The sequence below is a fragment of the Vitis riparia genome, chromosome 12 (genome assembly GCF_004353265.1).
Source record: "Vitis riparia cultivar Riparia Gloire de Montpellier isolate 1030 chromosome 12, EGFV_Vit.rip_1.0, whole genome shotgun sequence".
Taxonomy (NCBI): Eukaryota; Viridiplantae; Streptophyta; class Magnoliopsida; order Vitales; family Vitaceae; genus Vitis; species Vitis riparia.
Window position 1 is genome coordinate 14406814 of NC_048442.1, and position 144179 is coordinate 14550992.

A 144179-nucleotide genomic window follows, 5' to 3' on the forward strand; every position below is an offset into this window, starting at 1 on the left:
TAAACCCAATGAGTATACTTTTGGCAGCTTAATAACCACAGCCTGCTCTTCTGTTGATTTTGGTTTGTGTGTGCTTGAGCAGATGCTTGCCAGGGTTGAGAAATCAGGATTCTTACAAGATTTGTATGTAGGTAGTGCTTTGGTTAGTGGTTTTGCAAGGTTTGGGTTAACAGACGATGCTAAGAATATTTTTGAGCAGATGGGTGTGAGGAATGTGGTTTCCATGAATGGGCTGATGGTTGGATTGGTAAAGCAGAAACAAGGAGAAGCAGCAGCTAAGGTATTCCATGAGATGAAGGACTTGGTTGGAATAAACTCTGATTCTTATGTGGTCCTTTTAAGTGCTTTTTCCGAATTTTCTGTGTTGGAAGAAGGAAGAAGAAAGGGTAGAGAAGTTCATGCACATGTAATCCGAACTGGATTAAATGACAAGAAGGTTGCAATTGGAAATGGGCTAGTCAATATGTATGCCAAATCTGGAGCCATTGCTGATGCTTGCTCCGTTTTTGAACTCATGGTTGAGAAAGATTCAGTCTCTTGGAACTCCCTAATCTCTGGTCTTGACCAGAATGAATGTTCTGAAGATGCAGCTGAGAGTTTCCTTAGAATGAGGAGAACTGGATCGATGCCTTCAAATTTCACATTGATAAGCACTTTGAGCTCTTGTGCAAGCTTGGGTTGGATCATGTTGGGGGAACAAATACATTGTGATGGGCTTAAATTAGGACTTGATACAGATGTTTCAGTCTCAAATGCCCTTCTTGCATTGTATGCAGAGACTGGATGTTTCACTGAATGCCTAAAAGTGTTTTCCTTGATGCCAGAGTATGATCAAGTTTCATGGAATTCTGTTATTGGGGCATTATCCGATTCAGAGGCATCAGTTTCCCAAGCTATGAAATATTTCTTGGAAATGATGCGAGGCGGATGGGGTCTTAGTAGAGTAACCTTTATAAACATTCTTTCAGCTGTGTCATCTCTTTCACTTCATGAAGTAAGCCATCAGATTCATGCTCTGGTGCTAAAATACTGTCTTTCTGATGACACTGCTATTGGGAACGCCCTTCTCTCTTGCTATGGGAAGTGTGGAGAGATGAATGAGTGTGAGAAAATTTTTGCTAGAATGTCTGAGACAAGGGATGAAGTGAGTTGGAATTCCATGATTTCTGGATACATACATAATGAACTCCTGCACAAGGCAATGGACTTGGTCTGGTTTATGATGCAGAAGGGTCAGAGATTAGATAGCTTCACCTTTGCCACCGTTCTTAGTGCATGTGCCTCAGTTGCAACATTGGAGCGTGGCATGGAAGTTCACGCATGTGGGACTAGAGCTTGTTTGGATTCTGATGTTGTAGTTGGGAGTGCACTTGTAGACATGTACTCCAAATGCGGAAGAATAGACTATGCTTCAAGATTCTTTGAGTTGATGCCCCTGAGGAATGTATATTCATGGAATTCAATGATATCAGGATATGCACGACACGGGCATGGGGAGAAAGCTTTAAAGCTTTTTACACGAATGAAGCTAGATGGTCAACCACCCGATCATGTCACCTTTGTTGGGGTCTTATCAGCTTGTAGCCATGTGGGGTTTGTAGAAGAAGGGTTTGAGCATTTCAAATCTATGAGTGAGGTATACAGGTTGTCTCCTCGGGTGGAGCACTTTTCATGTATGGTGGATCTTCTTGGGCGGGCAGGCAAACTCGATGAGGTAGGGGACTTCATCAATAGCATGCCAATGAAGCCTAATGTTCTCATTTGGAGGACAGTTCTTGGGGCTTGCTGTCGAGCAAATGGTCGCAACACAGAGTTGGGTAGGAGGGCTGCTGAAATGCTTTTGGAGTTAGAACCTCAAAATGCTGTGAACTATGTGCTTCTTGCTAACATGTATGCCTCTGGAGAGAAGTGGGAAGACGTTGCAAAGGCTCGGACGGCAATGAAGGAGGCGGCAGTGAAGAAGGAAGCAGGCTGCAGTTGGGTCACCATGAAGGATGGAGTTCATGTTTTTGTAGCTGGAGACAAATCACACCCTGAAAAAGACTTGATATATGACAAACTCCGGGAACTGAACAGAAAAATGAGGGATGCAGGGTACATTCCGCAGACAAAATATGCACTGTTTGATCTGGAGCTGGAGAACAAGGAAGAACTCCTGAGATACCACAGTGAGAAAATTGCAGTTGCCTTTGTCCTCACTCGCCAGTCAGCATTGCCTATAAGGATAATGAAAAATCTCCGGGTTTGTGGTGACTGTCACTCTGCCTTTGGATACATTTCAAAGATTGTTGGTCGACTAATAGTCCTACGAGATTCAAACAGATTTCATCATTTTGAAGATGGCAAATGTTCATGTGGGGATTACTGGTAATCAACTTCTTGGTGCCATTTTTGTAGACCTAGGTATGTAAAAGCTTAACTCGTCATTTGGGAGACACTGATGGAATATACTCAACATTATTTTATATGGGTTGAAGCAGATTATGAGAGGGGACTAGCCATGATTTTATAATTTTCCTTCTATAGGGGGTAAAGGTGGAGTAATAAAGGAGCTCCTGGAATAGCAAAAGATATCGTAAATGTAATTAGGGTAAATGGAGGTAAAAAAGTAAAATGAAGATGTGCACTTATGAATAAATTAAGATAAAAATGGAAATATGAATTTAAGAATAAATGAATTATTTTTACTTATTACTTAAAATTATTTTTTATTTTAAGTCATATTATTAAATTATTTTATCAAATATACTTAATTGACTTAATGACTTAAATTAAGTTATTAAGTCATTTTAAGTTATTAAGTTGAAAATATTTGGTAAAACCTAATAATTATTATTTAATGATTTAAGTTAATTTTAAATTAAATTATATTTAAGTTGTTAACTTAAAACTTATTACTTAATTTTAATTTAAGTATTGAATTAGTTTGATAAAATTAACTTTAAAATATCAAATTGATATATTCATCCTCATAAATTATAATTAGAATAAAGAAAGTTAAGTAACAATAAACGTCGTGAAGTAGTAAAAGATATTGTAAATGTAATTAAAACAAATGAGGGTTAAAGGGTAAAATAAATGTGAACTTAAAAATAAATTAATTATTTTTACTTATTACTTAGAATTATTTTTTACTTTAATTCATATCATTAGGTTATTTTATCAAATATATTTAATTTATTTTAATGATTTAAATTAAATTATTAAGTTGGTATACCAAACCGTTTACCAACCCACAAAAAAGCATTCAAAAGAGACCATGTCTTTATGCCTCAAACCTATTTAAAATGTTTTAATTACAAATAAATATTCTATAAATATCTTCAACTAGGAAAAGGGCAAAAAAATTCAAAATGCTGTCATCACACTCGTAACATAAGAGGGTTCAATTGAGCCCAGCCCACCTACAGTGGGCCTTTCTACATTAAGCCCACAAGGGCCAAAATCTAAAAACAGCCCACATTGACTTTTCTATACTCCCTATCACAGAATCAATGGAGAACCCAAAGCTCGAAGAACAGAGGATGTGATTAGGGTCTCTTTTTTTTACTGAATTTTTGGCACATTTCTCTTCTTGGTATGTGATTAATCACTATTATCGTTCTTAATACACTCTGTTTTGTCGTTATTCACAATAAAGTTTGCTTCTTTACTTCGAATTCCCCCAAATTATTTCATTTATTGCAATCTGTAATCCCTAACAAACAGGTGGTGTGCATTACCACATTGTCAGATGCAGAACAATCAGAAACGTTTATGGGCTTTATTGCACTGTTCTTGACTGGTACGTGGCTTTTCATCAATTAGTTATGTGCATTTTTTTTTTCTTTTTGGATTTTTTTGGTTTTTAGTATCTCAAGTTGAAGTTAGGGTTTTGTATTGTACGTTTCAATTTCTGTTGTGAATTGGTTGTTTTTTTTGTTTTGTTTAGGTTTTTTTTTTTTTTTTTTTTTCAGTTATTTGTTTGGACCCTTTTGTTGACACGTGGTGGCCAGCTCAGTGAATAAACAATTTACTCTGTGATGCCCAATTCAAGTTCCTTTCAGTTGGGATTCTCAGAAAATCGTGGGGAAGAAAAGAAAAATGAGATTTTGGGACTTGAAGTTTTAGGTTGTTTTTTTTTTTTTTTTTTTTTGGAAGATCAATTTTTTTTTCCAGTCTTTTTCAGTGATCAAGCAGTTGAATTTGAATAATGTGTTATAACAGTTAATGTTTTTCTTTTATCTGGGAATGTAGGGTTTGAATTTCAACTTGGGGTTTCTTAATTCCTAAACTATAATTCAAATGTCGATTTCATAGCCGGTTATGCACCATTTGGTTGATGCTAAAAGGGAGAAAAATAAAAGGATTGTTCTAGTTTCCAAAAATTGAAAATTACTCATCCAATCTTATGTACATTCATTGGAGTGGTTGGTTTGCTTTCTAAGATTCTAACCTTCTATTTTTTTTTCCCTAGGTTTCCTGCCAAAAAACTGAGCATAAGGGTTTGGAAGTTGGGATATTTCTTAGATTTTTTTTTTTTTTTTTCCTGAAAATGGCAATGAAGCCATCAAACAACATCTGGATTCGTCGCCAGCAATGCCCGTGTGGAGATTGGAAATGTTATATCAAATATGAAGGAGATGATCAGACTTCAGCAAACTCTCAATTGGTAAAGAGTGAGACATCATCGTCATCTTTAGCATCAGAAGTCGTCTTCACTCCATATGTGGGTCAGATATTCAAAAGTGATGATGAAGCATTTGAGTACTACAGCAACTTTGCTCGGAAGAATGGGTTTTCAATAAGAAAAGCACGCTCAACTGAAAGCCAAAATTTGGGTATTTACCGAAGAGATTTTGTTTGTTATCGTTCTGGGTTTAATCAACCAAGAAAAAAGGCCAATGTTGAGCACCCCAGGGATCGGAAATCAGTACGATGTGGGTGTGATGCAAAGCTGTACTTGACCAAGGAAATTGTTGATGGCGTTACTCAATGGTATGTTTCACAATTCAGTAATGTTCATAATCATGAATTGCTGGAAGATGACCAAGTGCGTCTGCTTCCTGCATATCGGAAAATACAGGAGGCTGATCAGGAACGCATTCTTTTGCTTTCCAAAGCTGGTTTTCCTGTGAATCGGATAGTGAGGGTGTTGGAAACAGAAAAGGGAGTTCAACCTGGGCAACTTCCCTTTATAGAGAAGGATGTTAGGAATTTTGTTCGCACATGTAAGAAAACTGTTCAAGAAAATGATGCTTTGCTCACTGAGAAAAGAGAAAATGATACATTGGAACTCCTTGAAACTTGCAAGGCTTTGTCAGAGAGGGATCCAGATTTTGTTTATGATTTTACTATGGATCCAAATGATAAGGTTGAGAATATTGCATGGTCATATGGGAACTCTGTTCATGCATATTCAGTATTTGGTGATGTGGTTGCTTTTGACACTACATATCGCTCTATCACCTATGGATTGCTCTTGGGTGTGTGGTTTGGCATAGATAATCATGGCAAGGCAATCTTCTTTGGATGTGTTTTGCTGCAAGACGAAACTTCTCAGTCATTTGCATGGGCTTTACAGGTTTGTAGGTGCATATCATTGTGATGATATTGGGTACGTCTTTTATTTATTTATTTTTCTTATGATTTTCTTCTTCTGGACAGACTTTTGTTCGGTTTATGAGGGGAAGACGTCCACAAACAATTCTAACTGATATAGATTCTGGGCTTAGAGATGCTATAACTAGTGAATTGCCAAATACTAAACATGTAATATGTTTATGGCATATTCTGTCTAAATTATCCAGTTGGTTTTCTTTGCCACTTGGACCACAGTATATGGATTTTAAATCTCAGTTTGATATATTATGTCGTCTGGAGAGCATAGAGGATTTTGAACATCAGTGGCATCACCTTGTTGCTCAGTTTGGACTTGTTTCTGATAAACATATTGGTCTGCTCTTTTCTTATCGAGCATCCTGGCCATTTTCCTGCATTAGAGGTTACTTTCTAGCTCGTATGATGACGTCTGAGTACTCAAAATATTTGGACATGTTCTTCAAAAGAATCTTGAGTGCACAAACATGTTTGCAAGCTTTCTTTGAGCAGGTATGATGGTTCCTTAGATTTTATGTCTCAATTTATTGTATTGATATTATTGTGATGTAAATACAGTTTTGAAACTCTTGTAGGTTGGTGTTGCTGCTAGTTGGGCAAATCAAACCAGAGAAAACATGCAATATATGCATATTAAGACATGCATGCCTATTGAAGAACATGCACAGAGTATTCTTACGCCTTATGCCTTCAATGTGTTACAACACGAAATAGTGCTGTCTATGCAATATGCGACAAGAGAAATGGCTAACGGGTCATATCTTGTGCGTCACTATAAGACAGTGGATGGGGGATGTCTTGTGATTTGGATGCCAGAAGAAGAGCAAATTCACTGTTCCTGTAAGGAATTTGAACATTCAGGGCTATTATGCCGGCATTCTCTCCGACTACTTGTTGTAAAGAACTACTTTCAACTCCCAGATAAATACTTCCCACTTAGATGGCGAAAGGAGAGTTCCTTAATTACTATGGATGATCACAACACTCAAAGCAACAGTGATGAGTGTTCTCAAGCCTTCCATTCTCTTGCTGCAACTCTGCTGACAGAATCATTGGTCTCCAAGGAAAGGTTTAATTATGTTCATAAAGAACTCACAGGGCTTCTTGATCATGTTAGGAATATGCCAGTTGTTGATGAAGTTTCTTTGAATATGGCACCTAACAATGTTGATGAGTCTTAGTTTTTGTCAATATAGCAAATGGCCTCCAAATATACTGTCCTAGTAGTTAAAATGTGGTGTTGACAGCGCCAAAAAGAGAAGTAAAGATTGAATTTTTTATTTTTATTTTTTTTTCTTTTAAGCTAATAGGCACGTAATAGAGGCAGGGGAATATAGATTTAGTTCAATTTCCAACAGCCCGTCCTAGATTCTGGATTGAGTGGCTTTATTTTTCTGTATTTATTTGAATTGTCACTACAGGCTGACAAGAGGTAGGCAGGCACTTTTTATTCTTTATTGTAAAATGTAATACACTTTTATGTGAAAGGCTTTTTTTTTCTCTCTTTTTTATTTTTTATTTTTGAAGAATGAACAGGGTCTGCATCTGAAAATTCCTCTCTTGATGTTAGGATGTTTGGGAACGAGTTCTTTTGCTTCTTTAAGTTTTTATTCTTTGCCCTCGTCAATTTATTAAAATAGCTATTTCCTTGATATTTAGCACACTGAATCGTCCTCTGATGTTCTTGAGCTAAACAACAATTGAGAACATGACTCTGAACTTGTTCTTTCCTGTATCACAAACAGCCATAACCCTGCAACAACATCAAACCTTAACTATCCCTTGTGGATCTTATCCACCATGGCCCCTGCAACCACACGTTTCCCTTTGTGGTGTGACAGGAAGGCCAAAGGGTGTCAGAGAATACCCTTCAATTCTCTGGTTAGAATACCTGTCTTTCTCAGCAGGAATCAAAACAATTTCTACTGTCACAGTCTTGTCTCCACTTTACAGATGTAATGAAATCCTCCCTAAGAGGGATGCTATCTTTTCTCCATATCTGAAGTTCCTTTTTAGGTCTTATCCTCCATTTATTATGCTCATCCACAGCTGTGAATTTTACATTTTCCATTAGTTTGAATCCCACCCCGTGCAAGAACTAAGTCTCCATTGGAGTATCAATGACTACTGTTCAATCCATGGCGTCTCAAAACCTGCCACACTTTCTTTCCTTGGCCAATCAGATTGAAAAGCACATGCTTATTTAAGTTTAATTTGAGCAATCGATTGACCTAATCTTACTGTGGGTGATTATCAATCCATCAATGACTACTGTTCAATGGAGGTCCACATTTGGGGCGTCCATGGCATCTCAAAAATTTCCCACAGCTTCTTTCCTTGGCTAATCAGACTGAAAAGGACATGCTTCTAGTAATTAATTTGAGATTAAGGCGACCAAATGACCAAATCCTATTGTGGGTGATTATCAATGGGAGCAGGGCCAAGTCTGATTGTGATTTTTGTCTCCCACTGTTTCACCATGCCTAGCTGTCTATCCATCCATTTGGGAGTGTTCAAAAGTGAGCAAGTGAAAAGGCATTGTTAGATTTTGGCATTGTTTTGCTGTCCATCAGAGTGGAGATCAGGCTTCTTGTACCTCTTTCGTCCATGATCTAGGGAATGGAAATTGGGCACCTCATTATGTAACCCAAACATACCCTTAAGATTTGAGGAGATCCCCTCTAGTTGGGTCAAGGGTGTCTTCATTTGTCTGGAACAATACTTTTAACAGGATGATTGCATCCGAAGTTGGATTTTGCCCAGATGGATATGGCTGAACATTAAGCCAGTTAGCATCTAATCCCTTCAATGTCTTTTCCCTAATGTGAACGGGAATGAAGCAAAATGGACCCAAGGAACTCTCTTGTCTGCTTCTTCCCCAGAGACTTCCAAGTCAATTAGGTAGTTGCCGGGTCTTCTTCCTAAGAATTTTAAAAATGGGAAAGAAACTAAAAGGTCTCAATCACCAGCAAAAGCAAAAAAAACAAAGACTTTCTAATAGAAAAAAAAAAGAAAAGAAAAGTAAACCATTTCATCAGCCCCAGGAGGGATATATTCTCTTTGATTTCCCTGTCCATAGCCATACCTCAGTAATATCTAAGAAGGGTCTCAGTAATATCACAGAAGGATCTTCTCCACTTGGTCAATTTGGCACCAAACTTTGATAGCCCATTGGAATTGCAGATCCTTTTGGATGTTACAAATAATAGAGAGGAAAAATATTAGAAGCAAAACAATTTCTCTTGTTCAGGTATGATGATCAGCCAAACATCATGCTCAAGGGTTGTGTCAGTTACTTATTTGATAAAGAAAAGAGCCTAAACATGGTTATTATAGGCCTAAGAATTCTCGTCCCAGCACATCTCAGCTAAATTACAACTGGATTTGAAATTAGAAAGGACTGGGGAGGTGATTTTTACACCAAAACCAAAAAAAGAAAAAAAATCTAAAAAAGGCTAGTGACTAGCATGAATACTTCGGTCACAAAGATTAGAACATAACCAGTTGTTGTGCTTCAAATTTGATTCCTTCCCTCATCTTCTTTATGAAATCATCACATTTCTTGTTTAATTCCTCTGCACTCAGCAACCCAGTTTCTTCTTCCTCTTCCTCTTCCTCTTCTTTGATAACTAGAAACCAGTTTTCTTGGCCCATTTGTCTTTCTTCCTCTTCTTCAACTTCCACATCAACTTCTTCCTCTGTGATCACTAGTCCATTTTCTCTCCCTTCCTCTTCCTGAACTTCCATAACAGCTTCCCTTGCGGCCAGTGGTTTTATTTTGTAAAATTCAGGTGCTGGACCTTGACTGTCCCTGTTCTTGATGCCCACATCGTTATGATCCGTCCCCCAAGATGGAGAATTATTGATCAAACCAGAGTTTTTGACAATAAAGACTAGTATACCATTGCAAAGTAGGAATATGTAGTGCCTGTCAATGCCATAGTTATGGAGTTTCATGGAAAAAGTTGAGAAGTAGAAGTTGAAGGAATGGAGGAGGACAAGGACCAAAGAAGAGTAGGAAAGGAGGAAAGAAAAGAAGGATAGTGAAAGTAGGAACTGGATGGCTTTCTTCAGAAAGTGGGATTTGCTGGAAGTTTTGATCCTTTGATGCTTGATATGATCCATATTTTCTTTATGGTATCAGAAAAAGGAACTCTGATAGACAAAAGGGGTGGGAGAGACCTTTGAAAGCATGCCTATAGAAGTGTAGTGGGATGGGGTACTTATAGACAAGTTCAAAACCCTGTAGCTGACGGAAGTTGTGTGTTGATTTACAAAGCTATCCTCTCATCAGAGAGAAGATTTGTACAACTTCTAATATTTTGACCCCAAGTCAGCCAACCACCTTTTTTTAAGCTTTAGGAAAAGTACCCAAGACTTTTTAAATCTAGAAATTGGCTCAACTCTTGTTAATCAGAGAAGGAAGATGTTGGGAACTTTTCTATAGACCCAGTCCAAGGTGATTTACCCACAGAAAAAGAGATCAAAAATGGCACTAGCACTAAGAATTGACATGAATGAATCTGGAATTCAAGGATGAGGGGAGGAAAAAAAAAAGGGGGTTTGTTGAATATTTATGATTTAGTGGAAGGCATATAGCCCTAGATGGAAGGGCACCGCGAAAAATTTAAACAACCAACTATAAACAGTTGAGGGAAATTGAGTTGAGAGCAATGTCTGTCAACTAACTCTTTAGAAACACTTGATGGAGATGGGCAGGTAATGGGAACCTTGTAGCTGTAATTAGGCCTTTAAGGCTGCTAGTATAGGCTTTAATTGGCTCATTTATAGGGTTGTTCATCTTTAAAATGGCTTCATTCCCAGGATGGTTGAGTAGGTGAGTATACTTAAATTTAATTCGTTTTTGTCCATCAAAGATGGGCCTCTAGTTCTCGAGTAACTATCACATTCGTAAACTATTTCCACTCTAAATCAATCTTTGAATCCAAGGTTTAGGACTATGATCAGGGAAAAGGGACAAAGGGGAATGGGGATCACTTTGGAGGGTTACCAATTATGCATCGAGTCAACTTGACTTTTCGGTCGATGTAACAGTACAATTACCATTGAAAATGGGACCAGTTGGGGTACACCAGGATGGGACATGGAAGTTTACATCATATGACCCGGGCTCCACGGCTAAGGCTAATGACACCAGGATTGACTAAGAGCAATGTGAACACAAACATCTTCTTGGAAGGTTGTTGAATGGAAGATGTATTCACATTCCACAGGCTGGACCTGAACTTCAAAAAAAAAACAGGACGATCAATTAGTAGGTCACTTCAAAAGACTACCGAGCCATTTGTCTGAAGTTTGTCCAGTAAAGAGGATTCATGAACTTTCGTAGAATTTCATCTTTGCTATGCTCTTCTTTGGCACTTACCCAAACTTGTAAATAAACATTTGATTTTTCTGTAAAAATTGAACTGTAAAATTAGAGTCATCACCAAGAATGAAGGTTGACATGGATTCCAGAACTTCATACACTACTTCAAATTTTCACTATCATCATCATATTGATTTACAAGTGATGATTATTAAGAGAAAAAAATCAGATTGTGTGTGGTTTTTCAGTTTTTGTGCAAGAAATTCATCCTTAACCCCAGGTTTGGTGCACACATAGTCCACGGGAAAGACTAATTTCAACTCCTATCAGTTTTAACAGACCTAAGGCTGAACTGGGCTGGGCCCAATCCCTCCTTCTGGTACTCGCGTTCTAGCAATGTTTTCCTGGGCTCTTAAACCCTTGTAGGTGTTTCAAACTGGCCCAAGCGAAAGCTTCAGGCTATTCTCAAATTGGACTTAGAAGCCAGACTAACAACCCACTGAAATACCTGAGCTACCACTTTCATGGACTGGCTGTGAGTTCAATTTACTTATTTATTCAGTCCAAAATTACATCATACCGATAATTTGATGGGTCTCATTTAATAATAACTTGAAAGAAAATTTTATCAATGCAGAAGAATCAATTAAATTATCGGTAACTTTCCTTTTTCATTGAATATAACCAACAAAATGAATCCATTAAGTGGTGGTTTCCCAAGTTTGTTTTCCAAAGCCTGCACATAAAGGGCCCAAGGATTAAGAGTTAATTAATTGTTGATTTAGGTATAGAAAAGCCAATCACAGTTCACAATAAGATCTGTATGGATAAGATATTCTTAGCCTCATATGCAAGGTTTCTTTAGCAAAAGATTTGAGAAGTAGTATCATACACTGGCCTTTTCAAGTACTTAGATGGCCACTATTACAGATATAGGTGGTATCTATACTTTAACCCTTCTTCAATCTTCAGCAAATATCTTTATATAGTGGATATGATATCTCAACAATAGATCTCAACTCATTTAAGGTGAAATCCATACTTAGATACCACATTACCCGTAGCCCAATTGCATGGCAACACGTATTAATCCTTGTTCATCCTCTTCATTCAAGCATGATATACACATACCCACAAGAAGGTTCACAATTGCATCATCTAGAACATATCGTACTTCCAAATGGGTCTCTCAGATATCTTCAGGAATCCATTCAAAAAGGCATTTGGAGCTCAAATCCTCAAATGGGTATCCACTAAATGCTGTTCCTTTGCAGGATGGTGAGTTCTTGATTCTTCAAACTGCTATCCCTTTGTCTTCTTTTATGTTTTCCCTTGGTGAAATCGGTTTCTGGTGTTTCTCCAACTTTTGGTTTTCCTTTTTCTGTAATTGATTCTTCTTTTTGTTTGAAAAAATGTGCCCCCACATCACAATGTTCAACCACTATATTTGTTGAATTGGTTTTGAGATTGTGCTTAGTGAGAGTTTGTTGATTGGTATGATGGAACTCTGAATTTGGAAGAAAGGGGAAGAACACCGTCTTCAACCTCAGGATAAGAAAACAGGAACCAAAAGGAAAACTGGAGAATATCTGTAATATTGTTCAGGCTGTCTGGTTGAACAAATTTGGAATTTTTTAGGGATTCTAATTCTTGTGGATTTCAAAATTCTTTCTTTTAACTTGAAATGGTTTGCAAATTTTTGTGGTCTATGGAACTGAAATTCAATTCCAGTTCCGTTGGTATGTAAACCAAGGGACCAGTGTACTGGAATTTGGAATTGGCAACTGCCATTCCAATTCCATGCAGCCGCCTCATACTCAATCTATGCATATTTGCAGAATGATACCTTATTTTTGCCTTACTTGCAATGGGGATCTGCCCAAAATGGTAAAGTTTGCCAAAAAAACTTGTAAAAATTCTAATTTGTCCAAGTTTCTCCAAGGACCTTAAAGCAATTGAATGTAGTAATAAAAAGAATCAGCTCATAAAACCAAAGATAACCGAGGAAAAGCATTTGTGAAGAAAGAATATTTTGCTCATGTACCAGGGTTCATGAGCAATAACTAATTTCTGCCTTCAGAAATTAAGATGCATTTTTGGCTTTTCAATATGCCTTTTTTCATTTTTAATTCTCACACTCGATGTTGTCATTCATAACTTGTTCTACTTCCCTCATTAGTTTCTTTGTTTTCTCTGGTTTGTTTCCAGTTGTCAAAAATTTGATGAGCTTTTGGATCATGTTTATCAGGAAATCCTCTGACCGAAGATCACATTGCACCTCACCTGAAAGAGAGGCCATTTATCTCAGGATCAGAAAGCCCAGAGTCTACTCTCAGCATAACAGTTGTCGGCGCCTCAGGAGACCTTGCAAAGAAGAAAATTTTTCCAGCACTTTTTGCTCTTTTCTATGAAGATTGGCTGCCTGAGGTTGTATACTTCATTGATCAAAGCTTCCGTTTTATAATGATAGAGATAAATTGAGAAACTTCAGAAGAGCAAGATGCATTTTTTCCATTGTGACACATTTAAGTATTTCTGATCAGTTTCTTCTTTCTTTTCATTTACTTGTTTTTATGCAGAATTTTACAGTTTTTGGTTATGCTCGAACTAAAATGACAGATGAGGAGCTAAGGGACATGATTAGCAAAACCTTGACTTGCAGAATTGATAAGAGGTGTTCTATTTTGCTAAACAATCTCTCATATGTCATATTTAATCTAACCATGCTTTTCTTTTCATGTTCATTAATATGTGGAGAAAACTTGCAGTGCAAATTGTGGTGACAAGATGGACCAGTTCTTAAAAAGATGCTTTTACCATTCGGGTCAGTACAGCTCTGAGGAGCATTTTGCAGAATTGGACAAGAAGCTAAAAGAGAAAGAAGTAAGGAGCATTTTGAATTTCTCTCTGGCTGTTTCATATCAACCTGTTGCAGTATGGTTAATTTGTCTTGGTATGAATTTTTTTCAGGCATGTTAAGCTACCAAAAAGCTTAACAATGCATATCAAGTCGACCTGGGCAAAAGTCTTAATACCTTTCTCAGGCACTGCTCTGCTTTCTCTCACTTGCATGTGTTTCAATATTAGGTTCAAATTTATAACCACCCGAACACCTTGGTTTGGTACTAGAAGTGCAGATTTTTTTTTTTTTTTCTGAAGGTCCGTAAAATCACCCGATCTAATGGTTTGACTAGAAAGAAACACAAAACACATCTGCCAAGAAAAATCTGCTGCAAGCAATGGTTCCAAGCCATACCAGACAGCCATCTCTGACATCTGAAAAAGAGAAACAATCCATTCAAGGAAACTCCCTAGAAGAAGCCTAAAATCCAAACTAAGAAGTTTCCCAAAAGAAGCACAAATAAAAGCTCTAAATAACAAAGGGAAAGGGATGAAAGTCAAGTCTCTCCTCATAGTACAAACAGAAGTAATTTAGCTTACTTAGTAAGAGTAAAGGGAAGGGCAAGTCATCCTCTGTTGAAGTCCCATTGTGCTAACAAACTCTAAGCCGTCTCTTGTATTTTTCATGGCATATTTTTTAATAAAGAGGTATATTTAGAGAGTGATCCTTCTCTTCTTGCTCACTGAATTATCTGAACAATGTTAGCATCTTCAGGTACCACATTAAGTTACTAACTTACCCAAAAGTTTAAGCTATTAGGTAATCAGCTAAGAAAGTGTGTCGAGCTGACTTGGGATGAAACACAATCCTGTTCCTTTTGTACCAAAAGCCCATTGGAGATTAATGGAAAGAAGTGAATACCATTTCCAGTTATTGTCACTAGGTTTATAAACTTTGACTAGGAAAAAACTGGCCTTCAAAAGCTTTTGAATTTTTAATTCCATTTAGAACTGCTACTTCAGCCTTGATGCTCAATTGGGGAAAAGGGGAGAAAGCTAAAGAAGATCTTTTTTACTCTGAGAGAAGTACTAGAGAAGTCCAAACCATATGCACTCTAGACTTCAACATCTCCAGAGTTTTCAGATGGTTCTGGCAGCCTTGTCATGCAGTTTTCTTTTTTCAAGTTTTCTCCTTTTATTGCTTGAGTCGTAATCCATGTGTGGCTCCATTTTTGTGTCAATCATATTTAACTCACCATCCTCCAATTAGTACAGTAGTGAAGTTTTCTCCTTTGCACGACCTATCGTGAATAGTTTTTTTCTCATCCAATGAAGGAAACAATGAATTAAATTCAAATATTTGAATGACAACCTGAATTTGATGATCTGTTCATGTAAAATTCAAAATGCCAAACTGGTGTCAACCGAGCACAAGGAGACTTTGCACAAATTAGTTTCTCTATGTTTGCTGTAGGATGTGCCATTTATTTATGACAAAAAAAAAATGATTGGAGATTGTTAGTTTAAACTCTTACTTTGTTCCTATTTAAATACTCTTTCCAGGGTGGAAAACTACCAAATAGGTTATTTTACTTATCAATACCTCCAAACATCTTTGTGGATGTGGTGAGATGTGCTAGTCTCAGAGCTTCTTCGGCAAGTGGATGGACAAGGGTCATTGTTGAAAAGCCTTTTGGCCGTGATTCACAGTCATCTGGAGAGCTCACTAGATCCTTGAAGAAGTACCTCAATGAGGACCAAATATTCAGGTATGTTTTGCTGCCTTGAGTTTTTTCTACATGAATCTAAAGAATTTAGAGAGGGTGCTTTTCAATGGGAATGAATCATAGAGATAAAGACAGATCTTTGACTCTGTTAATACTTATTCAGGATTGACCATTACTTGGGGAAGGAGCTGGTTGAGAATCTGTCAGTACTTCGATTCTCAAATCTTGTTTTTGAGCCTTTATGGTCCAGGAATTACATCCGCAATGTGCAGCTGATATTTTCTGAAGATTTTGGCACAGAGGGACGGGGAGGGTGAGTTCCTTATGCTACTGTCTGATATTATAATTGGATAAACCCATTCCCTAAGAATGAACATAGCCTTAATGTGTTTGTTCTTGCCTTCAGATACTTTGATAACTATGGTATCATCCGAGATATAATGCAAAATCATCTCCTTCAGATACTAGCACTATTCGCAATGGAGACACCTGTCAGCTTAGATGCTGAGGACATTAGAAATGAAAAGGTATTGAGAGTATTTTTCTGACGATATTGGCCATATATTCATTGTTTTCCTTTTTTTCTTTTTCTTTTTTTCATTTTTCTGATTTTCCATTCTTTGTCATGACTGTCCAAAAGAATCCATATTCTAGGTTGGCAAAAAGCTATAAATTAATATCTATCCTTCATCACCTAAAAATAAAGAAAGAAACCTCAGGATGTTATTGGAAAAGGCTAGCATTATTTGAAATTCTATGAGTTTATCATAACATAGCGTCCATGGTTTTGATTCAGGTCAAGGTTTTGAGGTCAATGAGACCACTGCAGCTTGAAGACGTGATTGTGGGCCAATACAAAGGCCATAGCAAGGGTGGCCAATCATATCCTGCTTATACTGATGATCCAACTGTGCCAAAAGGCAGTATCACCCCAACTTTTGCAGCTGCAGCTCTCTTTATTAATAATGCCCGATGGGATGGGGTTCCTTTCTTGATGAAGGCAGGCAAAGCTCTCCATACTAGGCGGTGGGCAAACCATTATCATCATCTTCTTCTTCCTTATACAAATTCATTTTTTTAGTCTCGTCCTTGCATTCTGTGGGAATTTGAACAGTGGAATGACCGAAAATATTTTTGCAATGAAAATTCAGAGCAGAGATCAGAGTGCAGTTCAGACATGTCCCAGGTAACTTGTACAAGCGGAACTTTGGGACTGATTTAGACAAGGCTACAAATGAGCTTGTGCTTCGCGTGCAACCAGATGAAGCAATTTACTTGAAGATTAACAACAAGGTTCCTGGTCTTGGAATGAAACTGGACCGTAGTGATCTTAATCTCCTATACAGAGCGAGGTAAAAGTGACAAAGGCATTTGATTGAATAGATACACAGCTTTTAAGTTATCAGCTTACAAGGCTACAGACATGGGTATAAAGTAAGAAGTTACATTAACCATTGCTGAGCTCTGTTTACTTACGAAATATATTTTCCTTCAAATGTGAATTACTCATGGAAAGGATGGAATTTTATCACATTCTTTCTGTTAACCTAAGATTTATATTCAATCTTGAAGGTATCCAAGAGGAATACCAGATGCTTATGAGAGGCTGCTCTTAGATGCAATAGAAGGAGAACGAAGGTTGTTCATTAGAAGTGATGAGCTTGATGCTGCTTGGGCACTATTCACACCATTGTTGAAGGAATTGGAAGAGAAGAAGATCATTCCAGAGCTCTACCCCTATGGTAGCAGGGGACCAGTTGGAGCACATTATCTTGCTGCAAAGCATAATGTTCGATGGGGAGATCTCAGTGGCGAGGAATTGTAATAGTGAAAAGCTCCACTCTAGGATTTTGCATGATCATGGTGGCTTCCAGTTTCAAAACCTTCACTGGGTAATATTGATTCTTTCCAATCTATGTTGTAATTTAGAGATATTCCCTCAATGGGGATTTTTAGTATTTAATATATATAGCGGTCAAGAAGCATGTTGAGAGCCAGAATGATTCGAATCAGGTTGTAAGTTTGTCTTTGATGATGATTTGAACAAGTGATACGTAATGAGGTGGACCAATTCTGATCAAAGAATAAATGGATGTGGATCTTTTTGAATTTTCTTGAGCAATATATCCTGACATAATGATGAAAATCATACAGCCAATACACTTGGCATCAACTGAACAAAATTTTGCATGGTTGGTTTGTTTATCCACCTCTTAGATTAGCGAATTATTGGCACCTGCAGCAAACAACAAGATCAATTACATTATGGGTTTTATATCTTCACTGAGCTTGACCAAAAACACATTCTGGGTAGAAACATTGTGAGGGCCCTATGATGAAATAACTCACTGTCTTTGGTCTTGCAGGTAACCATCAGTTTATCACTTTCTAGCCAAACTTGTTGGCCAAAACGTCCTAGTAACACAGCTGAAGCAGGAGTACAAAAGGCATATAGCGATGCAAAACTGCCTGATAGTCCAGGGTGGAGAGAGTCTGTAGGAGGCGTATAAGAAGGTTTAAGTGTTTGTGATATGTGTGTAACATGGCATTGTTAAGTAGGTATAGACATATTCATGGTTATGGAGTATGCAGCACTGTAAAATACAATATCCCATTTTTCCGAACTTGTCAATAACAATTCAAAGTTATGAGATTTTGTGTTTGCATTTCTCCCCCAGGACCACCACCATCACTGATGTTAGTAACTGCTCAGATGCAGTACTGAACAGCTAACAGCCTTCTTTATGAAGTGTCTTCTGCCCATCTTTCTATCTTCTTTCTCCATACCTTAAAACTATGACAATCAACATCTTTGCCTTATTGGCAATGAACATGGCTAGGTGCACTTTCGAGAGGAAAGTATTTTTGCCACATGTGCTCTAAGTCACATCTTTGCCATGGATGTTTCGATCTTCTGCAAAAATCAACGACAGTTGAACCACCATGTATTCTGTCCAAACTACATTTGTTTTTGAAGCCTGCATTTCAGAGCCCAGCTGAACACCACCCACCTCTGTCAGCTTATGGTTGGAGCTATAAATATGATTGAGCAGCTATCAAGATAATAGTTTTATCAGATTTTAGCAACTCAAAGCTGATATTCAGATATCTGTGCATTCAATCTTTCTCAGGCCCTTGAATGAGTTGCTACAAGGGTAGGTAGGGGTAAAAGCATGGTTTAAGTGAACATCCAGTTACCTGCATGCACACATTCAACAAAATCCTCACATCATCAACATTATACAACAAAATTAAAGCATTCAATCTGGTTCTATCAGCATACATGAACAGGAAACTCCAGATTTTACTAACCAAGAGACTCAACTTACAATAAGTGAAGAACTGCCAGCTTATCCTATAATGGTAGTAAACATGAACGTACGTAACAGTATTCTGCTAAACCTAATGAGGAACCACATATAACAGGAATGCCATGGTTGCTGGATATGTAGTATCTTCAAAAGGGGTAATCAATAATCATGCATAATAGGCCTGCCAGGCATATAAATACAATATTGCAGTATACAGTATGTGGAGCAGGATGTTTTCTGAAGAGATTGCATCAAGTCTTGGACAGTGATATTAAATGCTGGCTGACCCACCATTGTGCACCCAAACTTTAATTTCTTCACAGATTTCAGAACACAATGGTCCTCGTTGCCTTGATGATTTACAAAATGGGAATTCTATTAATTTGTTCTCCAAAATATTATTTGCATATATAGTTCACTTGATAGAAACATCATTTTCCTTATTAAAATGGCTGTCTGCGGCATATGTAAAGCATTTCCCTGCAGCCCCATCTTGTCTAAATCACAATTGAAATGCATTATAGAGCATTTGTTTTTGTCCTGATTGCAATCTGTCAAAGAATGATACTTTGAGGAGTAGATTGGGAAACAAAAAGATCCTTTTTTTAGATGAAAGCAATACCAACAGATACTTCCATAGACATGCACATAGAATGATTTATAAATGTGCTTAGGGAACTTATTTTATAGGTATATATATATGGCACACTTGGATCAAACTAAGCTAGAATAAGCTCTTGGAAGGTCTTCATGGCAGTAAGGGGCAATCCCAAAAGCAAAGTGGTGCCCTTCTCTTTTCCTTTTGAGAGAAACAAAGCCACTTCTTTCTCAGGCAAGGTCACACAGCCAGATTGTGTAGGATCTCCCCACCCAAAGTTGGTAGTATCAAAAGAGAGTCTAGTCCATGAAGTGATCAAAAGGGTGGCAGTTAACGAAGGCCTTGCTCTAGTTACTTCAAAGTAATCAATGGTTGAACGGATAAAGTCCTCGTTCACCATTTTTATTGCATCTTGTACTAGGCCCACTGCATAAGAAAACGGTTTTTCGATCAATTCTCCTACCTTGCAAAGACAACAAGTTAGGACAATACCATTGCCAAAGTACCCTTTGGGCAAGGGTGGATTGAACTTGGATCTCCCATCAACTGCAAATAGTAGCTTGGTTTCTTGGTGGGATCTCATCTTGAGTGCCTTGCTTCGGGCACGCCACACTAGAGCTGTGAGCACTGTGAAGCTTGTGCAGCTCTTTATCACCTCATCCTCCATTGCTAGTTTCTTTAATCGCCCTAGCTTTTCCTGATCAAAATGGAATGATTTATATACCATTTGCTCTTCTTGATAGAGACGCTCCATGTTTGACTTGTCCTTTATCTCCATGAACTCTTTATGGTCATAATTGATCTTAGGAGGTTGTCTAGATCTCAATATGGATCTGTCCACAAAAGGTGGGACGCTCAGTGATATCCCTCTAGCTGTCTCTGCCCATGAATTTACAAACTCCATTGCAGATATTCCGTCAGTCATGCAGTGATTAATTGTCATGCCAAGAACAAATCCTCCACACTTGAACCTTGTTACCTGTAAATTATTACCAGGAAAGCAAGAAGTGAATATGAAATCTCACAAAGAGCAAACAAGATAAAATGAATGGTGGAAATAACAGGACACCGTCTGGTGTTAAGCCAGGTATGAATCCTACACAGTAGGGGATGTGTGTGAAGTAAGTTGTGCAGTAAACACAAGCCCCATAGAACTGAGTGCTGTCTCCTTTGGTTTTAGCCTTTTACAATAAAAACCATGGGCTGGCTCTACTTCACTTTTGCAATTAACAGAATGATTTCGCCAAAGAGGAAACAACCTGCCCCTTCGCTATCAAATTTACTGTGCCATTATGGGCCCAGAGGGGGCATAATTAGGAAGGACCATGTCATGTGTGGGTCGCCATAAATGGTGAATAGTTTATGACACTGATAAGGGTTATACTGAGTAGGGAGGACTGACTGTAAGCCCCTTAATTTGAGCCAAAGTCTAGTAGCAATCAGGCCTGTTTTATGGTATCACGTACTGAATATAGTCGAGCTCGTGAAATAGACGTTTTCCTGCAATATATAATGTCTCCTCCTAAGTGTCATATCCCACATCTAACGGAATTGCATCAACATAGGGGAGTGATTGCGATGATATTCCACATTGGAGCCAATCCTCGACCCTAGTGGGATGAGTGTGATATCCCAATAAAAGAAAAAAATTATTATAAAAATTAGTTTCAGGACTACATCAGGAACTGCCTTCACTGATTTTTGTGTGTGAATGATGAGTGTGCAGCCACAGAAAATAAAGGTACTCTACTGATCATGAATACAAATGCAACCCAATACCTGTGCAGTCAGAAGAGGCATTTCTAGTATGTTTTTCGCTTCGGGAACAGTATGAACAAGCTCTCCCAACATGGCAGGATCAGGTATAGTACTGATATCACCCAACACATCCATACTACAGTCTGCAACGGCTTCAACAAACGGCACACCGTCGTTCGAGCACTCTACAATAAGCTTTCCATCAGGACTAATTGTTAACTTCCCAGCCAAGGGGTAGAAATGAACTAGAACTTTAGCCAACGCTTGCTTGATCACATTCGCGACGTTTTTACTACTATTCATTCCATCTTGCTTGAAACAGTACACTGTTTGAATGATAACAGCGATGTTCTGATCAAGGTTGGATAAGAAATAGAACTCTTTATCATGAGTTACCCCCTCGGATTGAACTAAAATGGGCTGTGATTTCTTAATAGAAAAAACTTTTCCATTTTTGTATATTCCATCCATTGGAGCTGGCCCTTGATCAGTAGTCTGCACAAATAATTAGCTTACACACAATAAGAACTCCGTGTAAAGGAGTACTCCAAAAATCAAACAACGAAATATTATATATGAACTTAAGAATGAAGCCTACTACCTTTTGAGTCTTTCTGAAGAATGAAACTGGCTTTTCTTCGGTTTCTTGGCAAATTCATGCAAGTCTATGAACTTATATACACTGAAGAGTTGGTTGGCAGTTATTTTCTCTATTGAAGGCTGCCTGGATAAGATAATCAATAGGTGATGTAATTGCATGACAGCAAGTCATATACCGAAAGACTATTTTGAATCAGTCCATGTCATCCCTCTGATTGGATTTGAATGGTGGATTTAAGACTGCAGAGCTATGTTCAGTTCAATTACTTGATATCAGCTGATGAAGAATGGTCGGAACATGTGGTCACAAACAAATGGCTCCAGAATAGGGTTTTTTTTTTTTTTTTTTGGTGAATACAGAACTTTCTATGCTGCCAAACACACAAGAAGCAAACAGGAGGAGACTTTCTTGGTGGGCTAGAAAATATGTAGCTCAAATGGTCTTCATCTTGGCATGGTTTTCCTCTGAGGTACAGAAAAAAGGCCATTTGATTGAATATTTTTCATGACAAAAACTTGAATTTGACTGCTTAAATGTCTCAAAGTGCAAAAATTTATGTGCGTGCACATCCCTTTTGCTTGCAAGTAAAAGATTGAAGACAACTTGAATATGAAATGATGTTGATGGAATTAACAATCCCTCTCCTAAAATGAAACTCCCATCGATTATACCCATGTGCAATCTTCAAAGTCATAATATTTCCTCCAAATTACAACTTGAACCATGAATATTTCTCAAAGCCGTGATATTTCATTTAAGATGGGGCTTGTTTGAAGTATTTTCATTTTTCGGTCTCGCCCACTAAGCTTACAAGCAGCAATGTTACATTATAACAACCCAAAATTAAATTTGTTGTAGGAGTTATCACATGGGTAGCCAAAACCTACCATCTAAAACCGGCTATGTTTTAAGAGTTGTCATACGAGCGATTCATCGTTCATATTTAAGAATGATATTATTATATCTTAACAATCCCTCTTCCAACATAACACATGTGTAACTCTAGCACGTCATCTTACCAATTGTTAAATGAATCATCTCATTTAAAAATCTTTCAATGATTTAGATTAAACATTTTATAGTATTCGACATTAACCCAACGAGCATCTTCTAAAAATTATCATTTGAATAATCTAATACTTTTAGGCTTAAAAGTAGCATTCAAATGGTTTCTACATTCATAGTCTTGTCTCCTCTCTTTTATTAAGTTAGTAGATTACATGAAAGTGTGGTAGTTGACTCACAATCAGCCGATAACGATGAGAATAAATGCATAACATGCATATTGCCGAATGATAAACATCATACATGAATTATTGGAAGAACGTTAGGTGATCTTTCCTTGTAGAAACCCTTTATTATTTAGTGGACTGTTGAATGTTCTTTTCTCAGAGAATGACAGATTATGATACAAAAAGCTTGATGCTTATTCAGCCACGTTTGGACGATGAACCAAATATCTAAGTTTTTTGTATGTGTGGGCATCAACAAGCCATGATTTCTTACAAAGTCTAGCTAGCATGCCTATGCATAAAAGGGCGGTGCCTATGCTTGTTGTGGCAACTTCTTATGTGTCTATCAATGCCATAATTCCGACGCTAGAAAGCTCATTGTGACAATGATGATACGTTGCTCTCTTTGGCTATGCTTTGGAAAAAGCTCAAGCTATTTTCAAGTTGGTACTACTTTTCAGGTGGGAGTCTGGGATTTTAAGCCTTTTGGAGCTCCTGAGGTGGAACCCCATGTCTCAATTTTCACACCCTCGTTCACTGAGATGTCCCTGTAAAAGAAAGTGACCCACTTTAATTTTGCTGTTGCTTTATGGAAGTGTCGTTTTCCCCGGACACGTTACGCAACACTGGTCCAAACGGTGGAAAAACTGGAGTTGATGCATGCCATTTTACTGCGCCGTGGTCTGATGTCGTTTCATCAAACGGAGAATTATTGTGGAAACGACGTCGTTTGGAACGAGAAAACAAAACGACGCCGTTAGACTCCGAGAAAGGACAAAGACAGCGTGTTTTGCAAAACGATGCGTTTTGATCTGTCTTCTCTGCCTCTTGAGTTACGGACCTACAGTCAGTCTCGGAAGCAAAACCCTAGATTCTCTCTCTCTTCTCGATCAAAGAACTGCACAAAGAAGAAGAATATATAGGTAAAAATATTCTTCCTTTTTTCATTTCTATAATTTTGAAAAAAATTAAAAAAAAAAACATTTTTTTACTAAAATTTTCCTTCTTTTTGTTCTAATTGATTTTATTTTTTATTTTTATAAATATATTGAAATGTGTTTTCTTTCCACACCAATTCCCACCTCCCCTCTTTTCTTTGTATAAGGTGTTTGTTCGAATCGCCGGAATCGAAATTTGAAAATCTTGCGTAATTGGATACTGATAGTCTCAGTGTTGGATGATACAATTTTTCTAGGGTTTCTGTTTTTGGGGAGTTTCGATGGGTCGTTCTCGCGCAGTTCTGCATTCTACTGACGATGATCAAGGTTCACACAGGTTCGTAAAATCCAATATTCTTTAACCATACTGCTTATTTCAGCTTTATTTTAGATTTTTTTTTTTTTTCAATTAAGCGTTGTTGATTTTCTAGAAAAATTAAAAAAATTTCAGTACTATGTGTTTAGGATTGCTTTAGAAGAGCTCCTCTTTTGTACATTTCCGTGTTTTACATATAGCAGATTTCTAATGATTTTTTGCTATGTCTCAATTAACAGTTTCGATTCTCCTTTATTTGAATTCAAATGCATTTCTCCTTGCGGTTTCTATTTCGAAGTTTACATTTTCAAGTGTTGCTTTTGAGTGTCTGCTATGCTTTCAGCTTGATTCATTTTCTTCAAGTACATTTTTGGTGGGGGCAGGTTTGGTCCGATTTCTTATTTGGAGGTGAAATGCATAGAAAAAAAGATAGAAATGAAAATGGTGGTCAGGAACGTTGTAGTAGCAAAAGCCATTGGCCTGATGTTTTGATTAAGAAATGGTGTCAATGCTAGAGTTAACCTTGTACCCATTTCTATTTATTTCCCTTTACTATACGAACTGAACTAATGTATTTGAACTTTACTTTTCCTCTCTTGTAGATCCAAGAGAAGAAAGACTGCTTCAACAGCAGACAATTTAGAGGGTGCAACTGCAGGTATGTTGTTATTTCTTGCCTAATAATATGCACTATGCAGAGTGTAAATGATTAATCTACTTTGCTTTTGTGCTACTGGTTGCTTAATATTTCTAGAACAGTAAATCATTTTAGGAATCTTCTTTGTTTTTCCTTTTTTTTCTGTGTTGGTGTTGTTGCTGCTCATGAATTATATTGCTTCATGCTTTGGTGCGTTTTCTCTTTTCATCTTTGAGTTATTATTACTTTTAGTTGTATGCATTGAGAAACTATTTGTTTCAATCTATTTTTCTTGTGTTATAACTCCATTTCTCACATTGTGGTAGGCCAAGGAATGAGTGAGGGGAAGAGAGCTTCATACCACTGTAATTATTGCAGCAAAGATATCTCTGGAAAGATCCGTACCAAATGTGTAGTTTGTCCCGATTTTGACCTTTGCATTGAATGCTTTTCCATTGGAGCTGAGGTTACACCTCACGTATGCTTTCATCCATATCGGGTCATGGTATGTAACCTTATTTATGGTTTGATTTTTTCCGTCATTTCCGTCTTCCTTTTGTGTTATGCTTTGTCTTGGATGGTTAATTAATTACTACTTATTATGGCATTCAGTATGGCGTTTTCCATTTTTAACCTATTTCTTTTGTTCTTATTCATGTCTAGATTTATTGTCTTTATGCAGTTAGCCTATGATCTAAGTGATACAGGATGCCTGAAGTAAGGAAACTTATTGGGTGTGTTTATCATGGTTCTCTTAATAGGAGCTCAGATATCGTCATCCATGATTTAAGATTTCTTATAAGTTGCATTTGTCATGGTTCTTTATCATTTTTTTAGCGATATCCTTCCAGCTGCATTTTACTTTGGCTTGCTGAAATGAGGATGTCGAAAAGCTCAAATGACAATATAAGAGAGAGTATTATTACTTAATTAGAATAAATGCATCTAGGAGAAGTTAGAGATAGCGCAAAATTGATGAAAATATGAGAGAGTGTTGATTGTAATGGTTTGGTTGCAGTAGACATAGATGATGTAAAAATGACTAATGAGGAGTGATGTGGGCTTTGTTTATCAAAGAAAAAAGAAAGTGGATCACGATTGTTAAATAAAACATGGTAGCCTCCTTGTGTTAATAAATTCCGTGTTTACTTATCAAAAATAAAAAAAATAAAACATGGTAGCCTATGAGTTATTAGTAAATATTGCCCCAGCTAGTGTTTAATCATGAGAATTGTTATTAGCTGACCTCAATAGTTTAAGTCAACATTTTGAAGGAATATGTTGCCATTCATGTCAAAAAAATTTATTTATAATTTTTACACTATTTCTCCATTTGCATTCTTGTTATTGATAATATATTTTTCTGAGCCAGAACAAAATGAAATTGGAAATAGTATGATATGCCTGAGGATAGTTCCTTGGTTTTGGATATTTTCTTGGTTTTTTTATATCGATTCTCACAATTTTCATTTGTACAGGACAATTTATCGTTCCCACTCATTTGTCCTGATTGGAATGCAGATGAAGAGATGTTACTTCTGGAGGTATTCCTATATTTTTTTATCTGAATTTTTTATATTTCTGTAAATTTACATTTTAATTCGACCCTGATAAGTTTCTCCTGGCCTTATTAGTCACATATTGTTGCATTTGATGTTTGGAGGATTAATGCGTCTTCTTTGTAGGGAATTGAAATGTACGGACTGGGGAACTGGAGTGAAGTTTCAGAACATGTTGGAACCAAAAGAAAATCAGAATGTATCGATCACTATGTTGCTACATACATGAATTCCCCATGCTTTCCTCTTCCTGTAAGACAACTGTTTTAACCTTTATTAGAGGTTTCAAGCTGAAGTCGATTACAGTGATGATATTCCTCACAATTTGTTTTCATAGGACATGTCCCATGTTCTTGGAAAGACTAGAGCTGAGCTCCTTGCCATGGCCAGGGGAGAAGATGAAGTCAAGAAAGGTTAGTTTAACAATGATTCCATTACTGTTGCAGCTCTAATTTAGAGTTTACACCATCACAAGATTTGACTTGATCGAACATGGTTACTAAAATTCTCACATGAAACATGGTTACTAGTTTTCACAATGTTTTTATTGACTCAGGATCTCCTACACATGGGGAGTTAACTCTGAAAGTGGAATCTCCCTTATCTGCAAGAGTCAAGTACGGTTATCTTCACCATTACGTGTCCATTTTCAGCTTAAGTCTCTGATCCCTTTTGCTAAATTTTCTGTTGTGCTATATCAGGGTTGAAGAATCAAGAAAAGAAGGTCCAGTAGTTTTGTCATCATCTAGATTAGCTGCAGTTACAGCAGTCACTAATGTGGAGACATTTTTCTGTTTATTTACTCAGTCTTTGTACACTATTGTGGCTTTATGGATATAACAGGCAAATGCATGCTAAAATGTGTTTCTCTCATCTGTCAGAGATCCAATCCGACATGGTTTCTAGCAGCACTAAAACATCTGCAGGTGCAGTTAAGAGGGCATCTAACATGGCCCAGGTTAAGGATGGTCGTGATAACATTAAAGTGGAAGGTAGGATTTCTGCATTCTATTGTTAACTTCCAGACTGGTTTATGTTTGCATATCCAATGTGGGCAATTGTCATGAAACTGATTTCACTTATCAAAAAGAAAAATTGTCATGAAACTGATTTCATTGGGTGTCGTTGATTTTGTGTGGTACTCATTTAGATGTCATGTGACCACTTTTGGTTCTCAAGCAGCTACCCAAAAGTAGGTCTATGTTGGCTTTACTCCATTTGGCCAGTATTGTGGTTTCCATCCCCATACCTCCCTACTTATTGATTAAAATTCTATCTTGTTTTTCCAATGTCAAATGTGTATAATTCTATTTGGCAGCATGAATGAAAACAATCAAGATGTTAAAAAAAACTTTGTTTTTAGATCTTTTAGTTGTTAAAGCCCCACAATTGTTGAAGCTACAAAAGAAACATTTATGCTTTTTCTAAAAATTGTACATCCTCAGGAATAGTTTTTCAAAAACAGGTCTCAAAAGTGCCATAGAGACCATATTTATGTCATTTTTGTTTTTTCCTTTCCCAGAAACAGAAATGGTTTTGCAATCCCTTTATGACACATTTCCATTTGTGTTGCTACTTATATGCATTGAGAATCCATATATTTTCCATTTCACACGATAAGTGCTTGACTGATGTTTTGGTAATGCATATTTGGCAGAAACTCAAACAGACAGAAGTGTTGGAGAGAAAAAGCCTAGGACCTCAGGGGATGAGGGGCCTTCTGTGACAGAGCTGAGTGGATACAATTTCAAGAGGCAAGAGTTTGATGTTGAGTATGATAATGATGCTGAGCAGTTACTGGCTGATATGGAATTCAAGGATACTGACACTGATGCTGAGCATGAACTGAAACTGCAAGTTCTGCATATTTATTCCAAAAGGTACTCACCGGTCACTTTTGTTTTTCATACCTACCTTTGTAATTCCAGAATATTTGCATATTTTGTACAATAAATCATGACATATCCTATGCTGAATGTGTGAGCATTTTGATTTTGTGGTTCAAGTTCTCTCACTCATTCAAATGTCCTGAGGACTTCTTGGCAGGCTTGATGAGAGGAAACGCAGGAAGGATTTCATATTGGAAAGAAATCTACTTTACCCTGACCCTTTTGAGAAGAACCTCTCACCCGAAGAGAGGGACGTAAATCAGCGCTTCAAGGTCTTTATGCGGTTCCACTCAAAAGAAGAACATGAGGAACTGCTTAGGGTTGTGCTCGAGGAACATTGGATTCAGAAAAGAATACAAGATCTTCAGGTGTGCTTTGTACTTGACACTTTACCTCCATATGCTTTATTTCCCTTATCAGCTATGAAGTAATTTCCAATTGCTATATTTTTTTAAGACTTAAAAGTTATCATAAATTACTTATGTGGTTAACATTATATTTCTGGTATACCATTAACATGTAACTGTCTACCACTTTGGATACCCAAAGCTTAGTGAAACTAACCAGCTAATACTTAATTCAACTCAGAAAAGCCTAAGCCCTAACTACTTAATTTTAAGTGGATGAATCCTTATCCGATATTCATATTTATCAAGGACAATATACCCCAATCAATTATGAGTCAACAACGTCTTTGATCCATTCTCCCTTTCACTGCTCAGGTATCTGGCATGGTCACCGCACATAGATTTGTGCTAGGGATCATGTGTAGTTATTACTTAACTGCTTGATATTAGTTAAGAGTAGCTGGCATGATCACTACATATAGATTTGTGCTAGGGATCACGGGTTCTTGTTACTTATCTGCTTGATATTACTTCAGAGTATGGTCTTTGTTTGACTGCTATTTTATACAATTAGGATCATTGATCGATTAGATGACTATCTGCTTACATCAAGAAGTTCGGTCTGCCAGATGTTCATCTAGTGCATTACCACTTGCTAGTTTATGTCGCAGTATTTGTCCAGTACAAAAGGAAAACAGGAGAAGAAAAATTTTGAAAAAGGAAAAAAGTCTGGATATTGACATGGGTGGCTTTGCATTCGACATGCCTTCGTGTTGGAAAATAGAATTGTCCTTATAACAGAGGTTTCAGAAGCCTTTTTCCGTAGCCTTCCTAACTTGGGTGTGCAGAAATCATTTCATCAAGTGGAATGACCACAGTTGATCCTGTTTGGCTGAAAGAATTGTTTGGATCACTATCATGGTTCATTTTTTTAATCTCTTCAATAAGCTTATTAATGTGCATAATAATGGATCTTAAATCTATTTTGTATGTGCAAAGATTTAACTTCCCTTGATTTCAAATAAAAATTAAAATGCAGGAGGCCCGAGCTGCTGGCTGCCGTACATCTGTTGAGGCAGAGAGATATCTTGAAGAGAAAGGGAAGAAAGAAGCTGAAGAAAGTGCCCAACGAGCAAAGGAAAGTGCTGAGGCTGGTCCTAGTGGGGGCAAAGTCTTACAGAGGGTGAACACTGCCAAAGGAGAATCTGATGGCAGTCCTCGGGGAGGTGGAAGAGATTCTGCAGGTCTAGAGCCTGGAATCAAGGACTCTTCTTCAACAACTGCAGGACATGCTATCTTAAGATCCCTAGATGTTTGGGATATCACTGGATTTCCGGGGGAAGATTTACTCTCAGAAACTGTAAGAATTCTACTCCTAATTTATGTCTGCATTAATTGGAAAGGTGGCTTCATGTGTGTGCATGGTTTTCAAACTCTCTAAATCCAATTTACACCCTCATGGATACCTAACCAAATCTTTGGATTCAAAACAGAATTGCATCCATACACCTTTCTTTTCTCAGCCGAACTTGTGATGTTTTCGTGCAGGAGAAACAGCTTTGCAGTGAGATCAGAATCCTCCCTTCACATTATCTCAACATGCTGCACACCATGTTGACAGAGACGTTAAATGGAAACATCACCAGGAAATCAGATGCCCATGGCCTGTTCAAGGTTGAACCAAGCAAAGTAGACAAAGTGTACGATATGTTTGTGAAGAAGGGAATTGTTAAGTCATAGTTACATTATCCATCCTCAGTTCTTCAACCCATTGAAAGGAGATGGGGTGAGATATTACCTCATGCAAGGAACATTCAAAGAGGGATGTCATAGTTTTTAGAATTATTTAAGGGTGAAACAGAATGAATGTAGAGCAAAGAATGACAATGTAATACTGCTTGTTTATTTTTGAGAAAGGGTAATAATTGTCCGTATAATTCACGCAGCTCAATAATTCTGATGGAAGCACTTGGCCCCTAACAGAGGGGCTAGGATTTGTCGTTCAAAGTGTAGTCTCATCGTTGTAGGACCATGGGCATGGTGTAATAGTGTAAAAGAATGTTGTGGGTCTTCAATGGGTTTTTTTTAGCCAAAGCACCTAATGGCCAAGGACCCAAATATGTGAAGTTGCGGTACAAGACTACAAGTTTGGAGATTGTATTATAAGGTTACAAGATTGGAGTGGCATGATTTGGTAGGTTGAGTGAAACCATTTGTATACACGATTTCTCATTCTAAGATTTGTTTGGATTAGCTTCTAAGAAGTCAAAAACTCTTTCCTAAGCTTTATACGAGCTTATTTGCTTATTTGAGTAATCTTATTAAAGGAGTTTATAATTTAAAAGAAAAAAGAAATTGATATGGAAGTCAAGAAAATGATTCTCAAGTCAAAACCTTATTTTATTGTGATCATCAAAATTCCAATCCCAATGATCAAATGTTTCATCTAAAAGAAAATTTAATATCACAATAACATATGAATATAAGAAATATTTTATCCGATATTGGTTATGAATGTTTAGATAAAACTTTAAACCATAAATATTTTAAATTATGAAAGGAAAATGTTATAAGATGGAGATGAGCATATGAAGACTTATGTGACAGGTACAAATTCACGGAAAATTTTAAATATTCACTAATGGAGTGAGGGCTTATAGTTAGTCAAATTATATTAAAACCTTATATACCTTTGTACCTAAGTTGTCTTATTTATGTGTTCTTGTACTAACATGTTGAAGCTTAGGTGGAGCAAGGACATTGAAGTTTTTGTTAGTAAAACAAGCAATATTAGAGGCCTTGGTTAAGATTTTTGGAATAATTAATATATATATATATATATATATGCTAAACATAGAAGATTATTACAAAAGCAATTATGGTTGAGGATGAAGTCAATTATTCGCTTATTGTAATGAGATACAAAAAACATATGTCATATAGCAATAAATATTCTATATCATAAAAGAAAAAGGTTATAAGATAAAGATGAACTTATAGAGACTATATATAATAAATAAAGATGTGAGGAAGAATAAAAGATATATGATGGAGTAAAAACTCGTAATTTAAAGTGTAGATATAAAGAATAAGAAAACATGAAATGTTTCAAGACCCAATAACAATATCTATTTTTTCATCCTCTATAGTATTCTCTATATTATAGTGGAATTATCACATTAAAAACTTATGTATTTTCATGTATGATTATTTTTATGTTTATGTTTACCTTGTATACTTTTATGTGTGATTAATTTAATCTTTATATTTTTACATTAATATGTTTGCATTGAAGGTTGGCACAACATTCTCTACAAATATCACCAATTGCAAGAATAAAAGTGAAGTTTAACTAAAGCCTAACATGTATACATTGTTTCTGCCTCTGCACACCATTGACCCATAAACATGCTTCTCAAACAAGAACAATGGCTTTAAAATAATTAGATTGAACCCACCACCATCCATGGGTTGACATACTTATACCAAGTGTCATAACCTAACTAAGCTAAATTATGTGCTCCAATGACACATATATGAAGTGAATTATGCATTATAAAAGGTTTAACTCCCACAACTTAACTTGAACTACTGCTAGAACCCTAGTTATGGATTTAACATATATAATGAATTAAATATCAAGTTTGAAGAATGAAAAGGATGCAAGTTGCAAAGACATTTTCGATCATGACAATGAGTCAAGTATGCTCAAAGAGAAAAGTCAAGACTTGAGAAACATGATCAAAGCCAAGCAAAGCTACAAAAGTCAAATCATGAGCATGAGATGTGAGTAATTAAGCCTATAAAAGTGTTTGGAAACATGAAATTGCATTCAATCGAGTCTAAATGGAATTCGAGAAAAGTTGCATGATATTTGAAGATTGAATAAAGTCAACTCTAACTCTAAATTAAATTTTTAAATGCTTTTCAAGATTATTTTGGAGCAAGCCACATTAATTTGAAGCCTAAAAAGTCAAGAATCTAACGCTTCAAATGGTATGCAAATCGAAATTGAAACAAAAAAGTTATAGTGAATGAGACCAAGTTGAGAAATGTGTTTGACTTCATGTAAAAATCATCGACCAAGCAAATTCGACAATTATTTTGGTTGAAATTATTTGAACTTGACATATTATTAACGAAACTTGTAACTTTCCATGTCAAAAGATTTTGACTAAGGCTTCATCCAATTCAACATCTACTACAATTCCCTAAGAGTTGAGAAGTTTTGCACTTCTCTTGCCCAACGTATTAGATAAAACTAGTATTTAATGAAATCCAATGCTTACTTCAAACTATTATTTATATCCTAATTTGATAAGTTAAGCCTTAACAAAGGGAAAGGCATCAGTGGGGGGAGAAATGCAAAGAGCGACAGTAGATCATCCAAGGGCAATGCCCATCCATTCACTTACTACAAACAACCAAGTACATACCCAAGAATAATAAATAGCCCACCATCTTGAGCCCAACAAAGCTACAAGTCAGTCAAAGAGAGAGCTGTACAGCATCAACAAAGCCCTTCTCTCTCTCTCTAGAATAGAAAAATCAAGACTAGTCTCCTAGGGTGAGGTCAACAAAAAAGCCAAGTCCCCAAAACGGCGTAGCCCACGCCCATCCCACATCGTCAAGGTAAATCCAACTAAGTCAGTTAGGTTCGGAGCCCAACCCACCCCTACATGGGCCTAAGGCCCAATCCCGTCCCTCTTATTGGGCCCCAAAGTCCCACAAGTGAATCGTGGTGTCACTGTTGCATGCTGCCACGTATCTATCATCTGCCACCATGGCAACCAGATCCCCCAACGTTCTTTCCCTGAAGTTGTACAGATACACCCCACGTTCCACCTCCCACGCTCTTATCACACTCCCGATGCACATGAGGGCGTACCCCCCGTTCATGCACCCCAAAACTCGCCTCTGCGAGGTACCTCCCACTACAAACCTGCACACCTCTTCTAGATTCTCCGCCCTGCGTACGCTAGCCACGCCCCTCCCGTCCACGATAACGTACGCCTCATTGTTGGCGTCCAGGCTGCCCACGATAAACCCTGGCGCGAACTCTTGTTCCCCGTGTACATTGCCTCCGTTTCTAAGGTTGAAGACGATGACTCGGCGACTCGTGCATGCCACGGCCGATTCCTGGCTCGTGACTCGCACTCGGCCAACGAAATCGGTTAACTCTGTGAACATGTGCCAGCCCATGACGGCTTCTGGGTCGGTGAGGGACCCACCGACGAAGACGGGCTCTTCGGTTTCGCCATCCCAGATGCGGAAGGCTTGGCCAGGGACGCCGGCGTAGAGGCCGACCCACCAGCGGCTGCAGCCGGCGAAGTCGACTAGGGCTCCGTCGTTGACGACCTGTCCCAAATGGACGTGGCGAGTGGGGATAACGGGATCGAGAGGGGCAACGATGTCGAGAGCCGCGACGTTGACGTCGCCGTAGAGGGAAGCGAAGACGAGGCGGGCGCGAGAGAGGATGATGCCAGAGACGGCGCGGGAGAAGGAACCCAGAAGACCATTGTGATGAGGGAGGCAGGTGCTGACGTGGAGGCGGGTGGCGAGGTCAAAGAGGCGAACGGTGCCGTCCTCGAAACCCACGGCGAGGTGGAAGTCGGAGAGGGCCAGGCAGCGGCAGGAGAGAGCTGTGGCCGTGCCGGAGCTGACGTAAGCTGGGTCAAAATCCAGTGTCGTATAGTTATACCGGCGGTTCCGAAAGTTCATGGCGGTGCGGTGGCGGTAGATAAACTCTTCCCGCCATGTGTCATGAAGCCGCCGTGCCCGGCCCCAGATACGGCGGCAGAGGTTGCGCCATAGAAGGTCCGATCGAGACACTGCCCGCCATGTTGAGCACACCTGCAACCATTAACAGCCACCCCGGCCACCTTCAAAACATGTATTCTAAAAAAATACTTTCCAAAAACATGTAACACAGCCCTTTCATCTAAATATATACAAAGAGCGAGGCTTGTCAGAATCCTAAGCTTAAAAGACAGTGAGAATAAGAAGCATCTCCAAGGACATTTTTTCATTCGGCTAATTCATAATTCTTCCCTTTTTAAGTTCTTGAGAAATGTGAATCTTTAGAAATGGCATGATAATTAAAAACTTTCTAATCTTCCTGCAAAGCTTTCTGCAATGGCATGGAATAGAACAATTAAAACATCGAAGCTAACAAGGCAAGGCAAGGCTGCGTTTACCATTTTAGGGTGCCAACCTAAGAAAAAGATGGTCCTTGACTAAGAAAGGATGAAAAACCCTAAAAGCTTCCTCCATTACCAACCTCTGTAAGTTCATCACAATAAATGGGTCATTTTCAGGTATTGAAAGACTTTGAAGATGGGTTCCCATTAAAAGCCCTGAGCCCTGATGAGGACGGATCTCAAACAGAGATTGGTGACTAGAAGATGAGGACACACAGAAACAGGCCTTTTCAGAGATGGGCCCAAAACCCCACAAAACAGTGGCAAATGTAGCCTTTATTATGGGATATGGGACTTGAGACTGAGGGCATGGCAGGAAGGGAAGCAAGCAAGCAGGCAGACGAGAGACTAGGGACTAGAGGGTGGGGGGGGGAGGGGTCAGAGAGGGAGAGGTCAGTACAGTACCCCACAGTCAGAACTCTAAATAAAGAAGGGGAAGAAAGGAGGCAATAGTTTCTGAATCAAATCGGCTTGTCTTATAGTATAGACTTGCAGTAGTACAAAACCTCATCATACATCCTACTATTAGGGAGACCTGACGACAACCCACTTTATTATTTAATCCAGGTTGCAACATGAGGTACGGTCAGTACAGCCCCTGCCCCAGCCCCAAAAATAAAAATAAAAAATAACTACATCTTTTTCTCTTTTTCTGGCTTAGTAAAGGCTCTTTTTGCAGATGAAAATGGTGGGTTTGGGCTTTTGAAGGGCCTGAACAAAGGGGAAATATGGCACACTTAGGACTAGCAGTAGTTGGAGATGGGGGGGAGACAGATGAAGAAGATTAGTGTGAGGCATCAGAGCAAAAGACAAAGGACCACAAACACAATATTGAGGCTCTTTCAGCTGTGGTCCATACCCCTCACACAGCAATATCTCATCAAAAAGCTTTCACATGAACATGGGATTACAACTTACAAGCGTGCTTCCCCACATCTCTCTTTCATTTCCAAGAAAAGGGTTCTCGTTAAAAGCAGCGAATCTTCATATGCCCCCCCTTCTTCATCACCCACCCCATCTCTACACCGGACTGCCTTTTTAACCTGATTCTTCCACTCTCTCTCACTCTGTATGCTACTCTCCTCAGACCTTTGTTCATAGTATTATTATTACACCCAACTCCTTTTTCCCTTTTTTTCCCACTTTTTTCACTTTGGGTTGTTAGGATTTTAGCTTCTGATCCTCCGTAAGATTCTGTGACATCAACACTAACAAAGGAACTCTTTTTCCCCCCCTTTTTTCCTTTCAGTTGTTGGGTTTCTGGGTTTTGATCATTTCTCTCAAGATTATGTGACTTTTCTTTTTTCTGTTTCTTTTCTTCTTTGGATTGTTGGTTGTCATCATTTATTAAGATTTCTTGACATCTACACTTACAAAAGGAGGAGAATGCATGCTTCAAAAGGTGGATGATATTAAATAAAACTGCACTTTCTTCCATTGAATACATGCTTTTGCTTTCAAGGTTGGACAAATGAAAATATATATATATAAATGAGAAAAAGATGAAGAAAAGGGCTAGGGGGTGGCAATGGGAAGAACCTTATCTCTAAGGTGACAAGAAGACATGGGAAGTTGAATAAACCAGCACTGGATTCCATGTGCTTTTTGGAGCTGCACATGCTGGTTTATGACAAAGCTTTATGGTGCTGCCATTTCAATCATCAATTTGCCTTGCCAGGGAAGGTTCAATACAATGTACAGCAAAGAGAAAAGAAAGAAAGAAAGAAACTAGAACAATGTGAGTTTTTTTTGTTTTTTTTTAGGCCATATAAATCTTTAACGAGCTAGATTTCCAGGAGTTTTAGGGGGCATATGGTTAGTGACATCCACCCATGCTGCATAAAATTATATTTATGGAACTGTCTTTCTCATGCGATATACGCCTGAGTGGACAGTCAAATAATCAATCTCTTTTCAACAACTCATTCATTTTTGGGCCACATGGTTGAACTGTTCAACCCAAGTACATATCTGCATCTTTAATGGTTCTGGGCTAAGAAAACATTTGTTTATACAAACCCCATTATTGGTTACTGGTTCTATAGTTAGTTCAACCTCAGCCTGAAACACATCTAAATAATGGTACTTTTGAACAAATCTTCTCACCAAAAGACCACCATAGTATAAAACTGCAATGATTATATTCTAATATGACGACACATGCCATGATTATATACTAGAAAAGAGAAAAAACAAATCAGAGAAAAAGAAATGAGAAATCATTATGGGACAAGAAGCAAGAAGCAAATGTACTTCGAGAGTACCCTTCTATATTATCAAATATAACACAAGTAAAAGGTGAAATTTTGTCCATGTAATAATATTCACTAAAAATAGGATGTGGGGAGTTATCGGAACATGGCAAGAGACAAACACCAGAAGCCACTTCCCATCAATTAAGGGTATTTCTTCCCTAACTAAAAGTAGATTTCAAAGGGTCTCCATCTCTACATTTTAGTGTTAGAAAGGTATCCCAATGGAGAGAAAGCTAAGAAAGTTGAGTCAAAAGGTGGGGGATTGATTTTTGTAGAGCTTAAAAAAGGATCATGCTAAAAAAGGGAAAACAATTTAAAACCAAAAGAACCCTTTTTTATTATTCCTTATGATAAAAATGGATCGTTACAGAAATAGGCCTTTCTAAAGGGGGGAAAAAAAAGAAGAAGCTGATATGGCCAAGGAGCAGCAACACCACCTTATATAAAAAGAGACACAAATTTCTTTTCTCTCTTTGAAAATGACTCGTCCAATACAAGTCCCTTTCAAAGGCGGTTTATCCTTGGATGCTTAAATACATCCTAGGCATTGCACAAGTGATAGAGAAGGAAATTTTGAAAGCCAAGAATTCATAATCAAAAACCCAAAAAGATGTATATATATAAATATATCTGAATTGTGACATGGGTGACAGTAGGGTGCAAAACCCATTAGAAATAACAGGAAATTTTCAAAAAGGAAAAGGAAAATAAAAAAAGTTAACAAATTCATTCAATTCCACCATTGGAAGGAGATGAAGAAGACCCACCTGGAAGACATTGGCGAGGGCAGGAGCAGCGGCCAGACGACCAATGCTCCGAGAAGCATCAATGGCCACTTGGGAAGCCAGAGCCTCCACAAAAGGCTCCGGCCAAACCCCATTTCCGGAACGTCGCCGAGAAGAGGAAGGACCCTCGAAATCACCACCCCCACCACCTCCACCACCAACCTCGCCATCTTGTGAAGAAGTAGAAGAAGACGAAGAGGAAGAAGAAGAAGACGACGACATCAGTAGAAGAATAGAAGAAAAAAAGAAAAGAAGATGGTCTAAAGAAACAAAGACAATGCAGATAAAAGACACAAAAGAGAGGGCCCCAAGGGAGTGTTGTTGGGTGAATCTCAGATTCTCAGATATAGAGATACATGTTGCGCATTTAATATTTATATATATATATATATATATATATATTTCTTTTTCGTGGATTATTTAGTATTATTATTTTTTTGGGTAGGGTTTTGGGAGGGTTTTTGGGGTTTTCCCGCCCTGCAACGACGGCGGCAGGTGGTGGGTTAACGAAAGACTGGTGGTTTTTGCAATTTGCCACGGTGTTTTCGGGTGCTTTTTCCAATTTCTACACGTCTCTCCCTCTGTCTCATTTCTGTCCCCCTCCCCCTCTAGGGCCTACCCTACCTCTATCTCTCCATTTTTAGCTTCATTTCAATATCTTTCCCCCTTTTTTCATTTTTTCTTTTTTTTATTTTTAAGGGCACATTGGTGTTTGGTACTTCTACTTTGAGGGTCCCTTTCTCATGGGTCCAGTGCCCTAAAACCATCCTCCACCTCTTGCCACCTCACTTTGGGGCCCTCCTCCTCTTCCTCCTTGTGGGGTTTTGTCTTAGGGCTGCAAGTCCTGTCCATTGCAATGGATTTATTGTCACCTTCATAGAGGCAGTAGTAATAATATTTAGGGTTAGGGTTGTGTTTGAATTGTTAGGGTTTTAGAAAGGCAAGCAGTTTCAAAAATTTTGTCATTTTGATTGTGGAAATGTAACATAAAATATACGTGACAAAGTTTACGACATATGATAACATCATATAGAAGAAGAAAGAAATAAAAAATATATATAATAATTAAAAAAGAAAAAGAAAAGAAAAATTGATATAGAAAAAAGGGAAAGAAAGAAAGAAAATGAAAGTAGATGTCCATTGGTTTGAGGGAAAGCTGATAGGGTTTGAGATGATTAAATATGGTCAACCTGCAGAGACGTACTAGGGCTTCACCTCCATTAAAAAAAGGTCTCAACTAAATCTTAAGTATCAAACAGAAAAGGAACAAAAGAAACAACTTTATTCAACAACTGTTTTTATGATTGAGTCAGACCAATGTTTGCTGAATCAATGAGCCACAGCCACTCCCCCACTCCCACATTTGCGTTTGCGAGCATAAAGCAATTGCAACACAATCTCAAGAAGAAAAAGGGGTGCCGAAAGGCAGCAGTCGGATCTCAAAGACAACAAAATTACAACACTTTTATGAAATGTTTTTTAAAAGTGTGACGATTCAAAAACATTTCCAAACATACTACTTTGAAATGAATGGATAACGTCGAATTTGTCTTTTTTTAAAACATGCTTTAAAAAAGTTTCAGAATATTAAAACGCTCTAAAATGTATTTGCTGGCATATGAGATTATTTGAACATTTAAGTAAGAGTCCGATTTTGATTAAATAGTATTTTTGTTAGTAATATTTTTATTAATAAAATTTGTTGAATATTTGGATATAATGAAAAGGATCATTCTTTTAATATTTTTGAAAATATAATTTTTTTTTTAATAATCATCTATCACATTTTCCTAAATATTTCCACAAAATTTGTGTTTCAGAGTTACCAAATGATGTAGTAAAAATTTCAACAATTTGTTGTAATCCCTGTCATGGGATAAACTGATTGTTTAATATTATCATGATAGTGGTCTTAACTCATCCATGTGATATTTAGAGTACGATTTACAGTATTTTTATTAGTGATGTTTTCAGTGGAAGTGTTTTCCTAAAATGTTTTAAGGTAATCAAATATTCGAAGTATCTTTATCAAGTGAAACGATCATTCTAAGTCCATTTGATAATAATTTTAAGAAATAAAAAAATATTCATAAATACACTTGTTTAACAATGATTATAAAAAGCATTTTCATAAAATTATTATGGAACACTTTCTTAATTTCTATTTGGTTTGAAATAAGTAGCAAAATCCAAGTAATTCATATTTTCTATAATAAAATTCTAAATTTTTAAATAAAAATAATTATAAGTACATTATTATTTTATTTTATTTTATATTTTTATGAATTTTAATAAATTTCATTTCCATCACTATTTTTACCCAAATTTCCATATGATATTATTTGTAAAATCCAAGTCCCCATAATTTCTGACATTTTGGTCCTTGGATTGCATGTTAGATATGATACTACATAGCAACATATCATTTTTGCCCTTACCCAAATTTGCTCAAGTTTTACACCTTGTAACAATATATGCCTTTATTAAATTTAAAAATAATTATTACAAAATTTAAATTTAATATATTTAATTCAAAATAATTAGTATAAAGTTGGATATTATAGGTCACTTTTTACCTAAAATTTGAAATTTTAAAAATAAAAATAAAGAGAGAAAAGCCATACAAAAAGGAGAAATAATCCAAAAAAAAAAAAAAGCTAAAGGGGGATGGGGTGTGGAGATATGAAGAAAGAAGAGAGAGAGGAGTGGGGCCAGAAGGCAATAAACAGAGCAGTCCTTTTTGACTGGATAGAGCCACATTGGAGTGGGGCATGCTTATGTCTTTTCACTGATTCTTGATGGAATATACCCAACGTTTTTCCAAGTACAACTTTCTCTTACACCCATTCCATTACTATTATTTTTTTTCCAAAGTATGTCTCCCTTCCTATCAGCCTGCCACCCTCCTATTACCACTCCTCCATCTCCTTTTTCTCACTTTATAGGCCTCCTTTAATGCACCAATACCCCTATTATACTACCAATCACATGATACATTGTTTTGTACTCACTCCCACCTCATGTATCATATTTTTATTTTTTTTTTTTTTTTTTTCGTAAAATCAATTTGTTTTTATTATTTTTAAAAATAGAGTTATATTTTGGACTTCAATTTTGAAGAAATAAAGTTTAATTTTACGTACAATATATCATTCTTAATCTATTTTCCTTGTTTTTAATTATTTATTAAAATATTCAAAAAATAATTAAAATTTATTATAACGATTTTCATTGTTTTAAAACGTGTTTATAATATATATTTATATAAGGTTAGAAGCTTTTTCTCCGATCACAAATATATCAAACAACCACATCAGGGTCGGGGATAGAGGATTAACTCTGATATCAGCTCGACTCTTATACCAATTATAATAACTCATTTCTAACAATGAAAATAGTCTTGATAGCTTTCTCTCAAATTTGGGATATCACAATTATGCTTTAAAATTTTATTATTTTCGTAATAAAGCCTTGAAAATAAGTTATTTTTAAAATTTAAAAATAGTATTTATTAAAAAAAAAAAAAAAACGTTACGAAGCGTGTCGTGTGAATGAAGGGGACTGATGGTAAAGTGAAACGGTGTCGTACTGGGAAGCAAGGGGAGAGAGAGAGAGAGAGTGAAAGTTTGGAGCATGGGGGAGAGATGGAAGTTGCTGACGTGGATAGCGTCATGTTTGGCAGCCTTCACATCTGCCTATACATCCACCACCTCCACCTCCTCTCTCATTCTCCGTTTTGTCACCATTATTCTTTCCTCTCTCTCCCCCGCCACCTTCCATTCTTCGTTCTCTTTTTCTTTTCTTTTTTTCATTTTATATTCAATGTTTTCCTAACAAATGCGTTTTGTTTGCAAAGTTTTGGAAAAAAGTTTTTATTTTAGTAAATTTTAGAAAATAAAAAATTCAAATATAAAAGATAATTTTCTTAATTTATTAAGAGGAAGTTACTAAATAATTATAAAAATTTGCAAACTTCTTACATATTTCTAATTAATATTTAAAATATTTTATAAAAATTAATTGAAAACATTTAATTTTTTAAATTAGTATTTTTCATAATAAAGTCTTATATTATATTTGCTAATAATTTTGAAAAACAATTTTTAAAAACTATTATCTTATGTATCATAGAACAAATATATGTTTGTAAATCATTTTTTAATCATTTTAAATAGATTTTTGAAATAACTTTTATATTTAATGTTTTATTTTTAATTATTTTATATTTATATAATTATTATTTTTAAATAATTATAAAAAAAATAAAAATAACAAAAACCAATTTAAAGATATTAAAAGGTTATATTTTTTATTTTCTGCTTATCAAACATAGTTTTTTTTTTAAATACATTTAAAAGATATATTTGACAAAATTTGGATAAAAATAACTTATTTAAAAATTATAAAAAAAAAACAAGTGATTTTTTATTGTCTTTGACAATAGTAAGTGATAATTGAAAAATTAGAATTATACTTAAATCTACAATAAATTTATGAAGAATAACATAAAAAATTGTTTTTTTTATGTTTGAATTTCTAAACAAAATTTTATTTCTTAAAATAATTAAAAACTTTTTTAAAAAACTATTTTTATGGGTTTTTTACTCTTAAATTTTGAACTAAAAATTATATAATTTAATAATTCATAACTTACTTTGCCACACTCTATTTTCCACTTCCAAATTATTCATGAAAATTTACAAAATATACTTAAAAAAATCTCAAACTTATTGTGAGGACTCAACATGTTTTTAAAAATCTATTTTCAATCTGTAATTTATCTAACATTTTTTTTAGCTGAAAAACCATTTTTCACAATTTCAAAAGAAAAACTAATTTTAAGGGGAACTTCCAAATAAACCCTAGAATCTCAGTTCTTTAACAAAATACATGATAAAGAAAGCTAAATATTTTAAAATCTTTTTGATAATGTTTGTAAAAATAATTATAAAAAATAAAATCTATTTACAAAATTAAATATAAAAAGCAAAAAAGGTAAATACAAAAAACAATTTTCTGACTTATTATCCATAATGGTATTGGATACTTAAGTATTGTGTAAAAATCCTTAAAATATTTTTCATACTTACTCCGTTAAAAACAACAAAAACAAACACCTCCAATGTTCTTAAAACAATCTATTTTTAAAATTCAAACCATTTTCTGTTTTTCATTTTATATTACAAGCGTTTTTCAAAAATACTACCAAATCAATTATATTTATTCCAAACTTTAAAAATATGTTTGATAGTGATTTTAAAAAATGTTTATATATTTTTTAATACTTTAAAATTTTTATTTTTCAAATACGAAAAGACTAAAAACATTTCTTAAAATCATTGTCACACACAATTTAAGACATTTGGGAATGTTTCTACTCTAAGTGTTTTTAATAAAAGTGTTTTTTCATAAAATATATATTTTTTTAAAATCTTCTATAAAATTTCTTCAAAAAAACAGTATAAATGGCTTTTCAAAATTTTAAAAGTGTTTATTAAATTTTAACAAACACCAAATATTTTTTCAAAAACACTTTTTAGATTAAGAGTACCTTTGGTAATGATTATAGGAAGTGTTTATATCATTTTTAATACTTAATTTTTTATTTTATTTTCAAGTATTAGAAATATTAGAAACACTTCCTAAAATTACTATCAAACGCACTCAAAACCGTTTTTTAAAATCACAGTTAAACAAACTTGTAATAATATTACAATTTCAGCAGGGATAACAAGGAGCACAAAAAGTACTGTTTATCTCTGCATTATTACTGTAAATTAAATCTAATCACAATTTGTTGAGCAGGAAAAGAAGAGACTAGGCTTCATGTCAACGCCACAAGGAAGAAGACGATGATGAAATACAAAAGAGAACCCAGCAAGATTACAACTCAAAGGTTAATATCCAATTTATGACTCATGAGGAACCAGACCAACCCAGAAACCTGGCGAAGGTCACTCTGGAACCCACTCAAAAACCAGCTTTGGGGATGAAGCTGTAACTGTAAAATGGATTAAGTGTTTGTTGCTCTATAATCTCAAATAGAATTAACTTACAATGGCAAAAGGCTGTAGTACTTTGTGAAGCATAATGAATTAGTTTCCATTTCTCTGAACATTTAGGTAAGTTCTTTGTTCTCTTCTTGTTGCTCCAGCTTCATCGCTGCCAGAATCGGCCATGCTGCCTTTGTTCTAGCATCCGCCTGCATCACCGATTTGGAATGTTACAAAATCCGTTACACAAATAGACAACCCTTGTCTGCTATTGATTGATAAATGAGAGAAATATCTATCATTATTATATTATCATCATCATCACAGTCATTATTGTTCTAAGATCTTATAGATAGCCAAGAAAAGTCTGATACTGCATGAAATATGCCACTAACTTGTTTTAACTGCATTAGGACAATACTACTTTTCTGTATTCAGCTGGGCTCATCCAGGAGATGGGCCACACCTGATTAGGTACATTACAGTCACAAGGGCAAGGATCAACAGGATCTGCCACTCCAGCAATCAGGCAATCATATCGAAGAATCAGCAGTCATTCGCGACAAGTTCCTCACTTGTCATTTCTACTGAAAAGTGAAAACTACAAATGAAGGCAACTCATTCACATGCAAGGTAGAGACATAAGATTCTTCATCATTGTTGTTCGAGTTGACATACTAAATTCACATTCATGTCTTCAACTGATTGTTAACACTCCATTTGCACATATTCTCAGTCAGAAGTAAAAAGACAAATGAAGCAGCAAGATGACTAGTGTCAGCCTCTGTAACTGTTTGTTCAAGGCAAACACACTTGAGTTAAGAAGATGATTTACCTCTGATGGTCTTTAGAACGAGCAATGAATTCGGTTGCTATATCACGTCCTTGATAAGAGGCCAGTACTGGTCTTATATCAGCTGGTCTATGACGAGCAACATCTGCAATAAACCAGGCAAATTCATGAATCTTTGCATTCAAAAGATACACAATTAAAACAGAGCATCTTGGCCGAGATAAGTTTTAGATGTATGAAAATGCTTACATTCAAGAAATGGGATAAGGTCCAAAAGTACTGTATCATCTGCTTCAACCTTCCAGGGCTTAATTGGGACACAATTCTCAGGCTGAAGACAGCTTTCTATTGCATGTCCACTCACATAGAGGATCTTTGAAGGATCTCGGTTAAGCTTTGAGAGATCCTGCCAGCACAATCACATTTTATGGAACTAAACTTCTGAATTTAATGCCAATGTTTTTGCATGGTATGGAAATAAAGTGACTAAATGAGAATGTTTCCAATTATTGATTACATAGAAATGAGACTAGAAAGATGCAACATTATCCTTAGAAACTTCCTAGTGTTAGCATTTTCGTATTTTCCTTGTAGTCTGAACTTATGATTCCCATTTTTCAGAACTGAAGCATCACTGTGGCTGGTCATACATACAGAGGTAACAGAAATCCTACACTTTTTCAGACCAAAAAACAACAGTATTCATGGCAACATTTATAATCTATATGTACACATCTCAAATGCTTCCATAGCCGAACCTAGTTATAATAAATCAGGGAAGTAAAGGAAATTTATGAAACAAGTCATTCACCTCTTACTTACCCTATAATGTTTTCCATCTTGATATCTAGTTGCAGTTCTTGATAATCTATATCGTATACATCCTTTCTGATCAAGCCTTTCAAGAACAGGATCAACATACTACACAAAATAAGAAGTTCGTACCAATTAAAAAAAAGAATGGCTTAAATATTTACAGAAGGTATTGACAGATATTCCACAAAAAGAAAAATGACAATAAACATTACCATACTCTGCTGGTCAGAGTACACAACGATCTCATAAAACTGGGCTAGGTGTTCCAAGAAAGCATCCACTCCAGGTCTTTTGAACGTTCGCCAACCTCTTTCACGCTATGCAGCACAAAAAGACCCAATTATTCAGTAGAAGCGACTTCAACAATAGGTCATCCATTCAAAATGCAAAGTTTTATTCACCACGAGTGAGCAATGGGAAACCCTTTTTAAGACAGGAGAAGATATATAATGTACTCCATCAGCTACTCAAATATCGAAAAGTGTGATAGATGTGAGGCATTGCAGAACACGAGAATAAATAATGAACTCTATTTAAATAAGAGAAAATGTACCTTCCAATCAGAGTATAGTAAAGTCTCATTCAGATCCAAAACAAGAGTGAATATATGTTGCTCCAGGGGATGCAAATCTGGGAGAAGCTTCTCTGAGGAAGGTTCAGCAAACCCCTACAACCAAGCCAAAGGAAAGAAAGAAGAGAGAGGATATAAAAAGGTTGAATAGAGTAGCATAAAACAAAGACAGCTTGGACTTTGGAATATAATGCAAACCCGAATTTGTTCTTCAATTGGCCTCCTGAGATCCAAGTATAGCTCAATAGCTTTAGCAGGAACTGAAATACAAAATAGAAAAACATTGACAACAATGAAAAAATAACTTAAAAGAAGTGTATCAAAGCAAAATAATTCTTCTAAATAATGATGACAATGTATTCTTCAAGAAAGAAGATAAAGAATATTTTGGAAAGGGATAAAAATTGTGGAGTAGTGCAAGCTCTGGATGAAAGAGCTCATATGATGGTTTTGGTGATCAAATAGGCAGAGAAACTGCCTTGCAAAAGTGAATTGATAAATGAAACTATAACCACCAATAATTTTTCATACAGAAAATGAAAGAGAAGATGGGTCAGATGACTGGGAAAATAGATTCAGAGGCTTACCTGTCATAGCAGCAGAATAAAGCAAAGCTTGAAATTTCTGTGCAAGAGATGAAAATAATGTCAGAAGTGAAACTTAAAGCTGTAAGAAAACACTGATATTCATGACATAATGGACTATGGCAACAAGAAGGAACCCTTATATTTGTAAAGCAGGCTTCCATGTATAATCATGTAAAATTTCCAAGACCTTTGCCACCTAAGAGATTTCAGAAACCATACAAATTGTTTTTAAAGAGATGAATACTGCGTTAAGCTAGCACGTAAAAAATTAGAGCTAAATCCACACTTCTCCATTTTTTTGGCTTTGGATTTTTTGATAAGTACACAGTACATATATAAGAATGAAAATATATAGAAAGAGCTACAAAGGAGGTGCACCAAAATACACAGGGAGTATGCAAAGGGCTAAACAAAAAGAATAAAACAACATAACTCTATTTCTAATCAATCCCAAGCCCAACCAATCAACAAAATCCACCATAGACATAAGTGCCTCCTCTATACAATGCCTTACGCAATCCAAAAAATTGCACATAAACAATGAGTTGAGTACTTGCTCCAAATGTTTCACATCATCAAAAGCCTTTAATTTTGCTCTCTAGAATGTCCAAAATAATCATGAAGGGGCAATTTCCCATGCTTTCCTCAATCTCTTCCCAGCATAGAACCCCTTCTACCTAAGCAAGATCAGTCTTGTTGAAGGTGATCTCACCCAAGCTATCCCAAACATGGAAAAGACCAATTGTCACAACATGCTTGTTGAGACACAATGTTGAAGAGTAGGGTCAACACATTCTTCTTCCAGTTTACACATGTAACATTTGTTTGCTACAGACTCATCTTCTTTGTCAACTGATACAATCCTTCCCTATGATGCTTCCCATACAAAAAACCCCACTCTCAACAACATCCATAGGTTCCAAACTTCCAAATAATACTAGCTGGAAAAGGCCTTGATTGAGAGCATACCGTGTTTAGACTCCAACCAAGTCATCCTATCCTTCGTACCCATCTCACTTATCACTATATATTTTTGAAGACTCCTCAAAAAAGTCTCGACCATCTCTAATTCTCAATCATGGAATTGCCTCAAAAAGCCAACGCTCCAAAGACCCCTCTCCTTGACCTGCTTCCATGCATCTGCTACCCATAAGCCTTTTGAACTAGCAATGACATATAAGGCGGGGAAGGAGTCCCTCAAAGGGGAATCACCACACCACCTATTTGAACAAAACCTTACCCTCCTTCTGTCCCCTCCAATAAAGTGAACCCCACTTTGAAAAACTTCACATTTGTTCCTAATTGCCTTCCATAATCCTTCACCAAAACCTTCCTATGGCACACTGATGCACCAACCTCTCCCTTCTTCCCTCAACTTACTAATGATAACCCACTGCCATAAAGGTTTGCTTTCGAAGGCAAATCCTGAACCCCACCTACCCAAAAGAGCAGAGTTTAAAATAGATAGATTTTTAATGTCAAGGCCCCTTTTTCTTGGGTTTGTAAACTATAGACCACTTGACAAGATGAGGCTATTTTTTTTTCAAGAGCTCCACTCCCACAGTAGAAGCCTCTTTGGATTTCTCAAGTCATAACATCACCTTTCTTGGAATCACTAGTAAGGACATGTAGATTTGTATGCTAGATAGAGTGCTCTTGATCAATGTGAGTTTGCCCCCTTTCAATAGATACTACTCTTCCACAACAACAACTTTTTTTGAAATCTCTACTCCGGCACATCCCACACTGTAGTTGACTTGAAAGGCGTGCTCAAAGGAAGTCCCAAATACATGAATGAAGCTCCCCCATCCTACATCCCAACCCTTAAGGCCAACACTTCCACATTATCTACCTCCCAACTAGGATAAGCTCACTCTTCCTCATGTTCATCGTTATCCCAAAAATTGCCTCAAGCCACATGAGAGTCCAATTCAGAAGACTAGATACTCTTGGCTAGCCTCATAGAAAATAATAGCATTGTCAGCATAAAGCAGGTAAGCCACCTCAACACTCTCACGATCCCTCCCTCCTACCTTGAAACTAGAAATGAAGTCTCCTTCCCTAGCCTTTATTAATAAATGACTAAGAGCCTCCATGACCAAAATGAATAAATAAGGGGAGAGAGGATCGCTTGCCTTAAGACACCATCTTTCATATCCACAAGCATTCCATATTTGTCATTCTCCTGCTGACCCAAGCTGAAGCAACAACCGCTAATAAATATATGGAATGCTACAGACCCAACAAATTCTTACACAGAGAGAATGATTTTTTCTACACACAAATTCGACATCAGAACTACAAGCTTGATGTTGAATCTACTGCTATTATACAAAAATGTATACGACCAAAATGAAACATCCCCAAGATTCCAATCAAGAATTCATAAAAATATCAAAAAATTTGGATTGTTTACATTTTAGACCAATATATTGATGCATAAAATGAGAATTTTGACATGTGGATCTCCTATACCATGCCAATCCTACTTATTATACTGCAATAAGCAGATTCAAGCAAATATATATATATATATATATATATATATATATATATATATATAACATTTTCATGGGTTTACAAAATATGGCATTTCCTCTTGATTTGAAAAAATTGCCTAAAAATACAAATAAAATAACCGCAGTAACAATTTAGCAACATGAATTTTATGACAAAAATTACTTATCCCATACTTACATCAAGAGAAGATGCATTATCTCCTACGGTGTACTTTGCTGAGGTCCGAAAAGCCTTTGTCTTCTCATCCACTTCGTCTAAGGTATATGCTGCAAATGCAAGAAAAAACATTAAATTCAAAATGCTATATCAATTTTCCATTTACCAACACTACATGCCTTGTGGTTGTTCAGAATTTGATTCCATTACAGATTCCTATTCTAAGAAACACAAAATCCTTGCTTTCACCATAGAATTATTATTATTAAATTTTTTGTTCCGTCTGGGGTCTAAGAATTTAAGTCAATTCCAAAATATGAAGCAAACCAAACAGTCAAACTCAAATCAGAGGCCTCCAAATCCATTTCCATCTCCACGATCCATGCAACCAAACACACCCACAAAATTTCCAGCTGGGTGCTTTCAATTCCACCAAATCACGAAGCAACCCAGTGTCGTGATTACTCTAACAATGACACAAAAAATGAACAAAATAAAAAACAGTCCAAAAACGAACCGTAGCTCGCGTAACCGGCGGCGGCGGTAGCTCCAGCCAGAGTGCCGAAAATGGCGAACTTGAGAAAGGCTGATGATGATTTCTTGGCCGCTGGCTCGGGGGGTGGAGCAGAGGGAGCTTGATCATTGATAAGAGATTCAGAAGAAGAAGAAGAAGATGAAGAAGAAGAGATGATGGCTTCTTTGGGAGGGTTTGCGGAGATGTTTGAAGAAAATGGTCGACCGTAGAAACTGAAGGAGTTCGTAAGAGGACGCGATCGCAAGATTCGAAGCATTTTCAGAGGGGTTGTTTAGTAGGGTTTTGCAGGGGTTTTAGGTTCAGCGCCTGGTGGGGAGAGAAGGGTTTCTGTCAAAGGACTCGGTTTCTCTCTGGTAAAGAGTTCTATAGTGTTTGTCACCAGACCAACTAGGGCTTGCCACGTCATCTTTAGTAAATGATTTTTAATTGTTTAAATAATATTATAAAAGCTATTTATTTATTTATTTTGATAAAATTAAGGCTAAGATGCTCTATCTTTAATATTTTGATTCTTACATCAATCAATATATGAATGATAATAATAATAATTGGCTACATAGATGTATGATAATAATAATAATTGGCTACATAGATATAATTTGGTTTGAAAAAGCACCAAATAGAGAAAAAAAATAGTTAAATAAAATAAAAATATAAAATATAGATTATATTATATAAAAATTCAAAAAATATATAAAAATAATCTATTAAATTTAAATATTTTTTCTTAAATTTGTTCTCTAACATTTTCCTTCAATATTTTAAAAACCAATATATTAAAAAATAAAATCAAAACTTTGATATTATATCAAATTATCAATTTATCATAAAAATTGCCAAGAATAACAAATAATAATAAAAGGAAAAATTAAAAAATAAATTTAATTTTAATAATTTATTTTTTATTTTTAAAATTTATTTAACTTATTTTATCTTGCATATAAAAATTTTTATTATTATTTTTGGTATAATAGACCAATATGAGATTTTTTTTTTTTTGGTTAGGCATTCCCACGCCTAGGTTTGTGTTTAACAAAGAAAGAGCCTCTTTTTTTTTTTTTTTGTGCAATTGTTTTCACAATTGAAAAGGAAATTGCAAGAAATTTGTTGAATCTAACCCGAGGATCAATTGAAAATGACAAAGTAATCTAAAAGAATTTGAGTCAAATATTTTTTTATCTTGCAAAGCATTTTTAAAAAATGGAAAAAAAAAGAGTACTTCAAAATTTTTAAAAAATACATGATAAAGAATTCTCTCAAAAGTACTTTTAGAAAAATTAGATTATATTTGGTAATTTTATTTTTTAAATAGGTTTTTGTTTTTTATAGAAAAATATATAAAATTACGTTTGGTAACAAGAAAATTATTTTTTATTTTTTATTTTAAAAATATAAAATATGATGGTTTCAAAGAATGTATTATAATAGTTTTTCATTTATTTTTTTAAAATTATTTAAAAAAATAATTATATAAATATAAAAAAGACTAAAAATAAAATATTAAATATAAAATTTATTTTAAAAATATTAAAAACAAGTTTTTGTCTCTTAAGAAATTTTTGTTCCCTATAACATCATAAAATAATTTTTAAAAATTACTTTGGAAAAGTGTTTCATAAATCAGGGCCTAGAATCACTGAAAACACTTTTATTAGAAAACACTGCAAATGTAATCTTAAATGCAATCTTAATCTAAAAACTTTCAAACAACTTGAAACAATTCATTTGGAATGTCCAAACTCGAAAGGACACCCAAGTGTGATCCAGGTGGTTCATACCCCACAAACAACAAAGCAAGAAGCACAAACCCTCAACAAAATTCTCAAGCTGACCACACCCTGTTTCTGCCCCCAAAAACAATGCCTCCAAATCTTTGTCTGATCCTGCTCCTCTGCATATCCTCCTCCACCACTAGGGCTAATGCCATTGGCCTCAACTGGGGCACCGCCGCTTCCCACCCTCTCCCACCGCCCAGGGTGGTGGAGCTATTGAAGAACAACAACATCGCCAGAGTGAAGCTTTTTGACGCTGACCCACTTGTTCTTCAAGCTCTTTCTGGTTCTAAAATTGCTGTCACTGTTGGGATTCCCAATTCCATGCTCAGGAGCTTGAACTCTTCCAAGAAAGCTGCGGAGAGCTGGGTCCATGATAATGTCACCCGATACGTCTCCAGTAGTGGCAGAGGCAGTGGAGTTCGAATCGAGTATAGTTTCTGTTTTTCTCTTGTGGGTTTGTGTTTTTTCATTTCTGGTTTGATTGTATCGGGGTCTCGGTTTCTGAGTATTGTTTGGTGTGTTTTTCCTCTTCGTTTGGTTGCTGAGAAAAAAGTAGGAAAATGAAGGAAACTGAAGGAAATGGGGAGTTTGGGTTCTGTGGTTATTGTTGTTTTGATTTCTAGAAAGATTAAAGAAAACAACTTAGGCCACAGAGTTGTGTTTGAGCTCTGTTGAAGGGGTTTTTTTGGTTAATTGGGTTTCAAATGAGGAAGATGTAAAACATCAAAACTTCAAATTCATTTCTGTTTCCTACATTTTCTTGGCAACCAAACAGAGTTGTTCTTTATGGAAACAAGAAGATGTTGCTGGTTACGGGATTCTTGTACTCGAGGTTTTGTTTACATGATTTGGGCTTTGGAATGTAGATAACTACTTGGTTATTTTGGTTGGCTAGAATGTTAGTTCAGTTTCACTCCTATTGCTTTTGAAGATTATGCTTTCTTATGCACTTTGAGGAGTAGGATTTGGAACGAGGCCTTATAAAAGGTTTTTGGTTTGTAGTTTGGTTGCAGCTTCTTTAATCTGAGTTCTATTTGGCAATTTATTTGGTAGTCCCCTTTTATAGTAGAGAGATTTTGTGACATTGTGCTTCTATGTAAGCGACAACTTTAGAAACAATTCAGTAAGTTAATGAATAGAAACAATATGTGGATTTTCCCACCCATCAATGATGAGATTATGTTTTACTTTGGTTGCTGCTATGGCACCATTAATTCTAAGCCGAGATGCCTACTTCTCAAAAAAAAAAAAAATTCTAAGCCAAGATGCCCATTACCCCTATTTTTTTCCAAGCACCCTACTGTTTAAATTAAACTCTAAATCTGTTCTTACCGGCTACCTGAACACTAAAATTCTGAGATTCCATTGCCATCTAGAAATTTCAGCAAGATTTTCCTTTCATTTCAAGCCCTACCTTAAACCATGGCAAATTTAACCCCTGTTCCATGCCTAAACCTACTTCTATATTATCCTCTAGAAACCCTAAGTTCAAAGTCCTAGTCCACTTGATGAATGCAGCTACTTTTAAGGGTTTTCTTGCAGCATATCCCTTTTAAATCTGTAAATGACTTGCTTATTTTCAAGAAATGGGCTTGATACCAGTTTATGGGTGTCATCATATTGCTGTTTCACTCAAATGCCGAGTAATCTGGTGCATGCTTAGGTGATAGTTGAGGAGGATTGAGTGGTTAACCCAATCAGAAGGGAATGAACTACCTCTATGTATGTAGATGAATTGTGAAGGTAATAAGCCACTCACAATTTGTTCTTGTTTTGTTTCATAAGAATAGTAGCATAAAAATCAATTTTGAGAGGATGGGTGTGCCTGTTGCTGCAGATATTGAGCAAAATGCCTGTAATTCTCTTATTCCTTTTCTACTGTGCCACACTTATAAAGCCATTACATGCAGATATCCACTGATTGTAGGCATTCTGGGATCCAAGATTCTTCTTTTCTTGGATTTTTTTGCATCAAGAACTCCTTTCTCAAACATTGCTCATGTGCTCCATGCTGTTAATGAAAAATGATATATTATTTATTCATTTATTCATTTATTTTTTGGGATAGGCAATGAAAACGATCATCATGCATCCTAACCGGCAGCATTTTTGAATGGGTTTATGGTGAGCATGAAGGATAGTGTATTTGTGCAAGTGGGTTTATTCTTTATAAAAAGGTTTTACTGATCTATTCAGGCTTAGCAAAGGTCTTAAAATTCTTTAATGGCTGGGATATAGTAGTTGACATTTTTAGGGATGTTTACTTCTTGAAAGGATGCCTGGTTTGGAAGCTATGAATGGAACTGCTGATGTATGAGACATATCAAACTGTTTGTTTAATAAGTTATTGGGGGCATTTATGCATATTTATTTGGTCAGGTTTATCTGGGCTTCAGTTTAGCATTATGTTAGCCCTGGAGCTGCACTCTGGCAATATCAGTGATGTAGACTTGTTTGCCACTGTGACAAATGAATCTAATCCTGTGAGTCATAGTGAAGTGTCTTTTGATGACTTCTTTTTTACAGTATGTAGGTTTGGTTAACCCACTCAAAATCCCCACCAAACTCACCCTCTCCATGGCAAGAGAAAGGAAAAACCATTTATTGATAGGCTTTTCATTTCATAGGAGTGCAGTTTCTTTGGGGTTGGAATCTTATAATTGAGCTCCTGTGTCTCCTCTTTTATAGTCATTTCCCTGGACAGTGAGTTTATTCTGTTATTGATTTGTAAGATAAATCTAATATAACATTGAGCTTCTGGCAGACTCTATTTGTCGAAGATTAGCCTATACTTGATATTAGCTCCAAGCATAGGCACAAGTAGTTTGGGACGCTGTTTGGGCATTTCCTTTAAAATATACTCTTTGTTTTACCTATCAAAAAAAAAAAAAAAATCTAGTAAGAGCAGTTGTTTATGAGAGTAGCACTGAACTCAAAGCTGAAGGAAATAATCCTTCTCTTCGTACGTTAAGTTATATCTCTGTGAGTTATATCAAACCAATAAATGAATCCTTTTGGGAGTTTCATAGGCTATAAGCATAACAACCATCCATTCTTTATTTGTTTTTTATTGTTTTGATAACTTGATTGATTTGGTTTGGGTATCTCCTTTTCATTCACCCTGTACCAACTAAGTGAACTGTTTACAGGTATGTTGCCGTCGGAGATGAGCCATTCCTGCAAAGTTATGGTGACCAGTTTCATCCATTTGTAATTGGAGCAGCAACAAACATCCAGACAGCCTTGATCAGGGCAAACTTGGCAAGCGAGGTGAAGGTCGTGGTTCCTTTCAGTTCTGATACCATCCAGTCAGAATCCAACCTGCCCTCAAAAGGGCATTTCAGGTCTGATCTCAACAAAACCATGAGCCACCTCCTCACATTTCTCAACAAGCATCACTCGCCTTTCTTTGTGAACATCTCACCTTTCCTGAGTCTCCACCAGAACAAGAACATATCCCTCGACTTCTCCATCTTCAAAGAAACCGCACATCCTCACAGTGACAGCCACAGAACCTACAAAAATAGCTTTGACTTGATCTATGATACTGTGGTTACTGCATTATCAACAGTTGGATATCCGGAAATGGATATTGTTGTTGGGCAGATTGGTTGGCCTACTGATGGAGCAGCCAATGCTACCTCATCCGTAGCAGAGACCTTCATGAAAGGCCTCATAAGGCACCTCCAGAGCAAATCAGGAACCCCACTGAGGCCTCGAGTTCCACCAACTGAAACATACATCTTTTCCCTCTTAGATGAGGATCAAAGAAGCATAGCCGCAGGAAATTTTGAAAGGCATTGGGGTCTGTTCACCTTTGATGGCCAAGCTAAGTACCATGTAGACCTAGGCCAGGGATCAAGAAACCTAGTAAATGCACAGAACGTCAACTACCTTCCTTCCAGATGGTGTGTTGTGAACAACAACCGAGACTTGTCCAATGCAACTGCTAGTGCATCAGAGGCATGCTCAGTTGCAGACTGCACTGCTCTATCTCCTGGCAGCTCCTGTTTCAACATCAGTTGGCCCGCAAGCATATCTTATTCATTCAACAGCTACTACCAGCAACATAATCAACAAGCAGCTAGCTGTGACTTTGGCGGGTTGGGTTTGATCACTACTGTCGACCCATCAATGGAGAAATGCAGATTTTCTATTCAGCTCCACACTTCTCATTCATCCTCGCTTCATCCGCTTCATCTTCTCCACCAAATGCTCTTGGCAGCAGCAACCATTTTGGTATGTTTTTCCCGGTTCTAACATCATACAACAATTCCAGTAAGAGTTCTTTCAGTCATATTCATCAAAAAGCCTCCTGTTGTGGATGTCTTCTGGGGTTGTGCAAGGTTCAACTGTTCAAGTTTTGTTTGCTCTATTTTTAGATGGAAAAGAGAGGGGGGGAATGGAATGACTTTGAGGTTCCACCCCTTGTTCACTTCAAAGCTCTGTGATTGTTCCCATTTGTAATGGGATTTAGCTGTTCACTGAAAATTTCCAGAGTAGAAAGTACCATCTCAATCTATTAGCATCCTGTGAAGCCATCCTCTTTTTTTTTTTTTTTTTTTCTAATTTCTGTATTATTTTTCATAAAACATCCATAAAAGTATAAAAAATATTGTGGGTGTTTTAATCCTTGGATGGGAAAACCCTCTCCCTTTCTTGAGCACACTTGTTTACCTATATTTGATTTAATTCTTAATTATTTAGATAATTTCAAATTCAAATTCAAAATCTTTAGAATCTCTCACTTAGAATGGGGTTTTTGCAGGGAAACACTAGTACTGGTTCATGATTCTTTCAAAAGACTTTTTAATTTATTATGAAAATAAAAAATGTTATAAATTTATACATTCTTGATTTTTATTTCTTACTCTAGAAAAGAAAATAAGAGAAATAAAATTTTAAATAATTTATCACATTTAAATTTACCTTTTATTTACTTAAACTTCTCATATCATAGAATGAAATAAAAAAGGAATAATCTTAAATTATAAATCTCTTTTTAAAAGCTCTCTCTAAATAATTTTACTAATTTTTTAATAATAATTAAATTAAATACTTAAAACATAAAAATTTTAAATAAAAAAGAAATATGAGTTGGGAATTACTTTCATTGCATAATTCATTAATTTCATAATTTCTTTTTTTTTTTTTAAATAAAAATTTGTTACATATGAGCAACGCTGTACCGAGACACAGTGGATAATTACCCAAAATTTTCATATTAGGGAACTGTTTGGCTGGAAAAGTTGAAAACAAAGGGAAGTCTGGGCTGGCGGAGGCCTTTATAAGTCAAACCCTAGGTCCTTTCTCTCTCTATTTCTCTCTAGAAAAACAAGCCCTAAGGAAAACCCTAGAGAACATGTCTGGTGTGTACGGTCACGACGGCGACGAATCGGGTCAGCCTCCCTCCTCCGGAGGCTACGGCGGTGGCGGTGGATACGGAGGAGGAGGATATGGTGGCGGAGGCGGTGGGGGAGGTTATGGGGGTAATAGTGGTGGCGGAGGTGGTGGACGGGGTGGAGGGTACGGTGGCGGTGGGGGCAGAGGAGGTGGTGGAGGAGGATATGGGGGTAATTCACAGAATCGAGGTACTTCAATCTTTTTTGTTCTCCCTAGTCATCCAATTTTTTTTATTGTTTCTTTATTTAAGAGACGGGAAAATAATAACGTGCTTATCTTAGTTTAGTACAACAATTCGGCTTAGTTGATTTGGTTTTTTTTTTTTTATTGTCGGAGTACCGCTCAGTTTTCTAATTCTTTTCTGTTCTTTCCTCAGTATAACTAGGGTCATTCACTTTCGTTTTTCCTTCCAAAATTTCGTCTTTGCTTTTCAGGAGGTGGAGGTGGCGGAGGATACCAAGGAGGGGATCGTGGCGGCCGAGGTGGTGGCGGCGGTGGAAGGGGAGGTGGCCGGGGAGGAAGCGGCAGAGATGGGGATTGGCTTTGCCCCAATCCAAGGTAAATTTTTTCCCTTTAAGATCTGTTTCATGTTGAATTTCTTTTTCCTATTCTCATATGGTGTATCACATAGTATCAAGGGCTTTCCTTTTGATTTCACTTTTTGATGGAGTTGTTACTGAAATTGGGCATTTGGGTGTAGCTGCGGGAATCTGAACTTTGCAAGAAGAGTTGAGTGTAACAAATGCGGTGCACCCTCTCCTGCTGGTGCAGGCAGCGATCGTGGTGGTGGCGGCGGCTATAACAGAGGAGGAAGTGGTGGGGGATTTGGTGGTAATCGAGGGGGAAGAGGTGGTAATTATGAGGGTGGCAGTGGAGGCAATAGAGGTGGTAATTATGAGGGTGGTAGTAGAGGGGGTTCTTATGGTGGTAATCAGGCAAGAGGTGGGGGTGGAGATGGTGGTTTTGGACAAGTTCCTCCAGCTGCACCCCAATCTTATGGTGGTGGGTCTGCTGGATATTATCCTCCTCCAAATTCTTTTGGTGGAAACACTAATTATGGTGGAGAGGCTGTTCCTCCTCCAACAAGCTACACTGGTGGGCCTACATCGTATCCCCCATCATATGGCGGCCCTGCGAGTGGTTATGATGGTCTAGGTGATACAAGAGGTGGTGGTCGGGCTGGTCCACCTGCTGGTGGATATGATGGTGGATTTGGTGGTCCCAGACAACAGGGAGGTGGTTATGCTGGGGGTGGAGGTGGAGGCAGTACTACTGAGGCCCCTGTTAAGGTGAAGCAATGCGATGAAAATTGTGGGGATTCTTGTGATAATTCAAGAATTTACATATCAAATTTGCCACCGGATGTGACTGTTGATGAATTGAGAGAGCTTTTTGGTGGCATTGGACAAGTTGGAAAATTTATTTTCTTTCTTTTCTAATTAAATGCACATAGATTACAATGCAATTTTAAAGTTGATAGCACTTGCACCTATTTGCTCTTTCTTATGCATATTCCAGTGGTGCTTGAGTTTCCTATAGTTCATCTGTGTAAGATTATATTCTTTAATTTTTCCTACTGGGAAGAGGCATGCTACTGTTATTTGGGAGGGTGCTAGTAAATAGGTTTCCATGTATTATTTAATTTATGCAACTAAATACCATTAGGATTGGACTTTATGTATTACAATGCTTAGGCTATATATTACATTTCTTCTTTGGTCAGCTATGATACGTTTTTGTGGTAAAGGAAATTTTAATAACTAGTGCATACCTTTTGCATTTTCTATTTAGTGGTAGTTTGTTAATTTGTATATGCTACTGTCATCATTCAGGTTGGAAGAATTAAGCAGAAGCGAGGTTATAAGGATCAATGGCCATGGAATATAAAAATATACACTGATGAAGGTGGAAACAACAAAGGCGATGCATGTTTGTCTTATGAGGATCCTTCTGCTGCGCATTCTGCTGGTGGTTTTTATAACAGTATGTTTCAATCAACTTTTCTCTTATTTAGTTTGTCATACTTTCTTTGTATGCTTATTCTGTCTTGTCCATCAGATTATGAAATGAGGGGCTATAAAATCAATGTTGCAATGGCTGAGAAGTCTGCACCAAGGGCTCCACCTGCTTTTGGCCATGGGTATCTCCCCCATCCTTGTGCTCTCTCTTTGAGTTACCTTGTTCTCTCTTGTTTAAGTTGCAAATTTGATTTGAGTTGTGCTAAATGAATATTGGATTGTTTCTTTCTATCCCAAATATTTAGTGACTTCTAGAACCAGTCAAGATGTTTAGATCACATCCCACTATCTAATGAGCAACTTTCAGATGCTATTTTGTTGATAAGGGTTTAGCAATTGTGGTTATCATACCCGCTAGTGATGCTAATATGCATGAATGTAAAGTCTGTTCTTACTGTTCTGCAATGGCTGTTTTCTCCTCTTGTAGTTCTACTGCCTTCTATGTGCTAATTTCCTTTGTTGAGTGCTTTCTATATCTAACTGTTACTAGCATATTTATGGGGACAGCACCTTGTGATAGAGAATGCATATTCCCTTTTCTATTTGTAATATTTGAAACATATTATTGTTGAATGTATGGTCATAGACTGTGTCCTCTATTGTGGCATAGGCTGGATCTTTTTGGAGAATCGTTAGCTTTGTTTATTGATTAGTTTCTCCTTTGATAGGGGAAGGGAGCTCAACCTATAGACATTGGTTGGACTTTCTAGAGAGATTTGTGCTAATTACTAGCATATTTATGGGGACAACATCTTTTCCCTTTTCTATTTGTAATATTTGAAGCATATTATTGTTGAATGTATGGTCATAGACTGTGTCCTCTATTTTTTTGTAAGCTAGATCTTTTTGGAGAATTGTGAGATTTGTTTATTGAATAGTTTCTCCTTTGATAGGGGAAGGGAGCCCAACCTATAGACATTGGTTGGACTTTCCAGAGAAATTGTTCGCCTTTACTTCACCTCCTTTATTTTTTTTTTTACTTCCGTAGTGTGTTTCTGCAAGGTTGAATGGCATGAATAGTTATAATTAGTAAAGAAACACAAGGAAATTGTGAATGCTTGATTGGAGCCCCACTTCAAGTTAATATCCTCTAGATTGGATAACCTGTCGAGTGTTGAGGAGATGAAACAAAGTAGTACTCACCCAAATAGGACGAGCCAAAACCAGATGGTTCTAGCTCAGTTTTTGTAGAATTTTTTGGAAATCAACTATCCTTAGATGGTTTTGCCTTTTGGGGATATTTTTTTGGGAAACCTTCTATTCATAGGTGGTTCTACCCTTTCAGCTGTTGGGAATTTTTGAGAAACTTGATATCCATAGTTGACCAGCTGTTAAGGAATCCTCCCACCTTGAGATAAGCCCATTGGTGCACCACAGGTTGACTTTCCCCTAGAATTCATCAACACGAGAACCTTGAATGATTGGTTTTTGCCAATTCGTATTGAAGCCATTTCCAAAGATTTAGAGAATTGTTTATTGGAGCATTTCATTGTCTCATAATTAGTTTCTCCATAATTAAGTGGTTTATATCCATAATTAGTTTCTCCATTTTGGTTAATGGAACCTCCTTAGGTTTTTTCCAATCTCTTGGGGTCTAAGGTAGAGAGATCCTCTCTTGCCCTATTTATTTGTGATTGCAATGGAGGCACTTGGTTCCCTCCTAAGGAGAAAAGTGAATGAGGGTTTTTTGTTGACTTGCAGGTGAGAGGTAGAGGTGGTGAAGGGATTTAGGTTTCCCACTTATTGTTCACAAATGATATACTTGTATTTTGTGAGATTTCTTAGGATCAAATGATGTATTTATGCTGGTTACTTATGAGGTTTGAGGCCATTTCGGACTTGAGAATTAATTTGGATAAAAGTGAGTTAATTCCAATGGGATCTATGGATAATGTGGAGGACTTGGTTGCAGAGCTTGGTTGTAAGGTTGGAAGCCTCCCTTCCTCTTACTTGGGGTTGTCGTTGGGTGCTTCTTTTAAATCTGTGGCAACTTTGAATGGAGTGGGGGAGAGGTTTTGGAAAAGGTTGGTTATGTGGAAGAGATAATACATTTCTAAGGGAGGGGAGGATCACCTTGATACGAAGCACTCTGGCTAGCTTTTCTATTTATTTCACATTTGCTTTCCATACCCAGGATGGTCAGGTTGAGGCTACAATAGATTAAGAGGGATTTTTTGTGAGGAGGTGGGGCTATTGAGCGGAAACCTCATCTTGTAAGGAGGGCAACCATTTGCTTAAATAAAAGAAAATGGGGATCGGGGGTTAAGTGCCTTTCTACTCTCAACAAGGCTCTTCTTTGTAAATGGAGTTGATGGTTTGCGAATGAGAGAGGGACCTTTTGGAACCAAGTGATTAGGGGGAAGTATGGGGAGGAATGAGGGGATGGTGTTCTCGGGAAGTAAGGGACGTGTATGGTGTAGGGTTGTGGAAAACAATTAAGAAGGATTGACACCTTGTTAGCAGTAGACTTTCCTTTGTGTGGGTGACGGGTGGAGGGTGAAATTTTGGAAGGATAAGTGATGCAAGCCATACCTTTGTGTGATTCCTTTCCCACTTTATATGCTTTAGCGGTTTCCAAGGACACTTAGGTAAAAGATGTTTGGAGTTTATTTCATGGAGGGGGGAGTTGGAGCCCTCTCTTCTCTAAACCCTTAAATGATTAGGAGGTGGATGAAGTGGAGAGGTTCTTGTTGTGTCTGAATGGGAAGAGAGTGCAGAGGGATGGGGATGATAGGGTGCTTTGGAATGGGAGAAAGAGTGGCAAGTTCTCCGTTAGGTCTCTCTATAAATTCTTAAGAGTCGAGTTCTCTAGTATCTTTCCTAATGAAAATCATTTGGAAGCTTGGGGTGCAGCCCAAGGTGAGCTTCTTTGCTATGTAAGCAACATGGGGAAAATCTCTAACCTTGAACCAAATTCAGAAAAGAGGATGGTCCATAGCGAATAGATGTTATCCATGCCAAATGCATGAAGAATCTATAGATGACATCCTTCTCCATTGTGTTAAAACAAGGGCTTGATGGGAGGAGTTCTTTACTATTTTTGGGGTCTCTTGTGTGCTTCCTTCTTCGGTTAGGTTAACACTTTTGGGTTGGGATGGGTCCTTTGTGGACAAAAAGAGAAAGGAAGGTTGGAGAGTAGGCCCTTTATGCATCTTTTGGATGGTTTGGAAGGCAAGAAATAGAATTGCTTTCTACGATGACGTGCTTTCCATCCAAAGACTAAAGTGTTCTTTTGTTTGTTTTTTTGGTTGGAAACTAAGTTGTTTGTAAAGGACGATCCTTCAAAACTAAGTTGTTTATAAATGATGATCCTTCGATGCTAATTGGTTTCATTGATTGGTTGGGCTCTCGATAAGGGTGAGGATGCTTTTGTACCTCCATTTTGGCAAGTTTTTTTTTTTTTTAATTTTTTTTTTAATTTCAGTTGTGTGGGGGTGGTTGTATTTATCTTGTATACTTTGGGTTGCTATTTTGATGCCTCTTTTTTATATATATACTACTCTATACTTGTAAGAAAAAAAATAAAAACAAGAAACAAAATAGATTAGATCCTTGTGGTCAATGATGTTTTTAACAATTTTAAGCCTTTTGTGTATAGGATACCGATAATGGATTTGGTCCCTTGCGGTTAATGATGTTTCAATAGTTAAGAACTCATATCAAGCTTGCGTGGCTTATTTGTGGTAGTTGGATTGGAGGGTACTCATTATTTATTTATTTTTTTATAAGTAAAAGAGAAGAAACCGTATTGAAAAGAGACACTAAAATAACGGTTCAAAAGATATAGAAGAGATGCACCCCTCCCCAACTGGGACGAAAAACAGCCTTCAAAAGTGGAGGAGTAAAAAAAACCATCTTTTATGAACAATTTTGTCCCTGACTAAAGAAAATAAACAAAAGAACTCTTTTAAGTCTTTGAATGGACAACACATCAATTTTAAACGCAATTTTGTTTCTTGCCTTCCAAACCGTCCAAAAAATACATAAAGGGCATGCTCTCTAAACTTCTCTTCTCTTTTTTCCCACAAAGGACCCGTTCTAACCCAAGAGCGTCGTCTTAATAGAGGCTGACAGCACCCATTGCACCCCAAAGAGAGTGAAAGTCAACGCCCAAAGAGTCCTTGTCTTGGCACAGTGGAGGAGGATATGATCTATCGATTCCTCATGCATTTGGCAAAGGTAGCATCTATTTGCTAAAGGCTGTCATCTTTTTAGAAGTTGGTCCAATGTAAGAGCCTTTCCCTAAGTGGCTTCCCACTCAAAAAACTCATTTTGGGCTGCATACATGATTTCCAAATGACATTCGATGGGAAAGAGATTGAAGGGCCTGATTCAAATCCCACTAAACACTCTTTCCATTAAGGCCTAATAAAAATCTATGCACCTCCTCCATCTCCCAATCATTGAAGGGTCTAGAAAAATGCGGGCTCCAACTCCCCCCTCCCTCAGTGAAACTCCACACATTTTTTAGCTAGGCGTCCTTGGAAGCAACTAGAACAAATAAAGTAGGAAAAACAACACACAAAGGTGAATCTCCACATCATCTATCCTTCTAAAATTTCACCCTCTGACCATTGCTCACCACAAAGGAGAGTTTACTGCTTACAACATGCCACTCCCTCCTAGTTGCTTTCCACAGCCCCACACCATATCCATCCCTCAATTCCTTGGAACACCAACCCCCTTGCTCCTCCCCACATTTTCCCCTAATCACTTGATTCCAAAAGACCCCCTCTCTCATTTTCAAACCCCTAACTCTATTTGCATAAAAACGCCTTATTAAGAGAAGAAAGACACTTCATCCCAAACCCCCTTTTCTTTTGTCTAAGCAAACAAGTGCCTATCTTACAAGATGAGGTTTCCACTCAAGAGCCCCACCTCCTCACAAAAAATCCCTTTGAATTTGCTCTAACCTCAATCTGACCATCCTAGGTAAAGTAAGCACATACATGAAATAAATGGGCAAGCTAGCCAAAGTACTCTGAATCAAAGTGAGCCTCCCTCCTTTGGAGATGTATTGTCTTTTCCACATTGCCAATGTCTTTCGAAACCTCTCCTTCACTCTATCCCAGATTGCCACAGACTTAAAAGGAGCTCCCAAAGGTAATCCCAAATAAGAGGAGGGGAGACTCCCAACCCTACAACCAAGTTTTGCAGCCTAAGCCTCCACGTTTTCCACACATCCCACTGAGATTAACTCACTTTTATCCAAATTAATTCTCAACCCCAAAATGATTTTAAACCACATTAGAGTCCAACTTAAATACATCATCTGATCTTGAGAAGCCCCACAGAAAACCAAAGTGTCATCGACGAACAATAAATGGGACACGTGAGCCCCTTCGCCACCTCTACCCCTCACCTTACAAGCTGACAAAAATTTGGGATTTATAGCTCTCCTTAGAAGGCAGCTAAGTGATAGCAATCACAAATAAGTACAGTGAGAGTGGGCCCCCTTTTCTTAAACCCCTAGAACTTTGGAAGAAGCCTAAGGAAGTCCCGTTAATCAAAACAGAAAAACTAGCTATAGAGATGCACCATTGCATCCATCAGAGTCATTTCTCCCCAAAACCCATCACACCCATAACTAAAAGAAAGGACCAGTCCATATGATCATACGCCTTCTCTATATCAAGCTTGCACAACACCGCCCCCTCATTGCTCTTCAAAATCGAATTTATGACTTCATTAGCAACAAGGGTGACATCTACGATTTGTCTACCCTCAAAGGCATTTTGGGCCTTGGAAACCACCTTACCCACTATCAGCTTTAACTAATTGACTAGCACTTTAGCTAACCACTTGTATAATCCTCCCACCAACCTAATTGGCCTGAAATCCCTTAAATATTCCGCACCCCCTTTTTTTAGGATCATAGGTAGGAAAGTTGCATTCAAACTTGTGACAAAACAGTTTTGGTCATGAAACTCCCTAAAAAACGCCATGACCTCCTCCTTCACAAACCCCCATGAGGATTGCCAGAAAGCCATAGAAAAACCATTAGGCCCTGGCGCTTTGTCTCCATTAAAGTCCTTAAGAGCCTCGAAAACCTCTAGCTCAGAAAAAGGCTCCTCCAGCCTAGCTCTTTCAACAGCCTCCAACCTTGCAAAAGACAGACCACTAATACTGGACCTCCACCCTCCTGCAGTAGACAACAGAAACTTAAACTCATTCACCATTCCTTCTTTGATCTAATTATCCTCTATCAACCAAGTACCATTGATTTTAACCGGAGCCATCAAACTCCTCCTGTGCGCATTAGCCATCTTGTGGAAAAATCTAGTGTTTCTATCCCTCTCTTTTAGTCACAATTCCCTTGATTTTTGCCTCTTAAGAAATTTCTTCTAGGAGAACCCACTTTTTAAAATCCTCCTTTGCACCTCTCGTAGCTTCCAACTCATGAACAGCAAGTGGCTGAGCTGCCTCTACTTTGCTTCAAAAGTCCACCTGATTCAAAGCCAAAGCCTTGTTAACTTCAACTTTACCAAAGACATTCCTGTTCTAGTCTCTCAGTAAAGGCTTTCAGCTTAACAGCCATAACAAAACTAGCAGACCCACTGAAATTGAGACTCTCCCACTAAGCCTACAACTTATCCTTGAAGCCCTCCTTCAACCACATCATTTAATATACCTTCTCTTTGTTAATTAGCGTGGGCCTTCCAAGGACTGGTTTGGGGTCTTTTAGGGCCATTTGTAATAAGCATACTGTTTTCTCCTTTTGCTTCTTGTATGCTTTAGCAGATGCATTTATAGAGTTGAATGTTTCCATTTGTCTATGGGTGTGTTGCTACCTAATAATAGATTGAAGCTTTACCACCTAGAATGTGGATACCACATGTCTTCCCTATTGCTTGAGATCGAAAACCTTTTAAGTTCCTTTATATTTATGAACTCTCAATTCTTAAGTAGTTCCATTTGGGCTGTGATTAGTTTGGAGGTCGAATGGTCAGGCTTTAGTGGTTATTCTTGATTAGTTTTGCATACTACCAGTTGCTGGCCTCTCAAGTTTCATGGCTTACATCTTCAATGTGATTTTGGAGCCCAATATTCTTTGGGATCATGGAATACAAAGGATTAGAGATCATTTAGTGACTTGACAGAGGTTATCTCAATATGAGGGAAAACTAATTTCATCCGATCCACCCGATAAAATATTGTTGCTTATTTTGTTTGATTATTTAAATTGGAAGATTATCAGGATTCAATGACTTTTGTCAGGTTAGGGATTGCGAGAAAGACGGTTAATTCAGTAGTTGAAATAATCTTTTTCTTTGATCTCGAAAACCTATTCATTTTATAGAATAATATAGAAACCATGAATATAGCAATATGAAAAGGATGGATACGACAACCAAACTGTGCTCAAATTATCTTGGAAGTTCTGTGCTGACTTGGGTTTGGAAATTAGTTACAAATATCAATATGTATCTGTGAATAATTTTGCATATTTCTTTATGAACCACATATAAACTCACACCTACCATGAATTGATTGGGCTAGAGCCAAATAGGTAGTTTTCTGGTTAGGGTTGGCTACATGCTGTCTTGACTAGATGAGCACTCCTGAGCTATCAAGCAGGCAGCAATTTCGACCTTATCTTCTAAAGTCCCCAAACTGGATTTCAAACTCAGTGTCTTCACACCATATTCCCTTCCCATGTGATGTATATCCTATCTAAGGAGTTATGGGCCTCTAAAGAGTAGTAGTAGTACTTACCTCTTTTGCTTGAGTGGCAGCTCTAAAGATCAACACTTCTTGCCTTTATTTATCGGCACATAAGAACTATATTAAAACAATGCCCAACAATATGAGACTATTCCCCCAAATATCTATTTCATGTGTTTGTTTGGTGCCTGATGAACAAATAACCATCTTAGGTTCTCTTGCATTCTTGGTGTGATCCCTGCTCCTTTGTGAGGACTTAATTTGATCTTTATATGTGATTTTTGATGTTCTTGGACATAAATTTCCAAGATTTGATGAGTCAAGATGGAAAATTTTGGGATTGAGCTTGAGCAGTTACAATGTTGATTTGGGTAGGGAATAAAAGTTTTTTTGAAAATGAAAATGCATGGGACCTCTGGCCTCTCCTGTTCTGAATGGAAGCAGCATTCTTAGTGTGGGTTGTCCATTGCATTCAGCTGTTTCCATCTTTAACTATTTTGCCTATTTGAACTGGTTGGATGGTGCCTGCCCATCAGTGCATGTTTGTTTAGTGAGGTTAATTAGCCATTGGTTTGATGTGCACATATCTGACTGCATTCTTTGTCATCTTCAAAGTGAGGCTAAGACTTTTCTTCCTATATTAAACTTTTGGCCTGGTTTGGTTTCTTAGCGAGGGCCAAATTGAATTGCCCCCTTCAGCATTTTTATTGCAGGACACTCTTCTACTATCCCAATGAATAGTTGTGCTATTTCTTTACTGTTGTTTGTCTTCGAGGTCATGTGTCAAGGTCAAGTATATATTTGTCAGTATGTTTTTACTTGAAAATCCAAAACATTGGGATCTGTGTTTTTTGATGGTATAGATCTGGACCATTGCTTTCATCTCTGAGTTTAAGGTTCATCTTCTGAAGTCTTGACTTTTCTTTTCTTTATTGATTTGCATATACTTTAGATAATTGATAGTCTTTTGTTCTCTGCTAGAAGTGTCCATATAGTAAAAAATGGGGGAACACGCTTTCTTGTTTTTTATACTGCTTGATGGTTTCCTGAGAAATTGTCCAATGATTTTTAGATGCTGTATGAATGGTTAATCTTTGTGCTACAGGGGTGGTGGTAGAGGTGGCTATGGTGGTGGGGACCGGCGCAGAGACAATTACAGGGACAATGCAGGTTCTGGTCCAGATAGACATCATCATGGTGGAAATCGTTCGCGTCCATACTGAGATAACTTCAGCACTGAGCATTTAATGTACCTTAAATTATGGTCTGAGGGGTTTTATTATATTCCATTCACCCGGATTGTTCTTTAACTGGAGACTTAAGAGGTAGGTTGTTCACTTCTCTGAGCAAGACCCCTTTTTCTCCTTTATCTACTTCTGCTACATGGAGGGGTTTTTATTCTTAAGCTTGGGATTGATTTAAATTGTGTGAATGTTTTTCTAGAGGCAAGTGGATAATCTCCAAATTGCTGCTATAAGGTAGGTTGATATTTTCAGGTGAGTGCTGCTCAATTGAATTCTATCCCTTCTTTCAGAAATTGACCCAAGAGTGGTGAAATATGTGGAGTTAGCTTGCAATGTAGCCTTATGCTTGCATTTTCAGGTGGCACTAATAGAGTACTTTAATTGCATGGATGTGTAGGACATTGTTTCTGAAATTCTAATTTGCTATAGAATTCCTCTAGCCTGTCCTTTCTAAACTTCTAATTTACTGGAGAATTTATAGTTGAATTGAGCATTTTGCTTTGGAACTCAACCGCCATGCCTTGGGTTGGACCATTTCATTTATGAGAGTAAATACCAAACCAACGCTTTTCAAACACAAACCTTATGACCTAGTTGAAGTGTGGAAACTTGTATACAGGGCAAATTCATTTTAATGTGAACTAGTCGCAGATAAGTTTAGCAAGACTTATCTATTTATGTCTGGGAAACAATTTTATCATATGATCACCTTCACTGCCTTTGTTGGCTATAGATGCGGGGTTCAATGAAGAACCTTCAAAATATTGAATATGAGGTTGTTAGTTCTGTTTAAATTTATATCTCTCTAATGGTTCAAAACTGTTGAACGAACATGGAATGAGCTCTGTAATGAAGGTCCTCGTAATGGATAGGACCATTGAGAACAACCAACTTGGTAGGGAAGAAGATTAACAATAACTGAAAAGATCATCCATTGGATGCTGCTGCCCCCAGCCACTGCTATTTAATGCCCACCCTTTGAGGAGTAGCTCTTCTTTTGCCAACCACAGACAACCTTCTCCTGGAACTCAGTTTTGCACGGCTGGCTTATATCAGTTGCTGCCAACCTACCTGATTCTCAGCGAGTCATCTCTGCTGCTACACCTTCGCGTCCCTCCAACTTGCAGCCTTAATCTTATGCTACTGCAGCTGCTGCAAATTGAGTTTTTGTTGCCCATTTGGGTTCATTTTTTAGCTTTACTAAATGTCGGTTATGGATTGTAGGCGGTTTAGCTTAGCTCTGGTAACCAGCCCTTCCCCTGCGTCAAATTGGTCCTGTGCCTATCCTGGAATTTGACGTTTAGTTGCTATGAAGCCAGTAGGTCTTGTATTTGGTTTTGGTGGATTTTTTTTTTTTAATTTGTCTTGTCCTTTTATTTATGTAAAAACTGGAATTATAATTAATTGTATGGGTGTATGGCCTTCAATACTGAAATTAAAGGGTGTTTTTCCCGGGGATTTGGCAGCTGATTCTGAGATTTTGGGCACCATTAAGCCTGGATGATGGCTGAGATTTTATTAAGGAAGCCAAAGGGGTGATGAAGTTCGTTTAGAGAAATGGAGAATGGAGTTCTATTCTCGTGTTTTCTCATGCATGGCTGGGGAAAAGCCCTTGTGATAATGCGCAGAAAAGGGTTTACATATGCATGGTTATAAACAGAAAAGTTAAAAACTTGTTTGTAGATGTTTTTGAAAACAATTTTTTTTTAGAAGTTATTTATTAAATACTCAATTGTTTTGAGGAAAAGGTTTTCGAAAGTATTTTGTATGTTTTCATTTGTTTTCTATAACATATCTTCAAAGTTTTATTTCAATGACAATTTTTTAACATCAAATTTTAAATAGATGTTAAAATAAAGCAAAACCATTTTAGAATAAGGATGAAACCTTGAAAATAAGGATTCTATTAAAGAAAAACTTGGGGGTGGAGGTGGGTAAAAAATTCTTTAAGTTAGCATCATTTTTGTTTATAAAATAAGAAAATAAAAACTGCATCCAAACTTGATTGATTGCAAGCAATTTTTAAAGAGAGAAAAAAAAGAAAGGGGATGTTGACTGTAAAAAGTAAAAGGATTTTCATTTCGATTTTATATTAATGTTAAATTACTATTTAAATTTTGTGGAAAATTAACAAAACAATTTAATAAATAATATTTAGTAAAATATGAATGGTATTTTTTGTATTAAGAAATAATGATAAAATATGGATATTAATATTTCAATAATGTAAAAATTATTTTATCGAAAAAGAACTTGGTTAAAGTATTTTATTTAAAATGACATAAAAAATAAGGGCGATTCACTCTTTTTAACATATGTAAATAAACTATTTTTATTTTTATTTTATTTTATGTACACAATTACTATCTTAAATGTTAGTACATATTCTTTGTCTAAAAATTTAATTGTATTTTGCCCCGAACTTTACATGACCCAAATAAAGTATAAACTCTAAACATCAACCACACTCGTTATGATGTTTCATATTGCTTTAGAAAGAATTTGTGTTTAGTTCAATTAAGTTTTACTCTTCAATGGAGTTTATGCTACATATTATATTACATGTGGGTATAGGTTAAAAAGGTATTTCAAAGTGTTGATGATACTTTCTTATTAAAACTATTGTTTGGTTTCCGGAAACTACAAAAAAATGAAAAAAAATGTTAATGAAAACAATTTTTTGTATATTTGATTTTACAATAAAAATATAAAAGAAAAGAAAATATAATTAAAATTAATTAGAAATCTATATATTTTTAAATTATTTAATCTTTATACATATATAAAAAAAAGTGATTTACTTATTTTCCATTGTTTTCTAATTGTTATGTTAAAAAATAATTATATAAATGTAGAGAATAATTAAAAATAAAAAATTATAAATAAAAGTTGTTTTTTTATAATATATTTAAAAATATAAAAAATATATTACGAATATTTTTTCAAGTCCTAGACATACTTTTGTTTTAGAGAACAATAATTTTCATAAACTGTTCTATAAAATTGTTTCTAGAAACACTTTTCATACGAAAACCTCACTTGAAGAATTATAAAATTGTTATCATTCTCCATATCAATCTCATAATTTTAATTTACATCGATATCTCATCATGTTAATTTTATCTTCTAACTTTTTATTTCTTTAATAATCTAGTTACTATTCTTGATTCATTGTGAAATGATCTATTTATGTGGTTGCCCATCAATTTTAGGAAAAAGAGATGAAATTAGTAAGAAAAATCCTATGAAAAGTATTGATTTGATTTGCTTTGAAGTGTTGCTTGAAGCTCCTCAGCTTACGGAGACTTGGACGTGGTAGTGGGATTTTTTGTGGTAACCAAGACTTGGCAAGGGGCTTATTCTAGATAGTTATCAGTATCACTGCACCTTGTGGGTGTCCTTTCACTCTTCCGAATAAACTTTACCCGGTCTCATCACTAATGGAAATTTGGCTTCGCCAGAGCTTCTATCAAGTCACCAATTAAATAGAGAGGCGGTTCATTAGCTAAAGTAAATGCAGGTCATTTAATAAACAGAGATTTTGCTTAATACCACCCCTAAGCCTACGGAGACGACTTGACTTGTGAGCGAGATTTTTAATATTAGTAATAGAGATTCATGGAGGGGCAAATTCTGAAATAGTTTAAAATTTATGGGCAGACTGGCCTACTGGGTTGCTGTCAATGCACATTACTCATTACTATATAAGACATATCACTTTATATTTGTATACTTATTTTTTTAAAATAGTGTTAAAAAGCAATTGAAAATAACTAAAAGTAGTTTTTCAAAAATAAATTACTTTTTGTTTTTAAGATTATAAATCTGTTTTTTATTTTTTGATTCTAAAACATGTTTTCCCTCTTTTTTTTGTTTTGTTTTAAAGAATAAAAAATGTCTTAAAAATCAAACATGCTTTAAATCATCTGACCATGGTTTTCTTGAGAGATTTAAATCCATATCTATTTCTTGTACAACCCTATTTCTTTTTTCATTTTTCATTTTTCATTTTTTTTTTATTTTGCTGCTGTTTGACTTTTCTCTCTTTTTCTTCTTGAAACTTGTTGTATTGTTGAGTAATGAGATGGTACTAACAATGCAAGTGACATGTAGTCTGTAGTAAACTGCAACACTTGTCTAGTGGGGTGCAACAACCAGAAATCTAGAAAACTTATATACTAGAAGTAATGTGACACCTTATATATATTATATTGTTCCATTTATTTTCTTGCAAAGAGGTGAAAATGGACACTGCCCTGGCTTAGAGTTAGGATATTTTATACGTAGCTACTAACAGTATAATGAGCAACTTGGAATGTAAAAGTGCTTGGGTGGTTTATATTTGTGCAACACTATTAATGCAAATTGTAATCAACCACGAACTGTAGATCTTAATTATTTGGCTATTCTACAAGGGTCTTTTGCCTGTCTTAACGTTTGGCACTTGAAACTTAACAATGGAACTTATCCCCTTGACTGTAGAGTACTAACTAAAATAAACAATATTCTTTTCTATCCAAAAGGCTTCTAATTATTTGTCGTTGTTGAAAAGGTGAGAGGGAGATATATCAACACTCACCTTATGTTTGTTTTATCATTGAAAAGACTAAGAATAATAAAATATAAACAAAATTAGTTAGCAATTTATATATTTTTAAATTATTTAATGGTTTAATAGAAGAGCAAAAATAAATGAAATAAGTTTGAAGAAGTATATAAATATGATTTATTAATTTTAAATTTATTTTTTCTTTTTTTCTTATTTTCTTTCTTTTGCATTTTTCCTCAATTTTTTCAAAAACCAAACATAGCCTAAATTTCTAAAATAGTGGAAGCCTAGAAAATTTACCTCCAACCATAATAATGAGATTTTGTGTTATCCAAATATCATAATTCTTTGTGAGTGTATACAATAACCTTATCCCATAGAGGGATGAAAACCATAAATTTATAAAAGACTTAAAACTTTTTTACCTTATATATTTTCTATGAATAACATGTATATTTCTACAAGGGAATTGGTTAATAGACAAGTCTATCTTTTAGTCACTAAGAGAGAGATAAAACTAGCCAAGTATAAGTTGTATCTAATAATTAATAGGCCACTTAAGTCGATTATCATGTGCAAATTTATTTCAAAATTACAAAATAATGAAATGAAGTGCTTAAAAATAAGAATTAGGTCCATATGTTAGGGATGTACTTGTCTTAGACCTTGTTTAGCCGTTGTTATTGAAACAATTTTATGTTCTTCTTAACATGTAGTTAAAGAAAAATGGAAAACATGTTTGACAACAAAAAAATAGAAAACTTGGTATTTTTAAAGAGTATCTTTTAATTGTTTTCTCATGGTTATTTAAAAAAATAATTATACAAATATAAAATAAATAAAAATAAAGCATTATAAGTAAAAGTTATTTAAAAACATAGAAAACAAAATAAAAATATTTCTTCAAATTTCTAAACAGACTTCTGTTTGACAAAACATTAGTTTTCAAATGTTATTCTTCAAAAATGTTTTTGAAAACACTTCCCACACAAAGCTTAACTCGAAGAATTTTAAAATATTATAATTTTCTATCTCCATATCTCGTAACTTTTATTTTATCTTATAATCTTTTATTTCTTTAACAATCCTATTAGTATTCTTGATTTAGAGATGGAATCGTTAAGATTATGTTTAGTTCTCAAAAAATATGAGGAAAAGAAAATAAAGAGGAAAAATGGAAGAAAAGAAAATGTAGAGAAAAATAAAAAATAAATTCAAAGTCAATAAATTATTTTTATATATATTTTTAAATTCATTTAACTCATTTTCCTTCTTTATATAAAGATTAAATAATTTTAAAATATATAAAATTCTAAATAATTTTAATTGTATTTCATTTCTTTCATATTTTCAATAATGAAACCAAAAATAAGAAAACTATTTTCTTCAACATTTTTTTCTTTTTGCTTAGTATTTTTTGAAACCAAATATAGCATAAGAGAACTCGTATGAAAAGTAGAGGGTTGCCTTGCTTTCAATACTAGAATAGACCAGAAACTCCAAACTGTTATATCTCCATTTCTGCATTAAAATTCCGATGCTATGTGTAGGCATTAGATTGGCCTTTTGTATGGGTCTTGAACTTTATTACATTCCCGATTAAAGACACAAAGAGAGACTACTTCAGTCAAACCAAAACGGAATAAAAATACCCTTACCCACAAGCTTTTTGGATATGAAGTAAATGGGAATTTTTATTTGAGTTCAGCATAATGATTTTATTTATTTATTTGTTTTTTATTTTTAGAGAATGCTGAAGTCCATTTGCTGAAGCCTTGTGTCGTTCTCTTCACGTCATCATGAATTTTGGCCACCAATTCAGCAACTCCAAAGAGGTCAAGGACGACCACCATTTTTGTGGTTAACTAGCTTTCTGCTGTCTCATCGCTTGTGGAAGAGAGAGGCGGTTCATCAGCTTAAGCCAATGCGGGTCATATAATAAATAGAGATTTTTATTAGTAACAAGGAGTCATGGAGGGGTATATTCTGAAACAGTTTAAACAGTTCCATTTTATATAGAAGTTAGTATCGGTTATTTATTTATTTATTTTTAAATAGAAAATAAAAAGTTCAAACAGTATCTTGATTGCAAACAATTTTGAAAGACAAAAAATAAAAAAAAAAGTATGTCCTTTATAAAAATAGTTTCTTTTATTTTGTAAAAAGATTTGTAATTTCAATTTTATATTAATATTGAATTAAATTCCATTTAAATTTTGTGAGAAATTAAGAAAACAATTTTATAAATGATATTTAGTAAAATATGAATGGTATTTTTTGTGTTAAGAAATAATGATAAAATATGGATATTAATATTTTAATAAGGTATAAATTATATTTTTATCCAAAAAAACCCTTGGTTAAGATATTTTATTTAAAATAAACTAAAAGAATAAGGACAATTCACTCTTTTTAACATATGTAAAGGTAAATAAACTAAATTGTTTACTTTATGTACACAATTACTCTTTTAATCCTTCCTACATATTATTTTTTTTCTACTTTACTTCGTTATTTTTTTTTTCATTTTTTCTTCATTTTTTCGGAGAACCAACATAACCTAAATTTTTCTAAAAAAGTGGAAGCCTAAAAAATTTACCTCTTATCCAAGTATTACAATTCTTTGTAAGTATATATAAAAACCTTACCCCGATGAAGCATGCAAATTTAAATTATTAGATTAAAGACCCTATTTTCTTTTATTATTATTATTATTATTATTACCTTAGAGCTTTCCTATGAATAAAAATGTATATTTCTAAAAAAGAGTTGGTTGATGGACAATTCTATTTTCCCATCACTGATAGAGAGATAAAATTGACATAGTGAGAGTTATTTCTATAATTAATAGCTCACTGAACTCACCTAACATAATTAAATTTATTTTGAAATTACAAAATTTTGAAAACAAGGATTGGGTGCATGTGCTAGAGACATGTCTTAGACTTATTTACTAATTGTTTTTAAAAACAATTTATTGTTCTCTACAGGAAAAATATAAAAAAAGTAAATAGTTTTCTATTCTTAAAACAGAAACAAAATATTTAAAAAAAATATATTTTACTTATTTTCCATTGTATTATGATGGTTATGTTAAAAAATAATTATACAAGTATAGAAAATAATTTAAAATAAAAAATTATAAATAAAATTTATTTTATAATATATTTAAAAAATATAAAAAATATATTATGAATATTTTTTCAAGTCCTAGACATACTTTTGTTCTAGAGAACAACAATTTTCACAAACTGTTTTTTAAAATTGTTTTCAAAAATACTTTTCACACGAGCCTAACTTGAAGAATTATAGAATTGTTATCATTCTCTATCTCTATATCTCATAACTTTAATTTGTATCTATATTTCATAATGTTAATTTTATCTTAATATATTATGAATATTTTTTCAAGTCCTAGACATACTTTTGTTCTAGAGAACAATAATTTTCACAAACTGTTTTTTAAAATTATTTTCAAAAACACTTTTCACATGAGCCTAACTTGAAGAATTATAGAATTGTTATCATTCTCTATCTCTATATCTCATAACTTTAATTTGTATCTATATTTCATAATGTTAATTTTATCTTATAACTTTTTATTTCTTTAATAATTTCTTGATTCATCGTAAAATGATCTATGCGGTTGACTATCAATCTCTACAAATTGTCCTAAATATAATAGGAAAAAGAGATGAAATTGCCAAGAAAAATCCTATGAAAAGTATAGAGTTGTTTTGCTTTCTATTATAGAATAGACTATATATACACCATGGATCAGGACATCGAACCGGAGACTCCAAATAGGTGTACCTCCATTTCTGTGCTAGAATTCCAAAGGGATGTGAGGCCATTAGATTGGCCTTTTGCATGTGTCTTGACCTTTGGCCCTCCCTTAGAGCTTGACAATGACATGGTGTGGAAAAATGAATACATTATTACATCCCTCATTAAAGACACAAATTAAGAGAGACAACTTCACTCAAAAAGAAAAAAAAGAAAAAGTATAAGCATACCCATGAAATATCATGGATTAACAGTTGGATCAAGTACTCCAAACAGAATTATCTCTTTGCCCCTTAGACCTTCAAACATGGTGCTTCGATCCATTTTTTGCAGTCTTCTACCGTTCTCTTCACATTTTCTTCTTGAGCTTGGAAAATGAGTGAGCATGACTCTAAATGAAGACAAGTTCGTTTGTTTGGACCCAAAATTCTAAAATGATTTTCTTTCTATTTTTAAATTCTTCTAATTAGTTGTAATTTCCTATTTTTGTGTTTTGGGCTAATTCTAGGATTGTTTCTTATTTTTGTGTTTTGGATAGATTGTTTCCTATTTTTCTATTTTAGGTTTGTGTATATATATTCATTCTTAATCAATGAAAAAGTCAAGCTATTGTTTCTCAATAATCCTCTCTCTACTTCAACATGGTATTATAACCTAATTTTCTTGGGTGTATTTTTTTTTTTCCCTGAAAAATCAAAAGAACTCTACAACCACTCTCCTCAATGGCTTCACTCTCAAGATCCTCACCATTCCCTCATAATATCACCAAATTGTCATTCACCAATTATCTCACATGGAGCCTTCAAATCCAATCTCTTCTTGAAGGTTATGATCTTCATTACTTCATTGATGACACTCATACTCCACCACCACCCACCGTTAACATCATTAGTGTTGCATCCCCAAATCTGACATACACAACCTAGAAGCGTCAGGATTGTCTCATCTTTAGCGCTCTCCTTGGTGCTATCTCCGTTTCACTACAACCGCTTATTGCCCACACAACCGCTTATTGCCCGCACCACCACTTCCCTTGATGCATGGCAAACCTTAGCCAATACCTATGCCAAACCATCTCGTGGTCATATTAAACAATTGAAGGAACAATTACAGTGGTGTACCAAAGGCTCTCTAACTTGTTGGACTTACGCCTTTGCTACTACTGTATATCTCATCAACCGTATGCCCACACCCACACTACATCTCTCATCTTTCTTTTGACAAACTCTTTGAGTCTCCACCTAACTACACTAAACTTCGGGTGTTTGATTGCTTATGTTATCCGTGGTTTCGTCTTTATTCTCAACATAAACTTGACTCTTGTTCCACTCCTTGTGTTTTTCTTGGTTACTCTTCAACACAAAGTGTCTATATTTTCTATCTTGGTTGTCATCCAATTTCCTCAGTAGATCAACTTGTCGACGCTCTTACTAAACCGTTTCCACGAAGCTACTTCCAAGAATTACAGGTCAAGATTGGCGTCTCCTCCGGAGCTCCATCTTGAGGGGGCATATTAGAGAATTCATTACAATAGATTTTCTTTCTATTTTTAAATTCTTCTAATTAGTTGTAATTTCCTATTTTTGTGTTTTGGGCTAATTCTAAGATTGTTTTCCTATTTTTTGTGTTTTGAGTAGATTGTTTCCTATTTTTGTGTTTTAGGTTTGTGTATATATATTCATTCTTAATCAATGAAAAAGTCAAGCCATTGTTTCTCAATAATCCTCTCTCTATTTCAATAGTGTGAAGTGTTGCTTGAAGTTCTTCCTCAGCTTACGGAGACTACTTGGACATGTTAGTGGGATTTTTTGTGGCGACCAAGACTTGGCAAGGGGCTTTGTCTGGATAGCTATCAGTATCACTGAAGCTTGTGGGTGCCTTTTCACTCTTCCGAATAAACTTTTCCCGGTCTCATCACTAGTGGAAATTTAGCCTCCACTAGAGCTTCTATCAAGTCACCATTTGAAGATTGAGGCAGTTCATCTGCTTAAGTCAATGCAGGTGATTTAATAAATAGAGATTTTGCTTAATGCCACCCCTAAGCCTACGGAGACGACTTGACTTGTGAGTGAGATTTTCAATATTAGTAACATGGACTCATAGAGAGGCAAATTCTGAAACAATTTAAAATTTATGGGCAGACTAGCCTACTGGGTTGCTGTCAATGCACATTACTCGTTACTATATAAGACTATGGATCACTTTATATTTGTATACTTATTTTTTAAAATAGTATTAAAACGCAATTGAAAATAACTAAAAGTAGTTTTTCAAAAATAAATTACTTTTTTTTTAAGATTATAAATCAATTTTTTATTTTTTGATTGTAAAACATGTTTTCCCTTTTCTTTTCTTTTTTCTAAAGAATAAAAAATGTCTCAGAAAAATAATTATCAAACATGCTCTAAATCATCTAACCACAGTTTTCTTGATAGATTTAAATCCATATCTATTTTTTACACAACTCTATTTCTTTTTCCATTTTTTTTCTTTTTTTTTCTGCTGTTTGGTTTTTCTCTCTTTTTCTTCTTGAAACTTCCTGTTTTGTTGAGTAATGAGATGGTACTAACAATGCAAGTGGCATGTAGTCAGTAGTAAACTGTAATACTTGTCTAGTGGGGTGCAACAACTAGAAGTCTGGAAATTTTATATACTAGAAGTAATGTGACACCTTGTGTAAATTATATTGTTCCATTTATTTTCTTGCAAAGAAGTGAAAATGAACACTGCCCCAACTTAGAGTTAGGATCTTTTATATGTAGCTACTAACAGTATAATGAGCAACTTGGGATGTAAAAGTGCTTGGTTGGTTTATATTTATGTAGCACCATTAATGCAAATTGTAATAAACCACGAACTGTAAATCTTAGTTATTTGGCTCTTCTGCAAGGGTCTTTTGCCCGTCTTAACGTTTGGCACTTAAAACTTAACAATGGAACTTATCCCCTTGACTACAGAGTACTAACTAAAATAAACAATATTCTTTTCTATAAAAAAGGCTTCTTGGGTGTGAAGATTTATCTAATTATTTGTCCTTGTTGAAAAGGTGAGAGAGAGAGATATCAACACTTGTCTTATGTTTGTTTTACCATTGAAAAGACTAAGAACAATAAAATATAGATAAAATTGTATATTTTTAAATTATTTAATGGTTGGATAGAAGAGAAAAAAATAAATGAAATGAGTTTGAAGAAGTATATAAATATGATTTATTAATTAAATTTTTTATTTTATTTTTATACTTTTCCTCCTTATTTTCTTTCTTTTGCATTTTCCCTCATTTTTTTCAAAAACCAAATATAACCTAAATTTCTAAAATAGTGGAAGCCTAGAAAATTTACCTCCAACCATAATAATGAGATTTTGTGTTGTCAAAATATCATAATTCTTTGTGAGTGTATACAATAACCTTATCCCATAGAGTGATGAAAACCATAAATTTATAAAAGACCTAAAACTTTTTTACCTTATATATTTTTCATGAATAGCATGTATATTTCTACAAGGGAATTGGTTGACAGACAATTCTATCTTTTAGTCACTAAGAGAGATAAAACTGGCAACATATGAGTTGTATCTAATAATTAATAGGTCACTTAAATCGCCTATCATGTGTAAATTTATTTCAAAATTACAAAATTATGAAATGAAGTGCTTAAAAATAAGAATTATGTCCATATATTAGGGATGTACTTATCTTAGACCTTGTTTAGCAGTTGTTATTCAAAACAATTTTATGTTCTTAACTTGTAACTAAAGAAAAAAGGAAAACATGTTTGACAACAAAAAAATAGAAAACTTGGTATTTTTAGAGACTATCTTTTAATTGTTTTCTCATGCTTATTTTAAAAAATAATTATAAAAATATGAAAAAATAAAAACAAAGTATTATAAATGAAAGTTATATTTAAAACATATTTAAAAACATATAGTACAAAATAAAAATATTTTTTTCAAGTTTTTAAATAGACTTTTGTTCAACAAAACAATAGTTTTTAAATGTTGTTTTTCAAAAATGTTTTTGAAAACACTTCCCACATAGAGCTTAACTCAAATTTTTTTAAAATTGTTATCATTCTCTATCTCCATATCTCGTAATTTTAATTTTATATTATAACCTTTTATATATTTAATAATCTAACTACTCTTTTTGATTCTGAGATGAAATTATTAAGAGAACTCCTTTGAAAAGTACAGGGCTGCCTTGCTTTCTATACTAGAATAGACCATATATACATGGACTAGAACGTAGAACCAAAAACTCCAAACAAGTATACCTCCATTTCTGCATTAGAATTCCGATCATATGTGTAGCCATTAGATTGGCCTTTTGCATGGGTCATCTTTATTAGAGAAGACAACTTCACTCTGAAAAAAAATAAAAATAAATAAATAAATAAAATAAAATAAAAAATAAAAAACTTAAAGTGAAAATACCCTTACCTCATCATTTTATAAATCCTCTTTCCAAAAATATTAGAATAAGGATATAACATATCCAAATTTTTTGGATATGAAGTAAATGAGAACTTTTATTTGAGTTCAAGATATTTCTTTTATCAACCAGATGGTTATAATAAAAAGAAAAAGGAAAAAAAGGAAGAGAGATTTTATATGTTTCTATTTTTAAGAATAGAAAACCATTTACTATTTTTTTTTTGTTACCACATATGTTTGTTATTCATGGGAAAGATATAAGGTTAAAAAAAAATAAAAAAATTAGGGTTTTTGGTCTAATTATATAAATTTGTGTGCTTCATCACTTTACGAGTTAAGGTTATTTTATAGACTCACAAAGAATTGTGATTCTTGGATAAAAGGTAAATTTTCTAGGCTTCCACTTTTTTTTAGAAAAATTTAGGTTATGTTCGATTCTCTGAAAAAATTGAGGGAAAATACGAAGAAAAAAAAATAAATAAAGAAAAGTGGAAGGAAAGAAAAAATGAAAATATAAAAATAAAAAAGTAAATTTAAAATCAATAAATTATTTTATATACTTATTTTATTTATTTTTCTATTTTTATATAACGATTAAAATTTTTTAAAATGTTTAAATTTCTATCTAATTTTAATTATATTTTATTTTCTTTCATATTTTCAATGAAAAAAATCAAACATAAAAAATCATTTTCATTAATATTTTTTTTCTTTTCTTAATAATTTCTAGGAAAGCAATATGGTTTTAATAAAAATAATCAACACTTTGAAATATCCATTTAATCAATACCCACATGTAATATAAACTCCATTGAAGAGTAAAACTTAATTGAAATGAATATAGATTTTTCATAAAGCAATGTTAAACATCAACACGAGTTTGGAAGATGCTTAGAGTTTATACTTTATTTGGGTTATGTAGAGTTTGAAGGAAAATACAATTAAATTTTTGGAGAAAGAATATGTACCAATGATTAAGAGAGTAATTATGTACATAAAGTAAAAAATTTAGTTTATTTACATATGTTAAAAAGAGTGGCTTGTCCTTATTTTTTTAGTTTATTTTAAACAAAATATCTTAACCAAGTTCTTTTTGGATAAAAATATAATTTATACCTTATTAAAATATTAATATCCATATTTTATCATTATTTCTTAACACAAAAAATATTATTCATATTTTACTAAATTTTTCACAAAATTTAAATGGAGTTTAATTTAATATCAATATAAAATTGAAATTACAAATCTTTTTACACAATGAAAAAAATTATTTTTACAAATGACATACTTTTTTGACTTTTTCTTTTTTAAAAAATTGTTTGAATCAAGATACTGTTTTGGACTTTTTATTTTTTATTTTTAAAATAGAAATGATACTAACTCCTCTATAAAATAGACCAATTCTTTGAGGCTTAAAGAGAAAATGGCTTTTAAAATTTAAGATAATAAAAACAACTTTATTACATCAAATTTTAAAAATTTGCCCCTCCATGACTCCTTGTTACTACTAAAAATCTCCATTTATTAAATGACATGCATTGGCTTAAGCTGATGAACAACCTCTGACTTGACAGAAGCTCTGGTGGAGCCCAAATTCCACAAGTGATGAGACCGCAGGAAGCTAGTTAACCACAAAAATAGTGGTCGCCCTAGACTTCTTTGGAGTTGCTGAATTAATGGCCAAAATTCTTTTAAGAATGTTGGGCCTTCTATGAAAAACTACAAATGAAGCTGTCTCCATTTGGAGTCACGATGACGTGAAGAGAACCACAAAAGACTTCAGAATTCTCTAAGGCTTGTTTGGTAATTATTTTTTAAAATAGTTCTGAAAAAATAGTTTTTAAGAATAGTTTTTAAAAATTATTCTATAATAATTGTAAGTAAAAGTTTGTTTGAGAATCTAGAATAGTTTTTAACATGTTTTTAATATTTTGAAATATGTTTTAAAAATAATTTTTATGTCCATAGCATTATTTTTAATTATTATATATGTTTGTATAATTGTTCTTTAAAACAGCTCTAAAAAAACGACTAAAAACAATTAAAAGTTATCAGAAAACACTATATTTTCTGTTTTTTGATAATAGAAAATAGAAAACAACTTATAATTGCCAAACATGTTTTTCAATTTTTTTTTATTCTAAATAATAGAAAAATGTTCTTGAAAATAGTTATGAAAAAATAGTTTTTAAGAAAAATTTTTGAAAACTGTTTTGTGATGTTTTGTAGAACAAAAGTCTGTTTAGGAACATAAAATTGTTTTTAACATGTTTTTAATATTTTGAAATATGTTTTAAAAATAATTTTTATGTCTATAGCTTTAATTTTAATCATTATATATGTTTGTATAATTATTCTTTAAAACAGCTCTAAAAAAACAGCTGAAAACAACTAAAAAAAGTTATCTGAAAACACCATATTTTCCTGAGAATAGAAAAAAAAAACATAAAACAGTTTTTGATTGTCAAAGTATTTTTCAGTTTTTTTGTTCTAAAAAACAGAAATTTGTTCTTGAAAACAGTTGCCAAATAGGGCCATAGTATTTTTAGAAAACATATTTTACTTACTTTCCGTTGTTTTAAAAAATAATTATAAAAAAATAAAAAAATTATGAATAAAATTTATTTTTACAATATATTTAAAAATATAAAAAAATATTAAGAACATTTTTTTCAAGTCCTAGACATACTTTTGTTCTAGAGAACAACAATTTTCATTAACCGTTTTTAAAAATTGTTTTCAGAAACACCTTTCACACGAAGACTAACTTGAATTATAGAATTGTTATCATTCTCTATCTCTATATCTCATAACTTTAATTTACTATTTCTCATAATGTTAATTTTATCTTGTAACTTTTTATTTTTTTAATAATCTAGTTACTATTCTTGATTCATTGTGAAATGATATGCTCTATGTGGTTGCCTATCAATTTCTTCGAATTGTCCTAAATATAATAGGAAAAAGAGATGAAATTGCTAAGAAAAATCCTATGAAACGTATAGAGTTGCTTTGCTTTCTATAGTAGAATAGACTAGATATACACCATGGACCAGGACATCGAACCAGAAATTCCAAACAGGTATTACCTTCATTTCAATGTTAGAATTCTAGAGGGATGTGTGACCATTAGATTGGTCTTTTGCATGTGTCTTGACCTTTGGTCCTCCCTCAGAGCTTGACAATGGCATGGTGTGGAAAAATGGATACATCATTACACCCCTCATTAAACACACAAAGAGAGACAACTTCAATCAACAGAAAAAAATAAAAAGGTATGAGCATACACATGAAACATCATGGATTAACAGTTGGATCAATTATGAGCATAAATGTCTTGACCTCCAAACACGGTGCTTTGATCCATTTGTTGTAGTCTTCTGTCGTTCTCTTCACTTTTGCTGCTTGAGATTGGAAAAAGAGTGAGCATGACTCCAAATGAAGACAGGTTCGTTTGTTCCGACCCAAAATTCTAAAACGATGTGGTGTGAAGTGTTGCTTGAAGTTCCTCAGCTTACAAAGAATACTTGGACATGTTAGTGGGATTTTTTGGTGATGACCAAGACTTGGCAAGGGGCTTTTTCTGGAACCATATATCTTTGTAGAATTATGCCCATACTGGGTAGCTGTCAGTGTCACTGCCTTTTCACTCTTCCTAATAAACTTTACCCGGTCTCATCACTAATGGAAATTTGGGCTCCACCAGAGCTTCTATCAAGTCACCAATTGAAAAAAGAAGCAGTTAATCAACTTAAGTCTACAGAGACGACTTGATAAATAGAAATTTTGCTTAATGCCACCCCTACGTCTACGGAGACGACTTGACTTGTGAGTGAGATTTTTAATATTAGTAACAGGCACTCATGGAGGGGCAAATTCTGAATCAGTTTAAAATTTATGGGGCAGACTGGCCTACTGAGTTGCTGTCAATGCACATTAATCATTACTATATAAGACTAGGGATCCTGCCTGTGATCCCTCATCACTCCCATTTGCTTTCTTATTATCCATAGAAAATATGGGCTCAACTTTGTATCTCTTCATGTTCATGCGCTTTCTCCTTTTACTCGCATCCTTTTATCTAATGGTGGCTAACTCTTCTTCTTCTATGCAGCAGCCACTGTGCCATGATAGTGAGAGCTCTGCCTTGCTTCAGTTCAAGCAAAGCTTTTTGATTGATGAGGATGCTTCTGATGATCCTTCTGCTTATCCGAAAGTAGCAATGTGGAAATCCCATGGAGAAGGAGAGGGAAGTGATTGCTGCTCATGGGATGGTGTTCAGTGTGACAGGGATACTGGTCATGTGATTGGCCTTCACCTTGCCAGCAGTTGTCTATCTGGTTCTATCAACTCCAGCAGCACCCTCTTCAGTCTTGTTCATCTTCAAAGGCTTGACCTCTCTGACAATTATTTCCATCACTCTGAGATCCCAAATGGAATTGGACAGCTTTCGAGGCTTAGAAGTCTTAACCTTGCTGATTCTGGATTCTCTGGCCAAATCCCATGGGAACTCTTAGCACTGTCCAAATTGGTTTTCCTTGATCTCTCGGCAAACCCAATGTTGCAGCTTCAAAAGCCTGGATTGAGAAATCTGGTTCAGAACTTAAGCCACTTAAAGGAACTTCATCTAAGTCTGGTGAACATTTCTTCAACAATACCTCATGAGTTGGCAAATTTATCTTCATTGACATCGCTTCTACTCAGAGAATGTGGATTGCATGGTGAATTCCCAGTGAACATTTTTCAGCTACCAAGCCTACAGTATCTTAGTGTGAGGTACAATCCAGATCTGATTGGTTATTTGCCTGAATTTCAGGAAACCAGTCCCTTAAAAATGTTGTATCTTGCTGGTACAAGTTTTTCTGGTGAGTTATCGACTTCAATTGGGAGGCTTGGTTCTTTGACTGAATTGGATATTAGCTCATGCAATTTCACAGGGTCGGTCCCATCTTCACTTGGTCACCTTACCCAACTATCCTATTTAGACCTTTCAAATAACCTTTTTAGTGGCCAAATTCCTTCTTCCATGGCAAATCTTACCCAACTCACTTTGTTAGACCTTTCTTTGAATGATTTCAGTGTTGGGACCCTTGCTTGGCTTGGTGGGCAAACAAAACTCACTACTTTGTATCTCAGCCAAATAAATTTAATTGGAGAAATCCCATTCTCTGTTGTAAATATGAGTCAACTATCTATTTTGACCTTTTCAAAAAATCAATTGAGTGGTCAAATCCCATCTTGGCTCATGAATCTCACCCAATTAACTCTATTAGATCTTGGGGCAAACAATTTAGAAGGTTCAATCCCAAGTTCATTATTTGAACTGGTTAATCTTCGAGGTCTTTCCCTAATTTTAAATAAATTGACAGGAACAGTGGAACTCCACATGTTGTCGAAGCTCAAAAATCTCACCGACTTCCAATTATCCTACAATAGGTTATCATTGCTCATCCACGCCAGTACCAATGCAACCTTCCCTAAATTCAGGCTTTTAGGACTGAATTCATGCAACTTAACCCAGATTCCTGATTTCCTGCAGAACCAAGATGAATTGGAGTTGCTCTTCCTTACGAATAACAAAATTCATGGTCCAATTCCAAAGTGGCTGTGGAACATGAGCAAAGACACCCTAGAGATTCTGGCCCTTTCTCAAATCTTCTTACAGGCTTTGACCTACTTCCAGCCGTTCTTCCGTGGTCGAAGATGCGCATTTTAGACCTTGATTCTAACATGCTGCAAGGATCACTCCCAGTTCCCCACCGTCAACCTATATCTATTTAGTCTCTGGAAATAAACTCACAGGAGAAATTCCACCATTGATCTGCAACCTGACTTCTCTTAGGTCACTTGATTTGTCTGATAACAACTTCAGTGGCGGGATTCCTCAATGCTTGACCAACCTTAGCTCTTCATTGTTTGTACTCAATCTCAGAGGCAACAACTTGCATGGTGCCATTCCTCAAATATGCACCAACACAAGCAGTTTGCGGATGATTGACTTAAGTGAGAATCAATTACAAGGGCAAATACCTAGATCACTAGCCAATTGCATCATGCTCGAGGAGCTTGTTCTTGGAAACAATATGATCAATGATTATTTCCCTTCCTGGCTGGGATCTCTCCCGAGGTTGCAGGTTCTCATTCTGCAATCCAACCTATTCCATGGTGCAATAGGGAGCCCCAAAACCAAATTTGAGTTTTCCAAGCTGCACATCATTGACCTCTCTCACAATCATTTTACAGGTAATTTGCCTTCAGAATACTTCCGAAATTGGGATGCCATGAGAATTGTGGATGCTGATCATTTGAAATACATCCAAGCAGATGTAGAATTTAAAGCCCCACGATATTCATGGGAAGGTGCTTACACTGTCTCAATGACAATAATGAACAAAGGCTTGAGAAGGGAATATGAGAAGACCCCTGACATCTTAACAGTCATTGATCTTTCAAGCAACAAATTCTATGGAGAGATTCCGGAATCCATTGGGGATCCCAAGGGAATTCAAGCACTTAATCTTTCCAATAATGCTCTTACAGGCCCTATCCCCACATCCTTAGCAAACTTGACCCTGCTGGAGGCCTTGGACCTTTCTCAGAACAAGCTATCAAGAGAGATACCTCAGCAGCTAGTGCAGCTCACTTTCCTTGCATACTTCAATGTGTCTCATAATCATCTCACAGGCCTATACCACAAGGAAAACAATTTGCTACATTTCCAGATACTTCCTTTGATGGGAACCCGGGATTGTGTGGAAGTCCTTTGTCAAGGGCATGTGGAAATTCTGAGGCGTCACCACCAGCTCCATCAACCCCTAAACAAGGTTCATCAAGTGAATTTGATTGGAAAATTGTATTAATGGGATATGGAAGTGGACTAGTGATTGGAATTTCTACTGGGTATTGCTTGACCGCATGGAAACATGAATGGTTTGTGAAAACTTTTGGAAGGAGGCAACCAAAATGGAGGAGAAGGCAAGAAGGGGGCATAGAGGCTGAATTTATCAAACCACGATTTCCTTGAAAGGTCTCTTGATCCATGTATATTGCTTCCGTTGTTGGGTTTCATATTTCTTCTTTTCTTTTTCTTTTCTTACTTTGTCGTGGTGTTTTGAACTTTTGTTTTCTATGATATTCCAAGTCTTTCATTTGAAATAAAGGCAAAAAATTTATTCTCTAAGCACCTAGCTACAAAACTGAAAAATCAATGGCAAATAAAAAACCAATTCTATGAGATACAGTATGGAATATTTTTAAGTTCATTAAATGATGAACCTTCTATTTGTCCATGGAATTCCATACGGTTTTTTTTTTTTTTCCCATTCTCTTTTATTTTTATTTCTTCTCTTTCTCAAATCTTTTCTTTATTTCATACTCTCTACAAAGCAGGTATTGTCTTCAATCCTGTCATAAGATGGTTTCATGCAAGTGCATTCGATCAAAGATATTATAAGGAATGAAGGCAAAATTAGTAAAGAAGGCATGGGACAAGTGCAGGGGTTACACTGCATTTCTTTCTATAGTAGCATAGATCCCTTATTATATATTTTAAAATTATTTAATTGTTACATAAAAAAGTAAACATAAATGAAACGAGTTTGAAGAAGTATATTAGAATAATTTATTAATTTTATATTTATTTTTTATTTTTCCTTATTATTTTCTTTCCTTTACACTTTCTCTTAATTTTTTCAAAACCAAACATAGCTTAAATTTTTCTAAAATAATGGAAGCCTAGAAAAATTACCTCTAGACATAATCATGAGATTTTGTGTTATCCAAGTATTACAATTCTTTGTGAGTGTATATAATAACTTTATCCTATAAAGTGATGAAAACACACAAATTTATAAAAAAGATCCTAAAATTTGTTTACCTTTGACAAAGTGGAAGATATCTCTCTTATGATTAATAGGTCACTTAAATCATTGTAAATTTATTTTGAAAATTACAAAATTCTGAAATGAAGTGTTCAAAAATAAGAATAGGTGCATGTGTTAGGGATGTACTGGTATTGAAAATAATTTTATGTTCTTTAGAATTGAAGAAAAAAGGAAAACTTGATAATGCATGTACCAAATACAAGACAAGACAAGCCAAGAAGCAGAGAAAATAGAGAAAGGAGATTATGAGAGAACACAAAAATCCAATAGATTGTTGTGTTATTGTTGTTTCTAACTTGTTTTTTTCTTTCTGAAGTGTTTCAATCCAATAAATCTGGGTGGAAATCAATTGCAAATGGACATATTCACATCTCCACTAAAGACTTTGAGACGCGCAAATGGAAAGCTTGTTTTAGACTTTGAAATTTTCCTTCCAACTTCAATAAAGACTTGAAGGACGGGTCTATTATGGCATAACAATGCTCATTACCTGATTCCTAGTATATTCAAGAGTAGTGGTAAAGAGAGTGAATTAGAATTATGGGGTCAATTTTGTGTCTCTTCATCTTGATGCGCTTTCTCGTTTTACTCTCATCATTTCATCTAATTGTTATTAACTCTTCCTCATCTATGAAGAAGCCACTGTGCCATGATAATGAGTGATTTGTCTTGCTTCAGTTCAAGCAGAGCTTTTTGATTGATGAATATGCTTCTGAAGATTCTTATGCTTATCCAAAAGTTGCAACATGGAAATCCCATGGAGAGGGACGTGATTGCTGCTCATGGGATGGTGTGGAGTGTGATAGGGAGAGTGGTCATGTGATCGGCCTTCACCTTGCCAGCAGTTGTCTCTGTGGCTCTATCAACTCCAGCAGCACCCGCTTCAGTCTTGTTCATTGCCGGAGCCTTGACCTCTCTGATAATGATTTCAATTACTCTGAGATCCCACATGGAGTCAGTCAGCTTTCAAGGTTTAGAAGTCTCGTCCTCTCCAATTCTCATTTCTCTGGCCAAATCCCATCGAAAATCTTAGCACTGTCCAAATTGGTTTCCCTTGATCTCTCGAGCAACCCAATTTTGCAGCTTCAAAAGCCTGACTTGAGAAATTTGGTTCAGAACTTAACCCACTTAAAAAAACTTAATCCAAGTCAGGCGAACATATCTTCTACTGTACCTGTTATTTTGGCAAAGTTATCTCCTTTGATATCTCTTTCTCTTGAAAATTGTGGATTGCACGGTGAATTCCCCATGGGGATTTTGAAGCTGCCAAGCTTAGAACTCCTTAATTTGATGTTTAATAGATATCTGACTGGTCATTTGCCCTAATTTCCCAATGCTTGTCACCTCAAATATTTGGATCTCTTTGGGACAAGTTTCTCTGGTCAGATACCAGCCTCAATAGGATTATATCTGCTCATGCAATTTCAATGGGATGGTTCCAACTGTACTTGGCAACCTTACCCAGCTTGTCCTCCTGGACCTTTCGTTTAACTCTTTTAAGGGCCAGCTCCCTTCTTCATTGGCCAATTTCTTGGATATTTCTAGGAATGATTTCAGTGTTGGGACCTCGTCTTGGATTGGCAAGCTGACCAAACTCACTGTTTTGGACCTTGACAAGATCAATTTAAATGGTGAGATCTTGCCTTTTCTTTCAAACCTAACTGCACTACTGCACTGCATTATTTAAATCTGGAGAATAATCAACTAAATGGTAGAATTCCATCATGCCCTGGGAACCTGACCCTGTTAAAAAAGTTAGGTCTTGGGTGCAATAATTTGGAAGGTCCAATACCAAGCTCAATATTTGAACTATTAAACCTTAATACTCTTTATCCATGTTCAAACAAGTTGAGCGGCAGTGGAGCTGAACATGCTTGTTAAGCTCAAAAATCTCAGAGCTCTCGACTTAACCCCTAACAATCTATCATTTCTCACTACCGTCTCAATGGTTCTCTTCCAAGGTTTACGTATTTAGGATTAGATTCATGCAAATTGATAGAATTCCCAAATTTCCTAAGGAACCAAGATGAGTTGAAGTTTTTAACACTTTCTGACAACAATATGTGGCCAAATACCAAAATGTATATGAAACAGAGGTAAAGAAACTCTTCTGGTCATGGACCTATCACATAACTTCTTAACTGGCCTTTTGTCCTTCCATGGGTTACTCTGAAAGTTCTAGATCTTATTTATAATCGGCTGCAAGGGTCCCTTCCAGTTCCACCATCTTCCATAGCTAATTATTTTGTTTATAACAACAGACTTAGTGGAAAAATTCCATCGTTATTCTGCAACTTGCATCTTCTTTACATTCTTGATTTGTCGAATAACAACTTAAGTGGCCTGATTCCTCAATATTTGAGCAACTCCAGAAATTCTCTATTGGTGTTGAAGCTATGAGGCAACAACTTTCATGGGAGAAATGATTGATTTTAGTTACAATCAGTTGGAGGGGCAGATACCAAGATCATTGGGCAATTGTAAAGAGCTTGAGATTCTTAATCTTGGAAACAATCAGATCAATGATACTTTACCCTTTTGGTTGGGATCTTTTCCAGAGTTGCAACTTCTCATTTTGCGGAATAACAGATTTCATAGTGCAATCGAGAGTCCTAGAACCAACTTTGAGTTCCCCATGTTGTGTATTATTGACCTCTCACACAATAATTTTGCAGGTAATTTGCCAGTAGGCTACTTTCTCACTTGGGTTGCCATGAGCAAGGTCGATGAAGAGCATTTAGCAAATACAAGGATGGGATTTCTTCTCCCAGGATATGGGCTATACAAAAATTACACTTAATCGATGACAATGACCAACAAAGGCATGGAAAGGGTGTACCCGAAGATCCCTCACAGTTTTAAAGCAATTGATCTCTCAAGCAACAAATTTACAGGAGAGATCCCAAAATCCATTGGGAAACTCAGGGGACTTCATTTGCTCAACATTTCCTCCAACAGTCTTACTGGTCACATCCCATCTTTTCTTGGGAGCTTAGCACAGCTTGAGCCACTGGATCTATCCCAAAAAAATCTCTCAGGATAGATCCCTGAGCAGCTAAAGGGAATGACATTCCTTGAGTTCTTCAATGTTTCTCACAATCGTCTCATGGGACCTATACCAGAAGGGAAATAATTTGATACATTTCAGAATGACTCATTCGAGGGAAATCCAGGATTGTGTGGAAATCCTTTGTCAAAGGAGTGTGGAAACTCTAAGCCAACAACACCAACATCAACCTACAAACAAGGAGGGGACTTGGAGAGTACTGGCCGCAAAGTTGAAATGATGATAGTATTGATGGGTTATGGAAGTGGTCTGGTAGTTGGAATAGTAATTGGGCACAAAGGAAATGATTGTTTTTTCCAACACTTTAGGCAAGAGGCGGAGAAAATAGAGACGGGAGAGTAATAAAGCATACAGAAATTGAATTCCTTACTGTTGTTGTTATTGTTTTTTTTTTTTTTCCCCAACCGTTGAAGGGATAATGTTGCAGTATTAGTATGTGGATTAATATTGAGCATTGTGATTTCCATGTAAGAAGTAAATAAAAGGTGCTCTTCTTTGTTATGTAATATTTTTCCATTTTACTTCTGTTTTCTCTAATTTGAGTTTTTGGTTGCATGCAACAGTCATAATGAATACCCGTTGGCTGAGTTGGTCTATGCTTTGGGCTCTTGGGCATGTCTGTTTTGTCTAATTCTTTCAGTTGAATGAATATCACACATGTGATTTATTTTTTTCTCAATAAAGGATTATACTTCTTTTCTATATATATTTATTATATGATCTTTTCTTTTATACTATTTACAAAGAAATTATTGTTTTCAATTTAATTTTAAGATATGTTTCATGTAATTCTCTTTTATCAAAGATATTATGAAGAATGGAAGTAAAAATAAATACGGAACATTTGTGACAAGTGTAGGGGTTGCATTTCTTTCTATAGCAGCATGGATTCAACTCCATATGTGAACATTGTTGCCCCACCCTACCCTTCTCCCCAAGTCCTTTGGGTTGTCTTGGCATTTTTTTTTCTATAGCAGCATAGGTTTATAATGGGGTGTATTATTTAAAAGGGGAATTAGCTCAGCTCACTACTTGAACTAAAAGTACTTTAATTCTATGAAGCCTGCTAGATGATTTGGTGTATCACTTCATTCATTTTTTTTTTTTTTTTCTTGATCCATTATCGAATCTGTTCACACACTTGCCTATCAATTTCTTCAAATTGTCATAAATATTAGACGGAAAAGAGGTGAAATTATTGGGGAAACTCCCATGAAAAGATGAACTCCAGAAAGTCTTTTGACCTCTGGCGCTTGAGCTTGACAAGGGCTTTTGGTGTGGAAAAATGGATCTATTATTATTTATTCCGTCCATTTTTTAAAAATAGTTTTTTATTTACAAAAACAAAAAAGATCTCAAATCAAAGGAGATTTGATTCATGAAATTGACTAATTGTTAAAAATAATTAACTTGAAGCTTAACAATTGATCTAATTAATACCAACAAATCATGAAACTTAAAATTGATTCAATTAACATTCAAATAACAAGCCGAAAGTACTAGTCTATAATAAGTCATGGTTCCACATGGATTTTTGTTATATTTTTATGGCAAATTAAGTAAGCAAATTTGAGATTTCTTTATGTTTCTTCATTCTAAAATGAATTTTAGCCATTACTAAAGAAAGCCTTCATGTTGATCTGCTTCATGTTTTACTCTCATCTTTTCCTCTAATGGTGGCTAACTCTTCTTCTTCTATGCAGCAACCATTGTGCCATGATCGTGACAGTTATGCCTTGCTTCGGTTCAAGTAGAAGCTTTTGATTAATAGAGTATGCTTCTAATGATCATCATGCTTACCCAATAGTTACATTAATGTAGAAATCCCTCGATCTTGTTCAAGGTGCTAAATATTCATTCCATGCTTCAGTTACATTGTGTTAATGCACGTAGCTTTTCAGTTCCTTTGAAGTACTTTTTGACTGTCAAAATATATATATATATATATATTTTTTTTTTAAAACTATTTTTTGAGTACAACAAATATACATATTCCAAAGAAATTAAGCATGGCAGACTGATATGTTGGATGTACTATGATGTTTCAAGTCTTTCATTTGAAATAATTAAAAGAAGCTTTAGACTCTAAGCACCTAACACTGAAAATTTGGGAGCATGTAACAAATCAATTTTGTGACCTACAATATATAATATTTTCAAATTATCAAAAGACGAATCTTCTATTTGTCCAAGGATGTGAACGTGGTTGCTTTGCTCTCCTGCAAAAGTCTTCCGCGTGTGTTGAAAATTGGCACTTAAAGGTCTATAATGGTGTTTGGTACATATCCGAAGGGAAGAAGAATCCACATGGTACGCAGTTGAATGTCTTATGTTTGAAGATAATAATTATGCTTGAGAGCATCCATGACATATCATGGATTAACTGTTGAATAAATTAATGATTCCAAACAGGATTTTCTCTCTCCCCATTAGACCTTCAAACACGGTTCTTCTGTCCATTTGAAGAAGTCTTTGGCCGGTCTCCTCATGTGTTGCCACCTAAGCTTTGAAAAACGTGAGCTTGACTCAAATGTAGGGTATGGGATTTGAATTCCAACCCATCAACATTTTTATTTCCTTCATTTGTTAATTATTAATGATGGCTTTTGGATCTTCATGTTTTGGCAGTTAGGCTTGACAGTTGACAACAACATTGATTATTAATTTTGTTGACTTTTTCGCTTTGTTTGGGAAGTGAGAGTCACAGAAAGACCCAAAGGAAGCTATATATATATATATATACACTAAAGAACAAAGAGGATAGGAGACAAAGTAACCAGACTCAGGTTGCACATGGACTTATTCGCATCTCTGCTCTAAGACAAAGGATGCAAAACATACGTTATTTGCCAAAGTCTTTTGCGGGTCTCTCACTCACAATTTCTATAAAGGAGGGATACCATCAAGTTGGAATAAAACTATGAAAGAGGAGAGGGACAATTATAGTAATTACTTGGAAGAATAGTCTGAATATATACATTGAGCAGCATAGGTAAGGAGTAATAAAATAATTTCACAAAACATGTTTTCTAAGTTTTAAATAGATGTTAATTATCGCAAAACCATTTTAGCATAAGATGAAACCTCCAAAATAAGGGATCTATAAAAGAAAAACTCTATAGTGGAGGTGAGTCAAAGCTCTTTAATAAGTCAATATTCTCTAAGAAATAAGTTTTATTATATTTGGTTTTGATAGAGAATAAAATGATTTATCATATCACTTATTATATTTTATGTTTAATTAAAGATATGATATGATAAATGATGAGATATATTACTCAACATATTTTTTATATAGCTAAGTTGAGATATAAGATATGTGATTGGATCACAAATTTATTTTATATTACCATTTTTTAAAAATGATTAAAAAAATGATTTTGTCATTAAAAACACTAAAAATATATATATATAAGATATATCATAAAATAACACTAATATATACAATTATTACATACTTAATAACGTTATCTAATATTTATTTATTTATAAATTTTAAATATTTTAATCATGAATATTATTAAAAATATAAATTACTTACTAAAGTATAAATATTTTTTTTTTCTAAATTATAAACTATTGGGATGTAATATTTATTTTTATCTTACATAAATATTTAATTTTGAAATATAATATTTTTCTTTACAAACTAATTAAAAGTAAGAATGTTACATGTAGAGTCATGCATTAAAGGTTAGATTAGTAAGAACCCTTAAGTGGGGTTGTCTTTCTCTTGACTGACTTGGGCATGGAAAAAACCACAATATAAAAAGGGATATTATGGTACGTAGCTAGAAAACTGGGCCTCAATGCAGGTTTAATTGGTCTACTTTATTCTTCACCTAAAAAGGCAGGCCATGAAAAGTAAAAGAAAGAAGAGATCAATAGAAACCCTCCAAGCAAGGCTAAAAATAAAGAGATAGACCAAATCAATCTCACTCACCCTTCAACCTCAACTGCATTTAAAACAACCCCATTAGTCATATTTTCTTGAAGATTTCTAGGCCTAGAACAAAAACTACAAAATGGGATAAGGACACGCTTTCATGATTTTCAGGGAACCTAATCTCTGAAATAGGTTGAAAAATTCTAAATCATACCATATGGGCCCTTTTCTTTTTCAATATTATAGACCTTGCAACATTAGAGTAGTGATACAATAATACTGCAGACTGAAGGTGTTAGTCTCATCACTTTTATTATTCTCTCTTCCTTTTATCAAGTTGGGTGCATTAGCATAAACTCGGTAATTTATATGGTTAGAAGCAAGGATGAAAATATCGGTAATCACGGATATATCGGTAATTCGATTTTACGGATATATCGGATATATTGGAGATATTTTTGGATATATCAGAGATATATCGATGGATATTATTGGTAGGCTTAAAATTGTTAAAAACTCATGGAAATGCAAGAAAAACCTCATAATAATATAATTAGAAGTATAATAGACATTTTAAAGTTGTTTTATTGAAAAATTTGATATATATATGATATAATTTGCGATATTAGATGTAATTATATCATATCGATCTATAAGAAATGTTAATTTCGTAATTGTTCTCATTATAAAGTCACATCAAATACTTCATTTCATTAAATAACAATAATTTGTACACATTACATTGCAATGTCCCTTTAGTACCAAAATGAGGATCGATGTGGTTCAATGGGATTGATAGATGAAGGAACCCCGGCTTGCTGTTGGAGACAATATTGGTACCAAGTCAATGAGCCTCGATAATATTGATTATAAATTCTAACATGCCATGCATATATCTCTTGAGTCCTACCTACTGCCTCTACATGGATAGGATACTCAAAGTTCACCCATGTGTTAACGCCAAATCCTTCTTCCATCTGATATGGAATTTGTCTGGAAGGGGAATAATGCGACATACCATACTCTTCATCTGTTGAACTTGAAGGTTGACCATAACTCATCACATGAGGAGGGTAAACGTTAGCCTCATTCGAGGAGTCACTAAATTGAGTCCCTATACTCATAGATTCAAAACTCCCTGAAAGTAACTCCTCGTTATATGGTTCCATCATTCGTTCTCTTCCTCTATAAGGCCTCCCAATAGCTCCTATGCCTAGACCAGCTCTTCTAGAGCCATGGTCTTCATCCTGTGTGCAGTGTGTGAAATCATTTTCACAAGTCAATTGGCTGATTGGATATTGACTATGTCGATGTTCATCAATATCTCCTCCCCCATTATCACCTCCATCATCAGTTCCACCTCTTGAACCATCGTAACCAGAAGCAGAAGTACCTGCAGCACTAGGTCGACTACTATGGCCAGCACTTGTGGAGTCAATCTCTTGGTGGGAATGCAATGTCGCATGAGGTGAATCATCAGTATCTTGGCTAAAACTTTCAGAGTGAACTTCTTCGGACAACACACGTTCAACATTAACTCCAAATTCTCGAGCATGAGCGGCAATTCGTGGATCAGGATTTCCAACTTCGTCATCCAAGTGTATAGACCTAACCCACTGGAACAACTGATTATCTTCTTCTTCACCCACCTCGGCTGAAATGTCAAGAAGATAAAGGTAATCTTTTTCAGCAACTCGATCATTTTCTGCCTCCATATCGCGTAACTTTAGCCTCATATTATAGTAACAAAACACTAATTGCTCCAATCGAGAGTAAGCCAAACGATTTCGTTGCTTTGTGTGGATGAGAGCAAACGTGCTCCAATTTCTCTCACATGCAGAAGATGACGCAGTTTGTGAGAGAACTTTGATGGCTAACTTTCTCAATGTAGGTGTTTGATTTCCATACATAAACCACCATTCAGCTGCAACGAATTTGATAATCATATAAATACTTATGTGGTGAATTTACAATAATAATAATCAATTTTTTCCTATAAAGACTCACCGGGCACCATGGTTGACCTTGATGCAATTGCCGCTCGATCACCGAATCCTCTTTTTGCATTTCGAAAAAGTACAAACTATGTATTCAACATTTAATTTGTTAGTAAACGTTCAAATAAATTGATGAATGAAATTATTGTTTTATTGACAAAAATAACAATTTTTTATTCACCTCATTTCCAAATTGACCAAGCGATTCAGTAGTTGGATCTAATTTTGCAAAAACATCATGGACAGCTTGAAGTAGTTCCGGATCACTACCAACTCCACGCCTATATTGAAATCTTGGATTCAAGAAGTATGCTACAATAAAATTTAGTAGAGTTAGTATTTTTTTTTAAAGAAACTTAAATACAAAGTAAAAACTTATAAAGATATATAGTATTTAAGTACCTGCTGCATGAAGTGGATGTTTTAGTGTTTTCTGCCAACGATCTTGTATTATTTTGAACATCCAATCTCCAGCTCCTTGACGAATAAGGTTCTCTTTCATCACGTGCATAAGCTCGTACACAAATGGCATTGTGGGAACAACTTCAGAATCCACAAGTCGAAGCACCACGTATAATGGCTCATATAATGAAACTATATTTGTCAATCTGTCCCAATACGTATGGTCAAACAATAATTGCTCCAATTCTCGTCCAAGTTTTGTTCGACTGAGTTTGTGTTGTGCCCATTCATCACTCATAAACAATTTTTTCAAATCAACCCTTTTTTTGAGAAGACTGTCAAGAGCAATATAATTGGTAGCAAACCTTGTAGCTCCTGGTCGAACAATGTCTCCACCACAATACTTTCTCATTTGTGCTAGTAACCAACCATGATTGTAAATGAAGTTAGTTATCTTGCGAGCATTGTTTATCACCTCGATAACATTGGGTCTTTTACCGATGTCTTCAAAGATTAAGTCGATGCAGTGTGCCGCACACGGAGTCCAATATAAGTTATACTTCTTCATCAATTGTTTCCCTGCTTTCATGAATGCCGACCCATTATCTGTGACAATTTGGACCACATTTTCCTTACCGACTTCTTTGATAATAGTCTGCAAAAGCTCATATATATACTTGTGGTCTTTGATATAGTTCGATGCATCGACTGACTTAAGGAACACTGTGGTCCCTTTAGAATAAACCATGAAATTAATAATACTTAATTTCGTGGGCCCTGTCCATCCATCTGACATTATTGTGCACCCATATGTCTTCCATTTTTCCCTTTGTTGGTCCACATAAGCTTCCATTTCTTTGTACTCCATTTCCAAGTATTTGTTCTTTATTTCATATGGAGATGGAGGTTCGATTCCCATTCCTGCGCTTCATATGTAAAACATGTCACAAAACACTATACTTACTAAAAGTATAACACAATATAACATTTGATAAATTAGTAATTACCTGCTTGTTGTGCACCAATAATCATATTCTTGAAGTGATGAGACTTTGCTTTTGCGGGTGCGACACTCTCATAAATGAAGAATTTGCTGATTGAGCGTCCCATCGTTTCTTTAATTGCACCACCCTTGAATATATCTTTGATATTTTTTTGTTTTGCTGCAGAAGACTTGTAAAGCGAAGGGGCAATAGGGGGTGAATAATGCGAATGTCGCATACTCTGTCATTTTCGCATCATCGATGGTATACCAGTAGAAGACTCTCCCGATTTGCGTTTGCTTCCTACAATATTCTCATGTTGTTCACGTTCCCAATTAGATGCTTTCGAGGCACGAACTGCAGCTTGATATGCCTCTCGCTCATCTGGGTGCATATCTTTCGGATACATATACACATCTTCATCCTCAGCATCTTCATCATCATCATCATCTTCGTTTACCAAATATGTATGATGCGTCCCCATTGTGCCACGTAATTGACTACAAATTTCTTCAATATCAGCATTTTTCTTTGCTTTTGCTTTTTGTTTGTCATGCACCAATAATCGTATCTCTTCTTTCACTTTGGGCGGCACTCTTGGACATTTTTTGGTGTTGTTATGCGGGTCCTTATGCATTAAATGAGACTTGAATCGTGTGATGCCTCCACTCTTCATTACCAACCCACAAAAATTACAAATTGTTCCATTTCGATTACCCTCAATTGTTGAACAATACTTCCAAGCCGGATCTCGCCCTGGCAAGCCATAACCACCTTCACTAGCCATGCTAAATCTATTGCAAGAAAAATACACTTAAATTTAAATCTATGTTAATTAAACTAATTAAATAAATTAGCTAAGTTAAATTTTAAAATCTAAATGTAATTTTATGACAAATTTACTAAATATTGAAATTAATCATAATTGAATATGAAAATATATAGTAGTTCATGTTAATTTAACTAATTAAATAAATTAGCTAAGTTAATTTTTAAAATTTAAATGTAATTTTATGACAAATTTACTAAATATTGAATTAATCATAATTGAATATGAAAATATATAGTAGTTCATGTTAATTTAACTAATTAAATAAATTACCTAAGTTAATTTTTAAAATCTAAATGTAATTTTATGACAAATTTACTAAATATTGAAATTAATCATAATTGAATATGAAAATACATAGTAGTTCATGTTAATTTAACTAATTAAATAAATTAGCTAAGTTAATTTTAAAATCTAAATGTAATTTTATGACAAATTTATTAAATATTGAAATTAATCATAATTGAATATGAAAATATATAGTAGTTCATGTTAATTTAACTAATTAAATAAATTAGCTAAGTTAATTTTTAAAATTTAAATGTAATTTTATGACAAATTTACTAAATATTGAAATTAATCATAATTGAATATGAAAATATATAGTTCATGTTAATTTAACTAATTAAATAAATTACCTAAGTTAATTTTTAAAATCTAAATGTAATTTTATGACAAATTTACTAAATATTGAAATTAATCATAATTGAATATGAAAATATATAGTAGTTCATGTTAATTTAACTAATTAAATAAATTACCTAAGTTAATTTTTAAAATTTAAATGTAATTTTATGACAAATTTACTAAATATTGAAATTAATTATAATTGAATATGAAAATATATAGTAGTTCATGTTAATTTAACTAATTAAATAAATTACCTAAGTTAATTTTTAAAATCTAAATGTAATTTTATGACAAATTTACTAAATATTGAAATTAATCATAATTGAATATGAAAATAAATCGCGATAATATAAAAAATTGAGCATATTTAATATTCCATAATTATCCATGTTAATTAAATTAATTACATAATTTACTATGTTAATTAAATTAATTAAATAATTTAGCTAAGTTAATTAGTTTAATGAAATTCTAAATGCGAATTTAAATCACAAATAATCATCTAAAATAAATATATCATAACCTAAATTAATTCAATAAAAATATACAAAATAATTACAATTGAATGTAAGCATACTAATTAATTAAAAATACATGAATTAATTATTGCAAACAAAATTAATTATAATTGAATAACAAACGTACCTTAAAATGATTGAATAATTGAGCAATCTTGGAAAAAATTGGAGTAATAAGAGAGCAAATGAAGAATCAAAGCAAAAATGGATGAAATTGATGCAAAATTGGCTATTTATAGATGAAATTTGGGCCAAAATAGCCGTTGGAACCTTAAGTTACCGTTTAAAATTAATTTTGGCCATTGGATCACAATTTGGAAGCAATCTGGCCGTTGGATCTCTTTGTTAACGTTGGGATTCAAATCTGGCCGTTGGATCACATTTTGGAAGCCATCTAGCCGTTGGATCTCCTTGTTAACGTTGGGATTCAAATCTGGGCGTTGGATCAAGGCGGCCGTGATCTGGGCCGTCAGATCAAGTTGGAGAGAGAGGGGCGATTTTTCGCCAAAAATTGCCAAAAAATCGGCGATATATCGCCGATAAATCAGCGACACATTGGAATCTCAGGCGATTTTATCAAAAAATCGCCGATTTATCCTGTGTCGCCGATATATCGGCGATATATCGCCGATTTTTTGGCGATTTTTGGCGAAAAATCGCCCGGCCGACTTATCTCCTCCCTGTGTCGTGTCGCCGCCCGCCGACATGCGATATATCGGCGATATTTTGCCGATTTTTTCCGATTTTTTCCTCCTTGGTTAGAAGTACTATCACTAGCTTGCATGTATTAGATTCTTCCACTTATTCGTATGGAAAAAGGAAAAAGGCAAAATGAAAGTTGCCTTGCATTTGAGTTAAGCTATTTAATGGGAAGTTAAGTAGCAGTACATGTCCCTAGAGGCTGTTTTACTATTGTTGTGGTTAACTAGCTTTATTCTGGCCTCATCCCTTGTAGAATTTGGGCTCCACCAGAGCTTCTATCAAGTCACCAATCGAAGAGAGAGGCGGTTCATCAGCTTAAGTCAATGCAAGTCATATAATAAATAGAGATTTAGCTTAATGGCACCCTAAGCCTAGGGAGACAACTTGACTTGTGAGTGAGATTTTTATTAGTAACAGGGACTCATGGAGGGGCATGTTCTGAAATAGTTTAAAATTTATGGGCAGACTGGCCTACTGGGTTGCTGTCAAGGCACATTAGTCATCATTACTATATAAGAGTATGGATCCTGCCTGTGAACCCTCATCACTCCCATTTGATTCTTATCATCCACAGAAAATATGGGCTCAACTTTGTATGTCTTCATGTTCGTGCGCTTTCTCCTTTTACTCTCATCTTTTTATCTAATGGTGACTAACTCTTCTTCATCCATGCATCAACCACTTTGCCATGACAGTGAGGGCTCTGCCTTACTTCAGTTCAAGCAAAGCTTTTTGATTGATGAGCATGCGTCTGGTGATCCTTCTGCTTATCCAAAAGTTGCAATGTGGAAATCCCATGGAGAAGGAGAAAGACAAGGAAGTGATTGCTGCTCTTGGGATGGTGTTGAGTGTGACAGGAAGACTGGTCATGTGATCGGCCTTCACCTTGCTAGCAGTTGTCTCTATGGTTCTATCAACTCCAGCAGCACCCTCTTCAGTCTTGTTCATCTCCAGAGGCTTGACCTCTCTGATAATGATTTCAATTACTCTGAGATCCCATTTGGTGTTGGCCAGCTTTCAAGGCTTAGGAGTCTCGATCTTTCTTTTTCTGGATTCTCTGGCCAAATCCCATCGGAACTCTTAGCACTGTCCAAATTGCTTTTCCTTGATCTCTCGGCAAACCCAATGTTGCAGCTCCAAAAGCCTGGCTTGAGAAATCTGGTTCAAAACTTAACCCACTTAAAGAAGCTTCATCTAAGTCAGGTGAACATTTCTTCAACAATACCTCATGAGTTGGCAAGTTTATCTTCACTGACATCTCTCTTTCTCAGAGAATGTGGATTGCACGGTGAATTCCCAATGAAAATTTTTCAGTTACCAAGACTACAGTATCTTACTGTGAGGTACAATCCAGATCTGATTAGTTATTTGCCTGAATTTCAGGAAACCAGCCCCTTAAAAATGTTGTATCTTGCTGGTACAAGTTTTTCTGGTGAGTTACCAACTTCAATTGGGAGGCTTGGTTCTTTGACTGAATTGGATATCTGGTCGTGCAATTTCACAGGGTCGGTCCCATCTTCACTTGGTCACCTTACCCAATTATCCTATTTAGACCTTTCAAATAACCATTTTAGTGGCCAAATTCCTTCTTCCATGGCAAATCTTACCCAACTCATTTATTTATCACTTTCTTGGAATCATTTCAATGATGGGACCCTTTCTTGGCTTGGTCAGCAAACAAAACTCACTTATTTGTATCTCGAGCAAATAAATTTAATTGGAGAAATTCCATTTTCTCTTGTAAATTTGAGTCAACTAACTATTTTGAGTCTTTCAAATAATCAATTGAGTGGTCAGATCCCTAGTTCATTATTTGAACTGGTTAATCTTCAAGGTCTTTATCTACTTTCCAATTACTTGAATGGAACTGTGGAACTCCAAGTGTTATCTAAGCTCAAAAATCTCATTTATCTCCAATTATCAGACAACAGGTTATCATTACTCAGTTACACCAGAACCAATGCTACTCTCCCTAAATTCAAGCATTTAGGATTGGGTTCATGCAATTTAACTGAGTTTCCTGATTTCCTGCAGAACCAACATGAATTGGAGATTCTCACCCTTTCTGAAAACAAAATTCATGGTCCAATTCCAAAGTGGGTGTGGAACATAAGCAAAGAAACCCTAGTGACTCTGGACCTTTCTGGAAACTTTTTAACAGGCTTTGACCAATGTCCATTTGTGCTTCCATGGTCCAGGTTACACACTTTACGACTTGATTCTAACATGCTGCAAGGTCCACTTCCAGTTCCACCACCATCAACCGTTGAATATTTAGTCTCTGGAAATAATCTGACGGGAGAAATTTCGCCACTTATTTGCAACATGACTTCTCTTAAGTTACTTGATTTGTCTAGTAACAATTTGAGTGGCAGGATTCCTCAATGTCTGGCCAACTTCAGCAGATCTCTGCTTGTATTGGACCTGGGAAACAACAGCCTTGATGGCCCTATTCCTGAAACATGCATGGTGTCAGATAATTTGAATGTGATTGATTTAGGTGACAATCAATTCCAAGGCCAAATACCGAGATCATTGGTCAATTGCACGAGGCTCGAGCACCTTGTTCTCGGAAACAATAAAATCAATGATATTTTCCCTTTCTGGTTAGGAGCTCTCCCACAACTACAGGTTCTTATTTTGAGATCCAACAGATTCCATGGTGCAATAGGAAGCTGGCATGGTAATTTCAGGTTTCCCAAGTTGCGCATCATCGGCCTCTCTGACAATGAGTTTATAGGTGATTTTCCATCAGAGTATTTCCAAAACTGGGATGCCATGAAGCTTACAGATATTGCAAGCGGCCTTAGGTACATGCAGATAAGCCCAATCATGGACTTGCAAAATGATGAGTGGATTACCGGTTACATGTACTCGATGACAATGACAAACAAAGGCATGCAGAGGTTTTATGAGAGGATCCCTGATACTTTCATGGCAATTGATTTCTCAGGCAACAATTTCAAAGGACAAATTCCAACCTCCATTGGGAGCCTCAAGGGACTTCATTTGCTCAACCTTGGAGGTAACGATCTTACTGGCCATATCCCATCCTCCCTGGGGAACCTAACACAGCTGGAGTCATTGGATCTTTCCCAGAACAAGCTCTCTGGAGAGATCCCTTGGCAATTAACAAGGCTAACATTCCTTGAGTTCTTCAATGTGTCTCATAATCATCTTACAGGGCATATACCACAAGGAAAACAATTTGCAACATTTGAAAATGCTTCATTTGATGGGAACCTAGGATTGTGTGGAAGTCCTTTGTCAAGGGAATGTGGAAGTTCTAGGGCATTACCACCAACATCTTCATCCTCTAAACAAGGTTCAACTAGTAAATTTGATTGGAAAATTGTATTAATGGGATATGGAAGTGGGCTAGTAATTGGAGTTTCAATTGGGTATTGCTTGACCTCATGGAAACATGAGTGGTTCGTGAAAACCCTTGGAAAGCAGCAAAGAAAATGGACAAGGAAAGAAGGAAGGGGGCAGAGAGGCTGAATTTATCCAACCCAAATTTCCTTGAAAGATTTTTTAATCTATGTATACTATTTGCATTGCTGGACTTCTTTCTTCATTTCTATTTCCTTTTTAGTCATGCTGTTACTTCCACTTGTGTTTGTGTTGGCGAATGGATGTAAAACTGCTTGGTTTCTTAATAATATGTAGTGTAGCAACGCAACTTGATTATGGCTTGTATTGAACTGCAGTCTCAAGGTGTTATTCTTGTCACTTCTTTTATCATTCTTTCATCCTTTTATCAAGTACTTGTGCGCTTACATATTAGAAGTACTATCACTAGCTTGCATGTATTAGATTCTTCTATTTATTTCACACAGAAAAAGGACAAAAGTAAAATGAAAGTTGCCTTGCATTGGAATTAAGCTAATTAATGGGAAGTTAAGCAATTGTACACATCCCTTGACGCTGTTTTACTTGCAAACCTTCTTGTAGTTGGCTAAGTCAAACTATTCTTGGGCTCATCCACATCAACAAAGTTCTTTTCTATCCAAGGTTTGAAATATCGGTAAATATGGATATATCGGTATTTGGATTTTATGGATATATTGAAAAATATTTTGACAAAATTATTCAAAAATCATGGGAATGCTTGAAAAACTAAAAAAAAAACAAAAATGATAAAATAAGCAAAAATATAATGTTAAAGTTATTTTTTAAATATAATTGATAGAAGTATGATTAAAAATAATATTTATCAATTTTTTTAATAAAAAATTAGTTTAAATTCTTTTAATATATTTATATTCATTTATTTTAAAATTCTAAAAAATAATTTTATTAAAACATGTTTTATTACATTTAAAGAAAATTAAATTGATTTATATAAAATATTTTTTAAGATTTAATTTCTAAAATTTTATTACAAATATGTGGTGAAAATTTTTTCTATTAATATTAATTTATTTAAATAATTAAATTTATTAATAATTTATCTTATCAAATTAAATTAAATTTATAAAATATTAGGACTTCATTAAATTTTTTTATATTGTAGCAAATTTTGAGTAAAATTTTATTATTAATATTTTAAAATGAAAACATTTAAAATTAAATAAAATTAAAAGGATAAATAAAAAATTAAGAGTGAATTGATAGTAATTTTTTAAAAATAGGATTCATGAGATAAATATAAAAAGTAGTTAAAAATGAAATGATAATATAAATTTAAAATAAAATATATATTAAAAAAATAATGTAAAAATGGATAAATTTGAAAAAAAAAAAAACCTTTTAAAAAAATTGGCCATTTTTTGTGATATTCTTCCTTGCCGCCCCACGCTCAATTTTTTGGTTGATATTTTGGTGATTTTGCTGAAATTTTTTCAAAATTCCTGCCAACAATTGGTGTCCATTTCGGGTCCCACTGATATCCAATATTTCACTGATATTTTGGCAAAAAAAACCAATATTTCAATCCTTGTTTCTATCAAAAAGGCTTCATAATTGTGAAGATCTATCTAATTATTTGTCCTTGTTGAAAAAGTGAGAGGGAGAGATATCAACACTCACCCTATGTTTGGTTTTATCATTGAAAATACTAAGGACAATCAAATATGAATAAAATTAGTTAAAAATTTGTATATTTTTAAATTTATTTTTCATTTTCCTTCATTTTTTCTTTCCTTCTACTCTTCCTCCTTTTCTTTTGTTTGCATTTTTCCTTAATTCTTTCAAGAACCAAACATAACTTACATTTCTAAAATAGTGGAAGCCTAAAAAATTTACCATCAACTATAATAATAAGATTTAGTATCATCTAAATGCCTCAATTCTTTGTGAATGTATACAATAATATTATTCCATAAAGTGGTGAAAACACACAAATTTATAATATATACCCTAATTTTTTTTTACCTTATATCTTTTCCGTGAATAAGATGTATGTTTCTATAGAGGAGTTGGTTGATGGACAACTCTATCTTTTAGCCAATAAGAGAGAGATAATACTGCCCAAGTAGGAGTTATATATGATAATTAATAGGTCACTTAAATAACCTATTATGTGTAAATTTATTTCAAAATTACAAAATTCTGAAATGAAGTGGTTAAAAATAAAGTTGTGTCATAGACCTAAAATAAAAATTCTGAAATGTAGTGCATGTGTTCGGGATACACACGTCTCAGACTTTGTTTATCAACTATTATTGAAAACAATTTTATGTTCTTTAGAATTAAAGAAAAAAAAACATGTTTGATAACAAAAAGAAAATTTGATATTTTTAGAATATTTTTTAGTTGTTTTCTCATGGTTATTTTAAAAACAATTATACAAATATAGAGAATAAGTATAAATAAAACATTATAAATAAAAATTATTTTTAGAATGTATTTTAAAATATAGAAAACAAATCAAACACATTTTTTCAAGTTTCTAAATAGATTTTTGTTTGATAAAAAATCAGTTTTCAAAAATTGCCCTTCAAAAATGTTTTTGAAAACACTTCCCACATAGTGCTTAACTCAAAGAATTTTAAAATTGTTATCATTCTCTATCTCCATATCTCGTAATTTTAATTTTATATTATAACCTTTTATTTCTTTAATAATCTAACTACTCTTTTTGATTCTGATATGAATTTATTAGAACTCCTCCGAAAACTATAGGGTTGCCTTGCTTTCTATACTAGAATAGACCAAATACACAACATGGACTAGGACATAGAACCAGGAACTCCAAACAGGTATACCTCCATTTCTGTATTAGAATTCCGATCATATGTGTAGCCATTAGATTGGCCTTTTGCATGGGTCTTGACCGCTATTACATTGCTGATTAAAGACAAAGAGAGACAAGTTTAGTCAGACCAAAAATGAAATTAAGTAAAAATACCCTTACCTCATCATTTCATAAATCCTTTTTCCAGAAACTTTAGAATAAGAATATATTCTAAAGTAAATGGGAATTTTTGTTTGAATTCAACATATTTCTTTTATCAACCAGATGATTTTTTTTAAAAAAATGGGGAAAAAAAAAAGATTTAGAGAATGCTGAAGTCCATTTGCTGAATTCTTTGGCCGTTGTCTTCACATCGTCATGACTACAAATGGAGACAGCTTCATTTGGACTTTTTCATAAAAGGCCCAACATTCTTAAATGGATTTTGGCCATTAATTCAGCAACTACAAAGAGGTCAAGGACGACCACTATTTTGTGGTTAACCAGCTTTCTGCGGTCTCATCGCTTGTGGAATTTGGTCTCCACTAGAGCTTCTATCAAGTCACCAATCGAAGAGAGAGGCAGTTCATCAGCTTAAGCCAATTTATATCTTATCCAAGTATCATAATTCTTTGTAAGTCTTTACAATAATCTTAACCCTTAAAGTGATGAAACACACAAATTTATATTATTGGATAAGAAGCATATTTCTATAAGGGAGTTGATTCATGAACAATTCTATCTTTTAGTCACTAAGGGAGACATAAAACTGACATAGTGGGAATTATTTCTGATTATAAATAACCCATTTAATCATCTAACATGATTAAATTTATTTCAAAATTACAAAATTTTGAAATCAACTGCTTAAAAACAAGAATTGGGCACATGTGTTAGAGACATGTCTTAAGACTTGTTTAGGAGTTGCTTTTAAAAGTAGTATGATGTTCTCTGAAAAAAAAAAAACAAAAAAACAAAAAAAAGGAAAAAAAACATATGTTTGACAATCAAAAAATAAAAAACAAGAGTTATACAAATATAGAGAATAATTAAAAATAAAAAGTTATAGATAAAAGTTATTTTTAAAATATATTTAAAAATACAAAAAATATAGTAAAAATATTTTTTTTCAAGCCCTAGATAGACTTTTGTTCTACAAAACAACAATTTTCATGAAATATTTTTAAAAAACACTTTTCACATGGAGCCTAACATGAATTATAGAATTGTTATCATTTTCTATTTCTATATGTCATAACTTTAATTTACATCGATATCTCATAATGTTAATTTTATCTTGTAACTTTTTATTTCTTTAATAATCTAGTTACTAATCTAGTTACTAATCTTGATTCATTGTGAAATGATCTATTCTATGCGGTTGCCTATCAATTTCTTCAAATTGTCCTAAATATAATAGGAAAAAGAGGTGAAATTGCTAAGAAAAATACTATAAAAAGTATAGAGTTGCTTTGCTTTCAATAGTAGAATAAAGACTAGATATACACCATGGACCAAGACATCGAACCAGAAAATCCAAATAGGTATACCTCCATCTCTGTTAGAATTCCAATGGGATGTGTAGCCGTTAGATTGTCCTTATGCATGTGTCTTGACCTTGGGCCTTCCCTTAGAGCTTGACACCAGTATGGGGTGGAAAAATGGATACATTATTACATCCCTCATTAAAGAAACAAAGAGAGACAACTTCATTTGGAGTTTTTCATCTCTGACCCAGCATTCTAAAACGATGTGGTGTGAGGTGTTGCTTGAAGTTCCTTAGCTTACGGAGACTACTTGGACATGTTAGTGGGATTTTTTGTGGTGACCAAGACTTGGCAAAGGGCTTATTCTGGAACCATATATCTATGTAGAATTATGCCCATACTGGGTAGCTATTAGTGTATCTTCAGATAGTGGGTGCCTTTTCACTCTTCCGGATAAACTTTACCCAATCTTATCACTAATGGAAATTTGGGCTCCACTTGTCACGCCCCAAGACCCACTCCAAGGGCGTGACGGTCATTTCACACTTCAAACCCGAAGGCTTACAGTGTAATATGACCCAAACAATTATCTTATAATCGGAAGTTACCAATTACCAAGTACCTATTCAGAGTAGCGGAACAAAATCTAAAATCCTGAAAATTCGATTTTCAACACTAAAACATCCACTATCCAAAATCCATTGTCCAAAAAAAATTGCAAACTTAAACAATTCAAGTACTAAAACAAACTTTAAAATCTCCAAAACTCAACTTTGAACTTACATAAAATTTAAAGGATCAATATCCAAATAGCTTCCAAATACCAAAAGATCCAAATTGACATAACTAAAGTTAAACAAAATCCAACATAAAATCCTAAGTCAAATCCTAATGATGACCATTCCTCAGCCTAGCCATCACTCCTCACCCAAACTAAGAGTACCTGAAAAATTTTCAACAATTGGGAATGAGCTCACAGCCCAATAAGGAATATTAATGTAGTTCATGGATCAAATATTTTTATTTCAAATAGGAGATATCATTTTTTTTTCTCATCAAATATTAGAGTTTCAAAAATACTAATATATTCAAAATTCAACCAACCATTTTCATATCAAATTCAAACACTTTCACATAAGATTCAATCAAATCCATTCAATTTTCATTACTCTGGTTATCAAATATCAAATGCCCAGTTAGGTGAGACTTTTCAAATGGGTGGCTAGCCTCAAATTGTTCCCGGTGGAAGGAACCAAACACTACTAATACTAGTAACCTCTAACCAAACCCCTAGAGGCTGGGGTCCAAATCAATTACATTCTCACCATGAAATGTAAAGGTCAACTATTATATCCCGTTGACAGGGCCGAATAGTCAACTATTATATCCTGTTGACAAGGGCTAAATAAACCAGATTGATGTTTTTGTTCAAGTATTCAAATTTATACAGCATAATATCTCCATATTTTGTCATAAATAAAACAAAATATTCCAACATAATATTTAGTGCAAAACAGTTTGATCCATGCATGGTAACAAAATATCATTTTCTTTTCCACAATTCAAAATAACATATAAAATAATTTAGTTTTATAAATATTGCATTAACTTCCCTTACCTCAAAATATGCAAAGACCTTGAAGGAAAAATAACCCTGAAAATTCTACTCCTCACCTATCACAATGAAAAGACCACTATTACTATTTACCTCAAAATATAAATTAGATAATCCTAAAATTTCTAAATGTTAAGATTAATATTTCTGATTAACAAAGTAATAATTTAATTACTCTATTCCTTATTTAATTATAATTAATAAATTCCCAATTTGTTTCTAATAACACATTACTAATTTAATTAAATTACAATTTTATTTCATTATAAAATTCTATATATATATATATATATATATATTGCTAAATCTCTCATTCTATTTATTACCAAAAAAAAAAAGACCATTATTACTATTATCTTATTTATTAATCTAAAACTAAATATTATTATTATTATTTTTTAATTAACCATTTCAAAAGCCACCCAAACTATTACCCACTTGTCTCGGTACACCAAACCAATAAAACAAAGCAAGGTTTTTTTTTTTTTCCATTGCCATCATCATGATAATGAATCATTATATATATACATATATAAGCCTCCTTCCATCCGGGCACACGCCCATTTTTTTTTTCTTTCTTCCATCCAATACTATGCACACCTTTTTTTTTTTTTTTTTTTTATAAAATTAACCCTAGCCTAAAATCGAAACCTTCCAAGAATTTTTTTTTTCTCATCTAATAAAACTTAAGGTCTCCCAAATTACAACAATAAAATCAAAATCTTAAATTTTTTATTATTATTATTTTGATATTAAAACGAATTAAAAATAAAATAAACTAACCATAATCTAGATTTGGGTTTTCCAAAAGATATCTGATGTGTTTGAAATTAATCAATGAATCTAAAATATTAAACTAGGGGTTAGAATCTTACCTATAGAGATCTGTTCTTCAACCCTGAAATCTGACTCCAACCTACGTTCTCTGAAATTCTACGAACAGGAACTCTATTCAGAAAAGAACAGGAAGAAATAGAATTTCTAATTTATACCTAGGGTATTTATTCGTAAAATTACACTTTTACCCCTCTTCCACTTTATTAAATTAATTAATTAACTAATTTAACTATTATTAGTAATTTCCTAAATTACCCTTAAAAAAAAAATACTTGGGCGTTACATCCTCTCCTCCTTAACAAAAGTTTAGTCCTCTAAACTTGACATACTTGAGTCTTGAAATAATTGAGGATGTTTTTCTCTCATCTCTTCTTCTAACTCCCAAGTGGCCCCTCGGATACTATGATTTCTCCACTGGACCTTTACCAACTTGACAACAACATGTCGCAGTACCTTATCCATCACATCCACAATTTGAATGGGTACTTCTTCATAGGTCAAGTCCTCAGAAATTTGAATAGGCTCTAACTCCACAACATGAGAGGGATCATAAATATACTTCCTCAAGGTTGAAACATGGAAAACATTATGAATCTTAGATAGACTTGGGGGCAAGGCTACTTTATATGCCAAGGTGCCTACTCTTTCTAATATTTCAAACGGACCCACAAAACGAGGACTAAGTTTTCCTTTTCTCCCAAATCTCATCACAAACTTCATAGGTGAAACTTTCAAGAACACATGATCACCCACCTCAGACTCCAAATCTCGCCTACGATTATCAGCATAACTCTTATGTCTACTTTGAGCTGCTTTTAATCTTTCTTTAATCAAAGCAACTTTTTCAATAGTCAACTGCACAAGTTCAGGCCCCAAAAGTTTCCTTTCTCCAACATCATTCCAACAAATAGGAGATCGATATTTCCTACCATACAATGCCTCAAAAGTTGCCATCCCAATGCTAGCTTGAAAATTATTGTTATAGGCAAACTCTACTAAAGGTAAATGATCATCCCAATTACCTTGTAGGTCCAAAATACAACCTCTCAACAAGTCTTCCAAAACCTAAATTACCCTTTCTGATTGGCCATCAGTTTGAGGATGGAAAGCAGTACTAAAACTCAACTTAGTGCCCAAAGCTTTTTGTAGACTATGCCAGAATCTAGAAGTGAAACGAGGATCTCTGTCAGATAGTATAGAAACTAGTACTCCATGCATTCTCATAATCTCCTTCACATAAAGAGAAGCTAAACGATCTAAAGAAAAGTTGACTTTCATAGGCAAAAAGTGAGCAGACTTTGTCAACCGATCAACAATCACCCAAATAGCATTATTACCCCCTAAGGTTCTTGGCAATCCTATCACAAAATCCATGGTAATATGTTCCCACTTCCACTTAGGAATAGCAAGTGGCTGCAAAGACCTTGCTGGTCGCTGATGCTCAGCCTTCACCTGTTGACACACTAAACACTGAGCCACAAATTGTGCAATATCACGCTTCATACCTGAATACCAATAGTTTTGCCTAAAATCCTTGTACATCTTTGTCCCACCTGGGTGGATTGCAAACTTGGAACAATGAGCTTCCTCTAAAAGCTCCCTCCTTAAGTCTTCATCATTTGGGACACAAACTCTAGTCCCAAATCTCAAGATCTCATCATCTGACAAAACAAAATCAGGCTTACTGCCTCTCTTAACTTCCTCCATAACTTGCACTAATTGGGAATCATTCTTTTGTAGGGTCTTAATTCTCCCAACTAAGTCTGGTTGTACTCTGAAATTTGCTACAAGTGCTCCTAAGCCCATAACTCGAAAGTGGACTTGTAAACTCCTCAACTCTTCAAGTAACTGCCTTTGACAGCCTCTAATAGCTGCTAGAGAACCAACTGACTTCCTACTCAAGGCATCAGCTACAACATTTGCCTTCCCAGGATGATACTGAATAATACAATCATAGTCCTTAAGTAGTTCTATCCATCTTTTTTGTCTCATGTTCAATTCCTTTTGGGAAAATAAATACTTCAAACTCTTATGATCTGTGAATATCTCACAAGTTTCACCAAAAAGAAAATGTCTCCAGATCTTAAGTGCAAAAACCATAGCAGCTAACTCCAAATCATGAGTAGGGTAGTTCCTTTCACAAGGCTTCAACTGTCTAGAAGCATAAGCTACAACTCTCCCATGCTGCATAAGAACACAACCCAAACCCTGATGAGAGGCATCACTATACACCACAAATCCTCCTGAACCTGAAGGGATAGTCAAAATAGGAGCTAACACTAATCTATTCTTCAACTCTTGGAAGCTATATTCACAATCATCAAACAACTCAAACTTAACTCCCTTTTGTGTCAACTTAGTTAAAAGTAGGGCAATCTTAGAGAACCCTTCTATAAACCGCCTATAGTAACCAACAAGTCCCAAGAAACTTCGAATCTCAGTCACAGTACTAGGTCTTCTCCAATTAGTTACAGCATCTACCTTTCCAGGGTCAACTGAGATGCCATCATTGCTTACCACATGCCCAAGGAAAGAAATTCGGTCTAACCAAAACTCACACTTCTTTAGTTTAGCATACAACTGCTTATCTCTGAGGGTCTGTAATACAATACTCAAATGGCCCTCATGCTCCTCTCTACTTCTTGAGTATACCAAGATGTCATCTATAAAAACCACCACAAACTGATCTAGATAGAGCTTGAATACCCTATTCATTAAGTCCATAAAAGCAGCAGGTGCATTAGTCAAACCAAAAGGCATAACCAAAAACTCATAATGCCCGTATCTAGTTCGAAAAGCAGTCTTGGGTACATCTTCACTTCTAACCCTTAACTGATGATAACCAGACCGAATATCAATCTTAGAGAACACACAAGCACCTTGTAGCTGATCAAACAAATCATCAATCCGAGGAAGGGGATACTTGTTCCTCACTGTCACCTTATTCAACTCCCTATAGTCAATGCAAAGTTTCATTGAGCCATCCTTCTTTTTCACAAATAGAATAGGAGCTCCCCAAGGTGAAACACTGGGCCTGATAAAACCCTTGTCCAATAACTCCTGAAGCTGAACTTTCAACTCCTTAAGCTCCACAAGTGCCATCCTGTATGGGGCCTTAGACATAGGACTTGTTCCTGGTACCAGATCGATGGTGAACTCCGCCTCTCTCTCTGGTGGCAAGCCAGGTAAATCCTCTGGAAAGACATCAGGATACTCCCTTACTATGGGTATGTCTTCCAACTTCAAATCACTTTCATTACTCATCACACTAGCCAAAAATCCTTGGCAACCCTTCTTGAGCAAGCTACTAGCTCGCAAGGCTGAGATCATACGCAGTGGTTTGTCCACATGCTTCCCTTCAGAGCTAAACTTAGGCTGACCAGGAATACTAAATGTCACCCTTTTCTCAAAACAGTCAACAGAGGCATGGTAGGAAACTAACCAATCCATCCCCAAAATCACATCAAAATCCTGAAGGTCAAGGAGTACTAAGTCAACTGGCATTTCCCTATAACCAATCATCACAATACAATTTCTAAGCATTCTACTGGCCACAATAGAATCTCCCACAGGAGTAGCAACAATCAAATCAAAGTCCATGCTAGCAACAGGCAAACCCAACAAGCCAGCAAAAGATACTGAAACAAAAGAGTGTGTTGATCCAGGATCAATCAAGACTCTAGCAAATAAGGTGTGGATTCAGAGAGTACCTGTCACCACATCAGAAGTGGCCTGAGCATCTCGATGAGTCATAGCAAACACCCGTCCTTGGGCTTTGAGTTTCTGCTTATCCTCCTTATTTTCCTCTTTAGGCTTCCCAGTGATGAACTTCCTATTCTCTGGACAATCTCTGATCAAATGTCCTTGTTTCCCACAACCAAAGCAAGCTCCAATCTCTCTATAGCATGGCCTACCCTCATGCTTCTTACCACAAGTAGGACAAGCCCCATCTAAATTCTGCGTTGCCTTCCCTTTATTCTGATTTCTTCCTGATGTAGACTTTCGTCGTGCTTGATTACCATGAGCACCATCACTTCTATTTCGCTTCCTTTGCTGTTCCCTATACTGATGAAGCTCCTCATTATCTTTTTTTGCTATAAGGGCTCTATCAACAACCTCTGAATAGACACCAAGCTTCAGAATAGATATCTTGTTCTTCAAATAAGGCTTCAATCCATCCTAAAACTTTAATGCCTTTTCCTCCTCTGTAGCAATCAACTGTGGGGAAAAACGTGATAACTCTGTAAATTTGGCCTCATACTGAGCCACAGTCATACCCCCCTGTTCCAAACGAATAAACTCTCCCACCTCCTGTCGCCTAACATTGTTAGGGAAATACTTCTTGTAGAAAGCCTCCCTAAATTGTCTCCATGTTATGGATTCTTGATCCTCCAAAAGTCTCCTAGTCATACGCCACCAATGATCTGCCTCTTTATCTAACATAAAAGCTGCATAAGAGGCTTTTTGCTCCTCAGAGCAATCTATTACACCAAAGAATTTCTCCATCTTAAGGATCAAGCCTCTGCCTCTGTGGGATCTGTAGCACCAGAAAAGTAAGGAGGACCCAATTTCTTAAAGTCATCAAAAGAGTTACCCTTAGAAGATGAAGACTATCCCTGAACATTAGTCCCAGTAGCTCGAGCATGGCGTTCAACTAAACCAGCTAGTGTCCCAAGATACCTATAGACCCCTTCTGCACTCACAGGAGGCAAACCCTCAACTGGAGGTACATCATCATTAGCCTGACTGTTTTGTGAAGAAGCTGCTCTTCTTGGTGGCATGATGTCCTAAAATAATAAAGCATAACTAAATTAGTCACTAAAGAACCAATTAGAAAATTTCCAAATAAAGAAAGAATTGGAATTTATACTAAATGAAACTAAAACTTAAACAAATGCGTCACTCATCTATCCCCAATCTAAACCAATTCAAATTCCCATTAAGATCAAAACCTAAAGCTCTGATACCACTCTGTCACGCCCTAAGACCCACTCCAAGGGCGTGACGGTCATTTCACACTTCAAACCCGAAGGCTTATAGTGTAACTTGACCCAAACAATTATCTTGTACTCAGAAGTTACCAATTACCAAGTACCTATTCAGAGTAGCGGAACAAAATCTAAAATCCTGAAAATTCGATTTTCAACACTAAAACATCCACTATCCAAAATCCATTGTCCAAAAAAAATTGCAAACTTAAATAATTCAAGTACTAAAACAAACTTTAAAATCTCTAAAACTCAACTTTGAACTAACATAAAATTTAAAGGATCAATATCCAAATAGCTTCCAAATACCAAAAGATCCAAATGGACATAACTAAAGTTAAACAAAATCCAACATAAAATCCTAAGTCAAATCCTAATGATGACCATTTCTCAGCCTAGCCATCACTTCTCACCCGAACTAAGAGTACCTGAAAAATTTTCAACAATTGGGAATGAGCTCACAGCCCAATAAGGAATATTAATGCAGTTCATGGATCAAATATTTTCATTTCAAATAGGAGATATCATTTTTTTTTCTCATCAAATATTAGAGTTTCAAAAATACTAATATATTCAAAATTCAACCAACCATTTTCATATCAAATTCAAACACTTTCACATAAGATTCAATCAAATCCATTCAATTTTCATTACTCTGGTTATCAAATATCAAATGCCCAGTTAGGTGGGACTTTTCAAATGGGTGGCTAGCCTCAAATTGTTCTTGATGGAAGGAACCAAACACTACTAGTACTAGTAACCTCTAACCAAACCCCTAGAGGCTGGGGTCCAAATCAATTACATTCTCACCATGAAATGTAAAGGTCAACTATTATATCCCGTTGACAGGGCCGAATAGTCAACTATTATATCCCGTTGACAAGGGCCAAATAAACCAGAGTGATGTTTTTGTTCAAGTATTCAAATTTACACAACATAATATCTCCATATTTTGTGTCATAAATAAAACAAAATATTCCAACATAATATTTAGTGCAAAATAGTTTGATCCATGCATGGTAACAAAATATCATTTTCTTTTCCACAATTCAAAATAACATATAAAATAATTTAGTTTTATAAATATTGCATTAACTTCCCTTACCTCAAAATATGCAAAGACCTTGAAGGAAAAATAACCCTGAAAAGTCTACTCCTCACCTATCACAATGAAAAGACCACTATTACTATTTACCTCAAAATATAAATTTGATAATCCTAAAATTTCTAAATGTTAAGATTAATATTTCTGATTAACAAAGTAATAATTTAATTACTCTATTCCTTATTTAATTATAATTAATAAATTCCCAATTTGTTTCTAATAACACATTACTAATTTAATTAAATTACAATTTTATTTCATTATAAAATTCTATATATATATATATATATATATATATATATATATATATATATTGCTAAATCTCTCATTCTATTTATTACCAAAAAAAAAAGACCATTATTACTATTATCTTATTTATTAATCTAAAACTAAATATTATTATTATTATTTTTTTTAATTAACCAATTCAAAAGCCACCCAAACTATTACCCACTTGTCTCGGTACACCAAACCAATAAAACAAAGCAAGGTTTTTTTTCCATTGCCATCATCATGATAATGAATCATTATATATATATATATACATATATAAGCCTCCTTTCATCCGGGCACACGCCCATTTTTTTTTCTTTCTTCCATCCAATACTGTGCACACGCGTTCTTTTTTTTTTTTTTTTTTAACATTTTCTAATATCTTCAACCACAAATAACAATATATTTATTTACTTTTTTTTTTTATATAAAATTAACCCTAGCCTAAAATCGAAACCTTCCAAGAATTTTTTTTTTCCTCATCTAATAAAACTTAAGGTCTTCCAAATTACAACAATAAAATCAAAATCTTAATTTTTTTTTTATTATTTTGATATTAAAACGAATTAAAAATAAAATAAACTAACCATAATCTAGATTTGGGTTTTCCAAAAGATATCTGATGTGTTTGAAATTAATCAATGAATCTAAAATATTAAACTAGGGGTTAGAATCTTACCTATAGAGATCTGTTCTTCAACCCTGAAATCTGACTCCAACCTACGTTCTCTGAAATTTTGCGAACAGGAACTCTATTCAGAAAAGAACAGGAAGAAATAAAATTTCTAATTTATACCTAGGGTATTTATTCGTAAAATTACACTTTTACCCCTCTTCCACTTTATTAAATTAATTAATTAACTAATTTAATTATTATTAGTAATTTCCTAAATTACCCTTAAAAAAAATACTTGGGCGTTACACCATTAGAGCTTCTATCACGTCACCAATTAAAGAGAGATGCAGTTCATCAACTTAAGTCAATGCAGGTCATTTAATAAATAGAGATTTTGCTTAATGACACCCCTAAGCCTACGGAGATGACTTGATTTGTGAGTGAGAGTTTTAATATTAGTAACAGGGAATCATGGAGGGGCATGTTCTGAAATAGTTTAAAATTTATGGGCAGACTGGCCTCCTGGGTTGTAGTCAATGCACATTAGTGATCACCATAAAAGACTAAGGATCCTGCCTATGAATCCTCATCTCTCCCATTTGCTTTCTTATTATCCATAGAAAATATGGGCTCAACTTTGTGTCTCTTCATGTTCATGCGCTTTCTCCTTTTACTCTCATCTTTTTATCCAATGGTGGCTAACTCTTCCTCTTCTATGCAGCAACCACTGTGCCATGATAGTGAGAACTTTGCCTTGCTTCAGTTCAAGCAAAGCTTTTTGATTGATGAGCATGCCTCTGGTGATCCTTCTGCTTATCCAAAAGTTGCAATGTGGAAATCCCATGGAGAAGGAGAAAGAGAGGAAAGTGATTGCTGCTTATGGGATGGTGTTGAATGTGACAAGGAGACTGGTCATGGGATCGGCCTTCACCTCACTAGCACTTGTCTCTATGGTTCCATTAACTCTAGCAGCGCCCTCTTCAGCCTCTTTCACCTCAGGAAGCTTGACCTCTGATAATCATTTCAATTACTATGAGATCCCACATGGAATTGGTCAGCTTTCAAGGCTTAGAAGTCTCAACCTGTCTTATTCTGTATTCTCTGGCCAAATCCCATTGGAACTCTTAGCACTGTCCAAATTGTTTTCCTTGATATCTCGGCAAACCCAACGTTGCAGCTCCAAAAGCCTGGCTTGAGAAATCTGGTTTAGAACTTAACCCACTTAAAGAAGCTTAATTTAAGTCAGGTGAACATTTCTTCAACAATACCTCATGAGTAGGCAAGTTTATCTTCACTGACATCTTTCTTTCTCAAAGAATGTGGATTGCATGGTGAATTTCCAATGAAAAGTTTTCAGTTACCAAGACTACAGTATCTTATTGTAAGGTACAATCCAGATCTGATTAGTTATTTGCCTGAATTTCAGGAAACCAGTCCCTTAAAAATGTTGAATCTTGTTGGTATAAGTTTTTCTGGTGAGTTACCAACTTCAATTGGGAGGCTTGGTTCTTTGACTGAATTGGACATCAGCTCATGCAATTTCACAGGATTGGTCCCATCGTTATTTGGTCACCTAACCCAGTTGTCTCATTTAGACCTTTCAAATAACTTTTTTAGTGGCCAAATTCCTTCTTCCATAGAAAATCTCACCCAACTCATTTATTTATCACTTTCTTGGAATGATTTTAGTGTTGGGACCCTTTCTTGGCTTGGTCAGCAAACAAAACTCACTGCTTTATATCTCAACCAAATAAATATAACTGGAGAAATCCCATCCTATCTTGTAAACATGAGTGAACTAACTATTTTGAATCTTTCAAAGAATCAATTGATTGGTCAAATCCCGTCTTGGCTCATGAACCTCACCCAATTGACTGAATTATATCTTCAGAAAAACAAATTAGAAGGTCCTATCCCAAGTTCATTATTTGAACTAGTAAATCTTCAATATCTTTATCTACATTCCAATTACTTGACTGGAACAGTCGAACTCCACATGTTATCTAAGCTAAAAAATCTCACTCGTCTCCAATTATCATACAACAGGTGACCCTTGCTGAGTCACGCCAGTACAAATGCTACTCTCCCTAAATTCAAGCTTTTAGGATTGGGTTCATGCAACTTAACTGAGTTTCCTGATTTCCTGCATAACCAAGATGAATTGGAGGTGCTTTTCCTTGCCAATAATAAAATTCATGGTCCAAATCCAAAGTGGATGTGGAACATAGGCAAAGAAAACCTAGGGGCTCTAGACCTTTCTGGAAACCTTTTAACAGGCTTTGACCAACATCCAGTTGTGCTTCCATGGTCCAGTTTACAACTTTTAATACTTGAGTATAACATGCTACAAGGATCAATTCCAATTCCACCATCATCAACCTTGGTTTATTCAGTCTCAGAAAATAAACTGATAGGAGAAATTCCACCACTTATTTGCAACATGACTTCTCTTATGTTACTTGATTTGTCTAGTAACAATTTGAGTAGCAGGATTCCTCAATGTCTGGCTAACTTTAGCAGATCTTTGTCTATAATGGATATGGGAAACAACAGCCTTGATGGTCCCATTCACCAAACATGCATGGTGCTAAATAATTTGAAGGTGATTGATTTAGGTGAAAATCAATTCCAGGGCCAAATACCAAGATCATTGGCGAATTTCATGATGCTCGAGCACCTTGTTCTTGGAAAAAAATCAAATCCATGATATTTTTCCTTTTTGGTTAGGAGCTCTCCCATACCTACAGGCTCTTATTCTGAGATCCAACAGATTCCATGGTGCAATGGGGAGTTGGCACACCAATTTCAGGTTTCCCAAGTTGGGCATCATCGACCTCTCTGACAATGAGTTTATAGGTGATTTTCCATCAGAGTATTTTCAAAATCGGGATGCTATGAAACTTATAGATAATGCAAGCGGCCTTAGGTACAAGTAGACAAGCCCAAAGTTTGAATTCCAAAGTTATTCATGGATTTCCGATTACATGTACTCAATGACAATGAGAAACAAAGGCATGTAGAGGATTTATGAGAGGATCCTTAATACTTTCATGGCAATTGATTTCTCAGGCAACAATTTCAAAGGACAGATTCCAACCTCCATTGGTAGCCTCAAGGGGCTTCATTTGCTCAACCTTGGAGGCAACAATCTTACTAGCCATATTCCATCCTCCCTTGGGAACCTAACACTGCTAGAGTCATTGGATCTTTCCCATATCAAGCTCTCAGGAGAGATCCCTTGGCAATTAACAAGGCTAACATTCCTTGAGTTCTTCAATGTGTCTCATAATCATCTTACAAGGGATATACCACAAGGAAAACAATTTGCAACATTTGAAAATGCTTCCTTTGATGGGAACCTAGGATTGTGTGGAAGTCCTTTGTCAAGGGAATGTGGAAGTTCTGAGGCATTACTACCAACATGTTCATCCTCTAAACAAGGTTCAACTAGTAAATTTGATTGGAAAATTGTATTAATGAGATATGGAAGTGAGCTAGTAATCAGAGTTTCAATTGGGTACTGCTTGACCTCATGGAAACATGAGTGGTTCTTGGAAACCTTTGGAAAGCGGCAAAGAAAATGGACAAGAAAAGAAATGAGGGGTCACAGAGGCTGAATTTATCCAACCCAAATTTCCTTGAAAGATTTTTTAATCTATGTATATTGCTTGCATTGTTGGAGTACTTTCTTCATTTTTTTTCCTTTTTAGTCATGGTGTTACTTCAACTTGTGTTTGTGTTGGCGAATGGATGTAAAACTGCTTGGGTTTCTTAATAATATGTAGGGTAGCAATGCAACTTGATTGTGGGTTGTCTTGAACTGCAGACTAAAGGTGTTACTCTCATCTTTTATCATTCTTTCTTCCTTTTATCGAGTGGGGCACTTGCATGTATTAGATTCTTCTACTTATTTCGTATCAAAATTAAAAGGAAAAGGCAAAATGAAAGTTGTCTTGGATTGGAGTTAAGTTATGTTATGGAAGTTAAACAATAGTATAGGTCCCTTGAGGTTGTTTTACTTGCAACCTTCTTGTAGATAGCTGAGTGAAACTAGGCTTTGGGCTCATCTAGATCAACCTTAGAACTTGTATGTTTGCGTCTACTATGGTATTACAAGTCTTTCATTTAAAATAAAGGCAAAAACTTCAATCTTTGAGCACCTAACCACAAAATAGAAAATTCATGGGAGACATGGAATATTTTTAAGTTAATCAAATAAGGAGCCTTCTATTTATCCATGAAATTCCACAGGAAAAGCAGTCTTTTTCCCAACTTTCAAGGCTAGCTAATCTTGATGTGTTATGACTTACTACCACCCCTTTCAACCCTTGAAAGGTTTCGTAGTGTATTTGGCTAGAAAATCACATTGATGGGTTATGAAACCTTTTGGACAAATGGAGAACGAGGGAAAAAGAGGCACAGAGGCTAAGACTATGTTTGAGAGCTATTGTTGAAATCATTTTTGAAACACTGTTTTTGAGAACAGTTTTTGATGTTTTTTAGCACAAAAAATTGTTTAACAACATAAAATGTTCTTAAAACATTTTCTATGTTTTTAAATGCATTTTAAAAATCTTTTATTTGTACTGCTTTATTTTTAATTATTTTTAATATTTATATAATTATTTTTTAAAACAATCTTTAAAAAATAAGTGAAAATAACTAAAAGAGTTTCTCTAAAAACACTTTATTTTAAACAATTTTAATATTAAAAAACTTTTTTTTTGTCAAAAGTGTTTTTCATAGAGAGATTTAAATCTGTCTCTTATACTGCACTATTTCTTTTACCATTTTTTATTTATTTTTATTCTACTGTTGTTTGATTTCTTTCTCTTTTTCTTCTTGAAACTTCCTGTTTTGTTGAGTAATGAGATGGTACTAGCAATACAAGTGGCATGTAGTCTATAATAAACTACAATTCTTGTCCAATAGGGTGGACCAACCAGAAGTTTGGAAAATTTATATGCCAGAAGTAATGTGACTACCTTGTATACATTATATTGTTCCATTTATTTTTCTAGGGAAGAGGTGAAAATGGACACTGCCCAAACTTAAAGTTAGGATCGTTTATATGTAACTAGTAGCAGCATAATGAGCCACATGGGGATGTAAAAGTATCTTGGTGGTGCAAGTTTTTCTGGTGAGTTACCAACTTCAATTGGGAGGCTTGGTTCTTTGACTGGATTGGACATCAACTCATGCAATTTCACAGGGTTGGTCCCATCTTCACTTGGGTACCTTAACCAACTATCCTATCCGGACCTTTCAAATAACACTTTTAGTGGTCAAATTTCTTCTTTCTTGGGCAACCTTACCCAGTTATCTTATTTGGACCTTTCAAATAACCATTTTAGTGGCCAAATTCCTTCTTTTTTGGCAAATTTTACCCAACCCACTTCTTTGTCACTTTTTTTCAATAATTTCAATGCTAGGACCTTGGCTTGGCTTGGTCAGCAAACCAAACTCATTGGTTTAAACCTTGACATTGTGAACTTAAGTGGTGAAATCCCATCCTTTCTTGTAAATATGAGTAAACTAATTCGTTTGAATCTTGCAGAAAATCAATTGACTGCCCAAGTCCCATCTTGGCTCATGAACCTCACCCAATTGACTGAATTATATCTTGATGGAAACGAATTAGAAGGTTCAATCCCAAGTTCATTATTTGAACTAGTGAATCTTGAGGCTCTTCATCTAGATTCAAATAACTTGAATGGAACAGTGGAACTCCATATGTTATCTAAGCAAAAAAATCTTACTCATCTTCGATTATCGGACAACAGGTTATCATTGCTCAGTTACACCAGTACCAATGCTACATTCCCTAAATTCAAGCTTTTAGGATTTGATTCTTGCAACTTTACAGAGTTTCCTAATTTCCTGCAGAACTAAGATGAATTAGAGGTGCTCTTCCTTGCTACTAAGAAAATTCATGGACCAATTCCAAAGTGGATGTGGAACATAAGCAAAGAAACCCTATGGGCTCTTGATTTTTTTGGAAACTTTTTATCAGGCTTTGACCAACATCCAATTGTTCTTCCATGGTCCAAGTTAAATAGTTTAAAACTTGATTCTAACATGCTGTATGGATCATTTCCAATTCCACCACCATCAACCTTAGCTTATTCAGTCTCTGGAAATAATCTGACAGAGAAATTCCACCACTTATTTGCAACAAGATTTCTCTCATGTTACTTGATTTGTCTAGTAACAAATTGGATAGGAGCTCTTGGAAACTATCAAATCGATGATATTTTCCCTTTTTGGATAGGAGCTCTCCCAAAGCTACAGGTTCTTATTTTGACATCCAACATATTCCATGGTGCAATAGGGAGTTGGCACACTAATTTCAGGTTTCCCAAGTTGTGCATCATCGATCTTTCTAACAATGAGTTTATAGGTGATTTACCACTAGAGTATTTCCAAAATTGGGATCCCATGAAATTTACAGATGCAAACCACCTTAAGTACATGCAAACAAATCAAAAGATTTAAATCCAAAGGTATACGTGGACTTTCGATTACATGTACTCAATGACAATGACAAACAAGGGCATATAGAGGTTATATGAGGAGATCTCTAATATTTTCATGGCAATTGATTTTTCAGGTAACAATTTCAAAGGACACATTGCAACCTCCATTAGGAGCCTCAAGGGGCTTCATTTGCTCAACCTTGGCGACATCAATCTTACTGGTCATACCTAAAGCGGCTGGAGTCATTGGATCTGTCCTTGAACAAGCTCTCAGGAGAGATCCCTTGGCAACTAACAAGGATGACATTCCTTGAGTTCTTTAATGTTTCTCACAATCATCTCACAGGACCCATACCACAAGGCAAACGGTTTGTTACATTTCAAAATGAGTCATACCAAGGAAACCTAGGATTGTGTGGAGGTCCTTTTGTCAAAGAAGTGCAGGATCTCTAAGTCATCATCACTGCCACCTTCAACCTCCAAACAAGTTGAGGACGTCAAGTTTCGCATCAAAGTTGAGTTGATGATGATATTGATGGGATATGAAAGTGGGCTAGTTGTGGGTGAAAGGTGAATCTCAATAATGGACTACACCTAGAGGGGGGTGGTGAATAGGTGTTGTTGAACTATAAAAAGAATTTCCCAACAAAGATTACCTAACCTTAGAATTTATCAATGTTAATAAACTTCTCTTCCAACAATTTTTGAAAAAAACATAACATCCACAAGCAAATATGTATGCACCAACACTCTCCCAACAATTTATAAATTGAATTCACATGCAAATGCTTCAACACTCCTCAAAATTTATTCAATTTACTATAAGATATCATTAACCAAAATGAATAGAAAAATAATTGAAGATATTTCCATGGATAATCACACTTATTTAAGCTCATATATCTTCCATTCAACATATATGCCAAAGTATCCAATGATATCAAAAACTGAAAATAAATCTAAGAGTAGAGTAAGGGAAAGAGACAATTGACATCGGATTTTTAACATGGAAAACTGTCAAAGAGACCAAAAACCACAGGCCTACTACCGATCGAAAACATCCACTATGAAGAATAAAAACTGAATACAAGGTTTTACCTAGTTCAAGTCAACTAATTCTTCCCAGACCACTTGACTAGTACTTTCATTTTCAGCTTGTTACCTTCTTAATCTAGAGCACACTTGGAGTCCACACCAAACTTGATCTCGACCTCTTCTTGAATTCACATAAGAAGAAAATGGGTTTTTGCACAAAACAAAGAGAATGAGAGATGAATGTTTTAAAATCAACCCAAGTTCATTTTCAAAAAATCCTTTAAAAAAAAAATCTTGGAAAACTTGGATAGGATTTTCTAAGTAGGCAAATACCCTTAAAGAAAGCATAACATCCACAAGCAAGTATGTATGCACCAACACTCTCCCAACAATTTATAAATGCAATTCACATGCAAATGCTTCAAACTCCTCAAAATTTATTCAATTTACTACAAGATGTCATTAACCAAGAACAAAAAAAATAATTGAAGATATTTCCATGGATAATCACACTTATTTAAGCTCATATATCTTCAATTCAACATATATATGCCAAAGTATCCAATGATATCAAAAATTGAAAATAAATCTAAGAGTAGAGTAAGGGAAAGAGACAATTGACACCGGATTTTTAATGTGGAAAACCTTCGAAGAGATAAAAAACCACGGGCCTATTGCTGATTGAAAACATCCACTATGAAGAATAAAAACTAAATACAAAGTTTTACCTAGCTCAAGTCAACTAATCCTTCATGGACCACTTGACTAGTACTTTCAGTTTCAGCATCTCACCTTCTTCTTCTAGAGCACACTTGGAGTCCACACCAAGCTCGATCTCGGCCTCTTCTTGAATTCACACAAGAAGAAAATGAGTTTTTGCACAAAAAGAAGAGAATGAGAGATGAATGTTTCAAAAATCAACGCAAGTTCATTTTCAGAAAATCCATTGAAAAACAAAATTCTTGGAAAACTTGGATAGGATTTTCTAAGTAGGCAAACACCTTTAAACGAAGCATAACATCCACAAGCGAGTATGTATAGGATTTTCTAAGTAGGCAAACACCTTTAAACAAAGCATAACACTCTCCCAACAATTTATAAATGCAATTCACATGCAAATGCTTCAACACTCCTCAAAATTTATTCAATTTACTACAAGATATCATTAACCAAAATGAATAGAAAAATAATTGAAGATATTTCCATGGATAATCACACTTATTTAAGCTCATTTATCTTCCATTCAACATATATGCCAAAGTATCCAATGATATCAAAAACTGAAAATAAATCTAAGAGTAGAGTGAGGGAAAGACACAATTGACATCGGATTTTTAACATGGAAACCATCAAAGAGATAAAAAACCACCGGTCCACTACCGATCGAAAACATCCACTATGAAGAATAAAAACTGAATACAAGGTTTTACCTAGTTCAAGTCAACTAATTCTTCTCGGATCACTTGACTAGTACTTTCACTTTCAGCTTGTCACCTTCTTAATCTAGAGCACACTTGGAGTCCACACCAAACTTGATCTCGACCTCTTCTTGAATTCACATAAGAAGAAAATGGGTTTTTGCACAAAATGAAGAGAATGAGAGATGAATGTTTAAAAAATCAACCCATGTTCATTTTCAAAAAATCCTTTAAAAAAAAAATCTTGGAAAACTTGGATAGGATTTTCTAAGTAGGCAAATACCCTTAAAGAAAGCATAACATCCACAAGCAAGTATGTATGCACCAACATTCTCCCAACAATTTATAAATGCAATTCACATGCAAATGCTTCAACACTCCTCAAAATTTATTCAATTTACTACAAGATGTCATTAACCAAAATGAACAAAAAAAAAATAATTGAAGATATTTCCATGGATAATCACACTTATTTAAGCTCATGTATCTTCAATTCAACATATATGCCAAAGTATCCAATGATATCAAAAATTGAAAATAAATCTAAGAGTAGAGTGAGGGAAAGAGACAATTGACATCGGATTTTTAACGTGGAAAACCTTCAAAGAGATAAAAAACCACGGGCCTATTGCCGATTGAAAACATCCACTATGAAGAATAAAAACTAAATACAAGGTTTTACCTAGCTCAAGTCAACTAATCCTTCATGGACCACTTGACTAGTACTTTCAGTTTCAGCATCTCACCTTCTTCTTCTAGAGCACACTTGAAGTCCACACCAAGCTCGATCTCGGCCTCTTCTTGAATTCACACAAGAAGAAATGAGTTTTTGCACAAAAAGAAGATAATGAGAGATGAATGTTTCAAAAACCAACACAAGTTCATTTTCAGAAAATCCATTAAAAAAAAAATTCTTGGAAAACTTGGATAGAATTTTCTAAGTAGGCAAACACCATTAAACAAAGCATAACATCCACAAGCAAGTATGTATAGGATTTTCTAGTAGGCAAACACCTTTAAACAAAGCATAACACTCTCCCAACAATTTATAAATGCAATTCACATGCAAATGCTTCAACACTCCTCAAAATTTATTCAATTTACTACAAGATATCATTAACCAAAATGAATAGAAAAATAATTGAAGATATTTCCATGGATAATCACACTTATTTAAGCTCATTTATCTTCCATTCAACATATATGCCAAAGTATCCAATGATATCAAAAATTGAAAATAAATCTAAGAGTAGATTGAGGGAAATAGACAATTGACATCGGATTTTTAACGTGGAAAACCATCAAAGAGATAAAAAACCACCGGCCTACTACCGATCGAAAACATCCACTATGAAGAATAAAAACTGAATACAAGGTTTTACTTAGTTCAAGTCAACTAATCCTTCTCGGACCACTTGACTAGTACTTTCACTTTCAGTTTCTCACCTTCTTCTTTTGGAGCACACTTGGAGTCCACACCAAGCTCGATCTCGGTCTCTTCTTGAATTCACACAAGAAGAAAATGGGCTTTTGCACAAAAAGAAGAGAATGAGAGATGAATGTTTCAAAAATCAATGCAAGTTCATTTTTAGAAAATCTATTAAAATAAAAATCTTGGAAAACTTGGATAGGATTTTCTAACTTTCGATTGTGAGCTCTTAGTGATATACAATCACATAGGTTTGAACAGGCCAATATTTTTATTTTTATTTTTATTTTTTAAAAAATGGCTATATGTGTGAAAGACAAGGAATAAGTGGTATCGATCTTGGTGGATCAATCAACACCCTACTAAAAAATTACTTAGGCAAAAACTGATGAAAGATCACAAGAAACATACCAACAAGCTTTCTAGAAACTGAAAATTGATCTACCAAAGCTGAGACACAATAGGATGACATACTTATCTTTCAATCAATGAGTTAGAATTGATTCATATTGAATAAAAATGTTTCCAAGAACTTAACAATAGACAAAATTAACAAATGTAGAGATTGAAAAACCTTCCAAATTTATCAAATGAATAGGTAAAAAAACAAATGATTATCAACACTCTAACAAGGAAGCTTAAGCTAAAAAAGAACTCACTCATGATACCATAAAACGATGAGAATGTTAAAGAATTTCCACGTATAAACCTATATTCATTTATAAGCCAAAAATCATTTTCAAGACATTCTTCCTACCTAGAGAAATTCAAGATAATGTTCCAAGAAGTCAATTTGTACCTCTTTTGGCCAGATTTCTGTTTAACATGGCCTAATCACTTCTCTTTAACAAAATTCATACACTATTTGCTTTTTGACATTTAGCATTGAAAGGAATACAAAGATATAGGCTTACCCTTAAGATCAATTTTTGACTTGAGGATCTTTAAGGATGCCTTTACAACATAACAAAATAAGGGATGTCCTACTTCATTTTTTTTTCTTTTTCATTTTTTTAAAATTTAATTTCAAAGAAAGGGCAAACAATCAAGAACCAGTCATTTCAATCTCTCAAGGATATTTCGGATGCCTTTACTCGCTCTTTAAAGCTCATTAAATGGGTATAAGTTTATATTTAGACTTTAAAGAGCATCATTCACCATTTATGCAAACACAAGGTCCAACAATGAGCTTTTACTCACTTAATAGAAGTGTGATTCAATATCATGTTTATCAATCAAGCCATGGAGATAAAGACATTTTGAAGCTTTTAAGATCATTATGAGTCAATCTAAATTTTAAACAAAATGAATAAGCATGTCATTCTCATGAACTCAACAATTGTTGAAAATTTATGAAAAATGGAGAAAAGATTGAACCAAAAAAAATAATAATAACAAGAACATCAACTTGATGACATTTAGGAACTTAGGAAGACAACTAGGACTCAAGAATATGCAAAAGAATGTCCTAAACAACTTCCAGAGGAAGGCAACTGAGTGTGCATAAACCTGTGGATCTTCTAGGTGATTCAAACCTAGACACATCCAAAGGTTTAGTAAGAATGTCAACAATTTGACCCTCTGTTGGAACATATTCCAAGGATACAACTTTGTCTTCAACTAAGTCACAAATGAAGTGATGCCTAATGCCAATGTGTTTTGTCTTATAGTGAAGAACATGATTTTTAAAGATGTTGATAGCACCAGTATTGTCACAAATCAAGTACTCCAAATAGAATTATCTCTTTGCCCCTTACAACTTCAAACACGGTACTTCAATCCATTTTCTACAGTCTTCTACCGTTCTCTTCACGTTTTCTTCTTGAGCTTGGAAAATGAGTGAGCATGACTCCAAATGAAGACAGGTTCATTTGTTTGGACCCAAAATTCTAAAACGATGTGGTGTGAAGTGTTGCTTGAAGTTCCTCAACTTACGGAGACTGCTTGGACATGTTAGTGGGATTTTTTGTGGCGACCAAGACTTGGCAAAGGGCTTTGTCTAGATAGCTATCAATATCACTGAAGCTTGTGGGTGCCTTTTCACTCTTCCGAATAAACTTTACCCGGTCTCATCACTAATGGAAATTTGGGCTTTACCAAAGCTTCTATCAAGTCACCTTTTGAAGAGAGGCGATTCATCAACTTAAATCAATGTAGGTGGTTTAATAAACAGAGATTTTGCTTAATGCCATCCCTAAGCCTACAGAGACGACTTGACTTGTGCGTGAGATTTTCAATATTAGTAACATGCACTCATAAAGGGGCAAATTCTAAAACAGTTTAAAATTTATGGGCAGACTGGCCTACTGGGTTGCTAGCAATGCACATTTCTCATTACTATATAAGACTATGGACTTTATATTTGTATACTTATTTTTAAAAAAATAGCAATAAAAAACAATTTAAAATAAATAAAAGTGTTGTTTTTAAGATTATAAATTAGTTTGTTATTTTCTACTTGTCAAACATGTTTTTCTTCTATTTTTGTTTTTTATTCTGAAAAACAAAAAAATGGTTTTAAAAAAAGTTATCAAACATGTCCTAAATCATCTAACCACAGTTTGCTTGAGAGATTTAAATCCATGTATTTCTTGTACTGCTCTATTTCTTTTTCCATTGTTTTTTTCGTTTTATTCTACTATTGTTTGATTTCTATCTCTTTTTCTTCTTGAAACTTATTTGTTGAGGAATGAATGGTATTAACAATGCAAGTGGCATGTAGTCTGTAATAAATTGCAACTCTTGTCAGTGAGGTGTGGCAACCAGAAGTCTGGAAAATTTATATGCCAGAACTAATGTTACTAACTTGTTTTTATTACATTGTTCCATTTATTTTCTTGCAAAGAGGTGAAAATGGACACTGCCTTGGCTTAGAGTTAGGATCTTTTATATGTAACTACTAGCAGTATAATGAGGCACCTGGAGTGTTTCACCTTCATGGCATTCTTCACTATGTCTTATAACCATTTTACAGGGCCTATACCACAAGGAAAACAATTTGATACATTTCCAAATAGTTCATTTGATGGAAACCTAGGATTGCGTGGAAATCCTTGTCAAGGGTATGTGAAAGTTCTAAGGGATGGTGGCTAACACCACCCCCTTCAACCTTTGGAAATGTTTCCCCAAGTGACTTTGATTGGAAAATTGTATTGATGGGATGTCACACCCCAAAACCCACTCCAAGGGCATGACGGTCATTTTACACTTCAAGCGCAAAGGCTCAAAATGGAAACGACACAAGCATTCATATTGTAACTGGAAATTTACCAATTACCAAATTCCTGTTCAGAGTAATAGGACAAAATTCTAAAATCTCCAAGTATCAACTTTAAAAAAAACTAACACATCAACTAGAGTGTTATTGTCCAAATAACTCCAAATTTAAATAATTTAAATGGGAAATAAATTTTAACATCTAAACAATGTCCAAAATAAAGTTTGAACCAAAATTCTAATAAAGAAAAATTCCCCAGCCTAGCCATCACTCCTCGTCCAAACTGAGAGTACCTAAAAAATTATCAACGAAGGGGCATGAACTTAAAGCTCAATAAGGAACATCAATGCAGTTTCATGGATCAAACATTTTCAATCATGCTTGCAAATAGGAAGTACAACATATATTTATTTTCATAAAAAATTTTGAGTTCAAAATACTAATACATTCAAACTTTTCAACAAAACTTTCTCATATCCATTTCAAAACAATTTTTCATCAAAACCAAATCAAATGCATTCAAAATATCTTTACTCTGGTTATCAAATAACAAATAGTGCCCGATTAAGTGGGACTTTACAAATGAGCGGCTAGTTTCAAATTTGTTCCATTTAAGGTGAACAAAACCAAATGTCAACAATTATAACCCATTGACTAGGGCTATATAATCCAGAGTCAAATACTTTATTTCATTAATTCAAACTTACAAAACAACATATCATATCTCCTCAATTTTTCACTTTTCATAAATAAATGAAGAAAATTCTCAAAAATACTTTCCATACAAAACATATATTTGATCTACGCGAAAAGATAAAAATAATATTTTTACACATTTCAAAATAAAATATAAACAAAAAATTATTTTCTTTTATAAAAATCTGCATTAATTTCCCTTACCTTGAAGAAGCACTCCAAATCTTGAAGTATTTAACTCTGAAAAATTTCCTCCTCACCTAACATAATATCATACACAATCTTGATTATTGATTATTTATCTAAATATATAAATTTAAAAATCCTAAAAATATTTTATTTAGTATTAGGGATCCTAATTAATTTCTCATGCTATTATTATTACTACCCAGTATTATTTTTCAACTTACTAAACAATAATAAATTAATTTAGTGAGTTTCCAAATTATTGTAAAATTCATTTTCTTTCCTAATCTTACTCTCACTATTTATTTCTTTATATACTTAAATTAAATTAAAACCTATACAAGAAACTATTATTATTATTATTAATATTTCATTTGTTAGCTTCAAACTAAATATTATAATTTTTATTAATTTTCAAATTCAATACATAACCAACCCATTACCCCCCTATCTTCATTACACGCACAAAGCCCTAAGAATAAAATAGTAAGCCTCATGTTTCTTCTCATTATTTATTATTATAATAATATATTCACATATGCGATCTTTTCCAATGCCTAAGTCAACACCTTGGCAACACACGCCTACTCCAATTTTTTATTTTTTTATTTTTTTAATCCCACGACATTGTATAGAGCCACCTACACACCTCTCATTATATTTATTTATTTCTTTATATTTTTATTTTTCACATAGTACATATATCTACACATTTTTTTTTTCAAATCTAAAGTCTACACAAACGATTTATTTATTTTCTAAATCTAAAATTTCTTTTCTTCCATTGATTTTTTATTGATTTGTTTTCTATTTAATTGAAATTTTCTAAATTTTCCTATTTTCATCACAAATTAATCCATATTCATAAATTTCTAGTCTTTTGATCTAAAAATTAATTTAACAAACCCTAATCTATATTGAGATCTTCCAAAGAATATCTAAAGTTTTTAAAACTAATTAATAAATATAAAATATTAATTTAAGGATTAAAATCTTACCTGAAAAATTGATCTTCAAACCCTAAATCTCCAAATCTTCAACCCTATGCTTTATGATCTTTCTGATATCTGTGTAAAAGGGTTTTCTGAATAGAGAAAATAGGAAAAATCTAATTTATATATAAGGATTTTAAATATTAAAAAGACCTTTTTACCTTTATTAAATTACTTTAATTAATTAACCATTTTTAAATTATGATTTTATCCCTAAATTGGGTTTGGGGCATTACATGGGATATAGAAGCGCAGTAGTAATTAGTGTTTCTATCGAGTACTGCTTGATTGTTTGGAAACATGAACAGTAACCTGGTAGCCCTTCCTCTACGTCAAAATCGGCCCTGTACCTGTCCTAGAATTTGACGTTTAGTTGCTATGAAGCCAGTAGGTGTTGTATTCGGATTTGGTGGTGTTTTTTATTTTTTTTATTTTTAAATTTGTCTTGTACTTTTATTCAAGTATGTAAAACCTGGAATTATAACTAATGGTATGGGTGTATGGTCTTCAATACTGAAAATTAAAGGTTTGTTTTTCCTCAGGATGTGGCAGTCGATTATGAGATTTGGTCATCATTAAGCCTAGATGATGGCTGAGATTTTATTAAGGAAGCCAAAGGGGTGATGAAGTTCGTTTAGAGGAATGGAGAATGGAATTCTATTCTATTGTGTTTTCTCATACATGGCTAGGGAAAAAAGAAAAAAAAAACCCTTGTAAATATAATGAACATAAAAGGGTTTACACATGCATGATCATAAACCGAAAAGTGAAAACTTGTTTGTTGATGTTTTTGAAAACAATTCCTTTTTTTCGAAAACATTTGTATGAAAAAAAAAAAGTCAATCTCATTTAAGAAATAATTTTGATTATATTTATTTGATTGGATATAACATAAAATATGATGAAAAAAATTATTTTATTAAATTTAATGTTTGATTTTATTGAGAATAAAAGAAATTATCACATCAAAGTGTTGCTTATATTATTAAAACTAAGTTATAGTTTTGATTGAGTTTATGTTAATAGATTATATTACATATGGGTATAGATTAAAATGGTATTTCAAAGTGTTGATATTTTTATTAAAACTATGTTTGATTCCCAGAAAGTACCAAAAAAAGAAAAAAAAATATTAATGAAAATGATTTTATATATATATATATATATATATATTTGATTTTTCATTGAAAATATAAAAGAAAATAAAATATAATTGAAATTATTTAGAAATCTATATATTTTTAAATTATTTAATTTTTATATTAAAAAAATAAGTGAAATGAGTTTGAAGTAATATATAAAAATGATTTATTGATTTTAAATCTCATTGATTTTATTTTCCTTCTTTTTTTTTTTCTATTTTTCCTTGTTATTTTCTTTTCTTTGCATTTTCTCTCAATCTTTTTAGAGAACCATACATAGCCCAAAAGTCGAAGCCTAGAAAACATAGACCACTGTTTCTGAGGTTAACCAGCTTCCTGCGGTCTCATCACTTGTGGAATTTGGGCTCCAAGGAGAGGTTGTTCATCAGCTTAAGCCAAAGCAGGTCATATAATAAATGGAGATTTTTATTAGTAACAAGGAGTCATGAAGGGGCAAATTCTGAAACAGTTAAATTTTTTAAAATTTGATGTAATAAGTTGTTTTTAATATCTTAAAATTTTAAGCAATTTTAAAAGCCATTTTCTATTTAAGCCTTAAAGAATTGTTCTATTTTATATAGGAGTTAGTATCATTTTTTTTTGGTTTTTAAAAATAGAAAATAAACAGTCCAAAACAATATCTTGATTCCAAACAATTTAAAAAAAAAAGAAAATAAATAAAAAAAGTATGTCATTTGTAAAAATAATTTCTTTCATTGTGTAAAAAGATTTGTAATTTCAATTTTATAGTAATATTAAATTAAATTCCATTTAAATTTTGTGAAAAAATTAGTGAAATATGAATAGTATTTTTTTGTGTTAAGAAATAATAATAAAATATGGATATTAATATTTTTAATAAGGTATAAATTATATTTTTGTCCAAAAAGAATTTGGTTAAGATATTTCATTTAAAATAAACTAAAAAAAATAAGGACAATCTACTCTTTTTAACATATGTAAATAAACTAAATTTTCTACTTTATGAACACAATTTCTCAATCATTCATAAATATTCTTTCTCCAAAAATTTAATTGTATTTTCCTTCAAACTCTACATAACGCAAATAGAGTATAAACTCTAAGCATCTTCCAAACTCATGTTGACGTTTAACATTGCTTTATGAAGAATCTATGTTCATTTCAATTAACTTTTACCCTTCAATGGAGTTTATATTACATATTATATTACATGTGGGTATTGATTTTAAATCTGTTTTTTTTTTTCATTTTTTTCTTTCTACTTTTCTTCGTTATTTTCTTTTCTTTGCATTTTTCCTTAATTTTTTTTGGAGAACCCAATATAACCTAAATTTTCTAAAAAAGTGGGAGCCTAGAAAATTTAGGTTTTATCCAAGAATCACAATTCTTTGTGAGTCTATATAATAACCTTAACTGGTAAAGTGATGAGGCACACAAATTTATATAATTAGACTAAAGGCCTTATATATATATATGTTTAACCTTATATCTTTCCTGTGAATAAAAATGCATATTTCTATAAGGGAGTAGGTTGATTCCGCTATTTCTATAATTAATAGCCCACTTAACTCACCTAACATGATTAAATTCATTTGACAATCACAAAATTTTGGAATCAAGTGCTTAGAAATAAGGATTGGGTGCATGTGTTAGAGATATGTCTTAGACTTGTTTACTAATTGTTAAAAACAGTTTAATGTTCTCTAGAGAGAAACAAAGAAAAAGAAAAAGAGGTAAATATATTTGATAACAAAAAAATAGTAAATGGTTTTCTATTCTTAAAAATAGAAACAAAGTATTTTTAGAAAACATCTTTTACTTACTTTCTGTTGTTTTTTATGGTTGTTTTAAAAAATAATTATACAAGAAAATAAAAAAAATTATAAATAAAGTTATTTTTACAATATATTTAAAAATATAAAAGAATATATTTAGAACATTTTTTCAAGTCCTATACATACTTCTGTTCTAGAGAACAACAATTTTCATAAACTGCTTTTTAAAATTGTTTTTAGAAACACCTTTCAAATGGAGATAACTTGAATTATAGAATTGTTGTCATTCTCTATCACTATATCTCATAACTTTAATTTACATCTATATCTCATAATGTTAATTTTATCTTGTAACTTTTTATTTTTCTAATAATCTAGTTACTATTCTTGATTCATTGTGAAATGATCTATTGTATGTGGTTGCTTATCAATTTCTTTAAATTGTCCTAAATATAACAGGAAAAAGAGATGAAATTGCTAAGAAAAATCCTATGAAATGTAAAGAGTTGCTTTGCTTTCTATAGTAGAATAGACCAAATATACACCATAGACCAAGACATTGAACCAGAAACTCTAAATAGGTATACCTCCATTTCAATATTCGAATTCCACAGGCATGTGTGGCCATTAGATTGGTCTTTTGCATGTGTCTTGACCTTTGGTACTCCCTTAGAGCTTGACAATTGCATGGTGTGGAAAAATGGATACATTATTACATCCCTCATTAAACACACAGAGAGACAGCTTCACTGACGGGGGAAAGCCTTTTAAAGTTTATTCAAGGAAGAAAGGAAAGACCTAAGTAAACTTTAAGTAGGATTAATATAATAAGAATTGAATTGGGATTGGTATTTGTTGGAGTCTAATTAGGATTAGCTAGTTGAGTTGTAATATAATTAGAATTTGAGTCATGATAGGTTATGAGAGTCCTAGTAGGCTTTGGATGTTATAATTAGAATTAGAATCATGATAGGTTATTAGAGTCCTAGTAGACTTTGGATTTCTTAGAGAAGCCTATAAATAGGTTAATTGATGTAAATCAAAGAGATGATTTGATATGAAAAATATTATATTTTCTTTCATTGCAAGGTTGTAACCCTCAATGGTGAGATTCCATTGATTTCTTCTAGGTGAGACTCCTAGAAGGCCTTAGTAAGACTTTAAGGTTTTCCATTTTTTCTTCATTGTTTCTTCTTTTCTCTCTATTTCTTATCTTATAATTTTCTCTACCATAAAATTTATTCTTTGTTCCTTTCCTTACACCCTAAAAGTAAAACCCTAGCCCACCTACCCTTGAGTGTAAGCAACCATCCTAGGGTTGTCCTACATCAATTTTGGTATTAGAGCGAAAATTCTTGACATGAAGGCATATGTAATTGAGGAGTGGAACAACATATGCAACCATGGTTGAAGACACTTTTTTATGCGGCCATTGGTGAACATACCAAGGCTAAATGAAGAGGAGGATTGACGATGTACTAGCATATTCCAAACTTGTGTTGCTTGTGAAGGGAGACTATGTACTTTGATTATTGATGGAGGTAGTTGTTCCAATCTAGCTTTAGAGGAGCTTGTTGAGAAGCTTAATCTAAAGATAGAAGATCATCCAAATCCCTATCAAATAGCATGGGTAAATGATACATCTATTTTGGTGAGTTCTCGTTGTCTAGTGACGTTTAATTTCAGTAATAATTTTGAGTTATCAGCATGGTGTGATGTTTTGCCGATGAAAGTTGCCCATATTATGCTTGGAAGACCGTGGCTTTTTGATGAAAGGGTCCAACATGATGGATATGAGAACACTTACACACTTGTGCGCAATGGACATAAGAAGATCCTTCATCCAGTGAAGGAAATTCTATCACATAAGTAACTAGAGGAAAAATTAGCATCCTTGAAACTAGAAGAGCCATCAAATATTCTTATTAAAAAGCAAGTCGAAGTTACTAGAAAGGAAGAAGAAATCATCAATGATGAATCTAGAAAGCAATAGGTGATGAAACTAATCCTAGATCAACCAATAGAAGAGCTCAAAGAAGTTGAAGAAGTTTCAGAAGAATTGATGTTTGACTTCCCAAGGTCAAACATTATCATGAGTGGTGGCAAACATGAAGAATCTACTGAAATTTCTTTTGAATATAGGGAATTCTAGAATCTTATTCTTCCACAAAACAATTTACAAGAAGAGTGTGGGAAACAACTTTCCACAAGCTTGTTGAAGACACATAATTATTTCGAGAATTATCAACTTGTTGCACAACATCAAAAAGTTTTTTGAAGTCTAGTATTTGTCTTGCATGAAATTGAACAAGTTCAAGAGATTTTGGGATCCTATCTTACCACAAGCCGAATTTGCTTTCAACAGCTCCACTAATTGTACTATCCGGTACTCACATTTTGAAGTGGCCTATGGGCTGAAACCTAAGCAACCTGTTGATCTTATACCATTACCTACTTCTGTTCGCACCAGCCAAGATGGTGATGCATTTGCACGTCATATACGAGATATACATGAAAAGGTATGAAAAAAAATCAAAATCAGCAATGAGAACTATAAAGAGGCAGCAGATGCACATCGAAGATATGTTCAGTTTCAAGAAGGTGATCTAGTGATGGTTCGTCTATGACCAGAAAGATTTCATCCGAGCACATATCAAAAGCTTCAAGCTAAGAAAGCGGGTCCATTTTGGGTATTAAAGCGGTTGGGTGAGAATGCTTATTTGTTAGAGCTCCCTTCAAACTTGCATTTTAGTCCAATATTTAATGTGAAAGAGTTTTATATCTACCATGGCAATCACAACAATGTAAGTGAAGAGTTGGATCTTCAATTACCACCTACTCTTAGCCCACGTCTTGAGATCGAGTATGTTCTTGATGATCAACTTGTGTTTACTCGACAAGGTGGATACCAAAATTTTATGGTGAAATGGCAAGGCAAACCACACTTTGAAAATACATGGATTAAGACAACGGACTTTCAGAAGCTTAACCCTGATCTCTATGAATTGTATCAAGCATCTAACTCGTCGGAGCCGAATTCTTTCAAGCCGGGGAGAATTGATGAGGGAAATCCTTTTAAAGTTTATTCAAGGAAGAAAGTGAAGACCTAAGTAAACTTTAAGTAGGATTAATATTAATTAGAATTGAATTGGGATTGGTATTTGTTGGAGTCTAATTAGGATTAGCTAGTTGAGTTATAATATAATTAAAATTTGAGTCATGATAGGTTATTAGAGTCCTAGTAGGCTTTGGATGTTATAATTAGAATTAGAATCATAATAGGTTATTAGAGTCCTAGTAGACTTTGGATTTCTTAGAGAAGCCTATAAATAGGCTAATCAATGTAAATCAAAGAGATGATTTGATATGAATAATATTATATTTTCTTTCGTTGCAAGGTTGCAACCCTCAATGATGAGATTCCAGTGATTTCTTCTAGGTGAGACTCCTAGAAGGCCTTAGTGAGACTCTAAGGTTTTCCATCTTTTCTTCATTGTTTCTTCTTTTCTCTCTATTTCTTATCTTATCATTTTCTCTACCATAAAATTTATTATTTGTTCCTTTTCCTTACACCCTAAAAGTAAAAGCCTAGCCCACCTACCCTTGAGTGTAGGCAACCATCCTAGGGTTGTCCAACATCATTCAGTCAACAGAAAAAAAAAATGAGCATACACATGAAACATCATGGATTAACAGTTGGATCAATTATGAGCATAAATATCTTGACCTTCAAACATGGTACTTCGATCTATTTACTGCAGTCTTCTACCATTCTCTTCATGTTTGCTGCTTGAGCTTGGAAAAAGAGTGAGCATGGACCCAAAATTCTAGAATGATGTGGTGTGAAGTGTTGCTTGAAGTTCCTAAGCTTATGGAGAATACTTGGACATGTTAGTGAGATTTTTTGGTGATGACCAAGACTTGGCAAGGGGTCTTTTCTGGAACCATATATCTATGTATAATTATGCCTATATTGGGTAGCTATCAGTAACACTGCCTTTTCACTCTTCCTAACAAACTTTACCCGGTCTCATCACTAATGGAAATTTGGGCTCCACTAGAGTTTATATCAAGTCACCAATTGAAAAGAGAAGTAGTTAATCAACTTAATTCTATGGAGACGACTTAATCAATAGAAATTTTGCTTAATGTCACCTCTAAGTCTACGAAGACGACTTAACTTGTGAGTAAGATTTTTAATATTAGTAACAGGGACTCATGGAGGGGCAAATTCTGAAACGGTTTAAAATTTATAGGCACACTAGTTTATTGGTCTATTGAGTTGTAGTTAATGCACATATAAGACTATGGATCCTAGCTATGAACCCTCATCACTCCCATTTGCTTCTTATTATCCATAGAAAATATGGGCTTAACTTTGTGTCTCTTCATGTTCATGCGCTTTCTCCTTTTACTCTCATCTTTTTATCTAATAGTGGCCAAATCTTCCTCCTCTATGCAGCAGCCACTATGCCATGATAGTGAGAGCTTTGTCTTGCTTCAGTTCAAGCAAAGTTTTTTGATTGATGAGAATGCTTCTTATCATCCTTCTGCTTATCCCAAAGTTGCAATGTGGAAATCCCATGGAGAAGAAGTAGGAAGTCATTGCTGCTCACGGATGGTGTTGAGTGTGACCAGGAGACTGGTCATGTCATCGACCTTTACCTTACCAACAGTTGTCTCTATGGTTCTATCAATTCCAACAGTACCCTCTTCAATCTTGTTCATCTCAGGAGGCTTGACCTATTTGATAATCATTTCAACTACTCTGATATCCCATTTGGTGTTGGTCAACTTTCAAAGCTTAGAAGTCTCATTCTCTCCTATTCTTATTTCTCTGGCTAAATCCCATCGAAACTTTTAGCACCGTCCAAATTGGTTTTCCTTGATCTCTCGACAAACCCAATGTTGCAGCTTCAAAAGCCTAGCTTGAGAGATCTAGTTCAGAACTTAACCCACTTAAAGAAACTTCATCTAAGTCTGGTGAACATTTCTTCAACAATACCTCATGAGTTGGCAAGTTTATCTTCACTGACATCTCTCTTTCTCAGAGAATGTGGACTGCATGGTGAATTCCCAATGACCATTTTTCGACTACCAAGGCTACAGAATCTTAGTGTGAGGTACAATCTAGATCTGATTGGTTATTTGCCTGAATTTCAGGAAAACAGTCCCTTAAAAATGTTGTATTTTGCTGGTACAAGTTTTTCTGGTGAGTTACTAGCTTCTATTGGGAGGCTTGGTTCTTTGACTGAATTGGACATCAGCTCGTGCAATTTCACAGGATTGGTCCCATCTCCACTTGGTCACCTTTCCCAGTTATCCCATTTAGACATGTCAAATAACTCTTTTAGTGGTCAAATTCCTTCTTTCATGGAAAATCTTACCCAACTCACTTATTTAGACCTTTCTTTGAATGATTTTAGTGTCGAAACCCTTGCTTGGCTTGGTAAGCAAACAAAACTCACTTATTTGTATCTCGAGCAAATAAATTTAATTGGAGAAATCCCATTCTCTCTTGTAAATATGAGCTAGCTCACTCTTTTGGCTCTTGCAAATAATTAATTGAGTGGTTAGATCCCATCTTGGCTCATGAACCTCACCCAATTATCTGTTTTAGATCTCGGGGGAAACAATTTAGAAGGTGGGATCCCAAGTTCATTATTTGAACTTGTAAATCTTTAGGATATTTCTGTACAAGGAAATAACTTGACTAGAATAATGGAACTCCACATGTTATCTAAGCTAAAAAAACTCACTAAACTCCAATTATCAGGTAACAGGCTATCATTGCTCAGTTGCACTAGAACCAATGCCACTCTCCCTACATTCAAGCGTTTAGGATTGGAGTCATGCAACTTAACTGAGTTTCCTGATTTCTTGCAGAACCAAGATGAATTGGAGGTGCTCTCCATTTCTGATAATAAAATTCATGGTCTAATTTCACAGTGGATGTGGAACATAAGCAAAGAAACCCTAAGGGTTCTGGAGCTTTCTTAAAACTTTTTAACTGGCTTTGACCAACGTCAAGTTGTGCTTCCATGGTCCAGGTTATACAGTTTAAAACTTGATTCTAACATGCTGGAAAGATCATTTCCAATTCCACTACCATCAACCTTAGCTTGTTCAGTCTCTGGAAATAAAATGATAGGAGAAATTCCACCACTTATTTGCAACATGAGTTCTCTCAAGTTACTTGATTTGGCTAGTAACAATTTGAGTGACAGGATTCCTCAATGTCTAGCCAACTTTAACAAATTTATGTTTTTATTGGATCTGGGAAGCAAAAGCCTTGATGGCCCCATTCCTCAAACATGCACCGTGCCAAATAATTTAAGGGTGATTGATTTAGGTGAAAATCAATTCCGAGGCCAAATACCAAGATCATTTTCCAATTGCATGATGCTCGAGCACCTTGCTCTTGGAAATAATCAAATCGATGATATTTTCAATTTTTGGCTTGGAGCTTTCCCACAACTATAACTTCTTATTTTGAGATCCAACAGATTCCATGGTGCAATAGGGAGTTAGCACTCCAATTTCAAGTTTCCTAAGTTGCGCATCATCGACCTCTTTGACAATAAGTTTATAGGTGATTTGCCATTAGATTATTTCCAAAATTAGGAAGCCATGAAACTTACAGATATTGCAAAGGACCTTAGGTACATGGAGGCACAACCAAAGATTCAAATGCCAGAGTTAAGTTGGACTTCCAGTTACATGTACTCAATGACAATGACTAACAAAAGCATACAGAGGTTTTATGAGAGGGTCCTTAATACTGACATGGCAATTTATTTATCATGCAACAATTTCAAAGGATAGATTCCAACCTCCATTGAGAGCCTCAAGGGGCTTCATTTTCTCAATCTTGGAGGCAACGATCTTACTGGCCATATCCCATCCTCCTTGGGGAACCTAACATAGCTGGAGTCATTGGATATTTCCCAGAACAAGCTCTCAGGAGAGATCCCTTGGCAATTAACAAGGCTAACATTCCTTGAGTTCTTCAATGTGTCTCATAATCATCTTACAGGGCATATATCACAAGGAAAACAATTTG

At 34.7% G+C, this 144179-nt stretch overlaps 10 protein-coding genes, 1 long non-coding RNA gene and 1 pseudogene across 18 annotated transcripts in view; 7 read left to right on the plus strand and 5 right to left on the minus strand.

Moving 5' to 3' along the window:
* Window positions 1-2512, plus strand: part of LOC117926232 (putative pentatricopeptide repeat-containing protein At5g09950) — a 3437-nt gene extending 925 nt beyond the window's left edge. The window contains exon 1 of the mRNA XM_034845310.1: window positions 1-2512. This exon is cut by the window's left edge and continues 925 nt beyond it. Coding sequence (XP_034701201.1) covers window positions 1-2371 — 2371 coding nt within the window. The 3' untranslated portion in view covers window positions 2372-2512.
* Window positions 2513-3469: 957 nt separating this feature from the next.
* Window positions 3470-7115, plus strand: LOC117926204 (putative protein FAR1-RELATED SEQUENCE 10). 3 transcript variants are annotated; one of them, XM_034845281.1, is made up of 5 exons: window positions 3470-3577; window positions 3709-3784; window positions 4457-5563; window positions 5647-6090; window positions 6174-7115. In XM_034845281.1, exons 3-5 carry the CDS (start codon window positions 4535-4537, stop codon window positions 6777-6779), a joined length of 2079 nt encoding a protein of 692 aa, XP_034701172.1. In that variant the 5' UTR covers window positions 3470-3577; window positions 3709-3784; window positions 4457-4534; the 3' UTR covers window positions 6780-7115. The 3 variants fall into 3 exon arrangements, with proteins under 3 accessions (XP_034701172.1, XP_034701173.1, XP_034701170.1); XM_034845282.1 differs by having other exon boundaries at window positions 3496-3577; window positions 3734-3784; XM_034845279.1 differs by lacking the exon at window positions 3470-3577 and having other exon boundaries at window positions 3591-3784.
* Window positions 7116-9087: 1972 nt separating this feature from the next.
* LOC117925986 lies at window positions 9088-9555 on the minus strand. The gene has a single exon (XM_034845081.1). The coding sequence runs from the start codon at window positions 9553-9555 to the stop codon at window positions 9088-9090; it is 468 nt and encodes a 155-aa protein (XP_034700972.1).
* A 2248-nt stretch (window positions 9556-11803) lies between these two features.
* On the plus strand, window positions 11804-18133 carry LOC117927026 (glucose-6-phosphate 1-dehydrogenase, chloroplastic). 3 transcript variants are annotated; one of them, XR_004653261.1, is made up of 11 exons: window positions 11805-12205; window positions 13176-13354; window positions 13507-13601; window positions 13696-13810; window positions 15332-15537; window positions 15659-15808; window positions 15902-16022; window positions 16292-16521; window positions 16647-16847; window positions 17068-17387; window positions 17862-18133. XR_004653261.1 is itself a non-coding variant. In XM_034846394.1 (10 exons), exons 1-10 carry the CDS (start codon window positions 12001-12003, stop codon window positions 17318-17320), a joined length of 1755 nt encoding a protein of 584 aa, XP_034702285.1. In that variant the 5' UTR covers window positions 11805-12000; the 3' UTR covers window positions 17321-17608. The 3 variants fall into 3 exon arrangements, 1 of the variants encoding a protein (XP_034702285.1); XR_004653262.1 differs by lacking the exon at window positions 17862-18133 and having other exon boundaries at window positions 11804-12205; window positions 16647-16929; window positions 17068-17156; XM_034846394.1 differs by lacking the exon at window positions 17862-18133 and having other exon boundaries at window positions 17068-17608.
* Window positions 18134-19438: 1305 nt separating this feature from the next.
* Window positions 19439-21794, minus strand: LOC117926401 (omega-hydroxypalmitate O-feruloyl transferase-like). The gene is made up of 3 exons (XM_034845489.1): window positions 21764-21794; window positions 21184-21657; window positions 19439-20383 (listed from the first exon to the last, which is right to left on the minus strand). Exons 2-3 carry the CDS (start codon window positions 21631-21633, stop codon window positions 19526-19528), a joined length of 1308 nt encoding a protein of 435 aa, XP_034701380.1. The 5' UTR covers window positions 21634-21657; window positions 21764-21794; the 3' UTR covers window positions 19439-19525.
* Window positions 21795-23809: 2015 nt separating this feature from the next.
* Window positions 23810-30945, plus strand: LOC117927049 (transcriptional adapter ADA2-like). Its single transcript, XM_034846419.1, has 14 exons — window positions 23810-23918; window positions 24191-24270; window positions 24852-24907; window positions 25213-25391; window positions 26365-26430; window positions 26572-26697; window positions 26783-26858; window positions 27002-27062; window positions 27147-27169; window positions 27327-27437; window positions 28103-28325; window positions 28492-28702; window positions 29721-30041; window positions 30230-30945. Exons 2-14 carry the CDS (start codon window positions 24215-24217, stop codon window positions 30419-30421), a joined length of 1701 nt encoding a protein of 566 aa, XP_034702310.1. The 5' UTR covers window positions 23810-23918; window positions 24191-24214; the 3' UTR covers window positions 30422-30945.
* A 2114-nt stretch (window positions 30946-33059) lies between these two features.
* On the minus strand, window positions 33060-38143 carry LOC117925987 (transcriptional regulator STERILE APETALA). The gene is made up of 2 exons (XM_034845083.1): window positions 37904-38143; window positions 33060-34534 (listed from the first exon to the last, which is right to left on the minus strand). The coding sequence occupies exons 1-2, from the start codon at window positions 38141-38143 to the stop codon at window positions 33389-33391; spliced, it is 1386 nt and encodes a 461-aa protein (XP_034700974.1). The 3' UTR covers window positions 33060-33388.
* Window positions 38144-43656: 5513 nt separating this feature from the next.
* On the minus strand, window positions 43657-50227 carry LOC117926180 (mitochondrial import inner membrane translocase subunit TIM50-like). The gene is made up of 10 exons (XM_034845260.1): window positions 49875-50227; window positions 49379-49467; window positions 46682-46718; window positions 46293-46354; window positions 46077-46190; window positions 45736-45840; window positions 45530-45628; window positions 44957-45113; window positions 44750-44852; window positions 43657-44123 (listed from the first exon to the last, which is right to left on the minus strand). Exons 1-10 carry the CDS (start codon window positions 50146-50148, stop codon window positions 44078-44080), a joined length of 1086 nt encoding a protein of 361 aa, XP_034701151.1. The 5' UTR covers window positions 50149-50227; the 3' UTR covers window positions 43657-44077.
* A 1405-nt stretch (window positions 50228-51632) lies between these two features.
* Window positions 51633-69432, plus strand: LOC117926514 (glucan endo-1,3-beta-glucosidase 9). 4 transcript variants are annotated; one of them, XM_034845617.1, is made up of 7 exons: window positions 55729-55906; window positions 56896-57258; window positions 57505-57628; window positions 57771-58479; window positions 58903-59053; window positions 59129-59210; window positions 67859-69432. In XM_034845617.1, the coding sequence occupies exons 1-7, from the start codon at window positions 55810-55812 to the stop codon at window positions 67974-67976; spliced, it is 1644 nt and encodes a 547-aa protein (XP_034701508.1). In that variant the 5' UTR covers window positions 55729-55809; the 3' UTR covers window positions 67977-69432. The 4 variants fall into 4 exon arrangements, with proteins under 4 accessions (XP_034701510.1, XP_034701509.1, XP_034701508.1 ...); XM_034845620.1 differs by lacking the exon at window positions 56896-57258 and having other exon boundaries at window positions 55732-55906; window positions 67859-67976; XM_034845618.1 differs by lacking the exons at window positions 56896-57258; window positions 58903-59053; window positions 59129-59210; window positions 67859-69432 and adding an exon at window positions 51634-52095 and having other exon boundaries at window positions 54817-55906; window positions 57771-57876.
* A 15358-nt stretch (window positions 69433-84790) lies between these two features.
* Window positions 84791-87796, plus strand: LOC117925988 (annotated as a pseudogene).
* A 14542-nt stretch (window positions 87797-102338) lies between these two features.
* On the plus strand, window positions 102339-105170 carry LOC117925989 (receptor-like protein 43). The gene is made up of 2 exons (XM_034845084.1): window positions 102339-102872; window positions 103704-105170. Exons 1-2 carry the CDS (start codon window positions 102339-102341, stop codon window positions 105168-105170), a joined length of 2001 nt encoding a protein of 666 aa, XP_034700975.1.
* Window positions 105171-110237: 5067 nt separating this feature from the next.
* On the minus strand, window positions 110238-111865 carry LOC117926197. The gene is made up of 3 exons (XR_004653078.1): window positions 111825-111865; window positions 110953-111008; window positions 110238-110277 (listed from the first exon to the last, which is right to left on the minus strand). It is a non-coding gene; the product is annotated as an uncharacterized LOC117926197 (long non-coding RNA).
* Between the last annotated feature and the right edge of the window lie 32314 nt (window positions 111866-144179).

Bases quoted from the DNA above. Each gene is read 5' to 3' on its own strand.
- LOC117926204 (XM_034845281.1), top strand. From the start codon at position 4,535: ATGGCAATGAAGCCATCAAACAACATCTGGATTCGTCGCCAGCAATGC. The intron at 5,564-5,646 runs GTTTGTAGGTGC...TCTTCTGGACAG, and splicing joins CATTTGCATGGGCTTTACAG to ACTTTTGTTCGGTTTATGAG. The intron at 6,091-6,173 runs GTATGATGGTTC...AAACTCTTGTAG, and splicing joins TGCAAGCTTTCTTTGAGCAG to GTTGGTGTTGCTGCTAGTTG.
- LOC117925986 (XM_034845081.1), bottom strand. From the start codon at position 9,555: ATGAAACTCCATAACTATGGCATTGACAGGCACTACATATTCCTACTT.
- LOC117927026 (XM_034846394.1), top strand. From the start codon at position 12,001: ATGGCAACACGTATTAATCCTTGTTCATCCTCTTCATTCAAGCATGAT. The intron at 16,023-16,291 runs GTATTGAGAGTA...GTTTTGATTCAG, and splicing joins AGGACATTAGAAATGAAAAG to GTCAAGGTTTTGAGGTCAAT. The intron at 16,522-16,646 runs GTGGGCAAACCA...ATGAAAATTCAG, and splicing joins AAAGCTCTCCATACTAGGCG to AGCAGAGATCAGAGTGCAGT.
- LOC117926401 (XM_034845489.1), bottom strand. From the start codon at position 21,633: ATGGATGGAATATACAAAAATGGAAAAGTTTTTTCTATTAAGAAATCA. The intron at 20,384-21,183 runs GTATTGGGTTGC...AATAATTTACAG, and splicing joins TGCCTCTTCTGACTGCACAG to GTAACAAGGTTCAAGTGTGG.
- LOC117927049 (XM_034846419.1), top strand. From the start codon at position 24,215: ATGGGTCGTTCTCGCGCAGTTCTGCATTCTACTGACGATGATCAAGGT. The intron at 24,271-24,851 runs GTTCGTAAAATC...CCTCTCTTGTAG, and splicing joins GATGATCAAGGTTCACACAG to ATCCAAGAGAAGAAAGACTG. The intron at 26,859-27,001 runs GTTAGTTTAACA...TTATTGACTCAG, and splicing joins AGAAGATGAAGTCAAGAAAG to GATCTCCTACACATGGGGAG.
- LOC117925987 (XM_034845083.1), bottom strand. From the start codon at position 38,143: ATGTCGTCGTCTTCTTCTTCTTCCTCTTCGTCTTCTTCTACTTCTTCA. The intron at 34,535-37,903 runs GTGGGTCTTCTT...TAATGGTTGCAG, and splicing joins CCCTCGCCAATGTCTTCCAG to GTGTGCTCAACATGGCGGGC.
- LOC117926180 (XM_034845260.1), bottom strand. From the start codon at position 50,148: ATGCTTCGAATCTTGCGATCGCGTCCTCTTACGAACTCCTTCAGTTTC. The intron at 45,841-46,076 runs GTACATTTTCTC...TGTGCTGCATAG, and splicing joins TACTATACTCTGATTGGAAG to CGTGAAAGAGGTTGGCGAAC. The intron at 44,853-44,956 runs GTAAGCATTTTC...GGTTTATTGCAG, and splicing joins CCTTATCCCATTTCTTGAAT to ATGTTGCTCGTCATAGACCA.
- LOC117926514 (XM_034845617.1), top strand. From the start codon at position 55,810: ATGCAGATTTTCTATTCAGCTCCACACTTCTCATTCATCCTCGCTTCA. The intron at 57,259-57,504 runs GTACTTCAATCT...TTTGCTTTTCAG, and splicing joins GGGTAATTCACAGAATCGAG to GAGGTGGAGGTGGCGGAGGA. The intron at 59,211-67,858 runs GTATCTCCCCCA...TTTGTGCTACAG, and splicing joins CCACCTGCTTTTGGCCATGG to GGGTGGTGGTAGAGGTGGCT.
- LOC117925989 (XM_034845084.1), top strand. From the start codon at position 102,339: ATGCATCAACCACTTTGCCATGACAGTGAGGGCTCTGCCTTACTTCAG. The intron at 102,873-103,703 runs GTGAACATTTCT...GATTTCCTGCAG, and splicing joins AGAAGCTTCATCTAAGTCAG to AACCAACATGAATTGGAGAT.